We start from the raw sequence: 144,179 nt of genomic DNA, 5'->3' as shown, positions 1-144,179 counted from the left end.
TGGTCATCAAGAGTTAAAGAGCATATAAGTATTTCAGTAGCCGCAATATAGAAAATAAGTAAAAGAAATTCGTGACACGTCGAATGGTTTCGATCCTTCTCCCCAAACAGCGAAAAGATGTGCAGCATCTATTAAACGCTACACTAACCTAAGGAGAGGGAAACCCTATTGAAGCAAGGTAACAAGAAAGGGGGCTGTTCTGTTTACCACATGACGGAGGAGATAACTAAGGGGGTCATATCCCACCGCTGTGGACTACCCGTCCCAGGATACCTTTGCCTCCTGCTTTGGTCATGCCTACCAGAATGTGCTATATAGTGCACGAGCAGTCCCGTTGCTATGCAGACTGTTCTGCTTACTGCCTGACAGAGGAGATAGCCACTGAGGACATATCCCGCTGCTTGGGACTACCTGTCCCTGGAAACATTTGCCTTCTGCATTGGCCACGCCTACCAGAATGCTCTAAATAGTACACAAGCAGTCCCACTGCAGGAGATGCATGCAAGCCACGCCCGGGCAAAGCCAGGTCAAGGATAGGGCCATCTGACACCCGTCAGCGGCTGACAGACTCTGGACTGGGCCGCCCCTCTTGGTTTTACAGATGGACATGGTACTTTGCTCTTGGTAAGACTCCCTAGCCCATCTGGTTGATTTTTTGTTCAGCACTCACTTTGAGGGTCTTTTTTTGGTGTGCATCTGCTTCCTGCATGTATATTAAGAAGAGCTGGTGGCCCAATTCTAGATATTCTCCCTGGTTTTCATCTCTCATCTTTACGGCAACCAGGGAACGTCTCAAAGGCTACTGCCACAAATGGAGTTTCTAAATCATCAATTCTTTCCTATCTAACAACAGTGGCGGGGGCTATCAACAATGAAATTAGTACGTTAGGAGAGGCTTGGCATTTGACATGCCCCCACTGTCCTAACAGCAACCCCAGTAGTCACTCTATTTGACATTTCTGCGCTGGGCCATGACATTACGAGCCAAGATGCACCTGGAGGATCTAACATATTGGAATCACCTGTTGCTGTGATTTTACTGCAGATGTTTATTTACCGGCCACATTGGGCAAGTCAAAGAACTCCCCTGTTGACTGTGGCCCCAGCACCAAAGCGCAAAAAAGGAAAAAAAGACAGTAACGCAGATTTGACCGCCTGCGACTTAAACAAAGGAGAGATTTGTTCAACATGCCCCTGTGGTGGGTAACTGCCAGAAACTACCTAGTGACCACATTACTAACTTTAATTTTAGTGAGTTTTCTCCAATGCTGCAGTCTGTGATGGAGGCTGTAGTTGGTAAATATGTGGGTAAACTTTCAGCAATTGTTCTAGTTTAGACAATTGAATGCAATTTAGCAAAACAAATTTATCTTTGGTGGGTCATGTTGCGACTACTGTGAGTCCTGTCCCAGAAGGCTGGGGCAGGAAGATTCAGAGAGTGTGAGGGACCTGTTACTGTGCCCTACAGGTACAAACTGTCTATCTAAAGGCAGATCCTTAATGCCTCCTGTTAACCCATTAGCCCGTCAGGGTCCCTTGGTAAATCAAAACATGATCTCTGGTACCCACAGGCACTCTGAGACATCAACGCTCCATAAGGGCCCCTATATTTGAATGATGACAGGTCCCCCAGCAAGAGGGGTACTGGTGTCCCTGCTTTAAAAAAGGTACTAGGGAAGATTATAACAACCTTAGGAACAGAGTGTGTCATTGGCTATCTCTGTGGGGGAACTGAAGGCCACAATCGGGTTAATAGGCTCATTATGGCTTGAAGAGTTGACTGGGTTGGGCCCTCTCCCCAAACTTGTGTAGGGGATTGTGCATTATCAATTTTGATTGTCTGGATGCGGTCCACACAGTTCCGATAATTTTGCCAGTTTGATGGCTAGAGCATCTACTATATAGACCCTACCCCAGGGTGGCCCCAATGCCGTCAAGGTCTAGTATGAGCACCAAACACCATTATAATAGGAATATAAGGCAGCCTGAGGCTAACAGATTCATTATAAATCAAATAGTTTTGAGGCCTTGGTGCACATGCCCTGGATTGACTCTCTTGTCCCACAAATAAGACCAAGCTAAGTATGGCAAGGTCAGTGTTTGGGTCCAAGTGGATGTCAACTGAGCTGTCACAACCTGGGGTTTTGATGTCTGAGGTGCATGGTGCACTCAAATCTGGGTCCTCACATTCTATAACACATGATGCTATCAGGGTAGCATTAAAATGGAGGGTCATTTCCGTGGTACAATAGTGATGACATCTGGGACCGTGGATTGGTGAGATACACTTACCCCTGGTGAAACAAAATTGTCTGATGGGGTGGGGGTTGCCCAATGATGGTTCTCCTAACATTGTTACACATCAGGCTGGAAGTCCTCTTAGTATTACACGCTGGCAATATTCCAACAATTTTTCCAAAGTTAGGTTTGCTGGGTCAATTGCTTCTGATGGGAACAAGTCCATTAGTCCCACTGACATTATCGGGAGCCATACATCATTGAACATTGTCACTGTTTTTGATGCCCCCAGATTGGCATCTTGGAATGTGGCTGGGGTAAATGGCAAAGGATTCCCTCCGGGCTGGCTTGAATACCTCAACACTTTTGGAATAATCTGTCTCTCGGAGACATGGGAGATGAAGGGATCTTTTTTTCTGGATCGGTATAAGTCCTTTTTTTAACATTCAAGGGGATGTCCTAACGGCAGTGTGTTAACCTTGGTCTCTCTCTCTCACTAGATTGCAAGATGGCGCATTTGGCCATGACTTCCCTTAACATGCAAGTTATTTCATTCTCCTCACCAGCGGTTGGTGAATTTATGTTGCTACATTTGTTATAATGAAACTAACAGTCCCACTTTTTGTTACACACTTTTGGTACTTGGGGCCCAGCTATTGGACATCGAGCTTACAGATGATGCTAGAGCTGGTCTTGTTTTCATGGGAGATTTTAACACACGCCCATGTCTATTTTCTTTTACTCTATATGACCAAACGCACAGTGAAGACACCTCAAATCTTTAACACTGTCAAGAAGGAGCCCGCTTGAATAATATTCTGATAGAGTTCAGTTTGGAATGAGTCATGACTTAAGCATTTCGAAATTTGAATGGTAGTTTTTCTCATCCTTTTGTTGAACATGGCATGAATTCCACATTGCATTTTTATTTTGTATCTGCACCGTTACCAAATTGGTTAGGCCACTTTGTTATAAGTATCACTGATTTTATTACCACTACTGCATTTCCATCGGTATTAGTAGTTTGTTTTTCAAGTCCCCTTACAAAGCACAATATCCCAGATGGATAGTAAAGTGACTGATCAGGGCAGAAGAATACAATGGTCTAAAAGTATCCCTGAAGATTTCCTGAAGAATCTAGTAATTGCTAAGGGTAAGCAATTTGATTTGTGCTTGGAGGATTCATTTGATGAGGTTGGTTTTCTAAGTGCATATCATGAGATCGAAGCGAATATTTAAACCAGATTGTCTCTTCCTCCCAAAATGGTTGTTAAAAACAAGCCCAGGTGATTTATCCCCTTCCATGCTGATGGCGAACCCCAGCGATCATGCACTACGGTGCTCGTGTGCTGATGACGGCTGGGGTTCGTCACGGCCCGCCCCTGTTCGTGTTGTTTACAGCACACCAGGGGAATCGGGCCGCATGGAAGGGGTTAACAAAGGTTGCTCTGACACCCATAAATTGTTTTTTTCAGCACTTAAAGCACAGCCTAAAGATCAATGCCTAATATTTGGCAGAGGTATGGGATATTGAAAATGGCGATAGTGAGGACGAAAAAGGAACTTAGGGCCAGATGTAGGAGCCCTAATACCGGTCGGAAACGGACAATTTTGGCCGTTTCCGACCGGTATTAGGGTTTTCAGATGTAGGGCATGCATTTACAGAATCGGTATTTTACCGATTCTGTATTTACCGATTCGGTAAAATTACCGATTCGATAAATACAGACTCTGTAAAATACCGATTCTGTGAATGCAGATGTAGCTGGCACATGTCAGAGTGCCACAGGGCTTTAAGAATCGGTATTTTACCACCCAATCCAATTGGGTGGTAAAATACCGAATCCAGGTGTGCATGCACATCTGTGCATGCACACCTGTGCCATGTGACACACAGACATGCCCATAGGGCATGTATGTGTGCCACATGGCACACAAGCCTGTAATTGGGGTGCTAAAGGGTGTCAAAGTGACACCCCCTGCACCCTTGCAAGAATAGGTAATTACCGAATCAGTAAATAACGATTCAGTATTCCACATTGATTCCTATGGGCTTCAAGGCCCATAGGAATCAATGGGGGATACTGAATCGGTATTTACAGAATCGGTAAATACCGAATCCTACAGATTCGGTATTTACCGATTCAGAATTACCTACATTTCCTCCCCCTCTAATTTACCACTTCTTAAATACCGAATCGGTATGATTCGGTATTTTAGAAGTGGTAAATTAGATTTACCTACATCGGGCCCTTAGAGAGGACAACTGGATTGACTAGATGGAGGCCTCAATCAAGGCAGCCAATTCTGGGAGATAGTTAATCACCCCTATTGAATGGCAATGGAGCTCATGCCCCTTCTTCTCATATCCCCCAGGAAATGGATAAAGCAGTTTGAGGGCCTTTATGGTTCAGAGGACTGTGTTTTTTTGCATGAGCCCCCAGTTACAGTGCTAGAACAGTGTAACTTATTATTTGATGTGGAGTAGATTGTGTTAGCAATAGATCACATGACAGGACATAAGGCCCCTGGCCCTAATGGGATCCCTGCTAACCTGTTCAAGAGGTTACCTAGCTTGTTGGCCCGATTCAAACTCGACTATTTAATTGGTCATACGTACAGGGCTACTGCAGCCATGTCCCAGTCTATTATTATTCCTGTTTCTAGCAGCCTATTTCCTTGATAGACTCACTCATCAAGGTAATGGGCAGGGTAATCCTAGAAAGGGCCATGTTATGGGCTGAGGAAGGGTCTGTTTCATCTGATTTGCAGTATGGCTTCTGACTGGGCTTGGGCACGTGTGGCCAGTGTTTACATTTCTACATGCTGATTAACACGTATACTGTGGCACAATCAGGATCATTGTTCATAACATATATGAATCTATCTTCTGCCTTTGACAAGGTGAATAGATTCAAACTGTGGCAGATCTTGCAAGACATGGGCTTGGATAAATCTACAATTGGTTTTCTCAGTGAGTTACATAGAGACATGAGGATGGTTGTTCGATTTAATACGGACAGGTCTAGCACTAGATCCTTCAGATTAAGGTGTGGAGTAATGACTAGGGAGCTAGGTCACTTGATAACCCGGTGGACTGCCCGCGAATAGGCTCCCACCAGATCCCTTCATTGCTATATGCAGATGATTCAGTTTTATTGGCAAGAACAGCCCTGGCTCTCCAGATATTACTTGATTGTTTTATGCAATACATGAAGAGTTTAGATCTCTCTACCAATGACAGCAAGTTACAAAGTAATGATGTTGGTACCAAAAAGCTAAGAGACTAACTCTGTCAAGAACCATAAGAGTACTTTTTTCTTGTTCTACCACAATCGGCAGCAAACAACTGGGTGCCCAGGCTAAATATATTTCAGTAGCCACTTGAGCTAGTGATGTCTTGGGTTATGTTAATTTGAGGGAGCTTCAAGTGGTTGAAAATTGTTTTTTAGGTGCTCATTGTAGGAAAGATACCTTTTTTGCTTGGTTACCTCCTAACCTTTGGCTAACCAGGCCTCAGCACCTGTGTCCTTTCCCAAAACTGACCCCTTGTTTCCTTAATTGGCACACCTCTGAGTCACTTATAAGTCCCTTTTAAAAGGTGTCCCAGATACCAAGGGCCTTGTGATGAGAGAGGGCCCCTGAAGGCTGCAGCATGTATTATGCCACCCTCAGAGACCCCTCACCTTAACACCCACACACTACCATTGCAAGCTGCGTGTTTTGGTGCAGACCAAACTGTAGAATCAACATGGCCCACATCCATCTGTAATATAAATCAATGTGGGTGGTGGAATGCAGATCTTTGTACTCAGTATTTGCCTCTTTATTTAATTGCTCAATTTCTTCCTCACAATAACAGCGTGCAAACTTGATAGCGCTTCGTCAGTGCGCTTGAAATACATCAAACAAAAAGGAACCAGGGTAGATCCCTGTACAAGATGCACAGCCATGGATGCGTCAAATGAATCAAAGTTTCAATTTTAATCCTCTAAAAATCTTTTTCATTGTTACTCCATAAGTTTCTCAACCATTTTCTCTGTGTTTTCAATTCATTTTATACATTCAACTTCCTTTGAGAAAGTCTTTTGTATCGCACAGAAGAGTGAAACGTTTCCACCAGTCACAATAATTTATTTAAAAATCCGATGCATTTTGGGAATGTTCCCTTCATCAGGGATATCGAGACTACTTATTTCTTACTCACTTAAGCTTCAGTCAAGCTTAATTCCACCTCCTCCAGGCGCTGCTAACCAAATGAAAAGAACTCTTGTTCACGCTTACATTGCTTCTCAGCTTTGACTCGCAGTCAACAGTAATAGCCATATCCCTCTGTGCCATGCCCACTAACTCTGCCTATGGCATGGGTAAGTCACGCTTCTAGCTGATGTCACAGCCCTAAGGCAGGGTGCACCATTCCATGAGTGGGACCATAGTTGCAAGAGCAATATGCCCCTACACCTACAGTGTCTGTGCCATTCACAGATGTTGCAAGTGCAGTCAAGCCATATTGAATACATGGACTGGGAGTTTGCCATTACGCACGCCACAGCTCCATGATGACTTTACTGTAAACTGGGAAGTATGGTACCAATCATCTCGGCATAATAAATCCACACTGATGCCGGTGCTGGATTTATTATAAAATGAACTCAAAGGGCATCTTAGAGATGTCACCTGAAAAAAGGAACAACTTCTAGTGAATTGGCTGACTGGTCCTGGCCAGCCAGCCACCACCAGACAGGCTTCTGACCTCATGGGCTGAGAGCCTTTGTCTTCTCAGAGGTCAGCAAAAAAGCCTGCCTGTCCTGCTGCCTAAAGTGGGGCTTTGACAGGGGGTGGGTATCTCCTCTGGTTGGAGCTGCCCAAATCAGCACATCACAAGGTGAGACCCTTTGAGGCTCACCACCAGGTTTGCCTCTCCTGCCAGTGGGAGGTGTGAAGCATCTCCACCCAGAGCAGGCTTTGTTACTGTTTCTGATTTGACTTAGTTCTTACAATAAAAGTAATCAAAGTAATATGTTTGCAAAAATTGGTCCGGACGTAGTCATTGAGTGTGTGTTTCATCTTCTATGAGTATGTACATCAAATGCATTCACACTACCCTCTTATATACCTAACTGCTCGACTATACTACCACAAATAGAGCTTTTTAGTATTATTTACTTAAGCCTCTTTAAATCGCTGGGGATCCACTTGACTCTGTGCACACTATACCTTACTTTTGTATAGTATATACAGAGCCAGCTTCCTAAACTCATTTGTGGTCCCTGCTTCCACCTCTGCATTTATGGTTCAAGAGGAGTTACGGTGGCACTATCTGTTGGAACTTATTGCCCTTCACCCCTTGATGAGATGGCATACTATATGGGTGCATTCTATATGGGTGCATTCAGAAAATCATCTAGGTAGAGAGACAGCCAAAGACTGCATGGAGCTTGATGGGTGGACTTCAGTTAAATGACTGATTTATTTTAGGGACAACTTTACCAAACAAGGTTTGCCTGCCTTGTTTGAGTTGCCCTCTTCCATAACAAAAGCTGATATAGTGTGGCCCTGGGATAACTTCTAATTGTGGAGGAAAATCGAGAAGGAGGCCTATTCCTAGGACACCCCCGCGCCGCACGGCCCCCAGCTGTAGCGTGTGCTCCCCGCCTGCCACTGCCCTCAGCCTCGCTGAGCCTGCCTGCTGCCTGCTGCCTGCTGACTACGCCCCCTGCCGTCGCTCGGCGTGGTCTCCTGCATTCTGTGTCTTCTGAGTTATTTCTGTTGCCTTGTTGCCTAATTTAGGCATTTTGCCCCTTTTTCTCTCTGTTGTGTGCCCCCCTGTGCTGTTTTTCCCCGTTGTTGCCCCCTGTGCCCTCCCGCCCCGCTCCGCGCTGCCAAGAGATCGGACACGCCCCCTTTTCCTTCCGTGCCCTCCCCGCCTCCCAGCTACTCCTCCCTCCCTCGCACTTGGCCATAAATGGCGATCGTGCGGCACAGGTGAGTGTGACCTATTCTTAGGACACCCCCGCGCCGCACGGCCACCAGCTGTAGCGTGTGCTCCTTGCCTGCCGCTGCCCTCAGCCTAGCTGAGCCTGCCTGCTGACCACGCCCCCCGCCGTCGCTCGGCGTGGTCTCCTGCGTTCTGTGTCTTCTGAGTTATTTCTGTTGCCTTGTTGCCTAATTTAGGCATTTTGCCCCTTTTTCTCTCTGTTGTGTGCCCCCGTGCTGTTTTTCCCCGTTGTTGCCCCCTGTGCCCTCCCGCCCCGCTCCCCGCTTCCCGCCGCCGAGAGATCGGACATGCCCCCTTTTCCTTCTGTGCCCTCCCCGCTCCCGCCTCCCAGCTACTCCTCCCTCCCTCGCACTTGGCCATAAATGGCGACCGTGCGGCACAGGTGAGTGTGACCTACTGTTAGGACACCCCCGCGCCGCACGGGCACCAGCTGTAGCGTGTGCTCCCCGCCTGCCGCTGCCCTCAGCCTCGCTGAGCCTGCCTGCTGCCTGCTGACCACGCCCCCCGCCGTCGCTCGGCGTGGTCTCCTGCGTTCTGTGTCTTCTGAGTTATTTCTGTTTCCTTGTTGCCTAATTTAGGCATTTTGCCCCTTTTTCTCTCTGTTGTGTGCCCCCCTGTGCTGTTTTTCCCTGTTGTTGCCCCCTGTGCCCTCCCGCCCCGCTCTCCGCTTCCCGCCGCTGAGAGATCGGACACGCCCCCTTTTCCTTCTGTGCCCTCCCAGCTGCTCCTCCCTCCCTCGCACTTTGCCATAAATGGTGACCGTGCGCACGCACAGCGTTGACGCGCAGCGGGCGCGCCGATTGTGTGCCGAAGGCGCGCCAAAGGTAAGCCCGTGTGCGCCCGTCCACGTCTGGACCGCACCCAGCGCCCAAACCCCTGGCCCCCGCAGACACCAGCCCACCCTCCGGACCTACACCGCCACCGAACTCTACGCACTCAACGTCGATCGAATCCCAGGATGCTACAGAGCCACCCCGAGACGCACCCACGGACCCTTCAGCTGCCACTCCTGCAAGTTCTCTAGCATCCGGTCCTGCACTACACCTGCACCCACCAAGCCGAGCACCAGCAGCAACCACCTGAAGTGCATCCTGCTCAACACCCGCTCCGTCCACAGACACGCCGTAGAGCTCTCGAACCTGCTCGACACAACATCACCAGACGTCGCCTTCCTCACGGAAACATGGATGAACGCCTCCTCAGCACCCGACATCGCCCGGATGGATACAAGATCACCCGGAGGGACCGCGGCAATCAGACTGGAGGAGGCATCGCCATCATCCACAGGAACACCATCCGCATCACGACCAACCCCGACGACACCCCCACCCTCGCAACCGCTGAACACCTGCACTTCCAGATCCACACCGACCCCAAGACCACCCTCAGAGGCACCCTCATCTACAGACCCCCGGGACCACGCACACAATTCAGCGAAGACATCGCCGACTTCATCAGCCCGCACGCCCTCCCCTCTTCTGACTACATCCTCCTCGGGGACCTCAACTTCCACCTGGAGAACAACAACAACTGCAACACCACCACCCTGCTGGACAACCTCGCCAACCTCGGTCTCAAGCAGCTGGTGACCACCCCCACCCACTACGCCGGACACACACTCGACCCCGTCTTCTCTTCCAGCAAGGACATCGCCTTCAGCCACGCCACCGGACTCCACTGGACGGACCACAGCTGCGTCCACTTCAGCTTCAAAAAGAACACGATCCACCACCACCAGCAACAGGTTGTACGCAGAAGCTGGAACAGGATCACAGCCGACCAGCTCGCCGCATCCCTGAGCCAGGACCCCCCGCCAGCTCAGCGAACCCCAGCCAAGCCGCCAACAACCTCACGAAGTGGATCAGCAACTGCGCAGACGACCTCGCCCCCTGAGGACCCCGCCTAGCAGACCCGTCAGTAAGAAAGCACCATAGTTCACCGACGAACTCAAGAGCTCCAAGAAGAACTGCAGATCCCTCGAGAGAGCCTGGCGCAGAGACCCAACACCAGACAACATGACCACCCTCAAGCTCGCCACTCGAAAACACCACCAACTGATCCACGCCACCAAGAAAACCGCATTCAAGGAACAACTGGACAACAACGCACACAACAGCAAGGAACTCTTCAACATCGTCAAAGAGCTCTCCAACCCCAACGCCGGAAACAACGACATCACCCCATCACAAGACCTCTGCAACTCCCTCGCCTCTTACTTCCGCAACAAGATCGCAGATACACACAACAGCTTCATCACACAGCCAACGCACCCCACGACCGCACCGGCACCCCCCGCCACCACCCTCCGCGCCTGGACCCCGATCAACACCGAAGAAACCCGTCGCACGATGAACTCCATCCACTCCGGATCTCCAAACGACCCCTGCCCGCACCATGTCTTCAACAAGGCCGACGCTGTCATCGCACCCCACCTGCGGGACATCATCAACACCTCCTTCGACACCGCCACCTTCCCGGAGAGTTGGAAGCACGCCAAACTCAGCGCTCTACTGAAGAAACCTTCAGCGGACCCCACCGAACTCAAAAACTACCGCCCCATCTCGCTCCTCCCGTTTCCGGCCAAAGTCATCGAGAAGACCGTCAACAAGCAGCTGGCCGCCTTCCTTGAGACGAACGGATCCCTCGACCACTCGCAGTCTTGCTTCCGGGCCAACCACAGCACCGAGACCGCCCTCATCGCCGCCACTGATGACATCCGAACCCTGCTCAACAACGGGGAAACAGCGGCCCTCATCCTCTTGGACCTCTCCGCGGCATTCGACACTGTCTGCCACCACACCCTGGTGCAGCGCCTCCGCAACGTCGGAATCCAGGAGAAGGCTCTAGAATGGATCATCTCCTTCCTCGCCGGAAGAACACAGAGAGTCCGCCTCCCCCTGTTCAGATCAGAAGCCACCGAAGTCATCTGCGGCGTTCCTCAAGGCTCCTCGCTCAGCCCCACCCTCTTCAATGTCTACATGAGCACCCTTGCGGACATCGCACGCCAACACAACCTCAACATCATCTCTTACGCCGATGACACCCAGCTGATCCTCCCTCACCAACGACCCCGCCACCGCCAGAGCCAACCTACACGAAGGGATGACAGACGTAGCCAAGTGGATGATGAACAGCCACCTGAAGCTGAACTCGGACAAGACGGAGGTCCTCATCCTGGGATCCTTGCCCTCCGCCTGGGATGACTCCTGGTGGCCCCCTGCCCTGGGCAGCGCACCAAAACCGACAGACCACGCACGCAACCTGGGCTTTATCCTGGACTCCTCCCTCTCCATGACCAGACAAGTCAACGCCGTCTCCTCGTCGTGCTTCAACATCCTGCGCATGCCAAGTAAGATCTTCCGGTGGATCCCCACCGAGACCAGAAAGACGGTTACCCAGGCCCTCGTCACCAGCCGACTGGACTACGGCAACTCCCTCTACGCCGGAACCACTGCCAAACTCCAGAAGAGACTACAGCGGATCCAGAACACCTCAGCAAGACTCATCCTCGACATCCCCCGACACAGCCACATCTCCGGACACCTGAGAGACCTGCACTGGCTCCCGGTCAACAAGAGAATCACCTTCCGTCTCCTCACCCACGCACACAAAGCCCTACACAACCAAGGCCCAAGATACCTCAACAGCCGCCTCAACTTCTACACTCCCCCAGTGCGCTATATAAATGCTTGATTGATTGATTGATTGAGCTGGAGAAACCCCTGGTCTGAGGGCATGCACTGATTGTAAAATGTTCCGCAATCAAACCTTATCTGCTTAGCACTTTTAATATCAACCATTGGTTCCTCCTCACCAGATTTAGGTGCAATCAGTATCACATGTTATTGGCATTCCCTAAACCTGGCACATGGAGCACGAAGCCACCATGTCCCTGTGATATTTTTTCTCCACAGGATCTCTTGCATTTTTTTTTCTTCTGTATTTTTTTTGAGATACCTCAAAGAATGTTTTGATTGCCATAGTTGAAATCCTTGCATTATTTTTAGATTAAGCCTGCCCTGATGTTTGTACAGCTATTTTCAGACATACATTCACCTTATTTTTTAGTTTTTTTCACCTCATCAATTAAGCTCAGGAAGTTGCTTGACATGAAGGGTGATTCCATTTGAGCATTTTTCACACTCTTGGGTAGTAAGATGATCTCATCCACAATGCACTTTATTATGTTTGACTGTTTTAGAGAATCAATATGTATTGTAAAGTATTTGAATATGTATTTATTGGTCATGAAAGTATGTGTAATATGCTTACATGAGGCTATAAATTCGGGGCTGAAATATGTTAGTTGGTTACATTAAAAATTACTGTCTGTATAATTTTATTGTTTGACTGATAATGGAGGAATTGTTTTAGGTCACATTGATTTGAACTATTAAAGTATTTGTTTTTTTCGTATTTAAGGTATTTCCTAGACTTTTCATGATATACTTTGAATATTGCTAAGGCAATTTAGTCTGTGTTGTCCAGAGAGGTCTGTACCTCTCCAGGTCTAAAGGGAATCTGACTAAACACAAGGTGGGTTCACAAATTAAAATGCAAGAGGACATTTGAGAAAGCATGACCTCATAAACACCATAATATGCTTTCCAGGTCCCAGAAAGAACTTGGTGATGTGAACACTACTCCAATATTCCAGTTTCTGCTTACAACGCGTCCTTAGTTCCTGCCTTCATCTGATAGTACCAACTGCTAACACTACCTTTGGTCTTCATTAAAATCATTTGACCTTGTCAGCTCTTCTTCACCTCTCTGTCTCCTAAATATAATGTGCTTTTTACTAACTAAGAGATGCCTTTGGTCTGCACCTCCAAAGGAGAAAAACATGCAGAAAAACAACTTTGATTTTAGTACTAAGTGTCTCAACTGTAAGCTTAAGGCCCACAATCACACTAACTTAATAATTATCTTTAAAACATATTAGTTATACAACCTACATAAAATCCAATAAAGGAAATCTTTAATAATGAATCCAGCTATATTGTGCGGTACTCTTATATGTGGCACAATAACTAACACATTTTATTAAGCAAAAACAACAACTGGTCACAATTTATAAAGAAAGCATTAACAAACATATGATTAATTCCCGCTAATCCCTGGTGAATGCACAGCATTGAATATATTTTAGAGCACCACTTTGCAATCTAAATTTATAGAAAACTAATATCAGCAATCCAAATGTCTCTGAAAAGGGAAAACGTTAATATGCACATACACATATGTATTTAAACACAATAGATGCACTTTCTATATTATTAGTGCACCTTAGTTCTTTAGTATTATCGTGTCACAAGAGTACATAAGGCCAATTGTGTCGGATTGACAAAGGCTGCTGGGGCAGCTGAAATGTGTCTCTCCTGGTTTCTGGGTCAAGAAAGGCCTGAATCATTAAAGAAACCTTAAAGCTACAGCCCTCGTGTGCGTGCTCTCCTCCATGGTTTCTGAATATATATATATATATATATATATATTACCTACTGGCGGTCGCCAGTAGGTAGTTATAGTTAGGATTTTTTTCAATGTTAAATCTCAAAATTCTATTTGGAATAACTTTGGCACCGGTTGACGAATCTGCCTGAAAATTTCATGAAAATGGCCTCGTCGAGCTCCGGTCCTTCCCTGAAAGTTTGGGGGGGATACGTCAAGCGGGGGCCGAGATAAAAGGGGGGTCCCAAAACGTGTTTTCCCCATGTTAATTTCCATAGGGCGGTCGATTTCACTTTTAGCCCGAACGGCTGAATGGATTTGTACGAAACTTGGCAAAATTGTAGGGACTGTTAGCCCGATGTGCCTTTGCTATGTCTCAAGATATGTGCTCCAGTGGATTTTGAGTAATTTAGGTGCAAAAAAATCTATAGCAGCGCACCGGTGCGCGCACCGGGGAGCGCTCCGGGCGCGTGACGCGAGGTGCGCACGGAAAGCTGATTGGCTCTCGGGTGTCTGTAAACATTCGAAACAGTCCAGAGCGGCCGCCATCTTGTGTCTCGGTAAAATCGAGACATAAGAGGTGGCTAAAACAAAGGGGGAACTGACCATAAGGCGTCAGGGATAGACCCCTTTGACCCCCTAGGTTTGATGTGGGGGCTATAAAAGGGCCCCGCGGGGCATTTAAAATATTTTTTTTTTTTCGTTTTGCGCGGGGGAAGCGCCCGGTGCGCGCACCGGGGAGCGGCCCGGGGAGCGTACTATGATGAAAAAAGGTGACAGAGTTTTTAAAAAATGAAGTTTTGATTTAGAAATTGGAGGTAGTTCTAAAAAGAACTTTTTTTTTTCTTCTTTTTGTTGTTTTATATTTTTTTTGTGTTTTTTGAACTTTTTGAACTTTTTTTGGCTTTTCAAAACAGTTTTATATTTTTTTTTGTATTTTTTTAGGGGGAGAAACAAAAAAAGGGAATTGAAACTGGCTCAACTGGCTCAACTGGAGCAAAAAAACAAAAAACCCAAAAAATTACTTCTTTTTGGGGCACTTGTGATTATCACCTGCAAGGACGATGAGCTTAACACTTTGTTCCCCATAGGAGATAAGCTTGCCACAAGCAGTACAAGTAATTTTAAAATCAGCAAATCTCGGCTGAATGCAAGGCATCACCTCGGATGTTTCTGGTTCCGAGGAAGTGGGTTGGTTTCTTTGGGAGGGGGTCCTTGATGACTGGGGGAGGTTACTGGCCAGTTCCCGGAACTCTGCACGAGAGTAGTTGTTTGGATGCTTTCTTGTCATGTGCCGAATCATGGTATAGTTACCAAATGAGTATTTCTTGTTTGGGTTGCCCCGTGAAAGTTCATCATTGCAGATGAGGCAAGTCACCTTGGCCGCATTCACCTTTTTTTTCCCCTCTGGAAGTGAAAAAAACTCCCATACAATGTGTGGTTTGGGTTTGTATGGGGTATTTTCTTCTGGCAGCCATCTTCTTCTCCCCTCCTCCTCTTCCTCTTCCTCCTCCTCCTGTTCTTGACCACCAATATAATTTGGAGCTGGTCCTCTTGGTGGTTGTGGTGGTGGTGGTGGGGCAGATGCACCAGCTGATGCTACTAATGAAGCCATTATTTAGAGCAAAAAAGTAGACAGAGCAACAAACAGGTCTTCCTCAGTCAAAGGACAAAGTCAGAATAAGGAAAAAAGGTGGGGTCTTTCATCATTTAGAAAAAAAAACTGTCCTGAACCAATGAGAAGTGTTATTTTCAGGTCACAAGACCAGGGGCTTCATCATTATGAAACCAAAACTGTTATGAACCAATGAAAAGTGTTATTTTCTGCTCACATGACCCGACGCGCTTACGCTACGCGCCCGGGGCGCGCCCGGGGGCGCGCCCCGGGTCGCGCAGCGTAAGCGCGTCGGAAGTTTACGTTGTGCGATCGTATTCGCTTGAGTACTTCCGGGTGCGCTTACGCCGTGCGTATCACGCGGTCGCGGCTACGCGATACGTCACGATCATGTTTACGTTTGCGATATTGGCGCTCACGGGACGCTCCCCGGAGCGCGCCCCGGGGCGCTTTTCAGAAATACGCTTTTCGGGGCGCTCCCCGGGGCGCGCTCCGGGAGCGCTCCCCCCAAAAATTAAAAAAAAAAAAAATGGGATAATTGTAGGGACAGGTAGCCCTATTCTAAAGTGGTTTGTAAAAAAATTAACTTTAGAAAAATATGTATTGTGCTACATTGGGCTTAATATATGTTAGAGCCAAAATGAAGCCCAAATGTAGCCCAAAGTAGCCCAATGTAGCCCAAAGATGGCCACCAGAGACTAAAAATTGTAAATGCAGCCCAAATTTCAACTAGATGTAGCCCAACTGTAGCCCAATGACAGAATGTACCAGAGTGTTAAAAAGAACAACTAGAGTGCTAACAGTCTTATTTATAAAGTGAAACTTATAGTTAGGAATTAGCATTAAAAAAACCTATGAAATTCACTGAAAAAACCATAGGTTTCACACCAGTTATAGTTAGGAATTAGCATTTAAAAAACCTTTGAAATTCAGTGAAAAAACCATAGGTTTCACACCGGTTATAGTTAGGAATTAGCATTTAAAAAACCTATTAAATTCACTGAAAAAACCATAGGTTTCACACCAGTTATAGTTAGCTGGAAATTTTACTGATATAAAACCATTGAAATTCCCACGTTATAGTTAGTCGGACTCACTATAACTTGCGCGTGCAATGCACTGCTGATGACATCACATATTACATCACTCATGACATGGTCAGTGACATCACTCATGACATCACTGATGACACCATCCTTGTGACAGAGAGACTGACCTACTTTCACTGTAAAGTAATTCTTGAAACACATTTTGAAAAATAAAAAATAACATTTAAAAAAAAGTGGACATACCTATACCAGATACAACAACCAATTCAGTAATTCCACCATTTATATACACATCCACTTGCTCACCAACACTTCTATATAGTCACTGATACATATACTCACTCATCATATGTAGTGAGACACCTATACATCCGTTAACACACTGACAGTCTTCAAAAAGTTGCTCACACACATACTCACACATGCAAATAAACTATTGAACATCCATTTATTTGCATATACAGCTATATATACACTACCACCTTACTTCTAAGGAAACTTACACATACTTACTATCTTAAACAATCACTTATAGAAACACATACCTATTAAAACAAGAACTCTTTCAACCTCTCACTCTCACATATACTCAATTATATACACCAATACTCACATATACTACATTGAAATATATGTAGTTACTGATAAAGACACTAGTGAGACAGTCATTCACTTACTAACACATACATATACACACTCATCCACCCATACAGTCCTGCACATATGCTGTCTTCAAAACACATACAAACAGTGAGTCAGTCATTGATGCATCTATGTGCTGAGTAATACTCCCACCAAACCATACAGACACTTATACTGATACTAATAAAAATATCAAATAACCCATATACATACGCATGTAGCTACTTATCAGCACATGTAGCCACTTATACACAAAGTGAAACACTAATATATGTATTTAAATATTTAAACATAACTCACTAATATTTATTTTTCAGAAAGACACATATTCACTGGATGGTGTCATCAGTGATGTCATGAGTGATGTCACTGACCATGTCATGAGTGATGTAATATGTGATGTCATCAGCAGTGCATTGCACGCGCAAGTTATAGTGAGTCCGACTAACTATAACGTGGGAATTTCAATGGTTTTATATCAGTAAAATTTCCAGCTAACTATAACTGGTGTGAAACCTATGGTTTTTTCAGTGAATTTAATAGGTTTTTTAAATGCTAATTCCTAACTATAACCGGTGTGAAACCTATGGTTTTTTCACTGAATATATATATATTTGTAACCTTGGCTAATAAACTGCAAGAAGTTTCTGCTATTAAATAACTTGGCGAAACCACGCTACAGCAGCTTTGAGTGCTCTTTATTCAAAGAACGAGTCCCGAGGACCGTGGGACTTGGCGTTGTCAATATATATATATATATAGATATAGATATATATATATATATATATATATATATATATATATATATATATATATATATATATATATATATATATATATATATATATATATAGTTAGGACCTCATTTCCATAGGAAATCCGCAACATTCTATTTGGAATAACTTTGGCACCGGTGGACGAATCTTCGGGAATTTCTCCAAGAAAATGGCCTGCTCCGCCCTTCTGAAAGTCGTCTGAAAGTTTGGGGGTGATTCGTCAAGTGGGGTTGAGAAAAAAGGGGGTCCCAAAACGTGTTTTCCCCATGCAATTTTAGGGACCTTTAGCCAGGGCTACAGCCCGAACGGCTGAACGGAATTGCACCAAATTTGGCAGTTCGGTTCGCAGATTGTGCTGTTTGTTAAATGGTCTAAATCCCTACAGTAGTTCCTGAGAAAATCAAAAGTAAAATCTTAGCGATATCTAGAGACGAAGTACAGCACGTGTACGGGAATCCGTACAATTAAGAGCACCAGAATGGCAGGGCGATATCCGCCATCGGCCTCATATATACAATGCCCCAAGACACATTATGGCTTATGCTAGCTAAAGTTTGTTATCAATGGAACGTGCTTATTAACAACCTGAAAAAGAAAGCCTTGCTGTGGTGTGGACTTGTGAGCAGTTTCATATTTTCCCGTATTGAGAGCACTTCACAGTTGTCAGTGACCACCAAGCAATGCACACAATTCTTGTCAATCCTTAAGCCAAGATGACCCCTCGCACTGAGAGGTGGGGGTTGCAATTGCAGGAGTATGATTATACGATTGTGCATCATCCAGGAAAAGATCAAAACCCAAAACCCTGCTGACTACTTTTCAAGTGTGCCGATACAGAGTCATGACACTACTGCTAAATTTAAATATATATATATATATATATATATATATATATATATATATATATATATATATATATATATATATAAATCTCTCTCTCTCTCTCTCTCTCTCTCTATATATATATATATATATATATATATATATATATATATATATATACTAGCAGCACGTCCCGACATTGCCCGGGTATGAATTGCTGCCGGCCAGTAGTATATTGTTTTGTAGGATTTCGTTTTGATAGCATTTCTTATCTGTGACAGGCCTGTAAAACGCTCCGATTCACAGTGCACTGCTGATGCACTAAAGAGTGCGCGTTCAGTAGTGTGTGAACTCGAGTTTCCCTACTTTATTTTTCCTTGCAATATTATAAAGCGCGAACTCAACAACATGGCATGAGCACAATTTACATTTCAGAAGAACACATTCATTTGTGGTAGGCACGGGGAGACAAAGCGATTTGCCTGGAATCACAGGATGTTGAGCTGAGATTCGAACGTAGCTCCCCAGCTCTAAAGTTCGCAATTCTAGAACTGGTGGCGGGAGGTGTGTCTAAAAGTGTATGTCGGTGCTGGCCATCAATGAGAGAGACCTGTGCATTTTTCAAATGGGTGGTGGAAATATATGAGTATGTTGCTGGAGATGTGGGCGGCCGTGCCACCAATGTACTTACCGGGGGAGGGTAAACACCCATTATTCCGCAACTTTCTTTCCGCATACCATCACTCCGCATACTTTCATTACGAAAGTACCATGACTCCGCAATGTCATTATAACGCATGGCATTACATTTTATATGCTTTTACCACGCATACATTTACAACGAAATTTGTTGTAAATGCATGAATGGTAAAAGCATGTTTTTTTATGTTTGGATAAGGTAAGTATGGTTATAGGGGTATATGTTTTGGGGTACTGAGGTATATGTTTTGGGTTGTTTGGGTATTCTAAGGGTTCAGATATAGTTTTGGGTCATGGGGTACAGGGGTAGTTTTAGGGTTTAGGGATAGGTATGGGTTTTGGGGTACAGGGGTATTTTTAGGGTTCATGGCTAGGTTTGGGTTTTGGGGTATAGGGGTATTTTTAGGGTTCAGGGGAAGGTTGGGGTTATGGGTTACAGGGGTATTTTAAGGGTTCAGGGCTAGGTTTGGGTTTTGTGGTACAGGGATATTTTTAGGGTTCAGGGCTAGGTTTGGATTTTGGGGTACAGGGGTATTTTAGGGTTCAGGGGTAGGTTTGGGTTTTGGGTTACAGGTTTATTTTTAGGGTTCAGGGCTAGGTTTGGGTTTTGGGGTACAGGGGTATTTTTAGGGTATAGGGGTAGGTTTGGGTTTTGGGTTACAGGGCTATTTTAAGGGTTCAGGGCTAGGTTTGGGTTTTGGGGTACAGGGATATTTTAGGGTTCAGGGGTAGGTTTGGGTTTTGGGGTACAGTGGTAGTTTTAGGGTTCAGGGCTAGTTTTGGGGTACAGGGGTATTTTTAGGGTTCAGGGGTAGGTTTGAGTTTTGAGGTACAGGGGTATTTATAAGGTTCAGGGCTAGTTTGGGTTTTGGGGTACAGGGGTATTTTTAGGGTTTAGGGATAGGTTTGGGTTTTCAGATACAGGGTATATTTATAGGGTTAAGATGGGTTAGTGTTTGAAGGGTGTTGGGGTATTTTAAGGAGTAATGGTGGGTTATGATTAGGGCTCCCGGTTTTATGGTATTTATGTTTTTTACATTTCCGTCTGTATTAATCCATATTTATTTTTGGAAAATTTTATCTGTATTTATCCATATTTATTTTAAGTTTTGTGCAAAAAAATGAAGCTTAAACTGGTATCTTTCCACATTTATTTAACCGATAAATAAGCACTCATGCTTGAATGCCTGCCAGGTTTCAGTAATATGAAGGCCCGCAGAACATAAATCAATGCCTTTATATGAGAATATGCAAATTTCATTATCAACTATGTGCATATCTACTGCTGTGTAAGCCTCTTTACTAAACTTCATTTAGTTTTTAACCCCCTTACCTATCAATCCACACAGCTACTGGCCTGGAAGTCATGGTAGAGAGTAATTAGAATCACCCCAAAAAGCAACATAATTTCCTTTCGAATCCACATTTAAAAATAAATACAGACAAGGAAATAAATGGTTTTCTGTCTGCATTTATCTGTAAAAAATCAGTAAAAACGGAAAACAGGGAGCCCTATTTATGATTATGCGGTGCAGGGGTATTTAAGGGGAGCAGGGTGGGATTAGCACACGAAATGAGACATGGCATGAAGGGCGGAACGTACCACATGCCCCCAGCGTTTGTCACACCCCCAGCACACGCCCACAGCACAACGCAGACACGCCCACAAGGAACTACTTTGCTGGCACTGTTCTTTTACCTATTAAATGTATATGGTGGGCTTCTGCATAGCCAATGTCCTTCTTCTGCAACTGCCCTTTCCAACGCTGTATTGGGTGTTGTCATTGGTGCTGTGGTTCCTGAGATTACCCGCCTCAAAGGTTTGGGCTCTCTCTTTATTATATTAGTATGGATATATATATATATATATTCACTGAAAAAAACATGGGTTATAGACCATATATAGTTAGGGATTAGCATTTACAAAACCTTATTTTACTCGCACAAAACCATTGAAATTCGCATATATAGTTAGTTGCACTAACTATATATCGCGCACTCGCAATCCACTGCTGATGATGTCACATATTACATCATTCATGACATGGTCAGTGACATCACTGATGACAACATCCAGTGACTGTATGTTTCTGTAAAGTTAAATTATGTCTTACATATTGAAGAATGAGTGGATATATAAGTGTCTGGATGAAGGATTTAGTAGGTGCATGACTGACTGTATGAGAGAATGATTAAATGTGTCTCACTGAGTGCATGGGTTAGTGACTAAACTGTCTTACTTTGTGCATCATTATGTCTGTTGTTCTGTAAACTGCTGCATGTGTTGATCAGTAGCTATATGAGTAACTATATGGGTTTTTGATTGGTTGCCCAAGTATTTGTATGGGAGACTGAGTGTGTGTGTGGGTGGCTGGGAGGTGTGTGACTCTGTGCATAGATGTGTGAGTAGTTGATTCACTATATGTATGGGTTCAAAAGTGCATGTGGAAACAGCTGTATGGGCGGTTGACTGTGTGCATGAGTGTATTGGTGAGTGAATGGATATCTCAGTGCTACATGTCAAAGTAAGTACATATGTAAAACACAGTACATGTGAGAGTTGACATATATAAATAACTGTACATAAGAGCCAGTGAATGTGTGAGTGGCAGTATGGATCATTGTGAACTTGTATCAGGGATTGTATAAGAGAGTAAATATGTGTTAGTATATGTTTGAATAAGTAAGGTGTGTATAACTGTATAGTTGAGGAAATGGAGGTGTGATTGATTCTTTGCATGACTGACTAGGTGTGTGAGTAACTCCATGGATGAGTGACAGTCTGTGAGTGTCTGTTTACACTGAGTGTATCTAAGGTTATATTAGAGTCTGAAGAGGTTGATCGTATTATCACATGAATGATGTCATCAGTGATGTGATCAGTAATGTCAAATGAGATGTCATCAGTGATGTTATCAGTGATGTCATTTGAGATGTCATCAGTGATGTCATCAGTGATGTCACTGACCATGTCATGAATGATGTAATATGTGACATCATCAGCAGTGGATTGCGCGTGCGCGATATATAGTTAGTGCAACTAACTATATATGCGAATTTCAATGGTTTTGTGCGAGTAAAATAAGGTTTTGTAAATGCTAATCCCTAACTATATATGGTCTATAACCCATGGTTTTTTCAGTGAATTTTCAAGGTTTTGTAAATGCTAATTCCTAACTATATATGGTCTATAACCTATGGTTTTTTCAGTGAATTTCAATGGTTTTTTAATAGCAAATATCAAAAGCTGTAAAATGTGAAGTACGTGGTAGGTAAAAACATTTACGTGTTTATGCATGCTGATGTGCTTTGAACGCTGCCCCCGCCCCCCCCATCTCTTTTCTTTTAGGAGTAAACAAAAGGAATCAAGCAAAATCAGTAGGCCACTAATGGGATCTCTTTTTGACCTCGCTAAAATAGAAACATTAGGAACAACCCCTCATGAGAAATACGAAACTAGTGAGAGGAACTGAGCTCGACGCCATGATGGCTGCAAGACAGCTCGGCTCCGCCGCCCTCCCGCCCAAAACAACGACAAACCCTATGCAAATATTATAAATATATACAACACACCAGCAAAGTAACAGGGTAAAACGTTTTATTAAATAACTATTTACATGGCAGCCTGCTGCAACATCCATCACTGTTCCTGTCGAGGTAGCATAGCTGGCGGCCTAGGGGTGGAGGACCGTTGTGCAAATTGCCCGGGGACGACACCATACGCCTAGGCTCGTACCCAGTACATCCAGAGGTGATGTCCGACAAGTTGTGTGGGAGGATGCCTTGCTGATGCCGCCACCCCCACCACCACCTTCTTATTGCCTGATCCGGCTAGCTCAATCGATCGAGCATGAGACTCATGCACTCTGATCTCCTTTGCCTCAGTCAAGCATCAATAGTAAGATTTTCATAGGTGAGTGTAGGTTCATGGTTTTCCATCCACAGACTAAAAGCCTGGAGTGGGAGTGAAAGGACAATAACTAGGTAAGAAGGAAGGCAGAGGTTGTGGTAAGGACTCTGGATATAGTATGTTACTTGGTCCCTGAGATACTTCGATGTCACTGCCTTGCACAAATGGCATAAGTCCTGGATGTTGGGTGCCATAGTTGAGGGTTCCAAGCAGCACTTGTAACACTGTCTGAAGCTTATTTGCACCTGCTGCTGCTTCACTATTCTCAAAGTAAGTGGGGGCTGTTTGTGGACCTGACTGCATTGGAAAACAATGTGATGCGGTGCCTCCCTGAACCGCTTGACGGAGGCCCCCGAGATAATTGCGCCTGCTCCACACCTTGTCCCACAATTCGTTTGACCTGAAGACACATCCTGCGGTGCCCTGGTCCGACCATCACATATACCTGCGCCAGGAGACGGCGTGGGGTGCAGTAGAAGGGAGAGGCGGCGCGAACGAGCCTCCCCCACCTCCCCAGGTGGAGGTTTCTCAGCTACACCCCAGCGCTTCACTCGACCAGCTGACTTGCGCCCGCTCTTCCGACACAGTGCCTCACTCGGCCAGCTGAATTGTGCCTGCTCTTGCTATTACAACGTCTCACCCGCCATCCAACGGAATTGCACCCAATCTTGCGGTACAGTGACAGGCGGCTGCTACGGAGCTCACGAAATGGCGGTCGGCTCCACAGACTTGGGCCTGGCCTGCAAAGATGGCTCTGGGCAACCGTGGAACTCGGACGCTTGACTGCTAGGGCATGGGCCCCATTCCCAAAAGAGTCCCCTCAGCCTTGAAGATTCTACAACAGTCACCGAGACCCCCGACTCCCGTAGACTTCCGGTGGGGAGCGACTGCCATGATTGCACGCGGAATGGCCACGACGTAGCCACGAGATGGTGGTGCTCTCATGCTGACGCCAGCTTCAGTCTGAAACATCCAGAAACACTGTAGACTACCAATTCCATCAGTTCCGGTGGAGCCCCAACGTGACCCGGTAGAGAAGAACTTGCACTCCCCTCTTTGACTGATGGTTCTTGTTGCCTGTCCCTTCTCTTGTCATTTAACAGAACTTTTTGTACTGCTGAAAGGGGTTGTGTTCCGACCGCTGGTTGGTGGAGACATTTTGACAATATTCTGTACCTGCGTTGTCGCGTAATGCGTCATATGATGCGCCGCGTTAGCGCACCCGGAAGTGCTCCGGTGCGCGAGGCGCAGCTTCCCGGAAACGATCCAGAGCGCGGCGCGCAGCGCGTAACGTAAGCATAACAGATCATGTGACTTGTTAATAAAACTTTTCATTGGTTCATTTTACTTTTGTTATTCTAATGATGAAAGGCTTGGTCATATGACCTAAAAATAACACTTTTCATTGCTTTCGAACATTTTTTTATGCCCAAATGATGAAAGCCCCACCTTTTTTTTTCTCACTCTGACTTGTAAAGCAAAGGACCCAGATGCATTTACAGTTTATCACTAACAATGTTCCAGGCTAATGTATTTTCCCGAGAAATTTACAACTGTCCTGCAAGTAAAATATTCCTATTTCGAGAAAAAGGGCGTTTCTTCGTCCCATGAGGGAGCCGTTGAGCAAAAGAGGCTCGGCCTGCTGTCTTAGTCGCTGATAGGCATGAATATCGGATTCTTATCGATCACTTTATGTTGCAGGAGTGGAAAACACAACAGCCCTTGACCATTTATCTTTACTGCGTTCCTGCGTATTATACCTTTTAACCGTCATGTAATCGGGCTGCTTTATTTCACTTGCCTTTTACTCATTCGAAAACAGTGGCTATTATTCAAAACTACACCAAAAAAAGGTACTACTTCCATGTTTTGTTTTAAAAACCTTTATTGTGAAAATGTCAGTATACAAATACGGGCCTATAACCACGTGGGCCGGCCACGGAGCAAACTGGAATCGTATATGATGAGGGGACATTTACACTGTAGAAGAACGTAACGGGCGGGCCATTAGGTTGCAAGAACTAAGGTGTCTAACAGTTGCGGAATCGGTGGACGTACATTTTATAATTAAAGTACGACAGGGCCAGTTACAATAAAATTATCTAGATATACATTTGCGGGCAAGTACCATGGGTGACGTTAATTCGAACTTTCAATAGTACAGAAATCAATAACACATCAGAACTTAATATCAATAGGGATGTCCAAATGTTCAATCAGTACTCGTCCCCGCCCGCCATGTGCTTCAAAACTGCATACGTATCTCGTGATATCAAGGTTGGGCAACCAGTACACAACAAGGAGTTGCGAGTCCCATTTATACCGGCGCCATTTTGGGCGAGGCCGGGCAGGTTCAGGATATAGTCAAAATGTCTCCACCAACCAGCGGTCGGACCAGAACCCCTTTCGGCAGTCCAAAAAGGTTCCGTTAAATGACAACAGAAGAAATAGGCAACAAGAACAATCAGTCAAAAGAGGGGACGCTTTCGTGAATGGGGCCCATGCCCTAGCAGGCAAGTGTCCGAGTTCCAAGGTGTCCCAGGGCCATTTTAGTGGACCAGGCCCAAATCCAAAGAGCTGGCCACCATTTTGAGAGTCCTGTTGCAGCCGGCTATCGCTGCACCACAAGAGTAACCGCAATTCAGCTAGATGGCGGGTGAGTCACTGTACCGCAAGAGCGGGCGGAACTCAGCTGGATGGAGGGTCAGGCACTGTGCCGCAAGAGCGGGCACAACTCTGCTGAACGGCGAGTGAAACGGTAAGGGGCGCCCCACTGCAGATGAGGTGCCTCCACCTGGGGAGGCGGGAGAGGGCCGTTTGCGCCGCCTCCCCCCCCCTGAGCACCCCACGCCGTCTTTCGGCACAGCATTGTAGGATGGCCACACCAGTGAAACTTGCTGGACACCACCTCGGTGCCATCTGGATCTCGGCGCGTTATGCTGCCTTCGGCCTACTGTAGCAGCAAGTGCGGGCGCAACTCAGGTGGACGGCGAGTGAAAAGATAAGGGGCGCCCCACACCACCTCGGTGCCATCCGGATCTCGGCGCGTTGTGCCGCCTTCGGCCTACTGTAGCAGCAAGTGCGGGCGCAACTCTGCTGGACTGCGAGTGAAACGGTAAGGGGCGCCGCACTGCACATCAGGTGCCTCCACCTGGGGAGGCGAGAGAGGCCAGTTTGCGCCGCCCCCCCCCCCCGGGCACCCCACGCCGTCTTTCGGCGCAGCATTGTAGGATGGCCACACCAGTGAAACTTGCTGGACACCACCTCGGTGCCATCCGGATCTCGGCGCGTTGTGCTGCCTTCAGCCTATCCGCACATCGGTCCGCTACTGACGCCGCCTCACAGGCCAACGGATTTTGTAGGCTTTTTATAGCCCAAAGCCGCATAACAGGTCATGTGACTTCTTTATAAAACTTTTCATTGGTTCATTTTACTTTTGGTTTCCTAATGATGAAATGCTTGATCATATGACCTAAAAATAACACTTTTCATTGGATTAAAACATTTTTTTTTCCCAAACGATGAAAGCCCCACCTTTTTTTTTTCTCACTCGGCAATCCAAAAAGGTTCCGTTAGATGACAACAGAGGGGACAGGCAACAAGAACCATCAATCAAAAGAGGGGAGGGCAAGTTCTTCCCTACCGGGTCACGTTGAGGCTCCACCGGAAGTCATCGAATTGATAGTCTACAGTGTTTCTGGATGTTTCAGACTGAAGCTGGCGTCCGCATGAGAGCACCACCATCTCGTAGCTCCGTCGTGGCCATTCCGCAAACAATCATGGCAGCCGCTCCCCACTGGAAGCCTGCGGGAGTCGGGGGCCCCCATGACTTTTGTAGAATCTTCAAGGCTGAGGGGACGCTTTCGTGAATGGGGCCCAAGCCCTAGCAGGCAAGCGTCCGAGTTCCAAGGTGTCCCAGGGTCATTTTAGTGGACCAAGCCCAAATCCGAAGAGCCGGCCGCCATTTTAAGAGTCCTGTGGCAGCCGCCTATCGCTGCACCGCAAGAGTGGGCGCAATTCAACTAGATGGTGGGCGAGACGCTGTAGCCGCAAGAGCGGGCAATAAACAGCTGAATGGCGGATGAGGCACAGTGCAGCAAAAGCGGGCGGAAAACCGCTGAATGGCAACTGAAACGGTAAAGGGGCACCCCACTACAGCAGACGAGCCTCCACCTGGGGAGGCCAGTTCACGCCGCCTCCCCCCCCCCCCCGGGGCGCCCCATGCCATTTTTCGGCGCAGCATTGTAGGATGCCAAGACCAGTGCGGCAAGTAAAGGACATCACCTGGGTGCCGTCCACATCTCAGCGCGTTGTGCTGCCTTCGGACTATTCGAACAACAGACCGCTACTGACGAGGCACAGTGCAGCAAAAGCGGGCGGAAAACCGCTGAAAGGCAAGTGAAACGCTAAAGGGACGCCCCACTACAGCAGACGAGCTTCCACCTGGGGAGGCCCGTTCACGCCGCCTCCGCCCCCCCCCCCCCCCCCCCCCGGGGCGCCCCATGCCGTTTTTTGGAGCAGCATTGTAAGATGCCAAAACCAGTGCGGCAAGTAAAGGACATCACCTGGGTGCCGTCCAGATCTCAGCGCGTTGTGCTGCCTTCGGACTATTCGCACAACAGACCGCTACTGACCATTGTTGCTTCTGTTTAAAAAATTTTTTTTTTACGTGTTTACTGTTTTTGGTGCGTTGTATATATTTATAAGTTATTAAAGTGTTATAATCCTACTACTTTGTTGGAGTGCTATATATTTTTAATGTGACACATAATTGTGAAGACTTTGATGTACAAAAAGGCATCCCTGGAATCTTCCGCTTCAGGCTCGGTCCCACACACCCTCACAGTGAGAATCCCCTCCCCAATCACAATACAGGATCGTTATCAGATAGTAGGAACGCGTGTGGTGTGACGGATCTCATCGGGTGGGTGCCTTGATCTACTGTAACTCCTTTGAAGAGGGGTGATTCTTTACAGTTGAGGCCATAAACTACATCCGCAGGGCTAGGTGATAGCCTGGGACCGGCCTGGACAATCAGACACAAAGGAAGAGGAATGTCAGAGTAGTGAATAGGGTGAAAGGGAGGTGTCGGGCGGGCACAGGGTGTGATTCTCAGGGAAGAGCAGCGCAGATGGGGGGAGGTTTATGGCCCATGCATAAGACAGAGAGCGGGGGTGACCAGTGCGTGGGGGAGATGCTTGCGAGGGTGGGGAGCCATGCTGAGGATCGGCGGCGTGCAGAGAGTGGGTCTGGTCAAGGCATCTAAAATGGCTGCCGTGCACGACAAAAGTGTGCCATTGGAAAAAAGCAAGATGGCGCAGACAATGTTTATCAATACGGGTTAATTTATAACAATTATTTTTAACAATATATTTACTCGCAGTGTCAAAATGGCGGTCAACACTTCCTGATTTCCTTCGAATCGAACGTTAACAGACGTCATGCAGCAAAAAAATAAAAAACGCTCACGCGCAGCCGCTGGAAGACAAGTATCAACATATATGAGCATCCTCAGCCACCCTCAGAAAACATAGGGGGTCAGGATACGTCTCCCGTACCCCGTTATAACCATTTCTCACAATGTTTTTCCTCCATCTTGTAATTTAATTAAAACGAAACACAAAATGGCGAATTCCCGTTTCGCGTCCCGGTTTGCTACCCGGTTCGCGAACCGGAAAGCGCTTCTACCGCAAAAAACCAATATTTTTTTATTTGCCCCACGGGACCCTTTAATAACCCCAACTTCATTCCTAGGGGGTCAAGAAGGGTCTACTTTGCCCCCTTTCATTAAAGTCCCCCTTCGTTTTTCTCCTCCTCTTGTCTCTCGAACCTACCGAGAGACAAGATGGCGGCCGCTCCGGACTGTTTAGAATGTTGACAGACACCGGAGAGCCAATCAGCTTCGCAAAGTTCCGTTACGCGAAAAGTTCGCGAACCGGAGTGCTACCCGGGACGCTGTCACAGATATATCTGTTTTTTAAAACGTTAATTTCTCAAAATCCACTGGAGCACATATATTGAGACCCAGCAAAGGCACATCGGGCTAACAGTCCCTACAATTTTGCCAAGTTTCGTGCAAATCCATTCAGCCGTTCGAGCTAAAAGTGAGGCCAAACGCCCTATGGAAAACTCATTTTCAGGGGCTGCTCAGAAACAAAATGTGCCATTTTCCTGAAAATTTCAGCCGATTCCGTCCACAAACGCCAAAGTTATTAGACATAGAATTTTCAAAAGTCCCATAGAGAAAAAATCCTAACTATATATACCTACTGGCGACCGCCAGTAGGTAATATATATATATATATATATATATATATATATATATATTACCTACTGGCGGTCGCCAGTAGGTAGTTATAGTTAGGATTTTTTTCAATGTTAAATCTCAAAATTCTATTTGGAATAACTTTGGCACCGGTTGACGAATCTGCCTGAAAATTTCCTGAAAATGGCCTCGTCGAGCTCCGGTCCTTTCTTGAAAGTTTGGGGGGGATTCGTCAAGCGGGGGCCGAGATAAAAGGGGGGTCCCAAAACGCGTTTTCCCCATGTTAATTTCCATAGGGCGGTCGATTTCACTTTTAGCCCGAACGGCTGAATGGATTTACACCAAACTTGGCAAAATTGTAGGGACTGGTAGCCCGATGTGCCTTTGCTATGTCTCAAGATATGTGCTCCAGTGGATTTTGAGTAATTTAGGTTCAAAAAAATATATATATCTATAGCAGCGCACCGGTGCGCGCACCGGAGAGCGCTCCAGGCGCGCCACGCGAGGTGCGCATGGAAAGCTGATTGGCTCTCGGGTGTCTGTAAACATTCGAAACAGTCCAGAGCGGTCGCCATCTTGTGTCTCGGTAAAATCGAGACATAAGAGGTGGCTAAAACAAAGTGGGAACTGACCATAAGGCGTCAGGGATAGACCCCTTTGACCCCCTAGGTTTGATGTGGGGGCTATAAAAGGGCCCCGCGGGGCATTTAAAATATTTTTTTTTTTTTCGTTTTGCGCGGGGGAAGCGCACGGTGCGCGCACCGGGGAGCGGCCCTGGGAGCGCACTATGATGAAAAAAGGTGACAGAGTGTTTAAAAAATGAAGTTTTGATTTAGAAATTGGAGGTAGTTCTAAAAAGAACTTTTTTTTTTCTTCTTTTTGTTGTTTTATATTTTTTTTGTGTTTTTTGAACTTTTTGAACTTTTTTTGGCTTTTCAAAACAGTTTTATATATTTTTTTGTATTTTTTGGGGGGAGAAACAAAAAAAGGGAATTGAAACTGGCTCAACTGGAGCAAAAAAACAAAAAACCCAAAAAATTACTTCTTTTTGGGGCACTTGTGATTATCACCTGCAAGGACGATGAGTTTCACACTTTGTTCCCCATAGGAGATAAGCTTGCCACAAGCAGTGCAAGTAATTTTAAAATCAGCAAATCTCGGCTGAATGCAAGGCATCACCTCGGATGTTTCTGGTTCCGAGGAAGTGGGTTGGTTTCTTTGGGAGGGGGTCCTTGATGAATGGGGGAGGTTACTGGCCAGTTCCCGGAACTCTGCACGAGAGTAGTTGTTTGGATGCTTTCTTGTCATGTGCCGAATCATGGTATAGTTACCAAAAGAATATTTCTTATTTGGGTTGCCCCGTGAAAGTTCATCATTGCAGATGAGGCAAGTGACTTTGGGCGCATTCACCTTTTTTTCCCCTCTGGAATTGAAAAAAACTGCCAAATGAAGTGTGGTTTGGGTTTATAAGGTGTGTTTTCTTCAGGCAGCCATCTTCTTCTCCCCTCCTCCTCTTCCTCTTCCTCTTCCTCCTCCTGTTCTTGACCACCAATATAATTTGGAGCTGGTCCTCTTGGTTGTTGTGGTGGTGGTGGTGGGGCAGATGCACCAGCTGATGCTACTAATGAAGCCATTATTTAGAGCAAAAAAGTAGACAGAGCAACAAACAGGTCTTCCTCAGTCAAAGGACAAAGTCAGAATAAGGAAAAAAGGTGGGGTCTTTCATCATTTAGAAAAAAAAACTGTCCTGAACCAATGAGAAGTGTTATTTTCAGGTCACAAGACCAGGGGCTTCATCATTATGAAACTAAAACTGTTATGAACCAATGAAAAGTGTTATTTTCTGCTCACATGACCCGACGCGCTTACGCTACGCGCCCGGGGCGCGCCCGGGGGCGCGCCCCGGGTCGCGCAGCGTAAGCGCGTCGGAAGTTTACGTTGTGCGATCGTATTCGCTCGAGTACTTCCGGGTGCGCTTACGCCGTGCGTATCACGCGGTCGCGGCTACGCGATACGTCACGATCATGTTTTCGTTTGCGATATTGGCGCTCACGGGGCGCTCCCCGGAGCGCGCCCCGGGGCGCTTTGTAAAAATACGCTTTTCGGGGCGCTCCCCGGGGCGCGCTCCGGGAGCGCTCCCCAAAATAATTAAAAAAAAAAAACAATTGGGATAATTGTAGGGACAGGTAGCCCTATTCTGAAGTGGTTTGTAAAAAACATTAACTTTAGAAAAATATGTATTGTGCTACATTGGGCTTAATATATGTTAGAGCCAAAATGTAGCCCAAATGTAGCCCAAAGTAGCCCAATGTAGCCCAAAGATGGCCACCAGAGATCAAAAATTGAAAATGTAGCCCAAAATTCAACTAGATGTAGCCCAACTGTAGCCCAATGAGAGAATGTACCAGAGTGTTAAAAAGAACAACTAGAGTGCAAACAGTCTTATTTATAAAGTGAAACTTATAGTTAGGAATTAGCATTAAAAAAACCTTTGAAATTCACTGAAAAAACCATAGGTTTCACACCAGTTATAGTTAGGAATTAGCATTTAAAAAACCTATTAAATTCACTGAAAAAACCATAGGTTTCACACCAGTTATAGTTAGCTGGAAATTTTACTGATATAAAACCATTGAAATTCCCACGTTATAGTTAGTCGGACTCACTATAACTTGCGCGTGCAATGCACTGCTGATGACATCACATATTACATCACTCATGACATGGTCAGTGACATCACTCATGACACCATCCTTGTGACATATTGACAGACCTCCTTTCACTATAATGTAACCCTTGAGACACATATTCAAAAATAGAAACTGAAATTTAAATAAAAAAAGGAGATACCTATATCAGTTACAACAAGCAATTCAGTAATTCCACTATCTATATACACATTCACTCATTCACCAACAGTTCTATATAGTCACTCATACATATACTCACTCATCATATGAAGTGATACACCTATACATCCTGTTACACACCGACATTCATCCAAAAGTTACTCACACACATATTCACACGTGCAAATAAACTATTGAACAACGATTTATTTGAATATAGAGTTATACACACACTTCCACCTTACTTCTATTGAAAATTACACATATTTATTCTCTTAAACAATCACTTATAGAAACACATACTTATTTAAACAGGAAATCTTACAATCTCTTACTCTCACATATACTCACTTATATACATCAATATTCATATATACTAGATTAAAACATATGTAGTTACTGATAAAGACACTAGTGAGACAGTCATTCACTCACTAACAAACACATATAGACACTCATCCACCCATACAGTCCTGTACATATGCTGTCTTCAAAACACATACAAACAAAGAGTCAGTCACTCATGCATCTATGTGCTAAGTAATACCTCCACCAAACTATATAGACACTCATACTGATACTAATAAAAATATCAAATAACCCATATACATACGCATGTAGCTACTTACCAACACATGTAGCCACTTATACACAAAGTGAAACACTAATAAATGTATTTAAATATTTAAACATAACTCACTAATATTTATTTTTCAGAAAGACACATATTCACTGGATGGTGTCATCAGTGATGTCATGAGTGATGTCACTGACCATGTCATGAGTGATGTAATATGTGATGTCATCAGCAGTGCATTGCACGCGCAAGTTATAGTGAGTCCGACTAACTATAACGTGGGAATTTCAATGGTTTTATATCAGTAAAATTTCCAGCTAACTATAACTGGTGTGAAACCTATGGTTTTTTCTGTGAATTTAATAGGTTTTTTAAATGCTAATTCCTAACTATAACTGGTGTGAAACCTATGGTTTTTTCAGTGAATATATATATATATATATATATATATATATATATATATATATATATATATATATATATATATATATGTATTTTGCTTCAGCTTCTTCTCCCCACGATTCCCGCAGATGAAGACAAGGCACAGCAACAGGTTAGTTTTCACTGATTTATTTACACACCATGTGCAAAATAAAAGTGCATAAAAAAACGGACGGTCTATGCGTTTCGGCTCCTTGCCTTCAACTGGACCGTAGAGTCCTCGAGTCTAGACCTGATTTAAATGTAGTGCTATGTGTAAGTACCCTCTTCCCTTTCCATGGCCATCTAGACCATCAACCCTGCACAGTGTGTATATATATGTATATATATAGTTCGGACCTAGTTTCCATAGGAAATCCACAACATTCTATTTGGAATAACTTTGGCGCCGGTGGATGAATCTTCGCAAATTTCTCGAAGATAATGGCCTGCTCCACTCCGCTCCTTCCCTGAAAGTTTGGGGGTGATTCGTCAAGTGGGGGCCGAGAAAAAAGGGGGTCCCAAAACGTGTTTTCTCCATGCAATTTTCCATAGGACCTTTAGCCAGGGCTACAGCCCGAACGGCTGAACGGAATTGCACCAAATTTGGCAGAGAGGTAGAGTTTGGTTCGCAGATTGTGCTTTTTGTTAAATGATGTAAATCCCTTCAGTAGTTTCTGAGAAAATCAAAAGTAAAATCATAGCGATATCTAGAGACGAAGTACAGCACGCGTACGGAAATCCGTACAATTAAGAGCACCAGAATGGCAGGGCGATATCTGTCAGCGGCCTCATATATACAATGCCCCAATACACATTATGGCTTATGCTAGCTAAAGTTTGTTATCGATGGAACGTGCGTATTAACGACCTGAAAAAGAAAGCCTTGATGTGGTGTGGACTTGTGAGCAGTTTCATTTTTTCCTGCATTGAGAGCACTTCACAGTTGTCAGTGACCACCAAGCAATGCACGCCATTCTTGTCAATCCTTAAGCCAAGATGCCCCCTCGCACTGAGAGGTGCGGGTTGCAATTGCAGGAGCATGATTATACGATTGTGCATCATCCAGGAAAAGATCAAAACCCTGCTGACTACTTTTCATGTGTGCCAATACAGAGTCATGACACTACTGCTAAATTTAAATATATGTATATATATATATATATATATATATATATATAAATATCTCTCTCTCTCTCTCTCTCTCTCTATATATATATATATATATATATATATATATATATATATATATATATATATATACATATATATATATATTACATTCTGAGAGTTGTCACTCCCGAGCTTTAGATGAAGTATTCCCTTTAGCGAATTCCTCCGTGCAAAACGAAACTGTAGCACGGACACCACTTATGAAAAAAACAAAAAAGAAATGCTTAAGAGATTCCAGTCCCGAGGTTACCCTACCAAAATGTTAAATAAAGGAGTAGAGAGAGTGGATGGAATTAAAAGAGATGAAACTTTGTACAAACCTGCAAAAACTAAACCCCCCGAATCTGATTCAGTGATTAGACTTATCACTACATATAACTCCCAATCACTAAGACTGTGTAAAATAATCAAAAGAAGATGGGATATATTGCTTCAGGGTAGAATTTTGAAAGAAAAACTTGGCTCTCACCCAGCGATAACCTATAAAAAAGGGCGATCGATTAAAGATCAGATTGTGAGGAGCCATATGGAGAGTAAGAAAGGTACTTGGCTAAACAGAAGAGGAGGATTCCACAAATGTGGAAAATGCAAAGCCTGTAGCAACAGTGATAATGTGAAGGAAGTCACTCTACAAAGAACACAAAGGAAGTGGTGTATCAACAAAAACATATAATGCAGTACTGAATTTGTGGTGTATGTCATCACTTGCCCTTGTGGCAAGTGGTACATAGGGTCCACAACTTTTCCAGTGAAAAAAAGAATACTGGAACACTGGAGGGCGATTACTAATAAAGATTTCGCATATAGCACTGCTAAACACTTAAGCACTCACCATGATAGTGATTGGACCAAAGCTAAGTTCTTTGGTCTTGACACGATTCCAAAAAATCCCAGAGGGGGTAACAGAATCCTATCCTTACGCAGACTTGAATCTAGGTTTATTCTCCCGGCAGGTAGTGTCGCACCACTAGGAATGAATATGGATGAGGAAATGTATGTTCATTTATGATCGGTATAAGAACATAGGCCTCTCATCACCCTGAAGCAATATAGTTTTTTAACTGTTTGCTTTTTTAAAAATTATTTTATTACACCGCTTTATTTTTTCTCCCTTTTCCCTTTCCTTGATTTCTGTATGACCCACTTTTTAGCTTGATTACAGCACTTGTATTTTCGCTGGCTATGTTTTTTGCAATAATGCAAATTGTACCTCATTGTTGATATTTTGCATATTTTGATTTCGTCATGACATAGAGAAGGATTTTCATTAATCAAGATCTTTTCTATCTCATTCTTTTTTCCATCTAGATGATACGAGTTGTGAATAAATGAATCACTAAATGTGGATAAAAACCTATGACCTCACCTCCATTTGATTTTGAGTTAACCTGTATTGATCCCTTTTCTATCACAGCTACTCTCTCTATATCTCTAAAATTATAAATTATGGATCAAGAGTTGCCAATAAGAGACACCAGACAGTAGGGGTACTACACCCATGATATTGCTTTTCTATTTTTTTATGCCATGACTGAACAATCATTTTTTCAAGCTTTATTGCACTTGACTTGCATTACTTTTTCTAAAAATATAGCCACACTTTGATTTAAGGTACTATACCTTTAAAGTATTACAACTGTTGCATTATTATGCTGTGGGTCTTTTATCAGTCTCTCACTGATGTGTGACATTTATAAGTAATTATTAATAATATTTCTACAATAATTATTTTAAGCACTATGATTCAAAATGCATTTAATATTGAGTCTGTTTTTTATATTTTATGTCTGGCTACACGTGATGATGTGAGAGAGAAAAATACATTTATACTTCCGGGACCGGAAGGGTGGTCATGTGACCAAGAGCAGGATTGCTCGAAACGCGTCGTTTGTTGTGCCTGATTAAAACTTAACTTTGAACTGACTGGATTGGTGTGGCTCGTTCTTCGTTTCCTGACTGGAGGGAAGTTTCTTGTTGGATATATATATATATATATATATATATATATATATATATATATATATATATATATATATATATATATATATATATATATATATATATATATATTCACTGAAAAAACCATAGGTTATAGACCATATATAGTTAGGGATTAGCATTTAAAAAAACCTTATTTTATTTGCACAAAACCATTAAAATTCCATATATAGTTAGTTGCACTAACTATATATCGCGGACCCGCAATCCACTGCTAATGATGTCACATATTACATCATTCATGACATGGTCAGTGACATCACTGATGACATCACTGATGACATCTCAAATGACATCACTGATTACATCACTGATGACATCACTGATGACAACACCCAGTGACTGTATGTTTCTGTAAAGTTAAAATATGTCTTACATATTGAAGAATGAGTGGATGTATAAGTGTCTGGATGAAGGATTTAGTAGGTGCATGACTGACTGTATGAGAGAATGATTAAATGTGTCTCACTGAGTGTATGGGTTAGTGATTAAAGTGTCTTAATTTGGCAATCATTTTTTATGTTGTTCTGTAAACTGCTGCATGTTTAAATCAGTAGCTATATCAGTAACTATATAGGTTATTGAATGGTTGCCCAAGTATTTGTATGGGAGACTGAGTATGTGTGTGGGTGGCTGGGAGGTGTATAACTCTGTGCATAGATGTGTGAGCAGTTGATTCCCTAGGTGTATGGGTTCAAAAGTGCATGTAGAAACAGCTGTATGGACAGTTGACTGTGTGCATGAGTATATTGGTGAGTGAATGGATATCTCAGTGCTACATGTCAAAGTAAGTACATATGTAAAACACACTCCATGTGAGAGTTGACATATATAAATAACTGAACATAAGAGCCAGTGAATGTGTGAGTGGCTGTATGAATCATTGTGAACTTGTATCAAGGATTGTATAAGAGAGTAAATATGTGTTACTATATGTTTGAATAAGTAAGGTGTGTATAACTGTATAGTTGAGGAAATGGAGATGTGATTGATTCTTTCCATGACTGACTAGGTGTGTGAGTAACTCCATGGATGTGTGACAGTCTGTGAGTGCCTGTTTACACTGAGTGTATCTAAGGTTATATTAGAGTCTGAAGATGTATTATCACATAAATGATATCATCAGTGATGTAATCAGTAATGTCAAATGAGATGTCAGTGATGTCATCAGTGATGTCATTTGAGATGTCATCAGTGATGTCATCAGTGATGTCATTTGAGATGTCATCAGTGATGTCATCAGTGATGTCACTGACCATGTCATGAATGATGTAATATGTGACATCATTAGCAGTGGATTGCGGGTCCGCGATATATAGTTAGTGCAACTAACTATATATGGAATTTCAATGGTTTTGTGCAAATAAAATAAGGTTTTTTAAATGCTAATCCCTAACTATATATGGTCTATAACCTATGGTTTTTTCAGTGAATTTTCAAGGTTTTGTAAATGCAAATTCCTAATTATATATGGTCTATAACCTATGGTTTTTTCTGTGAATTTCATTGGTTTTTTAAAAGCTAATATCTATAGCTGTAAAATATATTCTTTATTAAGTGACGTATCACGTAGCCCGTGAGACGCCTCATGATGCATCGCATAACCGTGACGTATCGTCTCTGCAGCGCAAACCAAACCCAAAACGTAAGCGCGCCAGAACACGCTTAAAGATATATATATATTTTTTTTAACCTTAATTAGACAAAATCCACACGTGCACATATCACAAACGTTCAAAAAACACAATATGTCGGACTCCCGTTACGCTGCCGGTTAGCTGCCCGGTTAACGTACCAGGAAGCACCTTTACCGCGAAAAGTCACAATTTTTTTTTTCTTTTGCCCCGCAGGGAACTTTAATAGCCCCCTCATCAATCCTAGGGGTTCAGGAGGGGTCTGCCTTACCCCTTTCATTCATTTACACCTTTTTTTTTCCACCTCTTGTCTCTCGATCCCACAGAGAGACAAGATGGCGGCCGCTCCAGACTGTTTACAATGATAACAGCCAATCAGCTTCTCCTCAGACTCCTGTTACACTGCCGGTTAGCTTCCCGGTTAGCTGCCCGGTTAGCTGCCCGGTTCGCGTACCAAGCCGCGTCTCTACGGCGAAAAAATCGTTTTTTTTTTTGTTTTTTTTTGGGCCCCGCGTGGCTTTATAATATCCCCCTCATCAATCCTATGGGGTCAGAAGGGGTCTACCTTGCCCTCTTTCCTTCATTTCCATCTTTGTTTTGGTCTCCTCTTGTCTCTCGATCCTACCGAGAGACAAGATGGCGGCCGCTCCGGACTGTTTACAATGTTGACAGCCAATCAGCTACTCCTCAGACTCCCGTTACACTGCCGGTTAGCTTCCCGGTTAGCTGCCCGGTTCGCGTACCAAGACGCGTCTCTACGGCGAAAAAAATCGGATTGTTTTTTTTTTTTTTTTGGGGCCCCGCGTGGCTCTATAATATCCCCCTCATCAATCCTAGGGGGTCAGAAGGGGTCTACCTTGCCCCCTTTCCTTCATTTCCCCCTTTGTTTTGGCCTCCTTGTCTCTCGATCCTACCGAGAGACAAGATGGCGGCCTCCGGACTGTTTAGAATGTTGACAGACACCGGAGAGCCAATCAGCTTCGCTTCGCAAAGTTCCGATACGCGAAAAGTTCGCGAACCGGAGCGCTACCCGGAGCGCTGTTACAGATATATATCTTGTTTTAAACGTTAATTTCTCAAAATCCACTGAAGCACATATATTGAGACCTAGCAAAGGCACATCGGGCTAACAGTCCCTACAATTTTGCCAAGTTTCGTGGAAATCCATTCAGCCGTTCGGGCTAAAAGTGAGGCCAACCGCCCTATGGAAATTAACATGGGAAAAACGCGTTTTGGGACCCCCCTTTTTTCTCGGCCCCCCCTTGACGAACCCCCCCAAATTTCCAGGAGCTGCTCACAAACCAAATGTGCCATTTTCCTGAAAATTTCAGCCAATTCCGTCCACAAACGCCAAAGTTATTAGGCATAGAATTTTCAAAAGTTCCATAGAGAAAAAATCCTAACTATATATACCTACTGGCTATCGCCAGTAGGTAATATATATATATATATATATATATATATATATATATATATATATAAGGAAGTATTATGAACCAATCAAATCTCGTCTTTTAAAGTCACATGGCTTTGCGTACGGTTACGCTGTTATTACGGTGTTCTTAGAATGCGAGTACGCATGACGTTTCACCGCGATTGGTATAATTGCTTTTAAAAGTAATATAGGATTATTGAAACTTAAAAAAAAAATCATAATTATCCTAGATAATGTGTTCTGTTAGTATGTTCAATAAATACATAAATATATGTTTTTAAACAATTAACATTCGCGTCTTTGCATACGGGGCGCCGTACATGACGTAACATGGAAGCTTTCATGCAAAGTGTAGCGTGAAAGCATATTCCTAGCATATGCTGAGAATGATTAGCAGTACAAACTATGGTGCGATCACTCTCTCACTGTCAAATCAGAGCACAGGGCGCGCTATGAGAATGGTTACAAGTGGTCACTCATTGGAAATCTGATTCATCTGTGTGGCTTATCCACTGTATTATAACGTTACTTTTTAGCCTGTATAAGTTTGAAGTTTGCATGTAATACTATGCTATAGGCAGATATGGATGTTTAGGCAGCGCTTATCTCCATGAAGCTTGGTTATTATCATGTACATATAGGTGTCTAGGGAGGGAAAAGAAGTCTATGTGAATGGCGAGGATTGCACAATAGAACCACATCACTCCTTAATTTGTATACACATACAATTGCATGGCTCTTGTAATCAAGATGCGCCTAATTTGGTGTGAGTTTTGAAAGGCACTGTGACACCTGCTATCATACCAACGTTCAGTTTACTGGAAACGTGAGTTATTTAATTTGAAATAATGCAGATTGTTGTGCAATGTTACCAGGCATCGGTTACATGATTACGGTAACTGAGCGTGTGGTTTGCTATTAAAAAAGTTGTGTTTACTCCTCTACATGGGAAGCTGGATGTTTCCATCTGGCCGTCGATTGCGACCTTGAAAGAAGAGTCAACCAAGTGAGCCATATAAGAGTGCTATTTTCTCAAAAAGAGGTCGCTCTTACATCTGCTAGAGAAAAATTTGTCCTTCATGTGGCAAACACCAGAACAGAAGTGTACGATTTATTAAATACAGATGTGCCTCTGTATTTTGGGGAGTTAATTCAGAGTATCTTTAATGCGTCCTTGACTACAGGGTAACCTTACTTTTTTAAAGTTAGAAGCAGTGGTCTTGTGACTTCTTTTCCAAGTATATTTTGTGTCTTCTCTGCATTTTTTCATTCAATGTTTTCCAGCATCTTTGGTCAATTCCGGTTAATACTCGCATTGGTTGCCGGTGTGCTTTTATTAATTTGTTTACTTCAATATGGATGCACATCCTGCAGCACACGACAATATGTCCTGGCTGTTGCTGCTCCGTAACCGAATGCTTAGTTATTACGGAGCACTGCCTCTGGCCACTTTGAGTGCAGTGTATGGATTATCGTTTCGATTTTCCTTTTTCACATGCGTTCAACCTGTCTTCCATTGCCTGAGCTGCGATTTCGACTGGGCCCTGGATTTGTGTCTCTGCAGTACGGTGTCTCCCAACGCGGATTATGACCAGCTGATGAGCCCCTTAGTGGTTCATGACTTGCTCTGTTCTGGAGGCGGGATTATGGCCTTAGCAGCGATACATGGAATAATGGGACATTGGAATGTTTTTGCAGCTGCGCATGACTTCTTGGCACGCAGTTACATTGAAGATGACCCGTGTTTTCCTCCGATGGTGATAGAGGCTCCGGTCGTTGAAGAACTTGTATGTTCATTCCCACTATTGAATTGGATGGCTTAAATGTTTTCAGATGAGAACAATGACTTCCTCTTGGAGGCTGTTGCTACATACTGTGCTTATACGCTGTTGGATTAACGAAAGAGTTCTCTTTTTATCTACTTTACTTGAGGTCATCTATGTCGCATGTTCTGGGTTGACTAGTCATTGGTGTTTTTGCTATAGGACGAAGAACCAATGAGTCACTGATTGCTGGTCTGGTAGGGGGTGTGGGTACTAAGGTGGGTTTTGGTACACCGTAATTCATTGAGGTCCTAAGTCTTTATGCACAGTTCTGTGTAGGAGCAGAATTCCTGCAACAGTAGTTACAACAAAAAGGCTCGATAAAGGGCCTTGAGTTTGAATCAGAATATGAAATTGAAGAATAATTGATAACCCCAGCCAAGAAAGGGAGCAAGTGTGCAAATTTACAATGTCTTCGGCTGGGGTACTTGTTACAATAAAAATGTTTGATAAAGGCCTGCACTTTGAATAGGAATATGAAATAGAAGAATAGTTGATAATCACAGCTAAGGTATGAAGCAAGTAGTTGTGTGTATGTGTGGATGATGTGTTGATTGAGTCGAAGATGAAAAAGGTGAAAAATAAGAAAGGTTGGAGACACACAAACTACACACTGCCTTGTCAGTGAAGAGAATCTTTGGAATTCCAGCTCATTACACAGATAGGGTGTTGGATTCTGAAGTGGGAGCAAGAGAAACGAGTAGCACATCTAAGGAAGCAAGCTAGTGCATAAAGTACACATAGTGTGCATTGTAAGGACGCAAGAAAGGAACGAAGTGTGGAAATTACCCACTGCTATTGATGGGTCAGTAGTTACGAAGAAGGCTGAATAAAGGGCCTGCACTTTGAATTGGAATTAAAGACGAATAATTGATAAACCCAGCCAAGAAAGGCAGTAAGTAAAAATGTAAATGTAAATTAATACTTGTAAAGCGCACTACTCACCCGCAAGGGTCTCAAGACGCTTGTACGAATACCACTGTGGAACCAGTGTGTATTTGTGGATGATGTGTTGATTGAGCGGAAAATGAATCAGGTGAAAAGTAAGAGAGGATGCAGAGATGCAAACTTTCCATTTCTTTGTAAGGGAAGTGGCTGTTTAGTTTTCCAGTGCGTATATATATATATATATTACCTACTGGCGGTCGCCAGTAGGTATATATAGCTAGGATTTTTTTGAATAGGGATTTCTGAAAATTCTATGTTGAATAACTTTGGCGTTGATGGACGGAATTGGCTGAAATTTTCAGGAAAATTGCACATTTTGTTTCTGAGTGTCCCCTGAAAGTTTGGGGGGGTTTCGTCAAGCAGGGGCAGAGAAAAAAGGGGGGTCCCAAAACGTGTTTTTAACATTGAGTTTTCCATAGGGCGGTTGGACTCACTTTTAGCTCGAACAGCTGAATGGATTTCCACAAAACTTGGCAAAATTGTAGGGACTGGTAGCCCGATGTGCCTTTGCTATGTCTCAAGATATATGCTCCAGTGGTTTTTACGAAAATTAACTTTGAAAAATATATATTGGGCTACATTGGGCTATATATATGTTAGAGCCCAAATGTAGCCCAATGTAGCCCAATGTAGCCCAAAGATGGCCACCAGAGACAAAAAAAACACAAATGTAGCCCAAATATCAGCCAGATGTAGCCCAACTATATCCCAGTGACAGAATGTCCCAGAGTGTTCTAAAGAACAACTAGAGCGCTAACGGTCTTACTTATGACAAAAGTATGGCACACCTGAAGTCATCTTGATTGGAATAAAGTGTTAACACTTAAAACATTTAATTTGCAAAGGAACAAAATGAGGGGTTTCATTTTGCCATAGAAATTTTATATATATATATATATATATATATATATATATATATATATATATATATATATATATATATATATATATATATATATATATTTATTACCTACTGGCGGTCGCCAGTAGGTATATATAGTTAGGATTTTTTTGAATAGGGATTTCTGAAAATTCTATGTTGAATAACTTTGGCGTTGATGGACGGAATTGGCTGAAATTTTCAGGAAAATGGCACATTTTGTTTCTGAGCGTACCCTGAAAGTTTGGGGGGGGTTTCGTCAAGCCGGGGCCGAGAAAAAAAGGGAGGTCCCAAAACGTGTTTTTAACATTGAGTTTTCCATAGGGCGGTTGGACTCACTTTTAGCTCGAACGGCTGAATGGATTTCTATGAAACTTGGCAAAATTGTAGAGACTGTTTGCCCGATGTGCCTTTGCTATGTCTCAAGATATGTGATCCAGTGGATTTTGAGAAATTAACGTTCAAAATAATATATATATCTGTGACAGCGTCCCGGTTAGCACCCCGGTTCGCGTACCAGACGCGTAACGGAACTTCGCGAGGAGAAGCGGATTGGCTCTCCGGTGACTCTCAACATTCTAAACAGTCCGGAGCGGCCACCATCTTGTCTCTCGGTAGGATCGAGAGACAAGAGGTGGAAATAAACGAAGGGGGAAATGAATGAAAGGGGCAAGGTAGACCCCTCCTGACCCCTAGGATTGATGTGGGGGCTATTAAAGGGCCCCGCGGGGCAAAAAAAGAAAATATTTTTTTTTCGATTTTTCGCGGTGGAAGCGCTACCCGGTACGCGAACCGGGTAGCTCACCGGTAGCGTAACGGGAGTCTGCCATCTTGTGTTTCGGACGAATTTAGTCACAAGATGGAGGATAAACAATGTTGGGAATGGGTATAAGGGGGCACGGGAGACATATCCTGACCCCCTAGGTTTTCTGAGGGTGGCTGAGGAGGCCCATATATGTAAAAAAAATTCGCACGGTTAGCGCCTGGTCCGCGCACCGGGTAGCGTTCCGGAAAGCGTAAAAAGGGGAAAACCAAGGGAAATAGTAAAATAATATTTTAGAGTGCTTTGAGGTAGGGTAGCTCTGAATAGAGCTGTTGTGTTGTGTGGGTGATGTAAGTTCCAACATGTAGGTACCAATGAAGAGTCTAAAATTCAATGTACACCGTCTCCTCTGTAGATATTTTGTATGTTCTAATATGGGTTATTTAAATGTAAATGTGTGGAAAAGTACTTCATGCTTTAAAGCAATTGTATTTTTGAACTGATTGTTCTTTCCTCTTAGTCCTCCTCTTTGTTTTTTTCCCCACACTCTTCTTCAGCATGATAGTTGATAAATTCGTTCCCTCAAAAAATGTATATACATAAAAAAATTATATTAAATACATATAAAATATATTTTTCCTTTAAAAGAAGAATACATTTTACAGCTTTTGATATTTGCTATTAAAAAACCATTGAAATTCACTGAAAAAACCATAGGTTATAGACCATATATAGTTAGGAATTAGCATTTACAAAACCTTGAAAATTCACTGAAAAAACCATAGGTTATAGACCATATATAGTTAGGAATTAGCATTTACAAACCTTATTTTACTCACACAAAACCATTGAAATTCGCATATATAGTTAGTTGCACTAACTATATATCGCGCACCCGCAATCCACTGCTGATCATGTCACATATTACATCATTCATGACATGGTCAGTGACATCACTGATGACATCACTGATGACAACATCCAGTGACTGTATGTTTCTGTAAAGTTAAAATATGTCTTACATATTGAAGAATGAGTGGATGTATAAGTGTCTGGATGAAGGATTTAGTAGGTGCATAACTGACTGTATGAGTGAGTGATTAAATGTGTCTCACTGAGTGCATGGGTTAGTGACTAAACTGTCTTAATTTGTGCATCATTATGTCTGTTGTTCTGTAAACTGCTGCATGTGTTGATCAGTAGCTATATGAGTAACTATATGGGTTATTGATTGGTTGCCCAAGTATTTGTATGGGAGACTGAGTGTGTGTGTGGGCGGCTGGGAGGTGTATGACTCTGTGCATAGATGTGTGAGCAGTTGATTCACTAGATGTATGGGATCAAAAGTGCATGTGGAAACAGCTGTATGGGCGGTTGACTGTGTGCATGAGTGTATTGGTGAGTGAATGGATATTTCAGTGCTACATGTCAAAGTAAGTACATATGTAAAACACAGTACATGTGAGAGTTGACATATATAAATAACTGTGCATAAGAGCCAGTGAATGTGTGAGTGGCTGTATGGATCATTGTGAACTTGTATCAGGGATTGTATAAGAGAGTAAATATGTGTTAGTATATGTTTGAATAAGTAAGGTGTGTATAACTGTATAGTTGAGGAAATGGAGGTGTGATTGTTTCTTTGCATGACTGACTAGGTGTGTGAGTAACTCCATGGATGAGTGACAGTCTGTGAGTGTCTGTTTACACTGAGTGTATCTAAGGTTATATTGAGTCTGAAGAGGTTCATCAAATTATCACATGAATGATGTCATCAGTGATGTGATCAGTAATGTCAAATGAGATGTCATCAGTGATGTCATCAGTGATGTTATTTGAGATGTCATCAGTGATGTCATCAGTAGTGATGTCATCAGTGATGTCATTTGAGATCTCATCAGTGATGTCATCAGTGATGTCACTGACCATGTCATGAATTATGTAATATGTGACATGATCAGCAGTGGATTGCGGGTGCGCGATATTCAAATTCAAATTCAAAATTAGCTTTATTCGGTATTTTGACAAAAAACCATAAAAGCATACAAAATATAGACATAAGCAGACTAAATAGCTTTTTCTCATTAAAAAACTTCTTACAAAGATACATATCATAAATACAAAACAGGTAAAGTTCGTTAAAATGCATACATAAATTTCTAAAATTCATTCATTAAGGACTCATGGGGTTCGTACAGTCTCCTGTATTACGTATTACCTGATGCAATAAAGTACAATATAATACGATATTTTATGTTATATTCATGCAGTCCTAAACATTACCCATGGTCCCTCTGCACTTTACAGTGAAGGTCAGAAATTTTATTGCTGTCACTATAGTGATTTCATCTTGCATCATGTACAATCTGACCAGTGCAGTTTTACAGGTTCTCAATCCCCATGTCTTTAACAATGGTAGCAGATATCGTTTTCTCCCCCATTGATAAAATTTGCAAAAGAAAATGCAATGTAGGTTTGACTGTTTGGATAGGTCGTCGCACGGGCATTTTGCCAAGTTGGCCGACCAGTCGTTCGGGGCAGGAAATTATATTAACCTATAGAATGACTCCGTCCTCATTCGAGTCAGGAGCATTCTATGATAGCAGGAATAGGTTGGGGCTAGGTAAGCGTGAAGGCCTGTACCATGTAGAATGTTACGATGGGCTACTATTGTGGATTTGTGCCCGTCTAAATACCATCTCCGTTCCTCCAGTAAGTCAAGACATGCCACCTTTAGGGCTTTTTTTGTTATTTGTGAGCATGACGTAGGATTTAGGTAGAGATCTGGTTTGCCAATGGAAAAGAAAAACTTTTTCACATAGGCTAACCAGGGCTGCTTGCTGGAGGCGGGATGGTTCAAGCAGTCCTGGATTACTTCCCTGTTGAAACCTGTATCATCGCATGTCCAGATCTTGAACCACAACATCACTGGGGCTATTTTTATCAGGTCGGTGATATGGACTTTATCCAGTTCATTGTGGCAGATTGTAGTAGACGTGGAACGGGGAACTGATAATAGGTGTCTCAGGAAAGCATTTTCCACTGTTTGGATTTGTGTACAGTCTGCCAGTCCCCAGATACCCGCCCCATAAACAGCAGTGGAGACACATTTCGCTGCATAAATCTTAAGTAAAATGTCTACAGGTTTCCTGCCCAGTCTTTTAGCAAATTGTTTGAGGGCACCTATCGTGCGGGAGAAGGCCAGATTCCGAGAGGTTATTGCTGTAGACCATGTACCCCTGTTGTTAAATATGATACCTAGATAGGAAAAGGTTTTGGTCATAGCAATCTTAGTATTGTTGACGAAGGTTTTACACTCTGGTATAATTTTCCTTGTTGTACAAGACATTGTGAATGTTTTTCCCACGTTTATTTTTAAACCTCTCATGGTCATAAAGGTTGAGAATCCTGTTAACGCTTTCTGAAGGCCCAATTGGGTACGAGCCATAATCACGGCATCATCAGCATATAGTAATAGTGGTACTGAGGTGCCGTTTATTTTAGGGTAGTCCACATCACAATCTTTTAAAAAGTCTGCTATCTCGTTGATGTATAAATTAAAAAGGAATGGTGCGAGGATGCAACCCTGTCGCACACCCTTTGCTATAGGGAATTTTCTGGTTCGCTCGCCATTTTTACCATATCTGACCGTGGCCCCAGCGTCTCTATACAGTTCCTGAATAAAGTGTAAGATGTTTTTATCTATCCCCAACTTAACCAAGGTTTTCCATAACATGCTATGGTCTAAACAATCAAAAGCCGAGGTTAAGTCGACGAATGTCAAAAACAAATTCCCTTTTTTACTTCCAATATATTTGCTTGTTATTAAGGCCAGATTTAAACCCTGCTCTACGGTGCCTACCCCAGTTTTAAAGCCATACTGTAAGTTTGATAAAATCCCTTTGCTCTTGGACCAAGTTTGCAATTTTGTTAACAATACTCTGCCTGTGACTTTCATCAGGGTGTCTAGCAAGGAAATAGGGCGGTAGCATTTTGGGTCCTGTCTATCCCCTTTTTTGAATATTGGGATTACTATGGCTTCGTGCCATGTATCAGGGAAACCCCTTTTGTTATACGCATTTAATACGTTTGCTAATAGAGGAGCCCAAAGATCTACGTTTTCTTTAAATATATCGATGGGAACTCCATCTGGGCCAGGGGCCTTTAAATTAGCACTCTGCGAAATTGCTAGCTCGAGCTCTAGGGGAGTAAAAACTATATTTAAAGGAAAGCTCTCTTGCATCACTGCCTGTTCCACCTGCCTATTATTAAAATCATCTTGTGGGGTCATAGTTATTTGATCTTTTTTGTATAGGGAGGTAAAATAATCAACCCAGACGTCTTCCGTTATGGCTATCTCCATTGAATCAGCCTTACTGTCCGTGGAGAAGAAGGGGGCATTAATTTCTTTCCAGAAAGAAATATTATCCCTTAGGGCACTTGCCTTTACTAGGGCTTCCCAGGCCTGATTTTTCAATTCATCCTGTCTCTGACGTAGGGTCTGTTTGTAGGCTCGCCTGGCATCTTTAATCAAACTAGAGTCTTTAGGGACTGTCTTTAATGCCTGTAGCAGGTCTTTATGGGCTTTGGAACAGGCGGAATTAAACCAGCCGTGTAATCTTTTTACAGCCCCTTTTTTTAGTTTTTTGGTCAACTTATCATTTATAGTGGCAGTTATTCTTCCATAGGTCTCTATAATTAACTGAGGGTTAGTATTAAGTTGTAGGCAGGTCGTGAATTGTTCCAGTTCTTTCTGGACTAGCTCCTTCACGAACTTTGTGGAATCAATTTTTGCCCATTTTATGGCATATCCATTCTTTCTTGCCAGAGATACTGAGTGACCATGGAGAATACTAGGTATGCTTGTAACAAGGCTCTCGGACTTCTCAACGGCAATAGTGGTGCTAATCGGAAAGTGATCACTTATTGCCAGGTCTTCCGTGTTAAACTCCTCCAGACAGCCCTGGTTCCTATTAGAGACTAGGATATAGTCAATTACAGTGCCTGACCCTCGCCCAAAGAAGGTTGTCTTAAAAGCTACAGGGGGCTCACATAATTCATTTGCAAACCCCAGGTCCCAATCATGCATTAGTTGGTTTAACATGTTACCCATAATAGAATGTTCAAAATGTGTAGTGGGGTCCCCTCTTAGATTATAAATGCCACAGTTTTTTGTGGCACTATAGGGACACAGATGACAGTTATAATCACCTACTATTAGGGTACAATCTGCATCTTGCCCACCTCTTGTGAGCATTGTAATAAGCTCAGCTATTAAAGATTTAGCATCTACTTTTGTCACATTGATGTATATGTTAATCACAAAAATGGACCATCCCTTTGACCATAAGTCCCTGCATTGATCTGGCCACCCCTACTTTAGATCCACCTGCCCTGTATGGGGTCATTTTTATATTACACAAATTAGAGGCAAAGATACACAAACCCCCCGACCCTCTACCTCGATTACCCTGTAACGATGGGATGTAAAAGGTACTAAAGCCCTCAATGTGAGTCTCCTCCTGGTCCCAACATTCTTGTAGACATATTATGTCCTGTTTTCCCATAAAGGATACAAATGACTGGGTCCTTGATTTATTATTTAGCCCTGCGATGTTCCAGGAAGTTACTTTTAGGCTGGATTTTTGTTGGTTGGCTTCTAATGCCAGTGACTGATTAGTTGGCCTCTCCGCTCCCTCTACACTGTGTTCTACCTCCCTTTTGGTTTGTGTGGTATCCCGCGGGATTGTAGATATAACCCCGCCTTTGAATTGATCTTGGGCTACGGAACCTTCCCCATTTGGGGTCTCATTTAGTTGGAATGATGGATGCTGAGGTGTTAGCAGTATTTCCCCTATTGGGGGATCGAATATGTTCCCTATTGGCCCAATACTTGCATTGAGAATCTGGTGATCATTTATGCTGGACTCATCTTGGATTGCTAAATTAATTCCTTTCTGTTTTGTTGTCATTATTGGTCAATCGACCATGTCTAGGCAGTCGAACCTGTTCCTTGTGGGGGCCCCCCTCCAGTAATCAGGATTTATGTTTTCTCTTCTCGGTGGCCAGGGGCGATTATCCCACCCTCTATTCCAGTGGTTACTATTATTCCTATTTCTGTTTCTGTTATAGTGCCCCACCTGTGTCCAGGGCCAATCCTGGACTTCTTCCCAGCTGTTTGGGTCACCATAATTAAAAGTGTTTAGGGGTGGATAAAAGAAGGAGAGACGCTGAACGTCAACCCCCCCCCCTCTTCTCCAAGGCTGGCCATGAGGAGATGTAATCAGCTGTGGCGGGGTCCTCACAATTAAGTACAATACAATCGCCCTGTAAACTTTTTTTGGTATCGCCAATCCAGAACACTCTTCTCATTGAAATAATTCTACTATGATTTGATGGATGAAGAGGTCTGTTTTGGCTCAACCACTGCAATACCTTATTACGCAAGGACCAGGGGGGTTCGTCTGTACCATCTGCCAGCTCGGTGACCCCGGTAAGTATGACAGTATATGGGGTCGCCTCGGGTGGCAGATGTATCGGACGCCTATACCTATGGCCTTTCCTCACATTGGCCTGTGGCTGGGGTGGTTGGGCTTTTTGTGAAGTCTGTGGGGTATCCTTCGGCTTCACTACTTGGCTATTTGACTCAGCAGGAGCCGGGGTTTTTTGAGGGTTATCGCTGGGGCCTTTTTGTTGTCCAATCCCTACTATTGGGGCAGGTTTTGAGGAGGTTTGTTTATTTTTTGGAGCTTCAGTGTTTACAACTCTTTCGAGCGGCGGGGGCTTGGGTCGGGTAGCTGGTAAAGACTGGGGTTGGGCCGGGTTGTTTGTATCTTTCACGTTCCCCAGAGCCTTAGCAGGTGTTCCTAGTGATTTTTGCTTAAAAGCTGGGGTATTTAATTTGGCTAATTGCTTCTCAATGATCATGATGCTCTTCTCCAAGGGTTGCAGATGGTGTTTTAGCAACAGACCCATGCTTTTAGTGATGAAGTCGTGTAGTGTTACACATGCGGTGCATGGTTTCTGTGTACTGCCCCCGCGGGCTTGATTCTCTGTCAGCTCTCGGAGAACAGCGTCCTGTGAGATTGCTATACAATCAGCATTACTGTTAGTGGGGGTCAGTTGATCTGACAGGGCTATGTCAGTAGTTGATTTAAGTGAGGATGTCATGTTATGCAGAGCTAGTATGGTCTCATGTGGGGTCGAGTCTATGTTTTGCATCTTTGCTGTAGCACCCTCCCGCTTGCCCGTGGAAATAGGGTCTACAATATCCACATGATCATAGGGGATTTGTAGGTCTGGTGTTTTTTCCAAGTCCTCACTGGAGTTAGACCCCAGTGAGAGTTGGGTGGCGGATAGATCAACGGTATTTGGAACCGTGTGTATTAATACATTCGTATTGCCCGCTTCCTTAAGTAGTGGAATAATTGGGCCCTGTTGGGTAGGGGTTTGTGCAGAGGCCAGGAGCCCCATAGATGATCTTCTTGCGACCTCCAGTTCATGGGATACCCTCCGTTCTAGGATATGTATGCTTTTATCTATTACCTCGTGTGTCTTAGTAATGAATAAGTCTAGAGGGCCTGTGATGTCGGTTAGGCTAGAGGTCTTTTTACTTCTAGTGCGCTTATTCATGGTTGCGCCAGGTATAACAAGGTTATTAATAAGTACTGTTCAGATACTTGGACAAAAACCTACGAGAGGTCACAGTTCAGGGTAGCGGTGAGAAAATGTGGATGTAAATACCGTGGCCCAGTCCAGTCCTGCACAGTCTGGAACGGGCTGAAACGGGCCCGCCCTTGGCCCGGGCTTCGCCCCGCGCTGCGTCCCGCGCTGCGGGAGGGACTGAACTAGTTCTTATGTTGTGTCGAGGGGGCGTGGCCGCCGGGGGAAGAGGCACCAGCTGTAAGGGCTAGAGGCTGCTGGTCCTCGCAGTCCCCCGGTGTGGTCAGCAGTAGTTTTATCAACAGTCAAGCGCACACTGGGAGCATGCAGAGTATCCGCCGAATGCGGTACTGCTCCCACCAGCAGCGCGACCTGTCAGATATCCCCTGTGGTCCGTGAATTGCTCCGTGGGCAGCAAGCAGCTTTCCTCTGCTGGAGTTCGATGCAGGCAAGAGCTAGTGAGCGGCACCCGCGGAGCGGGTGTTGCGAAAAGTAAAAGGCCGGTAATGAGGGGGCGTGGCCGCCAGGCGAAGAGGCACCAGCTGTAAGGGCTAGAGGCTGCTGGTCCTCGCAGTCCCCCGGTGTGGTCAGCAGTAGTTTTATCAACAGTCAAGCGCACGCTGGGAGCATGCAGAGTATCCGCCGAATGCGGTACTGCTCCCACCAGCAGCGCGACCTGTCAGATATCCCCTGTGGTCCGTGAATTGCTCCGTGGGCAGCAAGCAGCTTTCCTCTGCTGGAGTTCAATGCAGGCAAGAGCTAGTGAGCGGAATATAGTTAGTGCAACTAACTATATATGCGAATTTCAATGGTTTTGTGTGAGTAAAATAAGGTTTTGTAAATGCTAATTCCTAACTATATATGGTCTATAACCTATGGTTTTTTCAGTGAATATATATATATATATATATATATATATATATATATATATATATATATATATATATATTCACTGAAAAAAACTTAGGTTTGAGGCATCTTATAGTTAGGATTTAGTATTTAAAAACCTTGCAAATTCACTGAAAAAACCATAGGTTTTAGCCTCGTTACAGTTAGAAATAAAAATTCACTGAAAAAACCATAGGTTTCACACATGTTATAGTTAGCTGGATGTTTCACTCATACAAAACCATTGAAATACCACTGTTATAGTTAGTTCAGCTAACTATAACTTGCGCGCCCGCAATGCACTGCTGATGACGTCACATATTACATCACTCATGACATGGTCAGTGACATCACTCATGACATCACATGTGATCAAGCCTCGGCTGAGGTGAAACGTGTCATGGTGACTGGTGGGCTGTTATTCTTCACGAATAAAATGCACTGAAACGAAAGCACGGAGTTTGTGGCTTTACTCACTTTTCGTCTTCAGCGTGAGCTTAGCTGTGTTGATTTCGAACTTTTGGAAGATATATATATATATATATATATATATATATATATATATTCACAGAAAACAAACATATGTTTCAGGGGTGTTACAGTTAGCTGGACATGTCACTCATACAAAACCATAGAAATTCCTCCTTTATAGTTAGTTCTGCTACCTATAACTAGTGCACCCGCAATGCACTTCTGATGATGTCACATATTACATCAGTCATGACATGGTCAGTGAGATCACTGATGACATCTCAAATTACATCACTGATGACATCACTGCACGGTGGCGAGTCCCACGTGACGTCATATACATGCTGGGGCGCGCTGAGTGCTAAAATGATATGTATGTGTCTTTAATATACATATTAGGGCAAGAGATTATCTAAGATATTCATAAACATAATAAATTTGAACTTATAATAAACTTATATTATTTTTAAATATATTTTCGTGAAGTCGCGTCGGATGAGTGATTCGTGAGCGCAGAGTGCGCGGATCCCATGTGACCTAAAAAAAAAGATTTTATTTGTTTATAACATTTTCCACTGTAACTATTGAAGGACCCCACCCATTTTAATCATTCTTGTTGGAGCATCTTTAGAGAGACATTTATTTTCCGACAAGAACCCTTTTTGCTTGTTTTTTTTTGTTGTTTTTCAAAAAATATCAAACAAAATGGCATCTGGACAGCAGCAGCAGCAGCAGGAGGAAGTATCTTCTGAAGAAGAATTTTTGCAGGAGGCACCACTTCCACAGAAGCCGGAATCTGTTGTGTGGAAATTCTTCACTTTTCCACCTGGAGGGAAGAAAGTAAATGCGAGAAAGGTGACATGCAAAATTTGTGACTGAGTCCTGTTAAAAAGCAGTGAAAAAAATACTCTTGTGGCACTGCTTCTATGTACAAGCATCTCCGGACCACACATCTCTCTCAATCTTGCTCGGGAGGAAATGAGGGGAGCTGCTTTGAACCCCTTACGTGTTGTGGCTAGCACGCCAGGAGCATCCCCAGGAACACCTGCAATGCACTTTAGGCCAGAATTCGCCTTTCTCTAGCAACACTGAGTGAAGTGTAAGAAAACGTATATGCTTTGGTTAGTAGTCAGAGGATGCAGTTTGTGCTGTGCAACGCAACGCAACCATCGTTGTTTATTTTTTGTTTTGTTTGTTTTTGGAATGATAAGTAATTCCAAAAGTTTCCTGTTTTATTTGTTCTTTTTTTGAAACACCAAAAAATACAACATTGTTAAAAAAAGAAAAAAGAAGCAAAAAAAGTTCTTATCAGAACTACCTTATCTGGTATCAGAACTACCTTATATGGTTAAAGAAAGAACTATAATTGCAAGGTAATGTATGAACATTTGGTTGAATATATGTATACAGCATGATTGACTGAAAGAATGCATTAGTAGTGTATGGTGAATTTATAAGTGAAGATTTATGAGGAAGTACTGCAGCGTGACACTGCAAGCTCTTTAGCTGCACTGCACTGTGGCACTTCCAAAGCACAGGGATGTGACTTATGTATGTTGCAATTCTTTGCTTCCCTTTGCACTGCTGCATAAACTGCATGAGTACTAACTGGGTATTTAGAAGAGTGTATCAATAGTATGTAGCTAGTTAGAGGTCTGCTTGGATAGTGCACAAAATATTATAGCTGTACTTGTGTTAGTAGCTAGGCTTTTCCATAAGTTCATGACTATAACTAGAATAATTACAGTATTACAACCAGAGTGTATAGTGAATTTATAAGAGCTTAGGTATTGGTGGAGTGATAGGATATGTAGATAGTGCTGGATGGGTGAATGGAAACGTGTATGGGACAGACAAAAGGATTCCTAGACTGCATAGGTACTAACTGGGTATTTAGAAGTGCGTATCAATGACATGTAGCTGGTTAGAGGTCTGCATGCATAGTACACAGAATATTGTAGCTGTACTACTTTTGGTGTGTCTATGGCTTCGACAATGGTAGTCTGTATTTTAGGGTGTGAGGAGGTGCATCAGAAGCTCACGTGGATGATGTCATCAGTGATGTCATTTGAGATGTCTTCAGAGATGTCATCAGTGATGTCCCTGACCATGTCATGAGTGATGTAATATGTGATGTCATCAGCAGTGCATTGCCGGGGCGCGAGTTATAGTTAGCACAGCTAACTATAACGGACGAATTTCTCCTGTTTTGTACGAGTGAAATGTCCAAATAACTATGACCTGCATGAAACCTGTGGTTTTTTCAGTGAATTTCTGAGTTTTTTAAATGCTAATTTCTAACTATAATGTCCCTGAAACTTGTGGTTTTTCAGTGAAATATATATATGTATTTAATCTCCTCGCACCCTTACAAGGAAGGAATTAGCACTCAGGTTTTAGTTTGGAAGTAGTTAATCTGCAAAGGATGTGAGCCACGTGTTTCGGCTCGTCCGAACCTTGATAACGATACAAGATGTCATTGTAGCATCCTTATTTAAATGTACAAATGCCTAAAGTTGCCAACATTAACAAAGGACTACTTAATACTTTAATCCAAAAAGCTGGCTGCCATATTGACCTGTTCACGATCTGAAAATTCAAGAATTTATACAATAAGGAAAAGAAAACAAGTGTTCATATGCACACAATGTCATTTCAGCATATCTTGCCCCATGACCGCCATACCTGGATGTTCGTCAAGGTGACTTATTCATAATAAACATACTTAGGATTGCAAACATTAACATAAACAATGGACTACACATTACTTTAAGGTGAAAGGCTATCAGCCATATTAATCTGGGCAAGTTGCATATTATAATGGTTCTTACACGAAAGAAAAGAAAAAAAGGGGTGTTAATGTACACCCACTATCCTTAAATAAAGTTTTTAGCGATTATAGTTCCATTCCATTTACAGCTCATTTGAGATGACATGAGTGATGTAACTGACCATGTCATGAATGATGTAATGTCTGAGGTCATTAATAGTACATTGCGGGGTGTAAGTTATAGTTAGCTCAGGTAACTATAGCTGCTGAATTTCACTGGTTGTGTATGAGTCTAACTATACCGTCCCTGTAATCTTTGTTTTTTCCAGCAAATATCTAGTTTTTTTTTAACGTTAAGTAAGATGCATATCGCAATGGATGGTGGGGGTTGGAAGCAGGGCCTGGCATTGTGCTGCCTCCACCCAAGCTTGCTGCTCCTGCCTTCCCTCCTCCTAGCCATCCATTGTCCAAGTCCATGTCCCTGCTCCCTTATTACAGCCCTGTGTGGCCATTGTTCTCCAACCAGCCTACCCGCCTTCTCTGAACAGTTTGCTTGCTGTCCCATCCACCTCCTCCCTATCCTCTGTTGTCTGAATCCATGGACTAGCTTCTTCCCTCCTGCCATGCATGGTCTGATGTGCTAACACTGCCCTCCTAGGGGGTTTATCTTAAAAGCCAAGAAAGTGGAGATAAAATTATCTCCCTATTACCTAGCTGTCGCTAACACCAGTTAGCGACAGCTAGTAGGAGATAGCAACCATCTTGGGCCCCGCTTTGCATGTCAGTGAAATGTATCACTAATGACATGCAAAGTGGGCGTGCCAAGATGTTAGCGACTGGAAACAGTCGCTAACATCGCTATCTCCTATTACCAACTTTTGGAGATATTCGCGCTAAGCGCAAATATCTCCAAAAGCTAACACCTGCCCCTGAGCAGTTCTTAGCCATGTTATCCAATGGTAGGTGGATAACATGGCTAAGAGCATTAGCTCGGTAATGCATGAATATCGCAGACTTTTCAGCGATATTCATGCATTTCGGCCGATTTTTATCGCTTAGGAGATAAACCTTGATAATAGCAAGGTTCCTGAGCGATAAAAATCGCCGCAGATCGGCGATAAAAATATTGCCGCTAAGCCAACATAGCGATAACTATCGCTAGTTGTTGGTAATATGCCCCTGAGTGTTCTGTTGAGCTGCCACTCCCCTCCCATCTGCCTAGCATTGTCAGATGACTGTAACCTGTGCCTGCCACCTCCACACTGCCTGTCCACATTCCATTCCCCTATCCCCTTCCTCCTGTCCCCTATTGTCCATTTTACTGCCACACCCTTCTGCCCTCTCTGGTCTGTTGTGCTGCAACTGCTCCTCCTGGCTTCCCCACGTAGCTTGTTGTGAGGCCCCTTCCCCTGAAATCTCTTGTCTGTGCCCAGGTCCTGACCCTCCCTTCTTTCCTACATGGTCCTTTGTGCATGCCCCTGCACCCTCCTTCTTGCCCATCATAGCCATTGTGCTGCCACTAACCCTCCCGCTTGCCATGCATGGTCTTCTGAGCTACCACGGCCCCTCCCACCTTCCCTGTGCAGTCAGCTTGCTGCCCCTGACCCCCTCTCCCACCTTTCCTCCATGGTCTGTGTGTATGCCATTATAGTCTCACAGTTGCTCTCCATGGTGTGTCTTGCTTCTAGTGCCCATCCTGCCTGACCGCCATGGTCATCTTGCTGCTCCTGCCCTGCCCCCTTGCTCCCAGCCCTCCGTTTCCATGTGCAGGCCCTATTCCCTCCCTCCTGGCTTGTCTGTTCCATTGTAATGCCCCTAATCCATCCCTCCTGCTCTTTATGGTCCGTAATGCTGCAGCTTTCTCTCCTGTCTGTCCATTATGGTCAGCTAGCTACAATTGCCTATTTCCCCTCTGTTCTCTGTTGTCCATGTGCATGGTCGGGTCCCCTCCCTATTGCTTTCTATGGATTGTTGTGCTGCACTCCCATCCTGCATGCCCTGTGTGGTGTATTTTACTCCTGTAAACCCTGTTGCCTTCCCTGTATGGCCAGTTTGGTGCACCTCTCTATGTCCCCCCTGTCCTCTGTTATACGAGTCCATGTCCCTACCCCAATTCCTCCTGCCGTCCATGATCCAATGTACCATACGTGCTAACATTTTGAACTTGGTAGAAGGAAGATGGGGTATTGATTTTCCCCTTTGACTTACATTGAAAAAGAGGAGATTGTAGACAGGAGACACAGCAAATAAAGCCCATTTGGGCTTAAAAAACATTGGACGTTTCCTGGCTGAATTGGGTCTGTTGGCATGTATGGTTGTACTACCACTGCCTCTTCCTTATGCCCACAATGGTCTATTATATTGCCACAGCCTCTCTTGCCAGTCCTGTATTGCTGGTTTGTTGCCCCTGCCCCCCTTTCCACTGCCCGCCATAGTCTGTTGTGCTGCCACTGCCTTTCCTACCTGCCCAGTGTGGTCAAATTGTGTCCTCTGCACCCTCCTACCTGCCTTAAATTTTCAGTGTCCATGCCCATGGCCTCTGTCTCACAAAAGTATCTTACTGAACAACTAGATTGCTAACATTCTATATTTATTACAAAAGTGTGTAACCCCTGACGTCATCTTGATGTAATCAAAACTGTAATACCTAGACCATTTACTTCAGAAATAACATATATTAGAGGGTCTTATTTGCATCGAAATGATGGTTAGTGCTCTTAAAAACTAAAATGAGGAAATATTTTCTGATTTTTCAAATAGCGACAAAGCACTTTTAAATTATTTGTTATCTTTATATTTTTTTATCCAGTTGACCACTTGATCAAATGTTGCACTTAGGGGAGAGTATGTGGTGTTACTTCCATAGCTGCAGACTTTGCAACTGGGGAACCAGGTTGGACTTTCTACTTCAGCTCGACATTCTGCGATTCTGGTCAAATCACTTAATCGCCCCATGTTTAAAACCAAAATGAATTTGTTCTTGTGTGATGTAACCAATGATCATGTAAAGCACTCCAATACCTGACAAGTCTGCCCTATATAAAACTGCAAAAACACAAAAAATAAAAAGTGTTTTGCACACTTCTGTCATTGGGCTACATGTGGGCTACATCTGGGTGATATTTGTGCTACATTTGGGCTCTTTTGTCTCTGGTGGCCATCTTGGGAGATTTATCTGTTATGAAGTTTCCTAATTTCCTCATTTACTGCAGTCTCCTCAGTTGGAAATGCTTTTAGTTTTTTACTTTGATTCCATCAATAAGGTATTCAGATATGTCACACATTTGCCATAAATTCTGAATGTTAGCACTCTAGTTGCTCATTAGATCACTGTAGTAAAGCTACTGCTCACCACGGAAGTCTGCTGCTGGTAGTAAAAGGGCATGTTTCAGTCTGCATGTCAAAAAAAAATTATGAAATAGAAGTGGATTTAAGAAGTCACTCAAACTGTGCCCTAATTTTTCTTTCTTCAGCACTAATCACAGTTTCTATGGCAAAATGAACCCCCTCATTGTGCTCCTTGTTAAATTAAATGTTTTAGGTGTTACCAGTTTATTCCAATCAAGATGGCTTCAGGTGTGCCATACTTTTGTCATAAGTAAGACAGTAAGCGATCTAGTTGTTCTTAAGAACACTCAGGAACATTCTGTCATTGAGCTATACGTGGGCTACATCTGGATGATATTTGTGCTACATGTGCGCTCTTTTGTCTCTGGTGGCCATCTTGGGAGACTTATTTGTTATGAAATTTCCTAATTTCCTCATTTACTGCAGTCTCCTCAGTAGGAAATACTTTCAGTTTTTTACTATGGTTCCATCAAGAAGGCATTCAGATGTGTCACACATTTGCCATAAATTCTGAATGTTAGCACTCTAGTTGCTCATTAGATCACTGTAGTAAAGCTACTGCTCACCAGGGAAGTCTGCTGCTGGTATACAAAGTGCATGTTTCAATCTGCATGTCAGAATTGTTTAATGAAATAGAAGATGATTTGAGAAGTCACTCAAAATATGCCCTATTTTTTCTTTCTGCAACACATATCATACTTTCTATGGCAAAATGAACCCCCTCATTTTGTTCCTTTTTAAATTAAATGTTTTGAGTGTTATCAGTTTATTACAATCAAGATGGCTTCAGGTGTGCCATACTTTTGTCATAAGTTAGACTGTTAGCGCTCTAGTTATTCTTTAGAACACTCTGAGAAGCTGCAGTAGAACACAAAGGAATCAACTGACAGTCTCTGCCCTTGTTGGATGTATATGTTTTACTGAGAATGTCAGACTTCATTCTCACATTACTGAGAAAGATAATGTGAATTTCTAGAAAATATGCTCTCAGTTTAGTTTATAGATCACCTTCCAAACCTCTGTGGGAAAAGCATGAGAAAATAGTTTTCTCTCAAACATGATTCATGATATCCCAGCAGAAGGCTTTTTCACATGGTAAAGTCACCTTACAACACACCACAATTCCTAAAATGAGTATGGTACCATCAACAAATGATTTATAATGTAACTACAGTCTTAAAACCATCAATCAACTGCAATGCTTTTTAATGAGGTGCTATCATGTATATTGGTCCCAAGATGGCTGCCAACACTTCATGGATGAAGGGCTAACAGCCAATCAGATCTCACAGTGAGATGTGTGGTTCGACTCCGCCCAGATATTGAAACTTTTTCTTTTTCTAATTTCTCATGATCTACAGAACGAATTTACACCATTTAACAAAAAGGGCTCTTTCTGAACCAAGGGCTACCTTTTTTCCAAATTTGGTGTAATTCCGTTCAGCAGTTCGGGCTGTAGTCGTGTCTAAAGTTTTCTATGGAAAATTGCATGGAAAAAACACGTTTGGGGACCCCCCTTGTTAGAAATTCACTGAAAAAAACTTTAGGTTTCAGGGACATTATAGTTAGTTGGACATTTGACTCATATAAAACCAGGAAAATATGCCTGTTATAGTTAGTTGAGCTAACTATAACTTGTGCACCTGTAATGCACTGCTGATGACGTCACATTTTACATCACTCATGACATGGTCAGTGATATCACTCATGACATCACTGATGACATCTCAAATTACATCACTGATGACATCATCCAGTGTATGTGTGTTCCTGTAAAGTTTAAATATTTTTCATATATTTATATGCCAAGGTCTATTTAAGAATAAGTTGATGTAAAAGTGCCTCAATACAATATTTAGTAGATACATGACTGACTCCATAAGTCACTGATTGAATGTTATTATTATTATTATTATTATTAATACATTTTATAAAGCGCGTAGTCACCCGTGAGTATCCCAGCGCTAGGAACAGTAAACCTGAGGGTAGTGAGGGGCAGGGGGTGTGGTAGGGAATTATGGAAATAGGAGGGTTTTCAGCCGCTTTCTGAAACGTAGATAGTTGGGTTCTGTTCTTATCTCGCGGAGTAAGGCTTTCCAGAGACGTGCTGTATGAACCGAGAAGCGTCTTCCACCCGTGTGGGCCTTCTTGACTCTGGGGATGGTGATGAGATGTTCCTGATCGGAACGGAGAGATCTTGGGGCTTTGTAAGGTTTAATGAATTTCGCTAGGATCGGAGGTCCTTTGTTTTGCAGCGATTTGTGGGCCAGGCAAAGGGCTTTGAACTGCACTCGTTCCCTAACCGGGAGCCAGTGGAGGAGCCTCAAAGCCGGTTTGGCTGAGGCTCTGGCAGGAGTGTTGGTGACGATCCGGGCAGCCGCATTTTGGATCCTCTGTAGCCGGTTCAGGGTGGCCTCAGGAGCGCCCAGATAGATGGAATTACTGTAGTCGATCCTGGAGAGTATTAGGCCTTGGATCAGTAATTTTTTTGCGGTAGGAGGGAGTAGGGGCAGGATCTTTCGGATTGATTTGAGGAGCCCAAAGCATGTCCCGGCTACTTTTTTTGCCTGTGTTGCAAACGATAGGTCTTTTTCGAGCCAGACGCCTAAGCTCTTAACCTCGGGTTTTGGGTCTGGGGGCGGGCCTAAACAGGGTGGCCAGATGTTCTGTGACCAGATGTTCTGTGAATGTATGTTACTGAATGCATGGATTAGTGACTAGACTGTGTGAATGTCTCTCTTAGTCTCTCGTATGGTGTGTAAGCAGGTGCATGGTTGGTGAATGGCTACATCAGTGTGTATATGTGTTCTTCATTGATTGTATGAGTATCTGTATGGGGGTCTGAGTGTCTATATGGGTGTGTGGGTGGTGTCTGACTCTGTGCATACATGTCGGAATGGCTGATTCACTGGTTCTATAGATTCAAATGTGCATCTCAGAAGGGCTGTATCGATAGCTGACTGTGTGTACAGGTGTGTTGATTAGTGAATTGATGTCTCAGTTGTATATATGTGAGTAGCTATATATGTGTTTACACACTATATGTGAGTGTTGGGGTGTATAATTGACTATGTGAGAGACTGTGATTGCAAGAGTGTCTACATACATGAATGTGTACATGTATTAGTGATTGTATAAGAGAGTAAGTATGTGATAGTATCTATATAAATATGGAAAGTGAAGTGTGTATAAATAAGGCAGGTGTTGTATATATAGCTGCATAGGTGAGTACATGGGTGTATGATTGATTTTTGGCATGACTGATGAGTGAGTAACTCTGTGGATCAGTAGCACTGTGTAAATGCATATATAGGTATATGAGTGGATATTATACTGATATAATGATGAATGACACCATGTATGAGTGACTGTATCAGTGTATATCTGGCTCACAATATATAGATAGGAATCAGTGGATGGATATCTAGTATCTGGTATTGGTGTGTCTATGCTTTTCAAAACGGTAGTCTGTATTTTAGAGTGCGTTTATCAAATGTTATATTAAAGTGTGAAGAGGTGTGTCAGACTATCACATGGATGATGTAATCAGTGATGTCATTTGAGATGACATCAGTGATGTCACTGATCATGTCATGAGTGATGTAATATGTGACGTCATCAGCAGTGCATTGCAGGCGCGCAAGTTATAGTTAGCTCAACTAACTACAACAGGTGAACTTCTCTGGTTTTATATAAGTCAAATGTCCAACTAACTATAACGTCCCTGAAACCTATGGTTTTTTTCAGTGAATATCTAAGGTTTTTTAAATGCTTATTCCTAACTATAACATCTGTAAAACCTATTGTTTTTTCTGTGAATTAAAAAAAAAATTAAATGTTAATTTCATATTTTAATAGTTATAAAACCTATATTTTTTCCAAATAGTTTTTTAATGTTTCGCAACTCTATCATCCTTTTTTTAAACTTTACAAGTTATGTAATCTTTTATATCTTCCCCACAAAATATATATATATCTTTTTTTGGGGGGGGAGAAAACTACAGTCCCTTACCGGTAGTCTGCCAAGCTCGTTCAACATGCAAATACTATCCACCACATTTAAATGATGCGCATTTCGTATCCGATGGGTTTGTGACACCACGTCTCACTTAACAACATGTACGTATGAGGTCGCAACAGCTGCTACTGTGCTATCCGACCGGTACGCACTACCAAGAGGCGCGTTACTTCATGTACATATGGGGTTGCACCTGCTGCACGTTCGAAATGCGATGAATGTATGCTGCCACGTCCTGTGTTACATCATAGGCATTCGATGTCATGCCACAAACGCCATTCCCTCATTTTTTTGTCTCAAAACTATATCTTAAAAAACTTTAAAGTGTATATGAGAGCAAGCGATAATTAAAAATATTTTAAAAAGTTATATATTTCTAACTCTAATAAACTTCTATTATAGTAAATATATTTTCTAAAAATCACATCGGGTGAGGTCTCATTGCGCACTGCGATTTCATTAGTTCATAACATTTCCCTTTGTAACAGTACAAAAACGCCACCCATTTTAGTCTATATCTGTACTGCATTTCATGAGACACACCTCTACTGCTTAGAGAGCTTTGTTCTAAACTTTTTTCAATATACACATATCTTACACTACACACAGCATGCAACCATAATTTTCATCAATGTTCATGCTGTGTAAAGTAGCCTTTCACCTATGATAGCCATACACCTAAGAGTTACATTACCGAAATTTTCTCTAATACCACAGGTAACATGGTTGTATACGCTGTCCACAACACAACATAATAAAGTGCGGCCCAGAGACACTATCATGCATAGATAATGAGCACACAGATACAGATAGATAGTGGAAGTGGATACGGGCACGTACGCTCGACTCCTTTTTATTACCATGGTGACATATCCAGTGACTTCTGTACTGGATGTGTGTGCGGTAAGTGTAAACCAGCCTTCAGGGAATGGTTGCTGCTAGCATCAACTACAACAGTAATTATTGGATCACACACAGAGATTCAATATTAAAAGAATCAATAATTTAAGCTGCAGGAAGGTAGGGATAGTAGATGTGAAATAATACAGAAATAGTTCCATCGTAAAAGAACAATAACTTGTGGTATACTGACACACAATCAATAGATCTGAAATAATACACAAAAAGATGATATCCTAAATGCTCCATCAGTTCTAGTGCACTCACATAACCACATCAAAAGTATTCAGCATGTGCACAGCCACCAATAATGTGTGCCTCCAGACAGGCCGTACTAGGAGCAATATCTGTTGCCATCAACACTGCATCATCTGCAATAGCGACTCAATCTGAATTATGAACACTGCTGTCTGCAGTGTAGGCCACAGAGAGCGGTCAGCAAGGACCCACAGGTACATAAGGTGACTTCACCTACCCAGTTTGTCATCAGTGAAGCAGCAAAAAAGCGTGTCCAAAGCCAGCAATGATACATATGCATGGTGCAGGCAGTACACACTGGAGCAATGTTTTGTCCTACAGGACTACCTCATCTACAAGATCGACTCAATCTCAATTGTGAACACTGCTGTCTGCAGTGTAGGCCAGAGTGAGAGGTCAGCAAAGGCCCATAGCCACATGGCATTCACTTGAGCTCTACAGTTTGCAATACGCAAACCCCAAAAAATGTGTGCAGAGCCTGCAATGATGCAAATAAGTGGTACAGACAGTACACATTGGAGCAATATCTTTTCCTACAGGACTACCTCATCTACAATAGCGACTCGATCTCAATTGTGAACACTGCTGTCTGCAGTGTAGGCCAGAGAGAGCGCTCAGCAAGAGCCCACAGCCACGTGGCATTGACTTGAGCTCTATAGTTTCCAATACGCAAAGCAAAGAAAACGTGTGCAGACCCTGCAATGATTCGTATGATTGGTGCAAACAAAGCGCACTGGAGAATTGTCTCTTTCTACAGGACTGCATCATCCACAATACTGACTCAATATCAAATGTGAACATTGATGTTTGCAATATAGTCCAGAGAGAGCATTCAGCAAGGACCCACAGCCACGTGGCATTGACTTAAGCTCTATAGTTTGCAATACGCAAGGCAAACAAAACGTGTGCACAGCCTGCAATGATACATATGAGTGGTGCAGATAGTACGCACTGGAGGAATGTCTTTTCGTAAAGGACTGCATCATCTACAATACCGACTCAATGTCAAATGTGAACACTGAAGTCTGCAGTATAGGCCAGAGAGAGCGTTCAGCAAGGGCCCACAGTCAGGTAGCATTGACTTGAGCTTTACAGTTTGCAATACGCGAAGCAAAGAAAACGTGTGCGGAGCCTGCAATGATGCGTATAAGTGGTGCAGACAGAGCACACTATGGCAATCTCTTCTCTTACAGGACTGCATCATCTACAATAGCAAATCGATCTGGATTGTGAACACTACTGTCTGCATTGTTAATAAAAGGCAGTACTCACACACACAACCATAAATACCTTTTCTCACTCCCTCTTTACAAAATAAAACAACATAAATTACAGAGAACTCTACAAGGAATAAATCAAAACAATTCAAATTGGGATTTCATCTCTACACAGTCTATACTATTCACTGTTCCTTTGGACTTGCAAGATGAATTTGGTCATTTATTTACTATACCTATAACTGACATAAAAAAACGTATTGCAGCAAGTATACTAAAACAATATTGTGTATATTTCAATTGGCATTCTAATTACTTAACTGCTGGATTCTGTAATTAAACAATCACTACTCAATCTAAATTGTGAACCCTGCGAACCGCAGTCTACACCAAATCCAGTGGTCATTCACAACTCACAGCTACATACCGTTGGATCGGAAAGCACAGAGTTGGTTGCACCTGATCAGAGGGAGTACACAGGAATCAACACAGACTTCAACTTATGATATTATCAATCATAGAATCAAGACCCCATTTCACTGTTCACACCTGCTGTACCACAGTATACTCCACCGACTAGTGTCAACCAAGCCCAATAATCATGTGCAGCAGTTACCTAAAGAAGCACAGACTGCGGTGCACCTCAACACACAAACTTCTGAGAAAAGCAAGCAGCAGGTAATATCGGACATCATCCATTGTGGGATCAAGAGACCGTTCCACAGTTGGGACCTAGAGTTGGATGCACCTGATCAAAGAGAGTACCTTCATACCCCCTCTCAAAAGCAGTTCTAACATCGTCCATTGTGGAGTCAACACACGGTTCTACTTTTGGAACCTAGAGTTGGTTGCACTTGGTAGAAGGGAATACCTCCCTCTCCACTCTCAGATACAGTTCTAACATCATCCCTTATGGGATCAAGACACCATCCACTGTTGAGACCTAGAGTTACTTTCACCTCATCGGAGGGGGTACACAGAAATAATCACAAACTGTAACTTCTAACATCCTCAATCATATAAATAAGACCCCATTTCACTGTTTGGACCTGCTCTACTGCAGTGCATTCCAGCAATACCAGTCAACTAAGCCCAATAACCATGTGAAGCACTTAACTACAGAAGCACAGAATCTGATGCAACTCAACAGAGAGAGTTCTGTGAAAAACCAGCAACAGGTAATATCGGACATCGTCCATTGTGTGATTAAGACACCGTTCAACTGTTGGGACCTGGAGTACCTTCATCTCCACTCTCAGATCCACTTCTAACATTGTCCATTGAGGGATCAAGTCACCAATCCACTGTTGGTACCTAGAGTTGGTTGTGCCTCATCAGAAGCTATACACAAAAATCATCACACACTTTAACTTCTGACATCCTCCAACATAGAGTTAACACCTTGTTTCACTGTTCAAACATGCTGTACCACTGTACTCCACCAACTGCAATAAGCCATGCCAAATAATCATGTGCAGCAGTTAACTACAGAAGCACAGAGTCTAATCCACCTCAACAGAAGGAATTCAGTAAAAATCAAGCAAAATGTAATATCGGACATCTTCCCTTGTGGAATCAAGACACTGTTCCACTGTTGGAACCCAGAGTTGGTTGCAGCTGGTCAAAGGGAGTACCTCCACCTCCACTCTCAGATGCAGTTCTAACATAGTCTACTGTGGTATCAATACACGGTTCCACTGTTCGGACCTAGTGTTGGATGCACCTGATCAGAGGGGGTACACCGAAATAATCAAACACTTTAACTTCTGGCATCCTCAATCATAGAATCAAGACCCCATTTCATTGTTCGGACCTGCTGTACCGCGCTATAGTCCAGAAACTACAGGCAACAAAGACCAATAATCCTGTACAGCAGTTAGCTACAGAAACACAGAGTGTGATGCACCTCAACGGAGGGAGTTCTGTGAAAAGCAAGCAGCAGGTAATATCGGACATCATCTATTATGGGATTAAGACACCGTTCCACTGTTGGGACCCAGAGTTGGTTGCAGCTGGTCGAAGGGAGTACCTTCATCTCTACTCTCAGATGCAGTTCTAACATCGTCCTTTGTGGGATCAAGACACTGTTCCACGGTTGGGACCCAGAGTTGTTTGCACCTGGTCAAAAGGAGTACCTTCATCTCCACTCTCAGATACAGTTCTAGAATCGCCCACTATGGTACAAAATGTTCCACTGTCGGTACCTGTCGGACTACTGTGTTAGTAGTGTAAAGAGCACTCCACGCTCCTGGGCCTCAGGCTGGGTACTGTGTGCCTGTGTCACGGTAGCCAGTGTTAATTTCAGGAACCTTCCGAGCTCGCAGACCTCGGCCCAGGAGTTTCTGCCAGCACGTGGTGGGCCCTCTTTCACAAATAGCGGTGTCAAAAGGCGAACTGTGGGGCATATATGCGTCACAGCGGCCATGGCAGTATCTGAGTACCAGCAGGCTGAGAGCATCATTCACACACCCACCTTCGCTCACAGCTTTAGCCTCGTGGCGTTGTACGCTGCGCAGACCCGGCAGACAGGTTCGCCAATCCGGAAGAGAATCACACCCAAAGAAACGTGCCTTTTATTTATACTCCTAAGCTAGCCTTGCGTACGCCGAGCCAGCTCACTTCCCTAAACATTTGGGGGTGTAGGAGGCACGTACACGCTACCATTCCGTAATCTTCCCTACTGACTGTACTATTATGGTTGCGTCCACTGTCCACTTCACTCAATAGACCATCAGTGTATGTTGACATCCACATGCTGTGCTCTGCATACTCAAGTCTGTCCGGCACATCCCCTCAAGACTTTGCACTTTTATAATCGAGAATTACTTGCCACCTTCGCACATACTTTGCTCTCATCTCTCCCCGCATTCTGCATTGTGAGGCAGATGTGCCAGCCATGTTTAGTTTGTATACATGGCTAGCCACGGTTCCCACAGTATGCAGTGTCATTGTGTCTGCTACGTGCACATGTTGTTTGTCATGTTGAATGTCATTATATAAGGTAGCATGTTTATTCACAAGCAGTGGTTTATCCCATTTACATATCGATGTCTTAAAGAGTATACAGAAGTTTTTCTCACAGGTGAATAGTGCGACCACAATGGCAGTCATTCATTACTATCCAAGAATGTCCAATTACACAGCACTTCTAAGCTTACAGCCCCCAATCTTGCGTCCTTTCTTAAAAGGACACCAACTCCCACAGTCACACCAACATTCACACAGCTTTCTAACAACAGTTATCTGTCTCTCAATAACATACATTCCTACAGAATGTGAGCTGGCATACCTCATGTCCTTACTGTTTCAAACACAGTAACTTCCTGTGGCAATATCAATTCTAACCCACACAAACTAACTCCCAAACTTCAACTTGGCCTTTACTTCCTAGTTTGAAATCACATTTCAAGAAACAAACCAAACTAAAAGCACCTTTGTTCAGTACAGAAGTCTCCCTCACTTCTGCAAAATAAATGTATCGACTGCAGATACCACGAACTTCAAATAAAATACACTCCCTTTTAAATACGAACCGCCAATTACACTTTGTGAATTGTTACACAATTTTTAACACATGTCACACTCAAGGTCTGGCACACTTTTTTAACACGGTCTCATACAGCCTTCTAACACGCTTTCAAACTGTTCTTCCTTTAATACCAGACTACATTCAAACATTCATTCGATGCTCTCTGGAATAATAGAAACAGTGCCCATAATTCTCACCCTCTTTGTGGCCATCCTACTACTAATTCTACTTCTATAAATGGCTTCGCTCTCTATGGTAACAACTATGTCAGACAGAATAAACCTCTACGCCAAGCTACATCAATACTGTTAAAAAACGGAAAAACTTTTTGGCTACCTGCCTCTATCTATTATCGGAGCTAGCTACAACATAACATTTATCTACACGTATGCAATATGCGTACAACCATCGTTTGATTGCAAAACTTGCCCATTCGACTGGCAAATGGATGTATGCCTTGCCAACATCTCAGCAATCGCTCCCGATATCCAGCAGGTAATGGAGTATCTGGAAAACCATGAACGTGATTGTTCTGGCAGCGGAGGAATGGCGAATGCAATGCTAAAAAAGAAATCTCAGCGGAATGTGATTTCTGCGCAGCCGCAAAAGATCTCCTGCAACGCGCGACCTTTCACGACATCGCAGATTGCCTGCCCATTCAAATTACTGCTCCAACACTCGAGGAACATTACTGTCCCTTCGAGGATATAAATTGGAATGCTTGGCTTTTCTCACGATGGCAACAATAGCCTCTTGGAACATTATGCATCTCAAGCCGCTGAAGAACTTCTGGACTGGAATCTCCAACACTTGTAAGAAACTCACATTATTCTTGAATGGAATTTCTTCCATCATTTTATACTTTTTCCTTTAAATTTTTTATAATACACTTCAATCCTACTACTTTGATATAATAACTTTCTAAGTATACTCAGACATTTGAACTCTATCTTCATTACTGCCCCTTATGTCTCCACTCTAACCAGGAATCGATGATGTATGGCCTATGCAAATACGCTATTTACTTCCAAAATTAACCTAAACCCAACACCCATTTAGAAACCATGTCTATTCTTTGTGCACACACCTCTCAACCTGCCTGTTATTCACAAAGCTCTTTCACACAACTTTACTCAAAGTCAGCCTCTGCTCAGAACCTCACGATAAAAATGTAAAAAGACAACTTTGTTTAGGAACTGGTTGGCACAGTGTGGTAATCATAAACTACCTTTATTTACATTATACAATATATTTATTCATGTCTAATAGCTATTCTGTAGGTCACATAGAACTGTAACAGATAATGTGTAATCCACTGATGCAGGAGCTTTGATTTGACTACAGCAGAAGCGCTTAGAGTTTGTTTCAGCTTGATGCCTTAGCTCTCTACACAAGAATGTTTTTTTGAAAGAGCTGAAGACAATAATGTACGGTTTGACTACAAAGGTACCGATGGTGCTTCTCAGAAGCTAAATGTTTATATTCATCCTCAAAGTTCCAATGTGGTTAGAACTAGTACCAATTCTGGCACGCACATCATTGAATCTGCTGTACAACAGAGTTCTAACTATTCTACTGTTGATAATTTTCTGTTACAAAACAGCACTGCCAAAGTACCTAAAATGTTTGATGACTACATTTTGCAATTTCTTTTTTATTTCTTTCTTTTCTTAAACGATACATGTGGTAATCATATCCCACCTTTATTTTCCTTATAGAATGTAGAGTCATTCAAGTGTAATAGCTATTGTTTATTTCACATGCAACTGTAACATTTAATATACAATTCACTGATGCCCGAGTTTACGTTTGAATACAGCAGAAGTGGTTCAACTTTGCATCAGCTGGATACCCTAGCTCTTGCACCAGTGGGTCCAATTATGGCACTTAAATAAAGACACTTTCTATATAATTTTCAAACTCCATCCCTTTATTACACACAACCACTTTCTTAGACACAACTAATTTTACCATTTTCCTTCTATGGCATTGCAACATTGTGCCTTATATTCATCACGATTATTCCTTTATTCCTCCTTCCTAAAACACTACATTCGACTCTTCAGACCAATAGGGATGAGTAGTTTGTTTCCCACTTCCTGTATAGAATAAACGCACACAAACACTACTTACACAGGTATGCTACAGCGGCCTGAATCCTACAGCGCCCACAGCGCATCACTTCATAGCAATAAACTCATGACTTACACTCACAGTTCCATCCCTGAGTCTTCATACCAGTACCACTAAGTACTTTGCTTCCCACTCCCGCTATACTCTAAAAGCAAACTAAGACCACCTGCTACAGCGCCCACTATGCTACAGTGTCCAGAGCACATCACTTTACAGCACTCAGCTCACAGTTTAGACGTACGGTTTCATCCCCGAGTTTAGCGGTACCTCACCTCTGCACCATCTCACTGTAGACAAAACAGCGCTTTCACACCGGTAAGGGTAAATACTTTGCTTCTGCCAGTTTACTACAGGGCACTCAACTCACAGCTTAGGCACAGGCTTTCATCCTTGAGTGTACCGGCATCTCACCTCTGCACCATTTCACAGTGGGCAAAACAGCGCTTTGACACCGGTAGGGGTAAATACTTTACTTCGGCCAGTATGCTACACCGCCCAGAGCACATCAATTTGCAGCACTCAGCTCACAGTTTAGGCGCACTGTTTTATCCCCGAGTTTAGTGGTACCTCAACTCTGCACCATCTCACTCTACACAAAACAGCATTTTCACACCGGTAAGGGTAAATACTTCGGTTCAGCCAATATGCTACAGACCACTCAGCTCACAGTTTAAGCGCACGGTTTCATCCCAGAGTGTACCAGCACCTCACCTCAGCACCATCTCACAGTGGGCAAAAAAGCACTTTCACACCAGTAGGGGTAAATAATTCACTTCACACTACCTCTATAGCACACCCTACCCACCCTACAAACCTCACAGCGCTCCTACCCTCCTCATTACCACTTTTTTCCCCTTACTCGCTTCAACAGAATCACAAAATGGCAGCCAACACTTCATAGTTGCAACCGCTCACCAGCCAATCAGCAGCAAGCTCGTGCTCGTAATGCCTCAGCCAATCAGATGGCAGAATTCCCAAATATCGATATTTGTAAATTTAGATATTTCTCAAAAACTACTAAACGGATTTACATCAAATGACCAAAAGCGTGCTTTCTAGACCAAGACCCTACTCCCTGCCAAATTTGGGGTAATTCCGTTCACCCGTTCGACCTGTAGCCTTGTCTCAAGTTTCCTTTGGAAATTCACATAAAAAAACATGTTTTGGGACCCCCATTTTTTCTCGCCCCCCCCCCCCCCCCCCCCCCTTGACAAATCACCCCTAAACTTTCAACATCAGAGCTGATCTCCGCAAAGATTCGTCAATCGGCGATAAAATTATTGGGAATAGAATGTTACCATTTTCTTATGGTAACTAGGTCCTAAATATAACTACCTACTGGTGACTGCCAGTAGGTAATATATATATATATATATATATATATACATATATATAAAATTGAAAAAGGCTTCTGCGAAGCCAAAACGCATCTCTCTAGCCATGGGGTATGTGAGACCTGATATAATAAAGAAAGCCATACCTTACTTCTTCGAGTACGTGCCTTCTTCAGTGTCTGAGTGGGATGGAGCATTCATATATATATATATATATATATATATATATTCATATATTCACTGAAAAAACCATAGGTTTCAGGCCTTATATAGTTTGGAATTAGCATTTAAAAAACCTTTGAAATTCACTGAAAAAACCATAGGTTTCAGGCCTTATATAGGGGCCGATTAGGATTGCGGTGAATCCGCATCCTCCTGGCCGGCGTAAGCCACCGCCGGCCCGGAGGATGCGGATTCACCGCTGCGGTGATTGCAAAGACCCCCCGCCAGATTAGGATGGCAGGGGGGTCATCTGCAGACGTGAAGACCGTCCGCCGCTTTTCGCCGCGGTCCCTCGGCGGAAAAGCTCTAATATGGTGGGGTGGCGGTGTCTATCAGACACCGCCAGCCGTATTAGGATTCATGCGGGAACATGCTTTTCCACGGCGGGTCTTCTGCCGTGGAAAGCATGTGGTCTTTGGTGTTTGGGGGCCTGTTTTGGGCCTCCAGGGTGTCGGGGGTGCGGGGTGCACATGGGGCGTACCTATGGTACCCCCCAGCATTTACATGCACAAAGCGGCAGGCACCGTGCGGTGCCTGCCGCTTTGTGCATGTAAATGTTAAACATGCATTTTTAACCTTGCGGCGGGTGCTGCTTCAAGCAGCGCCCGCAGCAAGGTTAAAGGAACAGGATGTGACTGCCTGGGTGGCGGTCACATCCTAATTTGCATGGAGGGACCGCCGCTGCCCATGCGGACGGTCCCTCTTCCTTGGGCCGTCCACCATCCTAATGACCCCCTTAGTTAGGAATTAGCATTTAAAAAACCTTTAAAATTCACTCAAAAAACTATAAGTTTTAGGGGTGTTATAGTTAGCTGGACATTTCACTCATACAAAACCATTGAAATTGCTCCTATATAGTTAGTTATACTAACTATATTTCGCGCACCCGCAATCCACTGCTGATGATGTCACATATTAGATCATTCATGACATTGTCAGTGACATCACTGATGACATCTCAAATGACATCACAGATGATATCATCCAGTGAATGTGGTTTGCTTCGTTATTTAAACATGCATTATATATATAGCAATTTGCATTGAAGAATTAGTGGATATATATAAATAAGTATTTGGATGGAGGATTCTGTAGCAGTGTAATTGACTGTTTACTTGACCAATTTATAGTGTCTCACTAAATATAGTAGATAGCGACTAAACTGTGTGAATATTTGTATCACTTTCTCAGTTGTTGTGTAAACTGGTTCTACAGTTGGTTACTAGCTATGTGAAAGTCTATATTAGTTATTGATTAGTTAACTGAGTATTTGTATGGGAGAGTGAAAGTGTGTGTGGTTTGGTGGGGGTGTGTGACTGTCCAAAGATGTGTGAATAGTTTATTCAGTAGATATATGAAGTTAAAACTACATGTTCTAACAGTTGTTTGGGTTAGTGATTCTCTTTATGGGTGTGGTGAAGAGCAAATATATTGCTCAATGGTACATGTCCAACAAACTAGAAAAAGAAAAGGCATTGTATGTGTCAATTGTTATATAAATAAGTATACATAAGACTCAATGGTTGTGTGAGTGACTGTATGGATACCTGTATACTTGTAATAATGATTTTATAATTCACTAAGTATGACTTACTATCTAAATGAATAGATGAAGTGGTGTTTGTAAGCATGGGCGAATTTTGCGAATCTCGCGTTCGCGAATTTTGCGGATTTGCGAACTCGCAATCCGCAAAATCCGCGAATTCTCGCGAATTTGCGGATTTTTTTTGTGTTCGCGAGGGTTTCTGCCAGTTCGCGAGGGTTTTGTACAATTTCGCAAACGCGAACTTACCTGTCGGGTCGCAAGTTTTGCGAACTTGTTGTTTCTACGTGTCCAGCCTGTTTGGGACACTCTTCTTCATCACTGCCACTCTCTGTCACCACTGCCACTCTCTGACTACTCATGCCACCCTCTGGCCCACCCATGCCACCCTCTGTTTCATCACAGCACCCTCTGGTTGTCCAGTGTACATTATTGTGGCAAAGCAAAGCACACCTTCCCTGCCTCAAGTGACCTGAATTAATTTGGGGCTGATTAATGTGTCACAGAATATTTTTTTAGCTGGCACCTGCTTCCTTAGTGCTTCCTGATTAGTGATCTTTTGCACTTGCTAAGTGCTTTCATTTTGCAAAATTAGTTACAACACCTGCCCTGCCCCAACTGACAATAATGAATTAGGGGTTGATTAATGTATTTGAACTTCCAGCCTGGCTCCTGCTTGTCTGCCTTAGCTGTAATTCAGGACCTTTGTGTAACTATTCTGAGGGTCAGAGCAGGGTCACATAATAGTTGCAAGTAGGCAACTGAACTCTGGAGGGGCCTCTCAGGAAGCACTACAGGAAATGGCTACTAATGATGAGCTTGAACTTTTGAACCTGGTAAGTAGTTTCAGTTTTGCTAAGATCGTATTTCTGCAATTTAGCGCTTATTCGCGGGGCGCGAAGTTGAACTGGGAAGCCGCGAACTCACGCGAACAGTGCGAGCAAGCCATAAAATCCGCTGCTCGCGGATTTGCGGATTTTGCGGGGAATTCGCGAATCTCGTGGATTGCGAATTTACCGAAAATCCGCAAAATCCGCGAGCGTAACGGATTTTCCGCCCATGCTTAGGTGTTTGTATAAGCGTGTAGCTAAGTAAATATGCAAGTATGATCCATTGTTTGCATAAGTGAGTAGGATGACTTCATGTGTGAATAGGATGTGTGCTGATGTGTAATGTCGATATAGGTGTATAAATATTTTGATAGTGTTCTATTGTTCATTGACAGCATGTATGAGTGAATCTACAGGTAAGAGATTAGATGTGTGTATACATCTATGAATCACTGAGTGGGTTTTTAGATACTTGTATTGCTGTGACAATAGATGCAAATATGATACTCTGTGTTTTACAAAGAGTGATGAAATATTTTACTAGTGTATGAAAAGGTGTATGTGATTGTCACATGGATGATGTCATCAGTGATGCAATCGGTGATGTCATTTGAGATGGCATCAGTGATGTCACTGACCATGTCATGAATGATCTAATATGTGTCATCATCAGCACTGGATTGCGGGTGCGCGAAATATAGTTAGTACAATTAACTATATAGGAGCAATTACAATGGTTTTGTATGACTGAGATGTCCAGCTAACTATAACACCCCTAAAACTTATCGTTTTTTTAGTGAATTTCAAATGTTTTTTAATTCCTAATTCCTAACTATATAAGGCCTGAAACCTATGTTTTTTTTTACCTGAGGGGTCCTTCTGGGACCCCCTGAGCAGGCCTAGGGGGTCAGGGTGCTTCTACCCTGCTCCCTTTTTGAGTTCTACACGTTTGTTTTTCTGCTTTCCTATGCCTCAGTCTACTGAGGCACAAGATAGTGTTGACAGACATTAGCAGCCAATCAGCATGTAGCTCGCGCATGCGTAGATCCGCACACAGGACGCGTACCATTCGCACACGTTACGCGTACGGTGCGCGCTTATAGATATATCGATTTTTCCTTTTGATTTTCTCAGGAACTACTGGAGGGATTTACTCCATTTAAGCAAAAGGGCGATCTGCGAACCGAACTCTACCTCTCTGCCAAATTTGGTGTAATTCCGTTCAGCCGTTCGGGCTGTAGCAGTGTTTAATCATCCTATGGACAATAACAAGGGGAAAACACGTTTTGGGACCCCCCTTTTTTCTCAGTCCCCACTTGACGAATCCCCCCAAAACTTTCAGGGAAGGAGCGGAGCGGGCCATCTTCTTTGAGAAATTTGCGAAGATTCATCAACCGGTGCCAAAGTTATTCCCAATAGAATGTTGCGGATTTCCTATGGAAACTAGGTCCTAGCTATATATACCTACTGGTGACTGTCAGTAGGTAATACATATATATATATCTCCACGCTTCCCAAACTCTGTAATTGACTTAGAACAGAGTACAGCACTCTCGGTGAAAGTTCATAAGTAATTTATTAAACAGACGCGTTTCGGAAATTCATTCATCAGTGTCAAAAATGCCCGCGTTGAGGAGCCATTTAAATTCATTTCTTTCACATCTACAAGGACATAGACATAGACGGCAGGGTGCACATTTCCATCAATACATCACCAATGGTGGACATCTTGGAACAGTGTTGTTTATAAGTACACGTATGATTACGCAATGCATGTTAAGCCTATAGGACCAACAAAAGACCCACATAATATCCTAAAATCAAACCTTAAAAAATAATAGACTGATTATGAAATTTAGCCATTTATTGGCTTTGTCTCCCACCTCGATGCCGTGCGTGTTCATAGCACCGCCCGACGCCGCATAAAGACAGAACATGTCTCCCCAAGTTTGGGACAAGTGTGCAAAATTCAGCACCACTGCAATTCAGTGCATTAGTCCTAAGGCACAATTACAGTCCCTCATTAGTTCCTTATTCAGCCGTGAATCGGCCTATGCTCAAATATTACAAATTCATATTTGTCATGTATTAATATGTGGCCTACACCCCATGATTACTAACTAGCCATAGATAGATTATTGGCAAAGTCTATGTGAGTGAAAAAATGATAACAGTGAGTAAAAAATACATATATACAGTATAGGATCAAAACCGGTGCATCAACAAAACTTTCTAATGTTTCAATATTTTCATTTCCGAATGATCACATTACATGAAGGTTTTACATAATGATTATCTGCCCAGATGTACTGCTAACTCTTCCCCACTATTTAGCCCTAGTGGTACCTTGGTCTGTAGATCGATAATATAGCGGGAGTCCAACCTCCGCAATCTTTGTACCCTATCCGCTCCTCTGGGGTCCACAGGCACATGATCTAGTCCAAAGTACTGCAACAGCTCCCTGTCGCTCTGGTGCTTAATTGTGAAATGCTTCGCCACTGGGTAGTTAACATCTTTTTTGGAGATAGCGTGAATATGTTTGAGAATACAAATTTTTACCCTGAATCGTGCTTCCAATGTATCTTAGGCCGCAAGGACAGACCAAGCAATATACAACATGTGTCGTATGACATGTAAGAAATGTTTCAATCATCCTAGGTTTCCTCAAACCAACTATCTTGTAGGACAGGACCCTTTTGCTGTTGGTACAAGCCCTACACTTGCCGCAGGGTAAGAAACCCTTCATATCTTTTATAGTTCCTGCTCTGTTCGACATGACCGGTAGAGGACTCTGTACTAGTTTGTCTCTTAGAGACCTATATTTTCATGGAAAGTAATCAAAGGTGCTGGAGGAATATCTTTACCTATAATCATGTCTGTCTTGAGGATGTGCCAGTTTCTTTTAAGCCTACCCTTAAGTGTATTTGCATCATCAGAGTAACTTGTTATCATGTGAAATTTATCTCCATCCTTTTCCTTTCCTTTTCCACCATCCACCATATCCTTCCCCCTCAGAAGTTATTTTCTAGGGATTCTCTGTACCTTAAGTAAAGTAGTATCGAGCAGATCTTTCTCATATCCTCTAGCTAAGAACCTGGTCAGACTTCCTTCTGCTGCTGCTCTGAAATCACATTCTCCAGAGGAGTAATGCTTAAGCCTAAGGAACTCTCCATAGGGTATACTGTTGATAACGTCTGAACCTTACAAGATCCTTTAAAACCACATCTGAAAAGGAATCAATTGCATCATATGGGATTTGTGGATTAAATTGAAAAGCAGGTTTAAAGGGAGTGACTGTTGCTTCTTGTTCAATACCAACAAGTCTTGTTCTGAGCACTATATCCTTGTCTATATCTCCTTCCCCATCCCCACCCGCCTGAGAGTGACCCGATATCCTGGTGCACTATGGTAGCATGATCTATTACAGGAGCACCGTGCCTGGACACCGCAGTAGAATTCGGTGATTGGAACTGAAGCCCGGACCGGCAACCCAAGGAAACTAAACTAAGTTGGGTAGGCCACAAGTGCATGTATTGGAGGGCTGCCGATTACCACGTGTGTTCAGGGACAAGGTGAAAGGGGAAGTTCTGTGTAGTGGAGAGTAACAACGTATTCTCCACAACAGTTTATTGATGATGTTTAGCGAAACGGCTCGCAGGGAGGCAGCCTTGGACATGTTTAAAAAGAATAAGACAGTTATAGGATCAGAAACCAACATCATTGCCCCCAATAGCCTATATACACAATTTACTAAACTTGAAAGGATATAGGAAAGAGAGAAGAGGAAGTGGTTCCCTCCAAAACTACATGGATGTGAACAGGGTCCCAAGGGGCCTACGGCTCTATACCATACCCGCGTACTAAAACCTGGACCCGCAATTACTAGAGGAGTGGGCTGAGTACACGGCCACATCATGTAAGGGCATGTTTGGCATTCTTATCAAATTCGCCTGGAGTGATAAGGAGAAGGCGTTGGCTGAGATAACTGCTCTTGAAGAAGAGATTGCCAAATACACAGATAAAAACAAGCAAGGAAAATTGAGAGACGCAAAGAGGAAACAGCTACAGAAATGCGAACTAAAAATCCGGTAAAGGAAACAAGACAAATTTGAAAGAGACATGCGTGATTATTCGCAAGGCAGGATCCTGACATTTGCAAAGAAATTTGACGGGCCGCGTAAGGAATTAAATAAGAAGAAAGTGATCCCTCCCTCTGAGAGAGTAGAAACCTCAGAATCTGAGATTACAGAGAGCGAGCAAATCAGGAGATGAACCCCTAGCCTCTACCAGCAATAAAGTAAAGACCCCTTTTCACTTGGAGTTCAATCTCATCTGCCAGAAATGGCTCAAAGGGGGAAAGAGCAAGTCACCAGAAAACAAAGGTGCACAAGATGAGTTGGCTGGAAGGGGAAGGGGAAGGGGAAGGGGGAGAGGCAATGCTACACCAAGAATGACTCGGAGGAAGAGAGGGAGCAGGTGGTAGGGGAAATAGCAAATCACACTATCGTTAACCTCACCCTCAGAATCTTAACATCTATAGAGGAATCAGCCCTGAAATTAGGATTTCTTGTTTTGTCCGAATGATCGCCTTGAATTCACCCAAACTATGATCGATCTTTTCAAGTTTGTAAGAAAACTTAAATTACACACATTTTTAAAGTTAAAACCTACCGTAAAAGAAGCACAACAGCTCAAGTTAAGATCAAAAACATAAGACACTGACATTATTTCAGTCAATGATCTCAGTACACTTGAAGCATTGGAGGACTTACGTTCTGAACAAGATGGGGAAGGAGATATAAACAAGGATCTAGTTCTCAGAACAAGACTTGTTGGTATTGAAATAGAAGCACCTGTCACTCCCTTTAAACCTGCTTCTCAATTTAATCCACAAATGCCATATGACGCAATTGATTCCTTTTCAGATGCGGTTTTAAATGATCTTGTAAGGTTCAGACGTAATAACAGTAAACCCCCAATAAAGAAAAAGAACATGACCAAAGAGCAAGAACAAACTTTGGTGAATTTGCAAAAAGATACAGAGACCATTTGTAAACCCACGGATAAAGGAGGGAATATTGAGCTTATGACAAGAGAGCAGTATTGCCATGAGGCTTTGCGACAACTCAATGATAACAGACACTATGAGAAGACCAATAAAGAAGTGGACAACAACAGTATCAAACAATATAATGACTTGATTGACAAATGGTGCAACAAATCCATGTTGGACACAGATGAATTCTTATTTTTGAGAAATAATGATCCAGTGATACCGAATTTTTATCAACTACCTAAAATTCAGAAGGATGGAGAGAATCCACCAGGGAGACCAATAGTTTCTTCGAAAGGAGGTCTTACCGAATATCTGTTCACATACATTGACCACTTCCTTTTCCAAATGGTTTTGCAACTGGCCTCTTATATCAAGGACACAAAAGATTTTATCATTTGGAGAAGAGAACTGAAATGGGAACTAACTAACCTGCTGATTGCACTGGATATTACCAACTTATATATGTGCATTGACCATTGACAAGGACTAGAGGCAATTAAACACTTTTTGAACAAAAGACCCTTGAAATTTGCCAAACATAGCAAAATGTTAATTGAATTCACTGAATTTTGTTTGCTGAATAACTTTTTCTTATTTCAAGGAGACCTGTACAGACAGATCTTGGGAACAGCAATGGGCACCGGCTTCACCCACAGCTACGAGTATTCATTGGTGGGCTGGTGGGAGGAGCAGGTGATCCTAACCCAAGGAAATGCGAAGTGGGTCAGTGAAATAGTTGCCTGGCACAGATACATTGACGACCTCCGTCTAGTTTGGAGGGGGTTGGTGGTGGCAGCAGAGGAATTTGTTCTACATCTCAAAGACAATAATGTAAATTTGAAATTCACATGTGAAATGAGTCCAGTTGCAGTGAACTATTTGGATCTTAGGGTGTTTGTGCAGGATGGGGTTTTGGAGACAGAGCTGTAGAGGAAACCGACTCCCGGCAATTCCATTTTGCATGCCGGCAGCAGCCACCTCCCCAAACTTATCAACAGTACACCCTATGGAGAATTCCTTAGGCTTATGCGTAACTGCTCAAGAGAATGTGATTTCAGAGCAGCAGCAGAAGGAAATCTGACCAGGTTCCTAGCTAGAGGATATGAGAAAGATCTGCTTGATACTACTTTACATAAGGTACAGAGAATCCCTAGGAAAGAACTTCTGATGGGGAAGGATATGGTGGATGGTGGAAAAGGAAAGGAAAAGGATGGAGGTAAATTTCACATGATAACAACTTACTCTGATGATGCTAATACACTTAGGGGTATGCTTAAAAGAAACTGGCACATCCTCAAGACAGACATGATCATAGGTAAAGATATTCCTCCAGCACCTTTGATTACTTTCCATAAAGCTAGGTCTCTAAGAGACAAACTAGTACAGAGTCATCTATCGGTCATGTCGAACAGAGCAGGAACTATAAAAGATATGAAGGGTTTCTTCCCCTGCGGCAGCAAAAGGGTCCTGTCCTACACGATAGTTGGGTTGGGGAAACCTAGGATGATTGATACATTTATTACATGTCATACGACACATGTTGTATATTGCTTCGTCTGCCCTTGCGGTCTAAGATACATTGGCAGCACTACTCACAGTGTAAAAATTCGTATTCTCGAACATCTTTGAGCTATCTTCAAAAAAAATGTTAACTACCTAGTGGCGAGGCATTTTGCCATTAAGCACCAGAGTGACAGGGAGCTGTTGCAGCACTTTTGACTAGATCATGTGCCTGTGGACCCCAGAAGAGGGGATAGGGTACAAAGATTGCGAAGGCTGGAATCCGGCTATATTATAGATCTACAGAACAAGGTACCACTAGGGCTAAATAGTGGGGAAGCGTTAGAGGTACATCTGGGCAGATAATCATTATGTAAAATCTTCATGTAATATGATCATTAGGCAATGAAAATATTGGAACATTAGAAAGTTTTGTTGATACACCGGTTTTGATCCTATACTCTATATATGTATTTTTTACACACTGTTATCATTTTTTCACACACATAGACTTTGTCAATAATCTATCCATGGCTAAATAGTAATCATGGAGTGTAGGCCACATATGAATACATGACAAATATGAATTTGTTATATTTGAGCATAGGCCGATTCACGGCTGAATAAGGAACTAATGAGGGCCTGTAATTGTGTCTTAGGAATAATGCACTGAATTGCAGTGGTGTTGAATTTTGCACACTTGTCCCAAACTTGGGGAGACCTGTTCTGTCTTTATGAAGTGTTGGGCGGTGCTATGAACACACACGGCATCAAGGTGGGAGACTAAGCCAATATATGGCTAAATTTCATAATCAGTCTATTATTTTTTAAGGTCTGATTTCAGGATATTATGTGGGTCTTTTGTTGGTCCTATAGGCTAAACATGCATCGCTTAATCATACTGGTACTTATAAACAACACTGTTCCAAGATGTCCACCATTGGTGATGTATTGATGGAAATGTGCACCCCATCGTCTATGTCTATGTCCTTGTAGATGTGAAATAAATGAATTTAAATGGCTCCTCAACATGGGCATTTTTGACACTGACAAATGAATTTCCGAAATGCGTCTGTTTAATAAATTACTTATGAACTTTCCCTGAGAGTGCTGTACTCTGTTCTGACTCAAATACAGAGTTTGGGAAGCATGGATATTTCACGGGGCACCGCCGAGTGGAAGCACCCGCCTAAGAGTGACCCCAATATCCGGATATATATATATATATATATATATATATATATCCAGAAAAGACGTGCGCACTACATCACGCTGCACGGACCACACCATCAGTACTTGCAAGAGTTCTTTTTATTAAAAAAAACACACAGGCATAACGCGTTTCGAGTTTTCATAACTCTTCCTCAAATGCCAAGCTGTCATGTCCGTGGGTTCATTGAGGTTTAAATAACGTAGCTCATAGGACAGTGAGAAGGGTTTTCAGTCATTCCATCCAGTTTAAAGGGACAGTGTATGAGGTGTTTATTCAACGTTAACTTAATACACCACAGCAGAGATGAGTACTTCAGTTTCACAGGTTTCAAAAGTAACCCCCCAGTGGTGCCGGTATAACAGTTTTCTCTGCTGTCTCATATTCAAAGTAGTGTCATTTACCAAGGGACTACCTTGCCCATAATGCTCCACTGCCCTTCAAAGTTGTACTGGTTCCCACTGCCGATCTTTGTGAAATCTCAATCAGCACAAAGTATCCCGAGTGCAGATCTTGCTTTTAAAAGGAAAGTGTTCCATACCTCGGTTACGTCGTGCAGTAAAAGTTTCACTACCACGCAGACAAATAGCAGCTTTCCATGTTTCCCCAAAGCCACAAGTCTGTCATGCTGAGAGCAATCCTCGGGAAACCCTGGCTGCATCAAAATATCCATTTAAAAAGTTCGGGCGGGCCTCTCCTGGAGGCCTCTTCCAATACAAACTCCATTCCTGTCATCTTTTAGCAGCCGGAGGGCACCCTTTTAAAGAAGCTCCTCGCTTCAGGTCTCAAAGTCTTGACAAACAAAGGCGCCATTCCTCCTCACGGGTCGGGGTCCGTCTCGAGATGTGTCAGACATCTCCATTACATCCAGAAAAGACGTGCGCAATACATCACGCTGCACGGACCACACCATCAGTACTTGCAAGAGTTCTTTTTATTTAAAAAAAAACACACAGGCATAACGCGTTTCGAGTTTTCATAACTCTTCCTCAAATGCTAAGCTGCAGTGTCTGTGGGTTTGTTGAGGTTTAAATAACGTAGCTCATAGGACAGTGAGAAGGGACTTCAGTCATTCCATCCAGTTTAAAGGGACAGTGTATGAGGTGTTTATTCAACGTTATCTTAATTCACCACAGCAGAGATGAGTACTTCGGTTTCACAGGTTTCAAAAGTAACCCCCCAGTGAGAGAGAGATATATATATATATATATATACATATATATTTCCAACAACTATTCCCCTAAGGGGAAACAACGGGTCGCACAGCCAGCTGGGATTTCAACAGCAATCCTTTTATTTTTCAAATTAACAAAGGGCAACTAGCGCATTGATCTACGTGTTTCGGTGTATCACCACCTTGCTCACGATCACGATATATAGCAAGGTTTCTCAATAGTCTTCAAACTTGAGGTTCAAATAATTCCATGGAACGATAAGTAATCATAATTCCATGATTTCAAGAGTTCCCATTTTGTGATGACTGCACGCTTCACTACACGCCGATACTCTTTTCACAACTTTTACTCTGTATAACCATCACAAAATGGGAACTCTTGAAATCATGGAATTATTTGAACCTCATGTTTGAAGACTATTGAGAAACCTTGCTATATAAAGATTTTTTGACAAGCCCTGAAGAAGTCCGGTTTCGGACGAAACGCGTTGGCTATTGGTTTTAATCATCACTTGTGAATAAAGATTCTTTCTTGATGAAGAACCTGACTTTGGAATTCTTGGGAGAACGAGTTGAAAGTTAATTGAATTATGTGAACAATACTGTTGAAACTGTATTAATACCGTATTTACTTTTTAAGAGTGCGGGGTCATCTTTGTGTACTTTGTTTCTTGGCTGTCTATTATTGGGATCTAGGGGAGTGTGTCCCAGACCTCCAACACCTACATACTCCCACACTTTAGGGATCTCATTACCAGTGCGGGCAAAGTAGCCTTAATCCCCTTTCTGGTTTGAAATCTGGCATACCCTTCCCCTGTAGTTACGTTCAGAGACCCACCGTCTCACCTTCCGAAAGCATTCGGTTATTTCAGAAAATCAAGTTGTAAGCTTTATTTCTTCTCCTGCTCTGCTGCTAGTCCTGGGATGCCTTAGGGTATCTATGCGCTTTAAGAAATGCTAATTATTATTATTATTAATAATAATAATAATAATAATAATAATAATAATAATAATTGGGAGGTCCAGTGTGCAGGGCAAGGATGGCCCCAACCCCACTGGGCTTGCATCAACAGCAACATCTGTCTGCAACTGTGGATCAAAGTATGCCATTTCAGTGGTGTTTTCAAATGCATGCTTGATTTTTTTGAAGCTTTGTTCACATTCATGGGACCATCTAAATGAAACATGTTGTTTTGTTAAGTCTCTCAATGGTGCACCTACATTGGCAAAGTCATGTATTTACCTTAAACAGTAGCTTGTTCTATTAAGGAGGGATCACAGCATAGTTACATCATGTGGGGGGATGTGGGTGACAAGCCTTGCACTTTATTTGGATCCAGAGTCATTCCCTCTTCAAAAAAGATATGACCCAAAAATGTGAGCCTGGTTTTATGAAACTCACACTTTTCCGCATATAAAGCGAGACCTGCATCGGCAATAATACGACACACCAGGGGAGGCTCCTTCATTGGAGCAGGGGAGTGTTGCCCCACTTAAGTCTTCTTAAATCCCCCGAGATTTGTCATTGTCCTGTCCTGAACGGCGTGCCAGGATGGGGGCAGGGCGGCTGCTGACTGACAGCAGCAGGGAGGACTGCCTGTGCACTGTTTAAAGTGAGCATTTCTCTTTGGCCGGCCATCTTGCGATGGCCAGCCACACATGTGCTCTTTAAACCTCTCAATCCGGATGTCTTAAGACAACTAGGTTGAGAGCAAATGCAGGCCTCCAGTGTACTGGGGAGCAACGAGAGAAGCCGCTCTCACCAATCAGGGAGCTGCTCACAAGTTGGTTAATAGCATATGAGCAGGCCAGGATTGGTAGAGGGAGTTTGCTGGGGCCTGCACTGCAGTCCCAGCAGAAGAGGTCAAATTGAGGAGGACATTGTCCATCAGGATCTGGCAATTATTTTTCTTTTTTATCTTATTAGCCCACGCATGCACCCAGCCATTTGCCCCCCCCCCCTCAGTAGATGCCAGTCACTTCTGCAACACACTTGTGTAAGAGCTTCCTCATGTTCCTTTAGTGAGGACATAAAAACTAATATTTTACCAATGTAATTGAAAACAATTGTGACTGTCTGCTTTAGGCAACTAACTAAGCATGGACGGAAAATCCGTTCCGCTCGCGAATTTTGCGGATTTTCGGTAAATTCGCAATTCCCGAACGCTCGCGAATTTACCGAAAATCCGCAAATTCGCACGAAGCGGATTTATTTTTCTTGGTGATACAATTTTGCGGCGTGCAGTGTAAGTTCGCAATTGCGAACATGTAGGTGCAACAATCTCGCACTCGCGAAATTACAAAAATTGCAATTCTGCACAAGAAATCCACTAGCAAGCAGCATAGACCTTCTGAAAATGATGATTTTTATCAGAATAACTCCTCAGGTTGACATTTGCCTGCACTTTTTTGGATTTGAGGCCTTTTGACTTTCTTTGGATCACTTTTGGATTAGAAATCAACTTTCACAAGTAAGCTTGTTTGGGGCATTACAGTTGCTGTAATGCTGTTCTGCAGAAAAACGAGTTTTACAAAAGTGAAAGCACTCAGCAGGTGCAAAAGTTCAAACTCATCATTAGTAACCATTCCCTGTAGTGCTTCCTGACTGGGGCCCCTCCATAGTTCAGTTGCTAGTTGCAACAATTGTATGACCCTGCTCTGACCCTCACAGCAGGCTCATAGAATAGCTACAAGTAGGCCACAAAGGTCCTGGAAAAAAAATTGCACTGCAACAGAAAGCAAATTACAGATAAGGAAGCAGGTGCCAGACTGGAATTTTAAAACAGTGACACATTAATAAATCAACCCAAATTAATTCATGTCAGTTAAAGCAGGGCAGGTGTGCTTGCTTTTTCCCCCCATAATCTACAGTGATGATGAACCAGAGGGTGGCATTGATGTACCAGAAGGTGGCATGGGTGAAACAGAGGGTGGCAGGGGTGAAACAGAGGGTGCTGGGAACCTGTGATGATGAACAAGACGTAGAAACAACATAATCGCGACCGTTGCGAGACGACATGTAAGTTCGCAATTGCGAACTGGTACAAAACCCTCGCGAACTGGCAGAAATCCTTGCGAACACACAAAAAAAAAAATCTGCGAATTCGCGGATTTTGCGGATTGCGAGTTCGCAAATTCGCAAAATTCACGAACGCCAGATTCGCAAAATTCGCTCATGCTTTCAACTAACATCCTGAAAGGCGTCTGCAGCTGATGACACTCTGAAACTTAGCCTTTTATATCAAAATAAACCAACAAGAGTTGAAAAAGTTGAAATGTGACACTCTGAAACTTAGAATTTATAGCTAAATAAACCAACATCAGTTGAAAAAGTAGAAATGTACCTGCAATTTTCTTCCAGTTCAAGTAGGTGATACCTTTTGTTCAAATCAAGGCAGGAAAAGGTTTTGGCTCCATTCAGCTGTGTAATCATATCAGCAATGTGCGGACATGGATGTAGTTCTTTCAATCGCTTTGTTAGCCTATCAACGTAGATGTGCACAGCTCCTCCACTATTCTTCTTCAGTACTACCACTATGTATGATAACCATGGCGTTGGACCAGTGGTTCTCTCAATGGTGTGTGCTGTAATAGTGTCTCAAGTTATATCTCCACTGCCTCTTGTAAATATAATGCAATTTGACGATGTAGTTGAGCAACAGGACTGAAGACTCATTTATGTGAAGCTGCACTCTCATGGTCTTATGTCTCCCTAGTCCATGAAACAAGGATGGAAACTGATTCACTATCTCATCATAGGCACTGACATTGTAGTTTACAGAAATCAGCCCCATGTCAGCAGCAGTGACTGAAACTGAGTAAACAACTAAACATCCACTCAATGAGGTGCCTGGAAACATGAATTAGTGCTTGTATTTTCGTCTATTTATGCTTCATAGTTGCTATGAACGAACCTTGACTTTGTAGTGCTGTTGAAGCAGCCCACATATACACTTTGGTTTTTGATGGGGTTAAATGTGGCACTAAAGATAATTAATTGTACTTTTCTGCTGGGATAATGTTTATTGACGCGCCACTGTCTATGATAAAAGGTATGAAGAACCCATTCACTATCAGTGTTTTCTTGGGGCAGTGTCCAAATTAATTTTGCACTTTCACTTGTTAACCTACCTTCGACCAGCATTCTTCCTTGCAAGAAGCTAATCCTACATGTGTACGTCGTCCAGCAATCAACATTGACATCGTACACCCATCTTCTTCACTGTCACTGTCACTTGACAATGGCAAACTTTTAGTTGAGGAATTTGACGACAATCAAAGTCATTCAGTTTCTACTTGCCTCAACTTATTCTGCCAATTGATCTAGTGGGCGTGGATATGGAACGTCTCTGGAAATTTCTGGCATCTATTTTGTTTTCTTGATGTGATGCACTTGATTTTTCCTCCATTTTGTACTCTCAACATGACGCACTTAATCTTTCCTTCACTTTGAAAACCGTTATAAATTCTCTTTCCCGCATACTTTCCATATCTATCCATTAGTGGAACATATTTCCTTCACGTAGAAAGAAAAACCCACATCGAAAACACAACTTTTTTTTTGGGAGACTTTAATGCCTTCTATTTTGACTTAATTTTCACACTCGATGCTGATTCATTTTGGGCCATTCTGGCCTCCATGTTAGCTGCATCTCTGTCAGCTCTTTGTCACACTCTAGCACACTTGAGCACTCGCCTCAAGCTGAGTGTCTCTTTCAGCATTTGTCGTCAGAAAGAATCGGAGCGGCAACTATCTAGTACTCAAAGACATTTGACCTCTTCATCATTGAATGCGTGGAACTTGTAATGCTTTATGAGCGAATTAAATCTTTATACAAACGTATCCATTGTTTCTGCCTTTCTGGTTGAAAATGTACATAGTAGACATTTGGCATTGGATTGAACTTGGTGTTCAGCACCTCTTTGATTTGACAGCATGTCACTTCCTCATCATGTGGTATTTTGTTCATCACTTCTTTTACTCCTTCACCTGCCTAATTCTTTTGATATTTATTGATCTTTTTATCATTGGTTTCTTCCAGTGCATCTTTGAAATAATCAAAGCTTTCGATCCAGGCAGTCCATCTGTCACCAATATTCTGCTTTTTGATGGTATTGAAGGGAGGCGATGGTGTTAGGAATGTGGCAGCATCATAGCATGTGGAATTTTCTGCTGTCGGGAGCAGTGCTTGCTTCAACAGCGTCTGCTGCCTGCTTGTACCAGCACCTTTGTCAAGTACTAGCCACATGCTGACACTTGGGCCATCACGCCCGCTCTCCAGACGTGAGGCACTGTTCTCTACCTTGAGGGTCAGTAACTGCTTTCTTTCTAGCACAGGTTCTTCACCCTTCTCACCTCTTTGTATTGTACCTGGTTTCTACTGCCTTTAGGGTATCTTTGGGTCAGAAATATTGGCTCTTTTAGGGCTTTGCTGTACTCTGCTATCACTGCTGTTAGGGTTTCTCTGTAACTGGTTGTCGCTGTCTTTAGCATTGTCATACTGTATGAATGACAGCTTTGTGTCAGACTGTAGCTCAGTATCTCTTGTCTTGACTTTTCCAGCAAATTTCCAACAAACGCCAAAGAACGTTTCTGTAAGGACTTAACTTTCTTCACAATCCTTGCACTGGCAGGAGTTGCACTTTGACTCCACATGCACCAACCATTGATTTTCACTTTGACTGAGGCACACGTGGGAGGCACAAGCATTTTGCAGGACCTCGGAAAACTCTCCAGGAGAGAACTCTCAGCTCTTCAGTCTGTGGGGGTTGTTTAATCCCCTCCACGTCACCCGTTGTAGTGTCCTCTCCAGCCCGGGTACAGGCAAATGATCACCCAATACATAGAGCTTAGTATTACACATCTTTATTTCTCAGCGTATAACCATTAACTATGAATTGTATCACCCACCCCAATGCACTTGCATCACTGTTCTATGGAGACCTTCAGGAACAAAAAGCATCCTGTCATCTCTAACACACAAGACATTACAGATACTATTGATGTACATAGAATGTAATTAACAACAATTATTTTATACAATCAATGGCCAATACACAATTAAATACATACTCTGTACTATATTAGAGGTCATATTTAGTATTATTAGGAAGACCCACAAATATTACATAGATATAAAGCATAATAAATACATTGGGCAAAATCTCAGTTTATGTCTTGACCAACATATGAAGTTGCAAGCTCAGAATCTCTTTGTTTCACCCTAATGACTGCCAAGGCCACACAGAGATATCTAGATCCAGGCAAAATTGTTATTATGCATGCAAAATGTGGTTACGTTCGTGTAGTTCACATTTTGCAGACTGAAAATTCCCTTTTATATATAGTTTGTGCAGAACATTGCCTGTGGAAAATTTAAAGAGATGTCTATGTGGCAGATAGTTATTTTTTCTGCTTCAACCAGATACACCTCACATTCAATCTTTACACATGTTTTAATGTTTTGCAACCAAAATCCAGTCATAAAACATACATGTGTTAACACTAAGTCAAGGGAAATGGTAACATTCGGAAATAAGAAAGAGTCCCCAAGTGATTCCTTCCCTTTATGAATGTGGACAAAAATATTATTTTTGTAGTAGGCGGGGAGCTTATAAATATATATATATATATATATATATATATATATATATATATATATATATATATATATATATATATATATATGGTTGACACACCCAATCCAATACGCCTCGAACTCCACATCCAACGGAGCACACCAAGGGAAAAGAGAGAGGAGCCGACCCAAAGTGCAGTGAGCAATTTATTCTTTATTCGTGGAAGCTCGCCCTGCCAGCATAACGTTTCGGCCTTCACAGAGGACTTGGTCACATGACGCCACAATGGGAGGGGTGACTATTTAAAGTGCCAGTGCAAATAGGAAATGGGTTAACATTGGATCACAGCACCCAGAGGTAATAGACATGAAAAGTGGACACAATACTTGCGTAAATGCAAAATGACATATTGCTAGGGCGCTTTTTTAACCACCAACGTTGATGGAAATGTTAAAAGACATGTAAACAATGCGCTAGAGTATAATGAGTAACAGCAATAGTTGCTAGATTCCTGGTACCTGTGACAATGAAATAAAGGTTTTTTTTTTCTTTCATCATTAAAAACACCATATGTATTACATAGATAAACCAAGGCTTGTTAATATATACATATAAAAGCGTCTTCTCAAATGTAAAAACATATATGGTTAATATCATAAAGTGCTAGTGCAAAGGCAGGAATCCTACTCATATATATATATATATATATATATTAAAGTCATCCTGTTTTCCTTCTAGGAAAATGAGCTCCGCTTTACAATAAAAAGATTTATTATTTATATGACTACTAATTCCCACCGCACCATAGGCGAGGGTTGAACGAGGCCAAATTACCTTACTCTGTGTGCTTCGGTACCCCTCCCTTCACCAATTTTAACGAGGCAGTGAGCCATATCATTAAAGCTTTCTCAATGGACTCTACTGACCTCTTTTAAATCTTCACTCACGCTCACTTCTGCACTTTTTAGGCCCCTCACACACACGCATCTATTGGCCAGGAATACAAGAACTCCGCCAAAGAGTAGCACCCAGTGCTACCCGGCAGGCATTGCACCGCCAGCCTGTCGCTGGAGCAGGAGGCCAATGATGACACGATACAATCATCGGGTAGGATGGCAACAGTCGTCCAGCCCTTTAATTGTGTGAGGCATCCTTTATTCCGTCAAGGGATTACCTTATTCCCTGCTGCACTACCAACATTTTTCATAGAGAGAGTCTCTCCCTTATTTTACTCCACTTTATTTGGGGAACTCTGTACACGTTATTGATATCTACTAATTCCCAGTCTCAAGTCCCGTCTTTCATTCTTCTAAGGTCAATATAAGGACTTCCATTGTGTTGGAATATCAGAAAATATTGAAGTGGTGCATTTATCTCAGAGACCCGGAGATTAAATAAATAGGTATTTGCATCTTTATAAACAAGTATAAAGGATGTGCGTGTTTATGTGCTATAACACAAGTAATAGGTTTCTTGCAAAATGATGAATCTTTCATTTTGTTTCTTGTTTACACACATTCCATAGCAAAACGAAAAAGTTTCTAACAATATCGACCAATATATATATTTTTTTATTATGGAAATCCTTCAACACAGGCAAGGCAGCTTCACAAACTAACCCCCTTGGTTCAGACAATCAAATGGCAGCTTTCCCACACCTCCTACACCACCTACAATCGCTACTGTTGCCTTTGAGGCACTATGTGATAATATTATTGCTGTTGCCTGTGAAAAATTGTTATGAAAATGCAAAATATGGTGGTGACTTAAGGTGAGACAACTGTCCCCTTCCATTAGGTCCTTTTATGTCTTGTTTGATAACGAACCTCTATGCAAGATATATTGTTACCAATTGTTCAAAATATTCCCAGACCGAGCTTTGGCAACCCAGAGGGGTATTAACCTCTCACTCCACTCTGTTGGCCTTTTGCTTCATTATTTCACCTTCCAGCAAGTACTTTCGTTGAAATGCACGAGGGACTATTTTAGACCAGAAAAGAACACTAAATCATCACATTGTTCGGCACATTCAATTCTTTTTCTCCTGTATTCATTCTCTGCAGAAATCAATCCTTTTTCCTACATTTTGCCCAGCATTCGCAAAGCCAGCAGGGAAGAGTTTAGTGTGATAACAGCGTTGTTTGAGCATACAAAGCATGTAAATAGCATTTGTGAATCCCATTGTTTATGTGGAGGTCAAATTGCAGCCAAACCATATATATATATATACTATATACACGAACACCACACATATATCTTCATATTAATTGTTATAACCATTTATTTGAAAAACTATTATATGCAATTTAATATTTCAAATTAATTACTTAGAATATGATATATATTTAAAAAATTATTATCTTACCATTTCCATAGTGTACATAGAGTGTATTTAAACTTGGAATTTCTGTTGACTAGATGTTTGTCATGATATTCATGTCATTCAATTTTCTGTCATACAACCACCAGAATATGTATAATTTGATGGAACTATAGAGTCCTAAATATCGTTGTCAAAAATGTCACTTTTAGGGTTAATCATAAAAAAAGACACCAAAAGAAGCTATTTCTGTGTAAAAGATATTTAGGACACAATGGGGTAAATTAACAAGAACTGCCACTAACTAGCATTAGAGTTAGTTAGCGGCAATTTTCAGACTGTTATCAATGTATTTACAATACCTCTCTACATGGCAATAGTTTCAGGTAGCTGCAGTGAAAGCTGCCACTAACACTAGTGTGATGGCAATACAAATTCTGACATTAGTGGGCAAAACTGACAAAACGCCAATTTCTTGGCAAAGAAACTCACGTTAGTCAGCAGAACTTCACCTTTTTTGCCTCTAGAGGCAAAAATAACCAATAAGTACACCTCCGAGGAAAGAAATCAAAGAAAAACAATGGAATGCAGAATGGAGCAGCCAGGGGCAAGGGCAGCACAGATCAACAACCTCCCCAACCCCCCCCCCAACAGCCTGGATGACCAGCCAGAGTTCCAGGGGAAGAGGAAATGGAGAATCAGGGCTACATATATGAAAAGAGGCGCATCACTGGGGAAAAACTGTGATACATCACTTTTCATAGCGCCCTCCTTGCAACACCATGGCAGCCAAAACCTTACTGCCCATGTAAGCGAGGAACGATGGGTCTCACATTTTTCGAGTATTTTTGACCCGGAGGGGGTGGTTGATTCAGCGACTGGGGAGGTTGATCTATGTCCAGCCACCCCCCTAAGCATTACTGTACGGGAGGTAGAACATGCGATTAAGTGCAGCAAGGGAGGGAAAGCACCTGGCCCTGATGGGGTGCCTATCGACCTATACAAGGCCGACACAACCTTGTGGGGCTCTGTCTTGACTAAAGTCTTTAATGCGGCAGTTATAGAAAGTACTCCGCATACCTGGGGTGAATCTGTAATTATACCAATGTATAAAAAGTGAGATAGGTCAGATGCGAAAAACTACCGCCCTATCTCCCTTTTAGATTCATCACTAAAACTAATGAGTCGAGTGTTGCTGGCCAGGTTAGAGGAATGGGTGGAGGATAGTGGAATTCTTGCACGGTCCCAATTTGGGTTTAGGAAGGGGTTGGGAACCATCGAACAATGTATAAATCTAGACCTCATAATAGAGAAGTACACGCGTGCAAAGCAGGGTTCGCTTTTTCTCTGCTTTGCAGACTTAAATAGCCCGTTTGACCTAGTTGACCATGCCCTGTTATGGTCAACCCTGTTAGATCAAGGTGCTCCTGCAGGGTTTATTTATTTCCTGGCTAGACTATATTCCCAACTGTCTGCTCGTATAAGATATGGCCAAGGGGGTGAATGTACTGATAGCCTTAGAGTAAACTTAGGAATCAGACAAGGATGTGTCCTTGCACCCCTTCTTTTCTTCCTTTTTATTAATGCAATCGAAGCTGAGCTTAAGCAGGTTAACTTGATGCCCCACAAGTAGATGGTCAGGCTTTCCCTGTCTTGCTTTATGCTGATGATTCTGTGCTCCTATCGAGAACTCCTGGTGGTCGGCAGAGATTAATGGATACATTTGTGGGATTTATAAAGGGAAGGAAGTTAAAAATCAATAATTCCAAAACCTTTATTATGTCATGTGGAAAGAAATTGAAGAAGTTGAAACCTTTTTATATAGAGGACCAAAAAATAGAAATTGTAAAAAAATTCTGCTATTTGGGCATAACGTTTAGCAGTAATGAAATGTGGTCTCAGGAGATAACGAATGTAAAAGCCAAAATGTCTAAAAGTGGATACCGAGTATTTAAATTTGCGATTAGGCTTGGGGATCGTCGTATACATGATATGCTGCACATATACCGCTGTAGATGTGCTTCAATTGCATTGTACTGATCGGGTGTTTGGGGGTACTGCCGCCTTGTGGATTTGCAAGTGAAAGAAAATTGCTTTATAAAAGAATTGTTTTGTCTACCTAAGTCAGCCTCCACTGAGATAACACACCAGGAACTTGGGTTGGAGTGTTTGTCTGACCTAATTAGCCTAAGACCATTGATGGTCTGGAGAGCAATTTGGCAGAAGGACAAAACTAGTTTCACCCGGAGTATTATTAGTGATTGTATCCGCCTAGATAAATGCACATTTATCCCATGGATTAACTATATCGTGATTACTGTTAGGGAACTATTTAATTTAAATATTTTGGATGACCCTGATAGTTTATCTGACATTCCAAAAAAAGAGCTCAAGTGCCTCTACCTGAGTAAGAAAACCCAAGCACGTACACAAGCTAGTATGCTGTCAACATTTTCACAGTACTATTACTCCAACAGGATTACATCTGGCTTCTCGAACTATTTGAAGGTAGTTTCAAGACCGTCTCACCGGTTTGTCCTAACTAGATTGAGACCTGGAATTGTTCACCATTTGGTGGCGTTCCCTATTATGAAAAATCATCCTTCCATGCCGTGCCCCTGTGATGGGGTTACTAAACAGAGTACTATACACTTCCTATTTATCTGTGATCTCTAATTGCACCTTCAGATTGCTTATGTAAAACCTTTATTTAAAAAAAAGACAGTAACGACGGTAAAATCTGCGACGAAGTTACTGTTCTCCCTAGACGACGCAGATATCGGCTTTTTCACAGCTACATATATTTTAAAATCAATGTCTGTTAGGAAAAGCATGATTTTCTAATTAACCCTGCTGATCTTTAGATGTCATGAGCGGCACTTTCCTAATGTCCATGTTTTGTATTTTATTAACGTTTTTAACCTGTCCTTTTTTTAGAGCTTGTGACATTGGATGTATACTGTGTATATTCTTTACGCTTTTATGATTGTTCTTTTAAAATAATCGAATAAAGCTTTCGAATTTGAATTTGAACTCGAATTTCTACCTAGTTCCCTGAGTCAGTTAGGATTATAAGATGTAATAATCAAACTGCCCATTCTGGCCTATGGGGAACAGATAGCCTTGCAATAGTGAAAAACGAAAATGGCTGTAATTCACTATTAGGACATGCGACACACATCAGGGCATGTCCTATTTACGATGCACCCTGTCCTTGGGCCTACCATAGGGGTCACTAATATGCAGAAAAGGGAAGGTTTAGGGACTGGCAAGTGGGTGCACTTGCCCAGTCAACGTGGCAGTACCAGACTGCACACAGGCTCTGCAATGGCAGACCTGAGAAACCTTTACAGGCAGCTTCTGTGGGTGGCACAGCCCGTGCTGCTAGCCCACCAGCAGCATCTGATTTACAAACCCTTAGCACATGCAGTGCACTGCACCAGGGACTGACAAGTAAATCAAATCAACTAATCTTGGAGTCACTAATAAATACATCAATTTATAATAGGGAGAGCATATGCACTTTAGCACTGATCAGCAGTGGTAAAGTACCCAGAGTCTTAAAACCAACAAAAACAGGTCAGACAAAATACAGGAGGAAGGCAAAAAGTTCAGGGATGACCCTGCAAAAAGGGCCATTTCCAACATATTCCTATTTAGAATGTCAGCTAGAGGGAGCTATAGTAATGTGCACAATATCACATTATTTTTTATGAAGTGTCATAACCTACTACTTCAGTTTTACAAAGTGTGTCATGTTTTTTAACCCCTTCGCTGCGGCGGCTATTCCGCCGCAGCGCTAAAGGGGCTGGGCGGCCGCGCGGCGGCCGCATGCTGGTGACAGAACCGCTCCGTCACCAGCCGCGGTTGAGCTATGCTGGTGACGGAGCGGTTCTGTCATGACCCACCCCGCTCATTAGAACGCCCGCACAGGCGCGAAATCAGCACCGCGCAGGCGCGGCGGCTGGGCCATGACGGAACCGCTCCGTCATCAGCACAGCCCAACTGTAGCTGATGACGGAGCGGTTCCGTCATCAGCAGGGGAGGGGTTAAGAACCCATAAGGCAAAATTTAGGGACACAAATTAAAACGCTGCCATTATTTCCAAAAAGACATATTTGCTGGCATCGCTGTTACCCTGCAAACAAAATCAAATTATCCTTATGTTAAGGTACATACAAAACTTGGTGCACAAAAATTGGAAAAGATGTTTGCCAAGGTCTCAACTCACACTTTAGAATTTTCAGAAAATGGTACAATGCACACAAGTAGAGTTGTAAATTAAAAAATGTGGTGCAGGCCTATCTTTTGCAGAAACCTTAATTTTATAGGCCATATTTCTACTGTGTTTTTTTTGGGAGGAGCATATTATGAATTTGTGATTTTGTTTGGCAGCTGTGATGTTTTGTGCTAGGTTTTATTTGTCACACTGGTTACCTGTCACACTAGTCCTAGTGCCAAGATCTTTAAGTGAATGAGCGCGCAATAAATAATACTAATAATAATAAAAATAAAGCCAAATAATAATCATCATCATGTGTAGTGGCATTTGGTCCATCCTCACTATACTACTGCCAGTTAAAAACAGCAAATATATCCTAATTAAGAAGACCAATAAAATCAGCTTGAGGTACTTATTTCACATTCAGTTGTGACTTTTTAGGTTGAGCCTGAGTCAGCACGCATGCGCTGCTCTGTGAGACTTGTGGTGGAGTACGTACTTGAACATCCACCCACTCTCCGTCCATATTTGTCATTAAATGTTAATGTAGAGTATTTATATAGCGCACTTCTACCCGAGGCCTCGTAGCTCTGTATTCATACCGCTGTGGAACCCATCCTGGCTTTCCTGTGAAATGTCCACTCCTGGGCACCCCCAAGGTGAAGCCAGGCATCCACAGCGCTGCTGGGGCCGTTGTGGAGATTAAGCAAGCTATTGCCCAGAGTCACAGAGTGGGACCCATGATTAGACTAGGCACCGAGGCGAGAATTATCAGGTCCGGGGAAATTAAGTCCAAGAGCCGCCGAGGCGGGAATTTAACGTCTGCATCAGGGTCTGCTGCTCTAACCATTGAGCCACGCTTCTCATTGCCATTGTCTTTCATAGGTGCTGGCTTCTGATTCGTGAACATGCTTCTTAGTCCCTCTTTAGTAACGCCTTGTCTGTTTTTGTAACCTCCCCTGATGACTGGCCCTTTTGCTTGTGTTGTTACCCCGTAAGTTTTAATTATAGTCTGTCAGTACTATTTCCTTAAACTGCTTTGTCATGCCTGCTGTTGGAGGCAGGAGACGGTTTCCTGCAGTGCTTTTTAGTAGCTCATCGTGCTGTAACTTTTAAATATATTCTACTCGCCCCCTTCCCCCCACCACCCTCAGCTGCACAGACATTGCACTTCATGTTCCTTAAGCAGGCGCCATTAAGGGTGGTTCCTCCATGTGCTACCATTGTTCCCACCCTCTCTCCCATCCATGGCTTCAGCTTGACTCTGATCTGGTAGATGCTGCTAGTGGGCTTGAAACAGGGTTAATTAACAGAGGTAATGTGAAGTTTGAGCTACCCCCACCCCATCCACTCAGTAAGACTTTGACAATTTAAGTACCACAACACCTCTTTGTGTGAGCGAGGCTTCCGCTGATCTGGTGATTTCCTGTCATAATAAGCGAATGTCCCACCCTCTACAAAATAGTGTGTGAAGTAAGGCAATCCCTATAGTGTCCAGCGCATGCCAAGTGCCACACATCATGGTAGCTCATTTAAGTGTTTGTACCTTCTCGTCATTACCGCACTAAACTTAATGTCACCCTTTTTGAAGCTCCTGTCTGACAGAAATGCTGTACACACTTCAGTTTGCTCTTAGCTGTACAGCTAGAGAGACTACTCTGCTGTGGTCCCCAGGCAGTGTGAGCCACAGGCCAGGGTGGGGTGGGGAAGAGTTTCCATGGATACTGTTGAGTCGTGGGGCCCTAGGCCCACATACTCATAATATTTGCGACACGGACACCAGATGTATAGCGGGTTAGTGAGCCTCGAGCATGTGCGCTCGGCTCTCTTTATTAGCTGTGTCACATGGTCTCGTGACATCAGTGGTGGGTGGGTGTTAGGTGTATCATTACATGCAGAACAACTAGACTGTGTCTGCTAGGACACTACATTCCTCCTAAACTTTAATAAAAATTAAGGAAAGACAAAAGTCCGAACCTGTGGGAGGAAGTACATAAATATACAGTAATTACAAATTTACAATGAGTCTCTTCAGCTGCTTGCTTGATGACGGTGATGGAAATTGCTGCTGAAACTTTGGTTCTACTTAGCTTGACGTCTTGGTTCTCGGTGGGTGTGCGCTTCTGGACTTACACCGCGGAATTGTGTTGGTCAGTCCACTGAGATCTTGCTTTTGAGGGTGACGCCAAACAGGATAACCAGATGATAGACTAGGATGATGTTGTCTCCTGCTGGTCCGTCGGTTTCTTCACTGTCAGCAGCTTGGCTTCACATTGCAAGGATAGAGTGTTTGAATGACATTCTTCTCACTAGGATGCCCCTCTCGCGGGTATTCTCCTGCCACGAGATGTACCGGAGGCCCTTTACCTCAGGTTTCCACTAGGCCGGGTATTATTCCACAGCGTTGCTCCAACTCCACAGTCTGCGTGTGAATGGAGGAGACGATGAGGGTACTACCTCACAAAGTCCATAGCTCCACCTGAAGGGTAGTTGTTGACTCCTGCCTTTGCGCACAAGTTCCTCTTCTTCCCGGGACGTGCAGGTGAGACGGCGATGGATCCATCTCTCGTGACGGGACCCTCTGCCACCGGTGTCCCTGAGGCCTTTGCCCCTTGGATCTCCACGGGCTGGTGTGGATTGGTCAGTTCTCCTTGTTCAGGACATCTGAGCTCCCTCCGCTTCCAGACTTCCGGTCAATCCCAAAGGTGGGTGTTGCCAATGGTCCGGCCTGTACTCTCCTGCCGTCCACGGGTCGTCAGGGTCTTGTGAATAGGTGCCTGTTCTGTTCTTGGTGCTATCAGTGTTCTCCTGGACATGTGGGTCACTGTACACGATGTTGTGGTGTGTCACCTCTTCTTGTTGTAAGTGTGTATACTTATCACACCTCTCCTCACTTTTTCCAGATGTTGTTCTTGGCGTCGAGCCACATGACTTCTTCCTTCATTCTTTTCTCCATGGCGTTGTGCCACTCATTCTCCCTTCTCCTTTTCGCGACACGGTGCGGTCACCTTTCTTCCTTTGTCTTGCTGACCAGGCTTCTTCAAGCAGCGTGCACTCCGCCTGTTTCCGTCTGGTCTTGTCCTGTCATTAGGACATGGTCTTCTCTCCACTCTTCGGTGACTGGACCGGTCATTACGATCTTCTCTCTTGCCTCCTATTACTTCTTTTCTTGTAAGTGTTGTGTCCGTCTCTCCGGGCCTTCTTTCAGACATTCTCCTGATCTCTCAGTTCACGGACGTCTTACGGCAGGACATCTTCATCCTGACTTCTTGGCAGAATACCTTCGCTGCACCTTTATGGCGGGTAAGCATTCCGGCAACCTGTTGGCAGGTCGGTTAACTTCTTTCTCCTTCACGGGCGATCATCTTGGTGATTGGCTTTTGTTTGGGCGCCCCTCTGGCTTGTCGGATCATCCTTTTCTTCTTGGGCGATCTTCTTAGCTACCAGATGGGGTGGACAGCTTTCTCTTCATGAGTCTTCTCGCTATCCGCGATCGTTGGGATCGCTATTTGTTCTGCTGCAGTGCTTTTGCGTTGGCGCAGTTTCGCCTGCGCTCTTCGTGTGCTCTGCTGTTTCCGGAGGGTTACTTCACCGCTCCATGGACCTTCTCCGGTGGGTGCACTTCTCGTGCGCGCTTCCGGTGAGGTTCTTTAACTTCTTGGGGCGTTGACCGTGCTTGGTTGCTTCGCCTCCTTTTGGCTGCGGGGTAACTTTGTCTTACTCTTCCGTTGCACGTCAGCGTGCATTGCAATGGCAAGTTCTTGCTTCACTTGGTACCGTTGTGGTACATCTTCAGTGTAGCTTTGTTCCTTGCGGTTCATTAGATTCTTTGGCGTCGTCGCTCTTCCATGTGCGTATCGCACTTTTCTTCTTCACACTTGGGTACTTGCCTCGCACGTCTTCTGGTGCTTTGGGTGTGGCTTCCTTTCTGTTAGGCGCTGTCCTGTACTGTCCGCATCCGGGGTACACTTGCGCTCTTCCATCGGTTGCCTCTGAATCTTGCTGCATGCGGTAGACATCTTGACTCTTCCTCTCCGTCCAGCGTGAGTTGTCTTCTGCGATTGCGGTGAGCACCTGTGGCCACAGGCGTCACTTCAGCAGTGATGATGGGTCTCCGTCTTCATCGCTGCAGGCTTGTTCTCCCTTGTAGGCTTTCCCTTGTGCTGCCTTGTGCTTGTTTCCTTCTTTGTGCTTCTTTTGATGCAGTGCTCCCCAGTATCCACTAGATGGCAGGGTAATGTTTGACGAGAAGTCCTGGCAGGCTGTCTGTTCGTGCTGCCTCGTCAGCTCAGTGATTTATCAACTTTCCTCTTTCCTTCTTGCCAGGTAGGTGCTTTCATTTATTTATTTGCCTTTGAGGCTTATTTGTGAAAGAGGGAGGGAGGGGGAACAGTCTCTGTGGTGGGTGCTCGCTGAGCTGGTGGCCCTTGTCCTTTTGGCTCCTGCGTTTTGCACAGTCTTTCCTCCACCATCCCCCTCACGGCAGGCCTTTCACTGCATGGGCCGCGCGGGTGGGGGCTGACGCTTTCTTGTATGGGCGCCCAGCAGCTCGTGACAGTTCTCGGGCGGGGGGGGCTTGCAGGACCTGTGCAGTCTCGTGGGGTGGGCCCGCTCCCTACCCTCCGCAGCAGGCAAAGTGTTCACGGGCTGCAGGGGAGGGGGTTGCTTTGATCGGCCGCTAGCGCTTTCGCAGGTCGGGGCCAAGTCAGCTATCACAGCGGATAGGCTCCGCTTCTGTTGTAGTGTCCCGCAGCTCCTCGCACGCTGCGGGCGCTCACACCGCACACTGATCCTCTGCCTGCGAGGTGGGGACTCACAGCGTCGGCCCCTCCTGTTGCGCGGGTGGGCTTCGCAGTAGTTCACAGCGCCCGGCAGCTCTCCACACGCTGCCGGTCGCTCACTGCCTTACTTTTCCATTCACTCACCCCGCCGCGGAACTTCACACACGCGGAGCGGCGGGGGGGGGGCGCTGCTGGCAGGCCGCAGGTGGGCTCCGCTGGCCTTTCTGTAATCAGTGCTCGTAGGGGGTCGCCTCAGGCAGGCCGCGGGTGGGCTCCGCTGGCGCTGCATTAATTAAAGTTTCTTTTCGGCAAGGCGCCATGTCATGCGGGTGAGCTCCGCTTCCGTGCACACGATGAGGGGGGTCGCTTCTGGCATGCACGACCCCTCCGGGCCATTCACATCACCCGGGCTCACCTCAGGCCTACGGGCCAATTCTTCACCTGCACTCCGCTCCGGTGGGGGTCGGTCACGGCCGTTGCGGGTGGGCTCCGCACGGTCCGCTTTCTTTGCACGCCTCCCTCAGCACGGCAGCAGTTGGCGGGGCCAGAGAGGTGCGGTGTCAGCTCCCGATCACCTCCTCGACGGCTAGGCCCGGGGCAAGGCACACACCCCTCGGGCCTCTCGGCGGCCAGCGCCACCTCGTCAGGGGGTGCCCTTCACACAGGCAGCATTCTCCCCCCTTTCAGCAGTGGCTGAGTCGCGTGGAGTTAGAACCACTCTCGTCGCCATTGTTGAGTCGTGGGGCCCTAGGCCCACATACTCATAATAATTGCGACACGGACACCAGATTTATAGTGGGTTAGTGAGCCTCGAGCACGTGCGCTCGGCTCTCTTTATTAGCTGTGTCACATGGTCTTGTGACATCAGTGGTGGGTGGGTGTTAGGTGTATCATTACTTGCAGAACAACTAGACTGTGTCTGCTAGGACACTACAGATACCACTCATCTCTGCCCGGGCCAGGCTAGAATATTTTGTGTCTTTTTCCCTTCTTGTGAGATTCCATCCGGCTCAGGCCCTGCACTGATATGAGGTGAAGGAGCGGCTCGTGTTCGCACCTTCTCCAATGATCGTGTGAAAGCTGCAACCGTGTAAGAGGTCAGCTTTAAAAATCAAGTATGCGTGCATTGTTTTTAAACCCTTTCTGTTCATTTGTGAATATAATACCCCCTTTCTTGTGTTTAAAACACAAATACCGAAGTGCAGGTAGCTGGTAATAACTCAGGAGTGAAATGTCCCAGACTTACTTTCATTGCACATGCACCACTATTGCATCCTCTCGCTGTTAATTATATAGTTTTGATTAGAGGGCTAGGTGCCTATTTTCATTCTTTATTTGTTATGTGTGTGTCAAATACCTTATGAAATAAACACTGCAAGATGTTGCACAAACGTTACTTGGCTGATTTAAAACAGTAACAGGTGGGACGAATGTTGTGTACAGTGGCACTAAATGGAGACATTTCCATTATTCAGAGCCAGGGGGAGTTAGATGGGGCTATAACAAAACAAGCATTTGCAATACAATAGGTCTCGCATTTGCGAAATTTTAAACTATTGGCATTGTAAATGACAATGCCTTTTATTTATCCGTTTTCAAAACCAACACATAGATAACAGGTTTGTCATTTACAATGCCAATAGCTCAAACTTTCGCAAATGCGAGACCTATTGCATTGCAAATGCTTGTTTCTTCTGCTGCTGGAGAATCAATCACTCCTCTTTTGTTTATCAGGAACACATCTTTCAAGGTTTTCATCTCATGTTCCAATAGACATTGACTATTTCAGTGTGTCCTGTTAACGTGACAGTTCCCGGTAGCAACATCTCTCCGCACCCAGGCCTGACGCAATTAGCCCTTCAGGTTCTTATTCTTCGCACTGGAGTGTTTTGTTATTTAAAAAAACATCAATAAGAGAGGAAGAGGTTTGGTGACAGATTAGTTTCTCATACGATCTAACTTCCATAGTAGTCTTTTATGCTCCTTTCACTAATATTGACGAACTCTTCATCTGCAGCAAAGCTCTGAAAATAGTGTGACTGATGCAACAAGGAAATACACCTAAAAAGCTTGATTTACACACTGGTGTTTCTGAATTATGAAAATGCATGCATTTTTGCATTCGCATAATACATGTCTGGTAATTATTGATAGACAACTTTGCACCCTTGCGCAAAAAGACTCTTGATAAATAGGCACGCACTATGGAAGCACTGTTGTAGCCCTCACAGAATACTAGTCACAAATTTCCAAAAGCATTCTTAAACACCTCACAGATTAGCAGTCTAGTACTACTAGCAGCACTGCCACATTTACTGGAGTTGCAAACACAAACTACAAAAAGCATAAGAAATGTAATAGGTCTCGCATTTGTGAGAGTTAGAGCTATTGGCATTGTAAATGACAATGTTTTCTACCTATTTGTTTTATTTTGGAGTCGAGTGGATGGATGTATGTGGTGTGGTGTGGAGTGGACTTGGATTTGAATTGTTAGTTGTGGAAGTGTGTGGTGGAATTCTGCTGTGCTGTGCTGTTGCTAAAGGGGTGCTGAATTAAGCTGAGTAGATGCTGCGCTGGTGCTGAGTTCATGCTTCACTTGTGTTGAGGTGGTGCTGTGCTAATGCTGAAGATGTGCTGCGTTGGTGCTGAGTTGCTGCAGAGGTAGTGCTGAGATGGTGCTGCACTGATGCTGTGCTTGGGCTGTGCTGTTGCTGAGTTGGTGGTATGCCGGTGGTGGTGCACTGTTAAGGAGGGGGTGCTATGCTGATGCTGAGATGGTGTTGTGCTGTTGTTGTTGAGGTGGTGCTGAGTTATTTTTGAGGTTGTGCTGCGCTGATGCTGAGTTGGTGCTGCTTGGGTCATGGTGCATTGATGAGAAGGTGGTGCTCTGCTGATATGGTGCTGTGCTGATGCTGAGATGGTGCTGTGGTAGTGCTCAGGTGATGCTGTGCTGATGCTTAGGTGGTGCTGCGCTGATGTAATGTGACAAGTGATGCTGCACTGGGGTTGAGGTGGTGCTGTGCTGGTGCTGAGATGGTGCTTAGGTCATGATGTGCCTGTGCAGATGTGGTGCTGAGTGATACTGAGGTGGTGCTGAGCGATGCTGAGGAGGTGCTGAATGATGCTTTGGTAATGCTCAGGTGATGCTGTGCTGGTGCTGAGTGATACTGAGTTGGTGCTGTGCTGGTGCTGAAGTGATGCTGTACTGGTGCTCAGGTGGTGCTGTGCTAATGCTGAAGTAGTGCTGCGTTGGTGCTGAGTTGCTGCTGAGGTGCTGCTGTACTGATGCACTAATGATGAGTTGGTGGTGCTCTGCTGATGCTGAGATGGTGCTGGGCTTCTGTTTTTGAGGTGGTGCAGTGTTATTGTTGAGTTAGTGCAGTGTGGTTCTGTGGTGGTGCTGCACTGGTTGTAGTGCATTGATAAGGAGGTGGTGGTTTGCTGAGGTGGTGCTGTGGTGGTGGTGAGGTAGTGTTGCTCCGAAATAGAGGTGGTACTGTGCAGATGCTGCACTGGTGCTGAGGTGGCGCAGCAATGGTGCTGAGGTGGTGGTGTGCTTGTGCAGAGGTTGGCTCAGTTGGTACTGAGTGATACTGCGGTGGTGCTGAGAGATGCTAAGGTGGTGTTGAGTGGTGCTTTGGTGGTGCTCAGGTGATGTGGTGCTGGTGCTGAAGGGGTGCTGAGTGATGCTAAGTTGGTGCTGCGCTGATGCAATGCTGCACTGGTGCTGAGGTGGTTCACACATAAGGGCTTTGGAACTGTCGAATAACTTCCCAGTTTGGGCGTGCACATTGCTGAGAAGGTAAAAACGTTCATATTGTAAACACAAATGGTGGAAAAGTGAGTGTGTGTGTGCGTAATCTGATAAACCCCATCTGCTGCTAGTTTATTGCTTGTTTTGGGCTTGTAGGCAACGGGGGAATGCAGCCATCCGCTATGAAAACGTCCCCATAGACCAATATAACTATTTTAAAAGGACAAGCCGTCTCCTAACACCATTAAAGTCTTCCTGAAAAGGAGCACAAATGTTGAATTTACAGTTAAAACATGCCGTGCCTGAACAATGCAGTAAATAGTTTAAACTGGCTTTTTAGGCGTGCAAGAAAAGAAACGTATTTAACTTTCAGAGTGAAACACTAAGAAATAGACCGGAATTAAGTTTCGGTGTGCTTTCCATTTTATAACTAAATAATAAAAACAAACGTGGCAAAAAGGCAGAAGGGATTTGGATATGGAAACGCAAAGAATAGATCCCTTATTAATGTCAGACCTAGTGACGCGCTAAGGGGACAACACAGAGGGGCATATTTACAAGCCTCGCCTTATTACAAGGCAGTGTTAAGCCACTTAACGTGGTTTAACGCTGCCTTGTAAATAAGGCCCCCTTTCACGCTATGCTTAGCATGAAAGGGGTGGGCAGTGGTTGTGGGCGTTCCACCTCAACACCCATTGATTCTGACGCTGCCTCAAATTTACAAGGGAGGCGTAAATAGGAGGCAGCACCAGAATTAAGATGAGGGGAAAACCTGGTCTTACCCTGTGGCAAAGAGGAGAAATTTCTCCTTGTTTTTCTGTTTTTATGTGTGCTTCGTTGTGCAGCACACATCAAAACAGCAAAAGGCCAACGATTGTTTATGTACAGGAAGGTCCCCCTCCCTGCACATAAACAATCATTTGAAAAAAATGATATTTTGCAACTTCTGTGGGTGCTGTATTGAGCAGCACACATAGAAGTTACAAAGCACCATTTAAACAGGGGCGTAACGCAGGCTGCTGCAGCCCCCACAGTGCGGGGGCTCCAGGGGGCCCCTGAGCCCAGTACTCTAGCTGGAGAGCTCCTGATTAAGCCCGGAGTGTGCCCTTCCACGTACTTTGCAGGGGGGCCTTCAAGTTTTGTTACGCCACTGCATTTAAAGATTATTTATGTGCAGGAAGGGGGACCTTCCTGTACATAAACAATCTTCCCTTGAACGCAGATACCCCTATGATGCAATGGTGCCTGCACTGGTGCTAGGCATCCAAACTTAGCGCCAGCGTAGGGTGAAACACAGGTCTGCACCATATTCTTGTAAATATGGTTCGGCCCTATGTTTCAGAAGTGGCGGAGTGTGTCATTAAGCCAAGGAGGCTAACGGTACGCTCTGCCACTTCTTTGTAAATATGCCCCAGAATGCTTCTATGTGGGGCAGAGTGGGAGGACAGGAAGGATGAAGAGAGTGAGGGCGACTTCAGGGGCCCCTTCAAAAGGCAATGCCTGTATTCTTCTAAAATACCTGATTCACCTTCCCTTTTGCTAAGTCAAAAGGATTTTTTGGAAATTTACGCCTAAAGGGCGAGGGGGAGTACTCCTGCACAGAACCTTGACTAAAGGCATTACATTGGCTAAATAGGTTTGTGCCATGTACCTGCAAAAAGACTAGGCTGGAAATTACTTTATGTTTTTAAGACCATGAAAAAAACTAGTAACGTGGGAGTAGGTGGGGTCAGGCTTTCTGCGATATGGGAGGAGGTGCACAAACCACAAGTTATGTACTGGGCACAGCTAAACTAAAGGCACCATGAAATAATCGGGCAAGTGATCTGATCGCTGTTCACTGCTCATGCAGGGCAATAGGAGGCCTGTTTGTTAATGATACAATCTGAGTTTAGAGTAGTTTCTACAAGATTTGTCTCTGTTCCTCGCTGCAGTTGATGGGTGTGGTCACCCAAACTCGAGATATTATCACAGGGCTGTCCTCAGACAGCCTCACAGCCGATTTCAGTCTGGCTTATGAGAAATCTGCATACGAGGAACAAATACAAACAGAAGGGACAGAAAGGAAAAAACACGTTTGTGCTCGGAGGGTGGGGGCTCATAACGCGAAGCTGGAGGGGGAAGCAAAAATAAAATAGCTGTGTGCTGGCACGAGCAGGAAAAAAACAAAAAAACAAGACAAGAGCTGCAAACAAGTCATGCACTTACAACTAAAACAGGAGCAGGAAAAAATAAATAGTTCCTACTAAACACTTTTAACACACGGTGCGCAACCATACAGAAGTTAGTCCCTGAGCTCTGGGTGTTAACAATCAATTAAAGGTGGGACAAAAAGAACAATTAGCCAATAAAAATGTAATAGGCAGGCTGGAGGCCCATACAGTGGCTACAGCATGTGAGTGAAGGCGCATGCGCGCTGCCTAGGCTCGACCTAAAAAGCACTTACACGCCCCTTACATCATAGTGATCACACATTAATAAATGCCCTATATGTCTGAGACTACAGACAACAAACTCATACCTCTCACAAACACTCCAGAATACTCTGACTAGCAGTCATACATTAATGACAACAATATCAGACCCCTCACGACTAGCACTGATGTACTTGCAGACACACCTCACGCAGCCCTCAAAAGATAGTAGGAACTGCAGTAGGTGTAACTAATAACTTAAAGACCCTATTCATAGATTAGTGAGATGCTTGTATGTTATCAGGAATGGGCAAGAGTGAGAATGCAAAATAAGTCAATTGGTGAATGAAAAGATACACAATTGAAAAGATGAGTGTCTGAACACATGGCTGATGAAAGACTGAGTGCATGGACGTGAGAGAGTTAAAAAAAAAAAATATATATATATATATATATATATATATATATTATGTTTATAAGGAATGTGCAGTGTTAACATGCAAGCTTTAATGAAAATAAAATGTGTTTAAACGGGCCTCAAATGGCAAAAATAACACTGCTAGAAAAGTTGATTTGCTTAGAATGATTAAACATGCATATAATATTTATTTTTTGGGCAAGAACTAACATTACTCATAAAATGAAAATATAACCAAAATGTTTAAATCTTAACCTTTTCATGAAAATGCTTTTATAACACGTAAAAAATACATAAACGTTTCACATATTTCTACAGAATGTTTCTTCTTACACAAAAATCACAGTTAACAATTGATAAGCTTTGTTATTTAATAGGGAAATGAAGAATTCATACATGTAGAAGCAATATTTAAATTTGATCTTAACCCTTTGAACTAATTTGTGTGTTCCATTTCAGTAAATGATTGCTGCTAAATGTTTTCTTTTTGTTATATAGCTGTTTCAACTTCTACAGAGCCCAGTGTTTAGATACTTGATATTTTAGGAGGTTAGAAGTGCAGTCTAATACCTAGGAATAACAACTTCAACGTAGTTGCAAACTTAACACTGGTGTATGATGACTATTGAATTCAGGTGAGAAAACAAGCTGTGATCCTGTTCCCAGGAGAGCATAGAACATTGATTGGCTGATGGAAGACAGAAGAAACAAATGTTGCAGATCTTCATGCAATGTGTTGTTTATATAAGTGTGTATTGCAAGAGTAAGTTACGACTTTTTTCCACATTATATTTCCAACCTATTTACCCAGACCTTATGCCATTTTGCTTTGTGAATCTACTGAGTTTCTTGAACCTCTCTTTATGGGACGTTCTGCTTTGGTATTTCTGATCTATTGAGCTGATTTAAGGCTAAAGCTTTCCTTTCTTCCACTCTCTTGAACTCAAACTTTTTATGGGGTCTGACTGACTCCTTTTCTCCCACATTCTTTAAAATTGGCCTTTCTTTTCTTTAAGAAGTGTGCTTAATGCATTTCTATTTAATTTGTTGCTTAGTGATTGATCATTGACTTCTATAGGATTCTGATGACTGAAACCTGATGAATTTATGTTGTGATCTGATAAAGATGATGATCTACTAAAAGATTTTCTTTAAACTGTTTTTATTTGTATTTAACAGAACAGAACATAAAAAAGATGAAAAACAACAAACCAATAAGCAACAGACGCACCCCCATACCGTCTGTACCTTTTAAATCGATCAGACACAGTTGGTGGGTTCATGGAGTAGAGGACATACAAATCACTATTCTCAGGTCACATCCCAGGCTTCTACCCTCATGGTATCTCTCACATCCCACCCGTAAGAGAATCCTGTGTTGAGGCTCCAGACTTTAGGACCCCCCTTTCCCGTGAAATCAGTTGCATTATGTCTGTGACATCATTCTCAAGCTCTAACCCGTAGTAACTCAACCATGGTTGCCAAATTTTCCAACATTTCTTGGGACACCCCCTTGCCTGGTATACTGTCCTTTCTGCCCCCATGTACATATAGCTCTCCAGTCTTTCATAATTGGAGGGTCGGCTCTCCCCCATTTCCTTGCTATGTCGCGCTTGGCTACTATAAGACCAAGATTACTTAACAGAAGTTTATATCTAGGCAAGTCAACATCTGCATGTATACCCAGCAGGACATATTTAGGGTCTAGCGGAATTTGCGTCTCAAGAATATTAGTTCATTCTTGTAGCCCTCACGTCCAATAGCGGCAAATTATTTGGCACTCCCATAGTGTATGGATGTAGGAGACCCTCTCGGTTTTACACCTTAGGAATTTGGGTGTTTCAGCTTGGCCCATTGCATGAAGTCTCACCCTATCATAGTACACTCCATGCAAAATGTTAAACTGGATCAATCGCGACCTAAGATTAATAGCCACCACCCTAGGGTGCATGAGGGCCATCTCACAATCTATGTCCTCTACTTCACCCATTGTTGCCTCCCATTTATGCTTCAGTGCTGGTAAGTTATCGGGTACATTATTGATTAAGGTCTTATATGTCTACGAAACTGCCTTCTCAGATATCTGCTCTTGATCAGCAATGTCGGGTTTCTGCGCCCCCACACATTCCAGGGCTGAATATATTTGTAGATTTGTCTGTCAGACAAGTTATTGTCTTCTTGTAATTGTGAGAAGGTCATCAAATCTCCCTGTTTAACAATGCCTCCCAGGTTAGTTATCCCAATTGTGTCCTATCAGCTAAAAACTCGCAGTTTCGCGATCTCCAGCAGGTGCCTACCCACCCACAGAGGGGTGTCCATCGTCAAGCTTTTGTCCCAGTTCATTTGACCTTCTGCTTTTTTCCATGCTTCTATCACTCTCCTTGTTGCTGGTAGTAGGCCTTGTGCTCCCCCTCCGTATATGTAGTGTAGGTGGGAATGTTTTTGAAATTGGAGTCCCTCCAGTACGTATGTGGGGTGGTCTCTGGGTGCGTGTCCCCATTTGTTAAGTACGATGAGGTGGGCTGCCCTATAGTACGCCCGTATATCTGGTAACTCTATTCCCCCATTATATTGACTACGTTGCAGTGTCTGAAGTGCTACACAGGGGTGCCCTCCATCCCACAACAAAGTATATACTTGATCATTTATAGCCCTGAAAATTGACTCCGGAATCCTGTAGAACGTGTTTTGAAGAATATAAAGGAGCTTTGGGAGGGTAATAATTTTATTCATGATGGCACTACAGAGTGATGGCAAGGGGAGGCGCCGCCATCGGGCCATGTTCTCCCGGAATTCTTGCAGGACTCGTTGGAGATTGTGAGTAAAACAGTCTATATCATTAAGGGAGACAAACTGTCTTAACTATTTGAAGCCTTTAGCAGCAATCAAAAGACTCAGCAGTACAGATTGTATGTCCGCAGGGCCACCTATGGGGTAAATGGTGGATTTTCCCCAATTGAAGTTGTATCCAGCTTGTTTACCATACTCAAAGACCACCAGGAGGGTTATGTCTGGCTAGCAATATACAGTAAGATGTTGCCTGCATAGAGGGAGGGATGTTCCTCCCTTTGACTGTCCCTCAACGTTTTGGGACCCCTTCAGCGCCGGATGAGTTCTGATCAGTGGAGTGGTGTGGCTCACTGGTTAGAGGTGGCAGACCCGGAAGCAGAGAACGGCCCGGGACCAGGGTTCAATTCCCGACGCGGCAGGGTTGTGGACCAGGGTCAACGGACTCGATAATTCTCGCCTCGGTGCCTAATCCAACCAGGGATCACACATGGCAACTCTGGGCATTAGCTTGCCTCATCTCTACAACGGCCCCCCACAGATGCCGGGGATGCCTGGTTTCACCTTGGAGATACCCAGAAGGGACCATCTCACAGGGAAAGCCAGGACGGGTTCCCCAGCGGTCTTCAGTGCCAGGACACCCCGAGATGGGGTAACAGTGCGCTTTACAAGTATCATCATTTTTTTTTGTTTTATTAGGCATGCCAGTGGCTCAAGGACCAGTGCGAAGAGCAAAGGGGACAGGGGGCAACTATTGCACAAGCATAGGCCAAAGTGACATTTTGTACAACCTGATGCAGGAATAAACTGGATATTCAGTTTGAGCTCAGGGGCTTATTTGCATACTCATTGTACAACCTGATGCAGGAATAAACTGGATATTCAGTTTGAGCTCAGGGGCTCATTTATATACTCAGCATATTGCCTTAATGACAGTTGAAGCATGCTTCCCATGTTTTTCTAACCACACCCTAACTGGAAAACGCCACCCAAAGAAACAGTATAAAAGGCCCCACATTACAACAGAATTCGCTTGCGCTCGTTGAATCCTCTTCATCACCTGATTTCCAGAGCAGCTCCAGTCTAGTGTGTTCCTCTGTAGTCTTCAAGGCACCTTTCCAGCACGAGAAGTGTTTCAGCGGTGATCCAGCTTCGGCAGGGTTTCCATGGTGACACCAACGCGGGAAATCTTCCTGAACGGTCTTGAGGGAAACCAGTCCGATCTGCAACAAAAGAAATAGAAATCATAAATCAAATAAGATCTTTGAAAAAGCTTGCATAGAGAGAAGCATGCATAAAGGAAAAAAGGTAATTACCAACTCCATTTGTTTTTGCGAGTGTGTATTCTTTGATTTTCCAAACATTGTTTACAGAATTGAGATTTTAGTAATAACGAAGGAGCTACAAAACTGAAAGAACAGATATTTGTGCTTAATAAAACTTCCGATGACCTACCTTTGAATCCCTGAGCATAATCCAGGACTCTTCTGTCGCCACGATCACAAATCTGAGCATAAAAAGAAAACACAAGAGAAGAGAAAGAACTTTATTGAGAGCATATTAAGACTCAGTGAACATTGTAAATACTATTTGCATGTTTTTGGAAGTTATTATTTAGTAAGTTAGTGCGGAGGTCATACTATATAGTGTACTGGAATAACAGTGTAGGTCAGTGATTGTTGTCATTTTAGTTCCACAGATTTAAAGATACGGATAATAGCATTTTGTCATAAAAACTCCTTATGGTGAATTAGAATCACGTTTTATACAAAGGTATCTTCTTGACTAATGTTATAAACATATATGGAAAAAGACAAGACATGGTTTTTATAAGAGAAGTGTGATAACATATTTGCTTATGCTTTAAATGTACTTGTCAGCTCCCAGAAGTAAGACTTGCTGAAGGCTTTTAAGCTAGAAAGGAGTGATGTCTAATCAACGTGAGCCATAACCAGAGGAGTGGTTCTTTTTTTTATTATTTTGTCCCATTTTTCCCCCTTCCCTGGGAATCTAATCTTGCCAAACTGAGTTGTACATCCAGTTGGGCCAGTATAGGTATTTAGGGGCGGAAGAGAATTAGCATCTCATCTCTCAAGTTGAACAACCTGGATTTCAGGTGAGTGAAGGTTAACAACAGTAGATCTAACCACGACCGGAAGTTATTTCCAAATCCAGTTTTGTGGAGCACAAGTCGCATGAAAGGCCAGTGAACTGTGTCAAATGCCTTTTCGGCATCAAGTGACTAAAGTGCCCAAGGCCTATCTCTTCTTTTAGCCGTGTCCATCCAGTTTGCAAGCCGGTGCCGGATAAAGCGAGTGGAATGCTGGGGAATAAAGCCTGAATGGTCTCCATTAAATCAATGACGTAATGACCGTTAACAGTCATTAGGCTAATATGGAAGCTAAAATTTTGGTCTTTATATTTAGGAGCTAGATTGGGCGGTAAGACCCAGAGTCATATGGGGCTTTGTCAGGTTTTGGTATTACCACCACTGTAGCCTGACAGAGATCTGGGGATAGCGTTCCCTCTTGCTTGGCATATGTAAACATTTGGAGGATATGTGGGTCCAGAAGACTACTATGCCGTTTGAAGAGCTCCATGGGCGAATTTTGCGAATTCGCGATCCGCGAATTTGCGGATTTACGAATTCGCAATCCACAAAATTCGCGAATTTGTGGATTTTTGTTTTTTTGTGTGTTTGCAGGGTTTTTTGCGTGTTCCTGGGGATTTTTGCGTCTTCGCGAGCCGCTTGCATAGCGAAGTTACCCATGCAGTCGTTTATGGGAGAGGGAGAGAGAGATAGATAGATAGATAGATAGATAGATAGATAGATAGATAGATAGATAGATAGATAGATAGATAGATAGATAGATAGATAGATAGAGAGAGAAAGAGAGGGAAAGAGAGGGAAAGAGAGAGGAAGAGAGAGAACGAGAGAAAGAAAGAGAGGCTGGATCTCTGAAGGGCCAGATTCCTGAGTTGCCGCTACAGAACATACAGCTTTTTATTTTTAGCAAAATGCATATGAAAATTGTGCTGTAAAGGTCTCTTTTAGTTTATCCCCTCCTGACAACTCAAAATGGGTGTATTTGCCATCCTCTCCCTTCTTCCTGTTTTTTATATCTGTAAGTGTTTCCTGATGAGGTTTAATTCCTTGGACAGGTGCCTCGTTGCCTACTTGTAACTATTCTCTGACCCTGCTTCAAGGGTCAGAGCAGGGTCAGAGAATAGTTGCAAGTAGGCAACGAGGCGCCAGGAAGCAATTAGCAGCAGGTGTCCAAGTTGAAGTTAATTTGTTTGTAACCCTTTTGTAAAAGGTTACAAAGAAATTAGGTTCAACTTTTGCACCTGCTGCTGTAACCCTTGCTTGACTGAAAATTCGTTCCTGCTGATTCGCGGATTTTACCGCGATTTCGCAAGATTCGCGGATCGCGAAATCGCGGAAAATCCGCAAATTCGCCCGCGAAACGGATTTTACACCCAACCTTACCCGGGAGCCCGTTAGGTGCCGGGGGGTTCCAAGATTTTTGCTTGGCAATTGCGGCCTGTACCTCCAGGTCAGCTTCCAGGGGTTTTAAGTCTTCTTGGCTCAGAGTTGGCATTTCAATAGCTCTGAGGTAGCTGCGTATATCACTCTCATTGGCAGTTATCTTTGCCTGGTATAAGTTGGTGTAGTATCGCTCAAACGCCCCAGCTATACCTGCTGCAGTAGTGTAATGTGTGCCAGCGGCCACAATCTGGCTGATCCAGTTCGCTTCCCTCTCCTTCTTGCTCAGCCATGCTTAAAGTTTCCCAGCTCTGTCACCTGACTCATAGAGTCTGTGTTGCTACTGAAGTATTTGCAAATGAACTTCCCTCTCAGCCAGCGCGCAAAGCTGCCTACGAGTTACCTCCAGCTGCCTTTGGATCACCTCATTTTCAGGGGTTACATTGTGCTCAAGGTCAAGCAGTTGGCTTTCAGGGTTGCTATCTGAAGAGCTTCTGCTTTGCGTTTCCTTGCTATTGTTTCCTGCAGCCTGCCTTGAAGCACTGCTTTGTAGGCTTCCCAGAGGGTAACCGTGGAGGACACCGAACCATTGTTTTCTCAGAATAACCAATCGGTGTCTTATTTAATAACCCCCAATACAGCCACATCCCGAAGCTCCTGTGCACCAAGCCGCCAGTCTGACGATGCTCCACGTGGAGTCCCTCCCACACGTAGCCTTAATGGTGAGTGATCAGATATGCCCCAAGCAAGGTATTCTACCTCCTCCACTGTCCGTATTTCACTGGCAGGAGCAAACAAGTAATCTAATCTTGAAAAAATCTTGTGGGACCCAGAGAAATATGAGTATGTGGGTGCAAGCGTGTGTTGCTTAATATCCACAACGGCCCCCACAACGCTAAGGATGCCTGGCCTCCACCTTGGGGGTGCCCAGGAGTGGACGCCTCACAGGGAAAGCCAGGATGGGTTCCACAGCGGTATTCGTACAAGCGCCTTGAGACCCTTGCGGGTGAGTAGTGCGCTATACAAGTATCAATTTACATATTTGCCTACGCAACAGGTCAATCAGCCCCATTGACTGCACCAATTCAGCCAGTGGGGTGGGGACTCGGGACCCCCCTATCGTCCTGGAATGATCTCTGTTTGGATCCATTACATCATTAAAATCACCCCCAATAATATGTATTGGGGTATCTGAGTCCAGCAATATCTTAGCAACTGCACCAAGCGTTTGGGATTGAAGGTTAGGCAGAGCATATACGCTGACCAGAGTGATCTCCCTCCTTGCCCATAGTCCCTGAACAGTGGCATAGGTGCCACCGGGATCTATCCAGGATCTAGTGGTGCAGAATGGTAAGGTTTTCCTTATCAGGATTGCGACCCCCTGGGCCCCGGGAGAGAATCCAGCGTGCGCCAGTGGGACGTATGTCCCTCTAACTATAAATGTACGCTGCGGGCCACGGGGATGGGGTTTTTGTAGGAGAACCCCATCAGGCTCGGTCCTCTTTAAGTACTGATTAACCAACTCGCTCTTAAATTTACTACCCAGGCCATTGACATTCCAAATCATGACCCTATAGGGTAATTCAGCCATATCGTAAATGTTTGTCAGGGATACCGTAGGGGTCAACTGCTACCCGTCCCCCCCCCCCGCCCGCCTGTCCTACTCGGTTGTCATGGGATACTCTGTTGCATTTGAACCAATAAACAAAACAAATCTTTAAACCAACATTACCCACCCTCCCCAACCCAAGTCCCCCTCCCCACTTGCTCCCGCACAATACGCCCTTCCCCCAAAATGTCAACATAAGAACTCTGTGTATGTGTCAAACGAGAAGACTGTCGATCCCAACCCTCCCCCCCCCTTAACTCAAAATGACCAACATACCACAAAAGGATATAAAATGATGAAAAGAAATGAATTCAGTCTCTCTAAAACTTGGCCTGTCAGGGGGGCGGGCCTCCTTGTTGGCAGTCCGTCGCCGTTCCGCTCCCAGTGCACAACTGTAGCTCAGTCCTTTTCACCATCCTCGCCATGTTGTAATGGAGGATCTTCTCCTTTGCTTTGAGTCTCTGCTCCCGACTCTGCCGCATTATTGATGGCCTTAAGTAGTGGACGATCACTATCAGTGTCTGCCAATGAGTCATTGTCAGAGTGAACAGTCCTTGTCCTGTCTCCTTGGTGGAGTCTCCATCTGTGTCTCTATTTGGGCCAGTGCTATCTTCTGAGGCCACCCTTCATCCCCTATACCGGGTGGTTGGCAATGCGACACCACCCAACTTCTTGAATCTTGAGTCTTCCCGTCAACCGTCTCCTCAGTTTTATCCTCTGCGGTCTGAGTTCCCATCTAGGGGGGTCTCTCCGGATCATGTCCCTTTCTTTCTCGGGCTCGGCCGCAGCCTAGGTCTTTCCTTGATCCATGCCCAGGCTTCCTCAGGTGTTTGGAAGAAGTGGGCCACTCCATGAAATATTACCTTCAGTTTGGACGGGAAAAGGAGCATGTATTGAAGTTTCATGGCTCGGAGTTTGCTTTTCACTGAGTCGAAGGTTTGCTGCATCTTCTGCACGTCCCTGGAATAGTCAGGGAAGATCATTATGTTGGTATTGGCCAATTTGAGTTCAACTACTTTCCTTGCCTCCCTGACGATCATATCTCGGTCTTGATAATTCAAGAATTGTACGATTAGTGGGCACGGTTGGTCCCCCGGGGGAGGCTTTGCATTGGGCATTCTATGCGCCCTTTGGATGATAAAGCAAGTGGAGAACTGCGCTCCCGGGAGAACTTCCCATAGCCACCTCACGTGGAAGGCGACTGGGCCAGGCCCATCCTGGCCATCAGGAACCCCAATAAAGCAGAGATTATTGCTCCTGGCCCTATTTTCAGCGCCATCCAAACGCCAGGCTCATATCTGCTTGTAGTCCTTTAATGTCTTTTTGAAAAGCGTGGGATGAGTCCTCCACTTCCGAGATGCGTGTTTCCGCCTGCGTTACTCGGTCCACAATATTGCGGACATCCTGCTGCAAGAGGGTCACCTCTGATCTGATCTCTGCCATCTTGTCTTCGATGGCCGCCCTGGAGGCCTGGATTGCTTGAAGGATAGCAGTATTGTCCAGGGGGTCCGCCATGGCCTTACCAGACTCGGCCTGCGGCAGGATTGCTTTCGTATATTTGTCCATTTTCCCTTGTGTCTGTGTCTTGTGTTCTTTCTCCCTCACCATCTGGGGAAGCAAGTGGAGCGGACCACAACCTCAGATGCCATAGAGCTACCAACTCAAGTCCAAAGTGTCTATGTGAACTCACTCTGTGTCAGCATGGGGAAGCTGTAGGTGGGAGCCCAGACAGACAACCAATGGATGCTTAGAAGTCTCCAAAACGTCCAATTGACTCACCTTACTTGTTCAGCACTCCACCAAACATATTACAGCTTCATACCTCTGCACCACCACCAGGTATAGTGGATCCCTGGCAGTTGTGGTGGGCTCAAAATGGTCCAACTGCCCTACTTGTAATACAGCGATCGGAGCACTGGTGCGGTGGTCATATATGGTTGCTGCATATATAGTTGCCTTGAATTCTCCACAATGAGTTTCCCTCATTGCACTCACTGCTCTCTGATCGGAATGTTTCATCCAGATACACCCCATTGTGTTAAAATTGAGAAACAGTGGTTTCAAAGAAGATGTCTTTCAAGACAGTCATTGCAGTTCAACAGTTCAGCACAGGTTTTTGCTTTCAGACATATATGAGGCATTTAGCATGTGTCCATGATTGGCCCCAACCTAAAGGTGATTTGCACATCAGAACTGAACACTGTTGTGGTCTTGTCAATGGCAGTTTGTCCGCTAAGGTGGAGGAGCATTGCCCCACTCACTTCTTTTCAGCAGTGAAAGAAAGGAAAAATAAAATGACAACAACTTGATGTAATTTTCATTTTATTTCTTCTTGCTGCGTCAGCATGGGGGTGGAGCTGCTCTGTTCACAGAGCAGGGAGGAGTGCTCGGCACATGATAGAGCTCATGATGCTTTGGCTGGCCTTCTCGGGCCGGCCAAACAGTAATGCTCACTTAGAATGTTATCCACCAAGGCTGCATTACAGCCTGGGTGGAGAACATGCCCAGGCCCCAGTCCCTGTCTGGACACCAAACTACGGCGCTCAGACCAATCACAACTCTGCATTGTTGCGTTGTAATTGGCTTAGGGGAGCAAATCACAACGCTGCATTGCAGCCTTGTGATTGGCTCAGGGGAGCCTGGCAACTTCGTGTTCGGCAGAGGAGAGACAACGTGGGACAGAGGGGCGAGGAGGTAGGTGTTTTTTTTCTTTTTTTAAACCGCCTTACTCTCTTGCCCCCTCCCTGCCACCCCAGACCTGTGCCAGCCGCCATTAGGTCTTGTATTTGTGTATGCCATTCCAGCATGATGAAATTTTTTTGGATCAGCCTGCCGTCAGTCCACAGGTTCAGTGTGAGAAGTTATGAGAATAATGGACACGCGAATAAGGTTGAGGGATACAACACCCATCTTTTCCATGGTCTTCAGATGGTACATTCCCAGCCCGTGGAGTTCCCCCTTTTTGGTCTCTCAGACTTGCTGCCATTACGTCCTAACCATTAGAGCAGGTGTCCTTCACTTTTGCCTTCCTTATCGTGCTATTTCTGACAGATAACGAGTCAGACATTTGAGGAAAATAGGTCCCATGTTGGCTTTTTCTCGTCATTGGCACATGTTTCGAGGTTCTTGGTGTTGAGGATTGGCCACTTCAGGGCCCTAAGATCGGGTTGTCTCTTTTCATGTGTATACGAGGATTGTAGAGTTTTCCCTACCATCTTTCTCGGAAGGAGGTTCTATTGCATTGCTGGATGCAAACTGAGCCCTGAAGATGTACCCCAGTCATAGAGCCATTAAATCAGAATAGGGGATTGTTTCTCACTTTTTATGGTGGTTAGCTAGTGAGTAAATTATTATTTAACAAACTTGAATATGTTTATAATGTTTTCAACTCTGCATGTGTATTTTCATGGACCACACTGAAGGAGGTTGTGACTAGAATGGGGTCATTGGGACATGGCTGAGTCATGCCAGCCCATAATGCTCTGGAAGAAGACCCGCAGCGGGCAACTTGTCAGGGTGGCAGAATGTCCAGTCCAACCATGATACCAGAGCATCCTCCCATACTTTAATTGACACTTCAGGTTGCATTCTATCGCTTCTTTGGCATCAGGGACTGTGGACTATTTTTTTGCCCTGAAGTGTTCTCTGAAATAAAGTGTCATCTTTATTGCACCATGTATACCTTGTCTGTTTGTTATTTTTCCTTTCTTTCTTGGTCCTTGGTCCTAAAGTGATTGAGATGTGCATCAATAAAAATGCGGATTTTGAAGAAAAAAGATGGACAAAAGGAAAATAGTACAATTTCTCAACAGAATGTTTACTACTCAAAACTGTTATTAGCCCTTTTGTCACACAACTGGGAGAATGCTGTTGCTCAAATTGGAAACAAAAGAAATAGCTTAATTTAGTTAAACAAATGCGATTTTGGACAGCATTTGGTAGTTGTTTTGATGACTATTAAAGTATCTGCTTGGAAAATATGCGGCATGAAATTTATTTTCTAGAAAGATTTATGAAGCAGCAGAGAGCCTTTGAACCTATTTGATATCCTAAACTTGGCCCGATGCGGTAAAACAGGACCCGCAACATACCTGTTGGCTGTTTTTCACCGCATTGATCCCAGTAGATATTTTTTTCAGTATTAACATGACATGAATCTTCCTATGAACAAAATTAAATGAATTCTGAACTTATTGATGCATATATTTTCAGGGCTTCAAAATTAAATAATACACGTGTTAGAAGTGAAAAAATGAGTGTGATGGTATCAATGCTCATACAGAGACATGTTTTTGAAGAAAGTATGGCACAATATACTATTTTTCAAGCAATTTTCGTCATTCTTGAAATAAATAGATCATTTTATTCTTTTGTTTTCGATTCCATTATTAGACGTCCGATCAGTTAAAATACTCTTATGGTGTATTACAGTGGAAGAAAGAGAGCAGTGTCGCTTATATCTTCTGCTGTTTACCTGAGTTTAGGATCTGAAGTAATCCATGCCGGCACAAATGCATCTTGTTGCTGGCATTGCCACAGGCCCCTGCTGGTGTGACAAACTCTGCACCTTATGCACATTCCCTCTATACGTCCTTTACATTTGGTTACGTTTAGAGAAATGAGGTTGCCCTCAGCCTGAATGGACAGCGCACCGAAGGCAGCTTACTCCCCCTTCCCAGGCTCCCGTGACTTCCTTCATCAGCAGAGGCCGCTGTAAATTGATTTCAGTCAGTGAAAGGCCTTTTCACTGCTGGCCATTGAGCGAGGCGCCTTTAATGGAGAATGCCACTTCCTATTTCTCCCCCCGACACTGAGGGATTGGCTGGGGAGAGCTACCGCCTGTTGATGGTTATTGTAGACCCTGAATTTGCAGGGGTTGAGCAAGCATGGAAAGGCGCCGAGGACGGGGATCCAGGCCAGGTTGTGTCAACAATAACCATTGTCAACTTGCCATGCATGGAGACAAGTGGGAACAAGAAAATTAAAATGCCTCCCACTTAGAAATAAACTTCTAATGCACACACGGTGAACTAAGCGACTGTAGTAGAATAGTTCCATTCACTCGACATTCACCCATCTATTCATTTATTTTCCTACCCTTGCATTCACCCAGCGGAGCTGCTTGATTTTCGATCCACCCTTACACTTCATCTTTTTACGTTGATTTGTGCAGATTGGCACTTATTTTATTTTGTGTGGTCTAACATTCTAACAAAAGGGATTTCAACTATATTTCTGAAATGTTCCATTATAAAAAACTTAATAGTATTACTAAATGAGTAGATGCTAATGTTGAAGATTTTAGTAAATAAGTAGTTCTCGTTCACAGCTATACAAATGGTTTAACAATCTAGCACAGTTATGTGTAGTCATGAATTTGTTCCACAATAGATACCATGGGGCATATTTACGAGTTCTGGCGCATCTCTGCATATCATCAGAGATGCGCCAGAACAAATGCATCACGCAAAACTACCCTTGCGTCACGGCAGATGCGCCACATTTACAATGCGGTGCGCCGTGGCACAAGGGTAGGCAGATGTGTGACGCATCTCGTGACGTAAGGGTGGCGCATCGCTGGGGTTGCGTCGCAAGCGCGACGCAACTCCAGCAATGCTCACGGCCGCCCAATACTTAACATGCTCCGTCAGTCCTTACGCCTGCTTCAAGCAGGCGTAAGGAATTGACGTAGCATCGTCGCAGAAGTGCCTGTGTGAAATCTTGTAGATTTCACGCAGGCACTTTTGCGAGGCGCACCGGCGCTGGAACGCCCACCCTGCGTGGGAACGCCCCCATTGTGGCACTGGGCTTTATAACGTGACGCAGCTCCCTAGATGCGTCACATTGTAAATGCCTCGCAGGGATGCACCATGTTTACGCCACTGTTACATCCCGCAAGGCGGCGTAAACGTCGCGCAAGGGGCTTGTAAATCTGCCGCCATATATGTACAAATTGTGAATGCGCATGCACCAATATTCAAATGTCAAGTGTACATTATCTGCTGTGCTAACTTACCATAATGACCAGGCCTCAAGTTCCTGAGATTCGATGTTTAACCTTCACGTGATAATTGTTTTGCTCGCAAATTCTCTCCTCTGCTGGTGGCGATACATGGCTTCTTTTAGAAATGGGGTCTCTGGCTGGCAGGTTGTTACCCTGTCCAAGTAGCGACCCTTCTTCCTAGTCATGATAAGGGAGTTGCATTTTTAAATTAGCCCCTGCTCACCCCCTTGGTTGCTTGGCATGAGCAGTAAGGTTTGATTTAAGAGGCTATGTGTAAAGCATTTGCACATAACGGATCACTGAAATAATATCGAGGGACAAAATATCGACTTGCAAAAATATCGTGGACAAAATATCGACAGTCAAAATATCGAGTTTGTATCTACAAACAGGTAAGTACAAAAATATCGAGTACAAAATATCGTTTACAATAATATAGATGTAAAAAATATCGACTTTATTAAAAACAGTGTTAAATTAAATTAATATTAAAATTTATTTACTAAAATATACTTAAAAATACTTACATTAACTTATAATAATTAAATAATAAATGAAAAAAAATTTACAATCTTATTTGTTAAAACATATATATATAGTAACATACTATAATTAAATAAGATACTATTATATTACCGTACGATACCAGAAGTGTAAAAAATACAATTCCCACTCCAAAGAGTGCAAGCGTAGGGAAAGCGTTGGATAGCTTAGGGGTTAAAATTACTATTCCCACTCCAGTGGGTGCAACAGTAGGGAAAACTGACCCTGAACCCTAAAAATACCCCTTTACCCAAAAACCCCAAACTGACCCTGAACCCTAAAAATACCCCTTTACCCAAAAACTGAAAACTGACCCTGAACCCTAAAAATACCCCTTTACCCAAAAACTGAAAACTGACCCTGAACCCTAAAAATACCCCTTTACCCAAAAACTGAAAACTGACCCTGAACCCTAAAAAAACCCCTTTACCCAAAAACTGAAAACTGACCCTGAACCCTAAAAATACCCCTTTACCCAAAAACTGAAAACTGACCCCGAACCCTAAAAATACCCCTTTACACAAAAACTGAAAACTAACCCTAAACCCTAAAAATACCCCTTTACCCAAAAACTGAAAACTGACCCTGAACCCTAAAAATACTCTTTTACCTAAAAGTAATTAATATTATTTAATTACCAATTAATTATTAATTAACAATAACAATAAAGTAAATATATTAGCACATTAGCTGTAATTATTTTAATTTAATAATTAATATTATTTTTCCCAATTCATTAATTAACAATAACTAAAAATTATATATATGAATAAATTACTCTAATTAATGTAATTAACTAATTATTAATATTTAATTACCAATTAATTATTAATTAAAAATATTTACAAACATATATTAATTAATTAATTATTATTAAATTACTCCCCACCCTTATCCCCTATTAACCCAACATCCTGCTCCTAAACATTAACTACAATTTATATTACTATTAATAAAAGAAATTAATTTTTTTAACCTTTTTTCTACATATTATTGAAATTTTTTACTTTGACTATTTATATATTTTGTCGATATTTTTGTACTCGATATTTTTTATCATTATTTTAATCGATATTTTGACCAACGATATTTTTGTTATCGATATTTTATTATTATCGATATTTTTAACTCGATATTTTGTCCATTCGATATTTTTGAGTCGATATTTTGTCTGTGCACCGCACATAACACACAGTAATACAGTGAAAACACTACAAAACGACACCACACCAGTTTTAGAAAAATAGTCAATACTTATCTGTGTAAAACAAGACCAAAACAATAGGAATCCAATATACAGTTATTAAAAAAGGTAATTAGGCAAAAATATACTTCAAAAACAGTTTCTTGAAGTTGATAGCTCCGCCTGGGTTTATTACGGTGTTGTGAACAAACAAATCGAACAGTTCTGTGTCAGGAAGACCGGAAAACAGTGGCTATAGAGTGGCAAGGTGTCAGGGGCCTTGTGGTGAGCTCAAAGAGCCCCCATGGGGTCCGCATGTCAGTGCAGGAGTTGTCAGGCCCTTGAAGCCACACGCATTGCAGATCAGACTCTGTGCTTTTGAAGGCAGGAGCACCGACGGGAGTTGGGATTGCGGTGCCAAGTGCAGAGGTGCAGAGGTGCAGAGGTGCAGCGTGCGAATCCCTCAGGTCACTGTGCAGGCAGCAGCTTGGTGATGGCTTCCCGCAGCATCAGTGAGACCAGGGCTGCAGTGCGAAGTGGACGGTACTGGTGAATTGGAGTCGATGACATCGGTGGGCCCAGGCTGTGGTGTGCAACGAGTCGGAGTGTTGTGCAACTTATGAGCGGTGCCTCCAAACCATGGTGCGGGCAGCGGTGACAATGTGGAGCAGTGTCGTTAGGGACACCAGGGCAGCAGTGTGAAGCAAGGATCTGTGGCGGCATGAGTCAGCAGTGGAGGTGAGACCAGGGTTGCTGTGCAAGATGCAGAGGTGCCCTCTGCCGTGCCTTCAGGTCACGGAGCCAACAGATCTGTTGCAGCACAAAACACACAGTTCCTGGTGCTGATAGCAGATGGGCTTGAATTCATTGCTGTCCCTGGGGCTTCTTGAACATGGGGCAAGCTCTACCTCAAGCCCTTGAAGAACCTCAGGAAAATAAGATGCAGAAAATTCAGTCCAGCTCTTTCACTACCCAAGACAGTAGCATCCACTGCAGGCCAACACAGCAAAGCACACAACCAAGTGGTAGTCTCTCCTTAGAGCATCTATAGTTCTTAATCTTGGGATGTTTTTTCATCCAAAAGAGTTCTAAAGTTCTGGGGTCAGGACCCCAATATTTATACCACATTTCCTTTGGGGTTGGTACAGACAACGTTCCACTGGCATACATAAACTAGTTTTGCCTAGCTCAGGACAGGTCCACTCCAGGAGGGGGAGACAGCTTTGTGGAATGCAGCCACAGTCCATTTAGGTTCCAGCGACAAGTTCTGCCACTACTCTAAATGCAGCCAGGTCTGTCCAGCCTGGCTTCAGCCAGGAAAGTCAGGGCACACCTCAACCTCCCCTTTGTGTCTGTCTAGTGTAGGAGTACTCTCAAACATTTCCCCGGGGGCCACAAAGTACTGTCTGTGCCTTCCCAAGGGCAGCACCGATGCCAGCAGCACGAGGTTCGGGTGTTGAAAGGTGGGAGCAGGGGAATGCAAAGCAGATGTATACTAAAGACAAGTTGTCAATGAAGCATTATTTGCTTTACCTTTGGTTTAATTAACATGCAAATAAAGTATGCCCGTTTCACAGCTGTCTGAATGTTCTTGGTATATCATGTGAACAACAGCCCAGTGCTGCTGTTCATCAGGGGGCCACAATTAAAGATGAAGAGGGCCACATGAGGCCCTCGGGCCATACTTTGAGTATCCATGGTCTAGTTTAAATGCACATCCCCAGCTCCTGTCACTACACACTCAGACGGGGAACACAAATATGGCAGATGCACACTGTGTGGTTAAGCAGGAAAATGCCCACTTTCTAAAAGTGGCATTTTCAAACACACAATATAAAAACCATCTTTACTGAAGGATGTATCTTTAAATTCTGAGCTCAGGAAGTCTAAACTCCAAGCCTGTATCTTGTCCCAATGGAAAGTTACACTTGTAAGGCGCTACAAGGCAGCTCCCATTATAAACTATGGAACAGACAGCATTTCATTAGCGCAAAACATAATACACAGTAGTTCACTATCAGGACATGTAAAAACACACCAGTACAATACCTACATTTCTCATACACTGCAACCTGCCCATGTGGGTACCTTGGGCCTACCTGGGCCTACCTGAGTGGTGGCTTACATCTAAGAAAAGGGAAGGTAAGTGGCTCGCAAATGAGTGCAAGTAAAAACTGTGTGAGACACTACAGTGACAGGTCTGAGACACCTTTGAAAGGCTACTTAGGTGGGTGGTGCAATCAGTGTTGATTTCTCGACCTAAGTGCTACGAATATAGCAGACGTGTCCCAGGCTCACTAGTCACTGGATTCAAGCTAGCGTGGCTAATGAGGGTTGATGCCCCGAAACCGGTCCCTGGGAGGACCTGGCTTGGCAGTTCGGTCTGGACTGTTCACCATGTTTGCCGAGATGTGGGTCCTGGGCTCACTATGTCACTGGATTCAAGCTAGCGTGGATGATTAGGGTGATTCCCCGAAACTGGTCCCAGGATTCTTGTATGTAAATGTAAATGTAAATGTATAGGCATTTATATAGCGCACTACTTACCCGTAGGGTCCCAAGGCGCTTCGACCACTGCGAAACCCTTCCTGGCTTCCCTGAGAGATGGTCCCTTAATGGGTATCTCCAGGGTGAGACCAGGCATCCCCGGCGGTCTGGTGGGGCCGTTAGTGAAGATGAGGCAAGCTAATGCCCAGAGTTGCCGAGTGTGATCGCTGATCAGAGTGGGCACCGAGGCGAGAGAATTATCGAGTCCGCTGACCCTGGTCCAGAAACCTGCCGCGCCGGGAATCGAACCCTGGTCCCGGGCCGTCCTCTGCTCTCGGGTCTGCCGCCTCTAACCAGTGAGCCACACTACTTGTATCCAGTACAGGGAGGACCTGGCTTGGCAGTTAGGGCTGGACTGTCCCCATGAGGAACAGGGTCAAGACTGATTTGCATATGGCTGGGTCTAAACTGGGGTTGCATGGTGAGCAAAGAAATGATGGCTCTAACCAAGTTCTCTTAACTGAGGTGAATGTTTGATTTGCTCTGCATTCCGTCCATCATCTGTATGACTTTGCCCTAAGTGCACGGGGTTTGTAAGGATTTCAAAGGTACTGTGGACTGATTTGAATACCTTGTTTGGCATTGTTGTTACAAATGATCTGCATGCAAAATAGCTACAGATTGGCCTGAAAGGGAGCTAGAAGGAGTTGCAGTGACACATGGGCCATCACGAATGTCTGACAAAATCTCGAAATCCACAATATCGATGTACAAAAATATCGGAACAAATATATCGAAATCAAAAATATCGGCTTCATATACTTAACTAGATATATACACAAATATCGATTTTTTAATATCGATATACAAAAATATCGTTTACTGTGATATCGACTACATTAATATCGGAATACTAAAATATCGCTTTGTACAAAAAATAATGACATTAACTATAATATCGACTTCAAAAATATCGTGCACATAAATATCGGATTATAAACTATATCGACTTTTTATAAGCATCTGTTAACATAATTAATTAACGTTTTATATGTTTTCACATCAAAATAAACATACAATACTTTAATTAATACTATAGACACACTATTAATTCATCAAATATTTCCTATTGGTATAATTATATCACCTACACATATAAAAATATTCTATGCTAGTTTGTATACTTTTAGAATTATTTTTTGTTTTTCACTTCTAGTACAAAGTAATCACAACTGAAATTCAAATATACTAACTAACCAATCACAACCCTAATTTTTTTAATGAACCAATAGCAAAGTAATTACTACTGACACTCCCCTATATAAGCAATGAAAATGTGCGCACAACCTACTTGCCAAAAGTCACTGAAGGAGATTCATCTCTATCCGATTTGCTGCACAACAACTAGAAGAACCAGACTATCAACCTACTATTACATCTTCTAAGTAAGTAAATAAAATAGAAACTGCATTATTTGCTAATACTACTTACTTACCTGCTAAATACCCAGTGCCCCTTTGCTATTCATACTACTTAACATGCTAAATAATGATATAAAAATATTTTTTTTAGATACTACCACTACTGAATATTCTACTCAAAATAACTGTGAACAAAGCATAGGAATACAGATTCTAAAAACTATGTAAGTAATTTCACATTGTTTCATTATGTGCACATAAATCTAAACACACAGAAATAATGACTTTTGCACACCATATTTCTATTTTTCTGTAGATTCTACTACTGAAAACTGCACTACTACTGAACTAAGGACATCAGTACTATTTCTACAATACTTTTTACTAAGTAAGTAAATAAAATAGAAACTGCATTATTTGCTACTACTACTTAATTACCTGCTAAGTACCCAGTACCCCTTTGCTATTCATAGTACTTTACATGCCAAATAATTATATACAACTATTTTTTTAGATACTACGACTACTGAATATTCTACTCAAAATAACTGTGAACAAAGCATAGGAATACAGATTCTAAAAACTATGTAAGTAATTTCACATTGTTTCATTATGTGCACATAAATCTAAACACACAGAAATAATCAGTTGTGCCCCACATATTTCTTTTTTTCTGTAGATTCTACTACTGAAAACTGCACTACTACTGAACTAAGGACATCAGTACTATTTCTACAATACTTTTTCCTAAGTAAGTACATACAATAGAAACTGCATTATTTGCTACTACTACTTATTTACCTGCTAAATACCCAGTGCCCCTTTGCTATTTATACTACTTAACATGCTAAATAATTATATAAAACTATTTTTTTAGATACTACGACTACTGAATATTCTACTCAAACTAACTGTGAACAAAGCATAGGAATACAGATTCGAATAACTATGTAAGTAATTTCACATTGTTTCATTATGTGCACATACATCTAAACACACAGAAATAACCAGTTGTACCCCACATATTTCTTTTTTTCTGTAGATTCTACTACTGAAAACTGCACTACTAATGAACTAAGGACATCAGTACTATTTCTAGAATACATTTTACTAAGTAAGTATTATGCAACTGAAATAAATGTGGAAAAACCATACAAACATTTATAACTGTTCTAATTATTTTCTATTATATATTGTTTATTTACAGAGCAAACACGGCGAATAGATATACAGACATAATACAGAACTCCACATTCTAAATAATACTGATACTAATCACAAAGTAAGTATATTAAAGAACATAATTACCAGAAAATGTATTAAAAAACGTACCAACATGGTGATTATTCTAACACATATGTTCCTTATTTTTTTAAGATAACACTACAAACTACTCTCCAGAAGCTGAAGAAACAATTATACTGCCAAATACCAACCTAAAAAAATATGTAAGTATCTTCACAATGTGAATCATGAAGATACACTTTTGTAGTAGAAATGAGCTCTAACATTGCAAATGTACCTAAACATTAATTAATAATATACTACTTTCATGTTTCTCATAACAGCTACAACAACATCACAACCATTTATCCCCAACTAAAGAAGCAAGGAACTCCTAAGTTTTGCTGTAAATTCTAAAACACGTAAGTATAAACATTCCTACTTATCACTAACATAGATTATTTATCACATTTAATTTGACATTAACTATTATATATATATTTTATAGATATACAAAGTACAAAATGACCGAAGGAGCCGAATTTGTGACCAGCCAAAAAGGAAAACTATTACTATGCTACATGGGTTACACGTATACACAAGAAAAGCAATATGGCATGAAAGTTAATTGGAAATGTTGTAAATATTATTCGAACAAGTGCTATGGAAGAGCAACAACTAGAGAAGCTACAGTACTGTATACTAGGGAACACAATCATCCACCTAATGTTACTGAAATAGAAGTTAGAACAGCTTTGGAAAATATGAAAGAAGCTAGTACAGGTTCCCAAAAGCAAACAAATGTCATTTTAAAAGAAGCCATTCCTAAAATCCCCAAAACAGCCACAACCCAAATGCCAAATATCCTGTCCTTAAAAAGAACTATAGCACGAACTAAAAAAGCTACAACTGCTGCAACACCATCTCCCAGAACATATCAGGATATAAATTTAACTGCAAACCAAATAATAACTTTAAATAAACAACCATTTATAGTTTATGACAACGAAAACAATGACAAAAGGCTTATAATTTTTGGTACCAATATGAATTTAGTTAAACTGCAGCAAGGCCAATATTGGATGATGGATGGAACATTTAACATCTGTCCCAAACCATTTTTCCAATTATACACAATACATGGCCTCTACCACAACTGCAACATCCCTTTGCTATATGCACTATTGCCAAACAAAAATAATTCAACATATATGGAATTATTAAATATTATAAAAACAAAAAACAAATGATTTTTCTCCAGAAAAAATCATTCTTGATTTTGAGCATGCAATGCTCTCAACTATTCTAAAAATCCACCCCCATACCTGCATTCAAGGCTGCTATTATCATTTCAACCAGTGTTTATGGAGACACCTTCAAAAAACTACCCTAAGTGTCGAATATGCTACAAACTCATCATTTGCTTTCCAAATCAAAAAACTCATTGCACTTGCCTATGTCCCTGAAACAGATGTAGCTGAACATTACAACATTATTATAGACAGTCCATTCTACAAACAAAATGAAGCTAGATTAAGTCCTTTTCTCGATTACTTTGAAGACACCTGGGTAGGCAGACTCCACAGATCTGGCCACAGACGAAATCCAAAATTCCTCATACCCTGGTGGAACATGTACAATAGTACCCTTAACGAAGAATCAAAAACTAACAATGCAGTGGAAGGTTGGCACAATGCATTTGTACAATCAACTGGCAGAACCAAACCTACTCTAGAAAATTTCATTAAATGCCTACAGAAAGAACAGAGCTATAAAGAATTTAGAATGGACCAATCTGTAACAGAACGTGTCCCAAAAACATCCAAGCAAAATAAACAAATGCACAAGTACCTGGAAGAACAAGTCAAACTTTACCCTAGTACTAAAGGCATAGAATACCTAAACATCATAGCCAAAACACTACTGTAAATAATTCTCAAACTGTTATAAAACACTAAAAGTATCACCTAAGTATGTAAAAATATGTAACGTGAGCTTCTAAAGTATTTAATGTATGCAATATATAAAGATATTATTATAATATATGCACACATTAAAACTAAATAACAAGTGAAAAACAATTCCATAATAAATATGACATTACCCACCCACACAAAAATAGAAAGCAATGACTTACCAATTATGTTGTCAATCCAATAACGTCCTTCTCCACCAAAGTAATCCAGGTAGTGCAAAATTAACCCAAAAAAAAATGTAAAAATACAACTGTTCCAAAATTAAGAAATCCACGTGGTCCTGAGCCATCGAATAACCATAAAAAACCAGAAAAAGTAGAAAAATAGAAAGAATCGCTCCTGGAAGCCCGAAAAATGTAAAGAAGTGTTTGTAAATCAGTGTTGAATTAAACAAACAAACACTTCCTTGAAAAAAAACAGAACTTCCGACGTAGCGTACACCTATGACAAAAACATAGAAAACAGACATTCCCACCCACATTAATTAGCTAGTAATTAGATACCAACATATTAACATTGATGATTTCACTTTTAGATATACCCTAAAAGACTAAAATTCACTCTATAAATAAATAGTTAACTAACTAACACTACGTGTATATACCATAAGTAAATATCTGTTTTCAAAATCTAAAACATAACTCCCTCACATTCAACAACACTAAATATAAGGTCACTAGTCTAAAAACATCATAAAAATACACATAAAACATATAAAATCAACCTTACCTGAAGCGACGTGAAGTGTCTCCCAACCGCGATCAGCCCTTCTTCCAAATAACCCAAAACGACCTAACCCGGTTACAAAATAAAGCACCCAAATGCAATAAAATAGTCCCAAGTTTAAAATATAATATCTATACTTAACAAAATAGGGAAAAAAAATGTAAGTTTATATTATTGTTAAAAAATATTTTTTTTAATCCTACAATGATTTCATTACCAAATATGTACATGAATGTAATAATTAAATATTATGAAAACAATAATGTTTATGTTAACAATGTCTAGAAATATAACTACATTGTCACAAATTAAAATAATGTAAAAAAGTGTTAAAAATGTGTGACTTATATTATAAATATTTGATCTTCACAAATGAAGCTGAAAAAAGCTTAATTGAAAAATACTTGTGATATTTCTACATTTTTTTCAGAAATAACAATATGTAAAAGAGATAATAAAGAATGTTAATTTTTGTAAAAAAAGTTCACAAAATAATAATGCTTCTGTATAGTTGTTTATGATTGTGTTTATAAAAAATTGTTGTAAAAGCAAATGTAAATAAAAAAAATTTGTATGAATTTTTTTTTATTTTTGAAACATAAATAAAACAAATGTTTCTACAATCATGTTGAACTATTTGTATCATTATCTTACTAGAAAATAACAATTTTATTAATAATTTTTCACTGTATATTAAATGTGAGTATATGTTGGACTCTAATAATGTAATTATTCATATACCAAATCCAGTGTACATTAAATTAGAGTAGGTGCTGCACACTAATTATATAATAATTAATATTCCTACTCCAGTCTACATAAAATTTTAATAGGTGCTGGACACTAATTAATTATTAAATAATATTCCAACTGCAGTCTACAGTAAATTAGAGTTGGTGTAATGTTATATATTTGTAATTTCCTTTAATTGATTGAATGTAAATTAATTATATTTTTACCCTGTACAACTGTACACAAAAAAACCAAAACTGACCCTGAACCCTACAAATACCCCTTTACCCAAAAACAGAAAACTGACCCTGAACCCAAGAAATACCCCTTTACCCAAAAACTGAAAACTGACCCTGAACCCTAAAAATACCCCTTTACCTACAAACTGAAAACTGACCCTGAACCCAAAAAATACCCCTTTACCCAAAAACTGAAAACTGACCCTGAACCCAACAAATACCCCTTTACCCAAAAACTGAAAACTGACCCTGAACCCCAGAAATACCCCTTTACCCAAAAACTGAAAACTGACCCTGAACCCAAAAAATACCCCTTTGCCCAAAATCTGAAAACTGACCCTGAACCCAACAAATACCCCTTTACCCAAAAACTGAAAACTGACCCTGAACCCAACAAATACCCCTTTACCCAAAAACTGAAAACTGACCCTGAACCCTAAAAATACCCCTTTACCTAAAAACTGAAAACTGACCCTGAACCCAACAAATACCCCTTTACCCAAAAACTGAAAACTGACCCTGAACCCAACAAATCCCCCTTTACCCAAAAACTGAAAACTGACCCTGAACCCTAAAAAAACCCCTTTACCCAAAAACTGAAAACTGACCCTGAACCCTAAAAATACCCCTTTACCCAAAAACTGAAAACTGACCCTGAACCCAAAAAATACCCCTTTACCCAAAAACTTAAAACTGACCCTGAACCCAAAAAACACCCCTTTACCCAAAAACAGAAAACTGACCAAGAACCCTCAAAAAAATCCTTTACCCAAAATTAATTATTATTATTTAATTACCAATTAATGATTAATTAACAATAACGTAAATATATGAACTCATTAGCTGTAATTAAAGAATTTAAATAATTATTATATTTTTTCCCAATTTAATTAACACAAAAATAAAATATATATTTTAAAAAAATTAACCTAATTAATATAATTAACTAATTAATATTAATTAATTACCAATTAATTAGTAATAATAATATGTACTATATGATCTTAATTAATTAACTAATTAATTTAAATTAATTACCAATTAGGTATAAATTAGAAGTATTGACTAACGTATATTAATTAATTAATTATTATTAAATTACTTCCCACCCTTATCCCCTATAAACCCAATAACCCGCTCCTATAACTAGATATCTATTATTTTATTTTATATTAATTTAAAAAAAAATTATTATTACATTTTTTTTTTACATATTTTTATTATTTTAGTTTTTTTTACATACATTTTAATACACTCCCCACCCTTATCCCCTATAAACACAATTACCCGATCCTAAACCTAGATATGTTTTTAAAATAAAAAAAATGTTAACATTTTTTTTTTAAGAAGACACCTTTTTAACAACATTTTATGTACAATTATTTTACTTTTTCCTATACTATTGATTATTTCCATTACTACACGATATTTTGTATTGTCGATATTTTGTCAAACGATATTATTGTTTTCGATATTTTTACTTACTTACCTATTACGATATTTTTGTATCCGATATTTTTGCTTCCCTATATTTTTGACCTTCGATATTTTTTCTTCGATATTTTGTCTTTACGATATTTTTTTTTCGATATTTTGTCTGATTACCGGCCATCACCTATTGTGATGAAAAATTATGATCAGATGATGACTTGGTTGAAAGCTAAGGTGCCGCCACAGGATATTGATTGGGTTCAGATTAGCAGGACCACCCAAGAACCTAGGGAGATGGTTCATTCCTTTTATGAGGATTGTTACAGACTTTCAAAAAGTATAGCGAAGGGAGACATTGGAACCTAAGGAATGGAACAGTTAGTGTCCAGATTTGTGACAGGACTGAGATCTGAAATTAGTATAATGATTCAACAGCATTTGATATGTTAGCAGAATAAGTCAATCAATGAGATGTTATGTTATGCCAAGTATGGCCATGAAGCAATTGAGATGAAACAGAAGAGGCTTTGGGAGAAGCTGATGATTATGCAGATGAAGGCTACTCAGATGTAACCAGAATCAGCTCTTTATGGAAAATGTGGCTCCGATGCAGGGTGTTTCTCTTAGGGTTAGTGCTCTACAAAGAGCTTGTCCCCTTTCATCTCAGTAGTAGTTCCTCCTGTAGTTAACTTTACCACTCTACATGTCCTTCATATGATATCTCCCATCACACTCATTGAATCACCCGCCTTTTTAAAATGCAGTTGTGTCCTCTTTTATAGTTGTGCTAATATCAGGTGCAGTTAGTTTCTTCAGGTCTTTTTATTTGGCTTAGCGTGCATATGTGATAGTCTTTATTATTATTTTGCTGTTACCAAGGCTTTGCTAGAAACCATTCTCTAAACACTGTGAAAAGCTTTTCATGCTCCTTCATATTTGCATAAAAACGGAAGTTCTGCACGTTTCTTTGGGAAAACGTGCAGCGCGTGAGAACACACCCAGCCCAGCCTATAAAAGGCAAACATCGTGATCTTCCCATTGCTAGTGCTCATCTATTCCCGCTTACCTGGAAACGAATCCTCCTGCGCTGGCGCTCCTGTTTCTCGGCAGTCCTGCATCCACTTTAGAAGAGATCGCGGACTCAGGGCTCATCTTCCCATCGCATTCCTGCTTCCAAAATTCCTCTTCTCTTCTGGATCGTTGAATACTCGCCCCCATCTGCAAAACAAAAAAGACAAGGTCAGATTGCATAATCTAATCATCAAGAACCAAGTAAGTTAAACATCTCAATATTACCGCAGAGATTGTTCAGAGTCAACAAAGAAAAATTCGGACATTTGTTCTGAAATACCTTCAAAGTGCTTTTGGTAAAATTAACCTTTTTATTGAAAGGTAGACTTTTGTTTCCTGCAAAACTTGCATCCTTGAATTCAGAACTTTGTGAATTAAACATCGCTTTACCTGGAATGTACGAACTGATATTTGCAGAACTTTCTTTGTGAAAAATAAGGACAGAAAAACACACTGTGTTTTGATTTAAGAGCACAGAACTCGTTTATGCTGGAAATGCCAAAGCAAGGTGTAAGTGGCTGATTTAAGCAGATATCAACTCTCAAGTTGAAAAGTTATGCTAGACATCTTTTGAGAAACTTACCACAGTTTTATTTCTTTTATGTTTGGTTTCTAGATAGCTGCACAATAATAGAAGTGATATTCCTGAATAGTGAAGCACACCCACCTGGGAACTAAAGGACCCGGGCCTCATTTATGAAAAGTCACACATCGCTGCGTGAAAACAGCGATGGGTCACTTTTCATTGCGCCCTCCTTGCAACACCAATGATGCGTCATATTTACATTATGATGCATCATTGCGCAAGGAGTTACAGATACGTCAGTATTTCTGACGTATCTGTAAGCGCAAAAGTGACGCATTGCCGGAGAGTGTCACAAAAGTGACGCAACTTCTGCAATGCATCCTTTCACATGGGGCAAGCCCCATGTGAAATGGACTGCGTCAGTCTTACGCCTGCTGTGAGGCAGGCGCAAGATTTTGACGCAACAGCGTCCTAGAAGTGACGCAGTGAAATCTCATAGATTTCACTGCGTCACTTCTACGACCCTTTCTTGCGTCAATACGCCCCCCTTGCATACATTATACCTGGCGCAGGTATAATGTGGCGCAGGGGTTTACAAAGTGACGCATCTACCTAGATGCGTCACTTTGTAAATATAATAAAACGTAATTGCCCCTAAAGGAATCATTTGATTCAGTTTCTTAATTCAAACAAATTGTCACCTTAGTGAACATGAATTAGCTTTATGCGGAATCAATCAACCAAAACAAATAGCTGACTGTATCAAAAACAAGTTTTTATTCTTGTATTTGCCTTTTTACCATATTATCTTCATACTAGGCAACACACACATAACTGAAAGGTACAATTATTTAAAGTAGTGTGAAATCACCTTTTGCCTCAATTGCGGTTTCTGAATTACCACAATCTGAAAAAAATTACAATCATGCGTGTATTGGTATGCACTTCAATTACAACATATTAGCAAATTGGTGATGCAATGTCGACGTTTCGGTCCCCCGTTGATCTACAAGATCCATAGGACCATCATCAGGACGATGTAGTTGCACATGTATGTATCTAATGAAAAAACAAGCTTCAACTTTAATAATTCACCCACATGTACATATTTTACTCTGTCGCTTCACACATAAGGACAACAAATACCGAAAGCGTGAACCGGACTGCAAAGTGAATAAGACAAACCAAAAGACGCTACAGTGTCACACACCAACCCGGGTGCAAAATCACATGAAGACTAATTAAAAACGTATTAAAAACCGTGTCAACTAGATTTTCTCAGGTGTGTATCTTTTGCTGTTTAAAAACTGCAAGGACTAGTTACCTCCGAAATGATTCTCAGATGCAATCTGAAAGAAAGCATATTTCAATCAAAACAGTCCGACATGTGATGTGATACCGCAAGAGTCCACAGAGCATTACATTAAGTCAAGGAGTACTTACATAATTAATTCGTCAATAGGCTGTGACCTACAAAGACATCAATCAAAACGCAACTTAATAGATGTACCAAAAGTACACTAAAATCTGACTGAATAATGGATGTATCGTACACACGCCTACAACCCACAGTGCAACCACACCCTAAAGTGTCTGGGAAAATGATGAATTACTCACTGAATGGAAGTGAAGGCTTCTGATTACCTAAAGAGAAGAACGAGCATAGATTAACTAAGCTTTAACTACATATTGACTAATGTACACAAACGTGGTCTCCAGCGTGTGTTTTGCTTACTTACTAGAATTGACAACTGGATGCGTCTATACGATCGCTCCGAGGGCTCGGCTAACATGAGACTGAGTCACCAGAATACCGACGGCGCCATGTTTTTAAAGAACGGTAGCTGACTCGCGTTCTTACAGCACCAGCTGACGTCATGATACTACCTCGTAAACGGCGGCCATCTTGTAATGGATAAAATTCACCGTCAATATGGGTTCAACCACAATTTTTTAATATTTCAGTAGATCGCGGAACGTGGGTCTACGGCTACATAATTATTACTGTCAAACCATGCATCTCCTCATTACTTTATCGCCTAAGGTATTTCAACGTGTCAGATGATACCAACACTCGAGCCAATGCCCAAATACCATTAATTTTGAATTCACACTAACATATAGTCATTGGTGATAAAGAGTGCAACGGGATGAACAATAAGGTGTCTACCTCATATAAACACACTCCAATTATAGGTCAATACGAGAGTCTTTTCAACCGCCGCCATCTTGTAATGGGTGCTTGATGTCATGTAAGAAACCAACAATTTAGAAACAACAATGGTCCCCAAGAGTATATAAATCCAAAGTCTGATAAATAATAGTCCACAATGGGAACTACATTGCCCACTGTCCAGCCGGACAGGGTAGTTTATTTTTTACAATGAGAAAAATACTGGGGTGTGGAAGGGCACAGTCCTGTACCGTTTCCAGGAACAAACAGGGGGAGTTTTTTAGGCAAGAAGGAGCATAGTTGGCCACTTATACTTCAGTAGACATTGAAAGTAGTGCCAATAACAGTGCTAGACACAGCATGAATTAAACATAATAGTAGGTCTGTGAAAACACTAAAAACAAGTCGACGTTTCGATCCCATATGCTCAGTGTTGCGGGACCATCATCAGGACTAACAATACATACATTTGCTTGCCTGGTAAGAGTTAAACACACAACCGCCCATATGGGTCGGTGGGGTTTACAGGGATTTTAATAAATGGGTCCTCGTTTTGATATCGATATTCGCCTGTATGGTACAGGTCGTACCGTTATATCCACCTCACTTTTCGTTAGGGAAAAATTATATCACGGAGGGGATCGGCCTGATAGGTCCGGTTATACTCAAAACGAGTCGAGGGGAGGTGATGCCTCCGCGGTGTCTCTGGTCCCTGGGTGCTCTGCCGAGTCGCAGTCACTGAGTCGCAGTCACTGGGTGCTCTGCCGAGTCGCAGTCACTGAGTGACTGCGACTCGGCAGAGCACCCAGGGACCAGAGACACCGCGGAGGCATCACCTCCCCTCGACTCGTTTTGAGTATAACCGGACCTATCAGGCCGATCCCCTCCGTGAGATAATTTTGCCCTAACGAAAAGTGAGGTGGATATAACGGTACGACCTGTACCATACAGGCGAATATCGATATCAAAACGAGGACCCATTTATTAAAATCCCTGTAAACCCCACCGACCCATATGGGCGGTTGTGTGTTTAACTCTTACCAGGCAAGCAAATGTATGTATTGTTAGTCCTGATGATGGTCCCGCAACACTGAGCATATGGGATCGAAACGTCAACTTGTTTTTAGTGTTTTCACAGACCTACTATTATGTTTAATTCATGCTGTGTCTAGCACTGTTATTGGCACTACTTTCAATGTCTACTGAAGTATAAGTGGCCAACTATGCTCCTTCTTGCCTAAAAAACTCCCCCTGTTTGTTCCTGGAAACGGTACAGGACTGTGCCCTTCCACACCCCAGTATTTTTCTCATTGTAAAAAATAAACTACCCTGTCCGGCTGGACAGTGGGCAATGTAGTTCCCATTGTGGACTATTATTTATCAGACTTTGGATTTATATACTCTTGGGGACCATTGTTGTTTCTAAATTATAGCTACCCACGGTCCCCGGATAACCGATTGGGTTCCCTTGTTGTTGTATACAAATGTAAGAAACCAACATCATCCCTTTGCAGTTTAATGCAAGCGACCTCTATATCATATTTTGGATACCCCAAGATGCATAGACCAGAATCAGCATGTACCTTCAGCCTATTGTGATTACTACTGGTACATTCCAAAGTGGAATTCAGGTCACATCTACTATTACATATGTACAACTCATAATCAGACATATTTCAGCAAAAACAACTACTCTAAATTTTAACAGTTTACTGTAAGGTAGCCAGAGCATGCCACTCAATAAGCAAATTTAGTCCATCCTCCACTGTGTTACATGTCCAGATCCATTTGTTCTCCTTTTGTGTGAGCAAGCTACCTACATCTGCACATCTTCTAGTATTTTTGACCACTTCAAGAACAAACCATCTCATTTGTTTTGGAGTATGTGACATTACTTCATAATGTTCCACTAATGGTGCAGTCAATACTTTGCATCGAATGCGAGATTGATGCTGTAGATGCGCTTCTTTACTTCTTGCGTTGTTTTCCCAATGTAAGTCAAATCACAGGGACACTGCACACAGTAAACTACATTTTTTTTCAGACAATTGGAATGATGACGTAACACAATTTCTTTACCATTCAGGTTACAGGTCTTTACAGTCAAGGTCGTAGCACAAGCAGTACAATTTCCACATGCATAATGTCCTACTACCGGCGGCAATCCCCATAAATTCTGTAATGTGATGGGTGCTGGATCATTGTATGCCCTTACCAAATGATCCCGTAGGTTTCTGCCTCTTTTAAAGGCAAATCGTGGTGTTTGTAACTGTGGGTCTATTTTTCTTATTAGATGCCAATTATGTTTTATGATCTTGACTATTGCATTGGACTCTGTTCCGAAAGTGGTTACACACGTGATAGGCTGTGAGGCCTGCGAATCTTCATTAAGATCCCTTTCTTTATGTAGTAACGACTCTCTATCATAATTCCACGCTCGTTTCATGGCTTGTTTCGTTAATCTGTATGGATATGCCCTTGTAAGCAACTTAGTCAATAGTAGCTTAGCCTCTCTGAAATAATCCTCCCTTTTGGTGCAATTCCGACGTAATCCCAGAAATTGACCAAAAGGGAGGTTATCCCGTAAATTTCTGGGATGATGGCTATCATACTTTAACAATGTGTTACGAGCAGTTGGTTTGGTGTAAAGACTCATCGTTAAGTGGCCTGTATCATGTGTGATTTTTAGATCCAAAAAACGAATCGAGTTTCTGTCACTTTCCAATGTGAATTGTAAATGTTCATTTTGTTCATTTAGCCAGAGATGAAAACTGTTCAGCTCTATTTGTGAACCTTCCTACACTATACATACATCGTCTATGTATCTTAGATATTCTATCAGATTGGAACTGAAAGGGTTATTGTTGTAAATTACATTGTCTTCAAAGGCAGCCACGAACAAATTAGCTATGTCTGGCGCAAATATAGCGCCCATGGCTACACCCTTTACTTGAGCATAAAAATCGGTATTGAATAGAAAATAGTTCTCTTCCAATGCTATCCGTGCACAATCAACAATGAATTTTGTGGGAACTTGATGGGGACGTAACCACTTTTCTAACACCTCCTCAATCACCCTGAGCGCTTGGTCTTGTGGAATGCTTGTATACAAGCTCTCTATGTCCATTGTGGCCAGGATGTTACAATGTGGATTGAACTCTCTTACTTCCAATTTGTTAATGACTTCTCTGCTGTCCTGTGTGTATGAGCGTGTTATCGGGACAAAGGGTTTTATGAAAAAATCAACGTATTCAGCTAGGGGTTGCAATATTGATTGGCACCCTGCCACAATTGGCCTTACTGGGGGATTTTGACTACTCTTATGGATTTTTGGCAAAGTATAAAATGCCGGGATAGTGTAATCCTTTTTATTTATAGTATATTTGTAAATATGGCGCAACAAGGCGCATTTTTTACGCCACTGGTGCGTCACAAAACAGACCGGCGGCGTAAAAGTGACGCAAGGGCTCATAAATGAGGCCCCAGGATTAGAGAGGTACTTCATTTTATATCTAGAAAGGAAGGGAGAGAGAAAGAGAGAGTCAGGTACCAGGTTAGGGATAGGTTTTATTCACCTGTTCTTGTTTATCTCTCACTAGGCACCAGTCACGCAAGCAGTCAGAGTGAGCCACAGATTGCTTCTCCACGTCTCCGTGAGGTCTAAAGAAAGGTGTTCTTCTCTTTTTTTTATCCACTTCCCCCTTCCCTTGGGCTTCTGGTTCCTCGTGCACTGTATATATAGTCAGTGCACAGGAGCAAGCAGCTTTAGGGTTGGTTCGAACTGTCTTCATTCTCCAACGGAACAAACCGGATTCTCAGGTGAGCTGGGCTCTGACAGAAGCACTAGCCATCATAAAAACGGTTCTGTTGGACAATGAATTCACGGGAAGATACTGAGGTTATTGACGTTGCAGATATGGCGCAAGCGCTGGATGATGATCTGGCTCACAATAAGTCAGTATATGGAGTCTTGCAACATATGCAACAGGAAATACAAAAGTTAAAATTGGAAAATGCCACGTTAAGGCAAAATCTAGATAGGTACAAACTTAGAGAGTCTCATTAGCATACAGCTTTCAATCCTTTGTTTAAGTCTGTCGTCGAAACAGGAATAAGAGTAAATCAAACTACTATTCCTTCTCCTGTGGAGTTAACAGTGAATGTCCCAAATGCTGTGCCCTTAGCTGCACCAGAACGTTTTCATGCAGACAGTAACAAATTCCATGTTTTTTAAAATCAATGTCAATTACATTTTGTTTGCAAACCCCAACAATGCCCCACTGATGCCACGAAGGTGGCGTTCGTCTTGTCTTATTTGGAGGCAGCAAACTGGTCAATACCATTTATAGACTGAGATGATCCGATCCTACATAATTGGAATTAGTACAAACGCACCATGACCTGCCTCTTTGCTAAACACACTTTTATGCAGGCAAGCGATAATGAACTTTTGAATCTTAAACAAGGCAATAAGGACCTACTGACCTATCTCACAAGTTTTAATCGTTTGCTCACAGAAACACAGTGGCCTGAACAGAAATGCGTCTCTCTTTTTTATAAAGGCTTGAAGGACGATGTAAAAGACGCCTTGGCACATATAGTTGATTTGCCAGAAGATTATTCTGACTTTGTTGATTTGGTGGTAAAGTTGAAACACAGGTTAGAGGAAAGGAGATAAATCTAAATTGGAATCTCGGCTAACCTTTGTCAGGCATGAGAAAAAAGACACAGATACTAAGCTCTCTGTACCTGAGCCTATGCAAATAGGGATGCTTAGGAGACCGCTTACATCTGAGGAAAAGGAGAGGAGGAGAAAATTACAATTGTGTTTATATTGTGGCAAGGCAGGTAACTTTGCCAGCGAATGCCCAGTTAAGCCAAAGACTTCCCGAAAGGTTACAGTTTCCTCTGTCTCCTCTACTGAGTCGGGCAATGATTAACCTCGACAAGGGGAGAGGTAACTTGTTCGAGGAAACAGAATAACCAGACCTCAACTTCAGCAGCATTCATTGTACCTCACATACCAAAACATTTTTTAATTCAAGTCATCTTAATAGTAACTACCCAGTTAAGGCACTTCCTCCCGGTAATATTGGACTCGGGAGCAACAGGGGATTTTGTGGATAACAAGTTAGCTGAAACTTTAGGCCTTCCAGTATGTTTAAAGCCTTGTCCAGAAGCAGTATGTGCAGTGGATGGATCGGAATTAACGTCAGGCTTAATGACGAAACAAACAACACCACTTGTCATGGTTTGTCAAATGGGCATACTGAAGTGATTATGTTTGACCTAATAGAAACCCCGACTTTTGGCGTGATTCTTGGGGTACCCTGGTTAACTACTCACAACCCAAAAATAGATTGGTTAAATAGAACAGTCACGTTGGATTCTACCTTTTGCAGAACTACCTGCTATCAGGAAGCAGGACCTGAGAATAGGACAGTTATACATTGTGCTAATTCGAGACAAGAACAACCAAATCTCCCTCCAGAATATTGTGACTTCAGAGATGTTTTTGATCCGGTAAAGGCTAGTTTTTTACCCCCACACCGGTCTTATGACTGTCGAATAGACCTCATTCCAGGGGCCCCTTTACCTAATAACAGAGTCTATGGTTTAACCGAAGAAGAAACCAAATATCTGAGAACTTATTTGGATGACCTATTGTAATCTGGGTTCATCCGTCACTCCAAGTCCCCGGTGTCATTGCCGCTTTTTTTTATCCCGAAACCGGATCAGTCTCTGCGCGCATGTATAGACTATAGAGGATTAAACAAGGCCACGATAAAAAATAAATACCCACTTCTCCTAATACCGGTGTTTTTGGATCCATTAAGAAATTCCTCGGTATACACCAAGCTAGATTTGCGGGGGGCATACCACTTGGTCAGAATCAAAGAAGGGGATGAGTGGAAGACAGCTTTCAAGACCAAACTTGGACTATTTGAATAGACTGTAATTCCCTTTGGGTTATGTAACGCCCCTGCGGCATTCCAATTCTTTATTAATAAGGTTCTTCATGAATTTCTTGATATATGCGTCATTGC

This window comes from Lissotriton vulgaris, chromosome 7, assembly GCF_964263255.1.
Source record: "Lissotriton vulgaris chromosome 7, aLisVul1.2, whole genome shotgun sequence".
Taxonomy (NCBI): Eukaryota; Metazoa; Chordata; class Amphibia; order Caudata; family Salamandridae; genus Lissotriton; species Lissotriton vulgaris.
Note: the sequence above shows the minus strand (reverse complement) of the source record.